At 41.6% G+C, this 110,655-nt stretch overlaps 3 protein-coding genes and 1 pseudogene across 9 annotated transcripts; 1 reads left to right on the top strand and 3 right to left on the bottom strand.

Annotated features, from left to right (window-relative positions):
- The first annotated feature begins 24,352 nt into the window (after positions 1-24,352).
- On the top strand, positions 24,353-92,976 carry HDGFL2 (HDGF like 2). Of its 5 annotated transcripts, none has more exons than XR_012471985.1 (20): positions 24,353-24,616; positions 27,106-27,182; positions 27,284-27,422; positions 32,042-32,218; positions 39,904-40,020; positions 40,563-40,634; positions 42,289-42,439; positions 42,637-42,715; positions 42,990-43,287; positions 43,444-43,547; positions 44,101-44,171; positions 45,161-45,231; positions 46,319-46,420; positions 48,422-48,635; positions 49,235-49,364; positions 50,083-51,197; positions 81,053-81,128; positions 83,351-83,432; positions 88,381-88,476; positions 92,864-92,976. XR_012471985.1 is itself a non-coding variant. In XM_074203994.1 (16 exons), exons 1-16 carry the CDS (start codon positions 24,545-24,547, stop codon positions 50,177-50,179), a joined length of 1,977 nt encoding a protein of 658 aa, XP_074060095.1. In that variant the 5' UTR covers positions 24,355-24,544; the 3' UTR covers positions 50,180-52,204. The 5 variants fall into 5 exon arrangements, 1 of the variants encoding a protein (XP_074060095.1); XR_012471984.1 differs by having other exon boundaries at positions 40,563-40,637; XR_012471983.1 differs by lacking the exons at positions 88,381-88,476; positions 92,864-92,976 and having other exon boundaries at positions 24,354-24,616; positions 50,080-51,197.
- Positions 50,271-66,605, bottom strand: PLIN4 (perilipin 4). Of its 2 annotated transcripts, none has more exons than XM_074203988.1 (8): positions 66,449-66,605; positions 65,371-65,455; positions 64,715-64,832; positions 62,326-62,390; positions 56,299-61,498; positions 55,461-55,648; positions 54,191-54,301; positions 50,271-50,690 (listed from the first exon to the last, which is right to left on the bottom strand). In XM_074203988.1, exons 2-8 carry the CDS (start codon positions 65,437-65,439, stop codon positions 50,643-50,645), a joined length of 5,799 nt encoding a protein of 1,932 aa, XP_074060089.1. In that variant the 5' UTR covers positions 65,440-65,455; positions 66,449-66,605; the 3' UTR covers positions 50,271-50,642. The 2 variants fall into 2 exon arrangements, with proteins under 2 accessions (XP_074060089.1, XP_074060088.1); XM_074203987.1 differs by lacking the exon at positions 50,271-50,690 and adding an exon at positions 53,734-54,078.
- PLIN5 (perilipin 5) lies at positions 70,976-88,603 on the bottom strand. 2 transcript variants are annotated; one of them, XM_074203996.1, is made up of 8 exons: positions 88,426-88,603; positions 86,179-86,325; positions 85,646-85,841; positions 82,305-82,387; positions 81,242-81,473; positions 78,802-79,001; positions 77,749-77,859; positions 70,976-73,182 (listed from the first exon to the last, which is right to left on the bottom strand). In XM_074203996.1, exons 2-8 carry the CDS (start codon positions 86,251-86,253, stop codon positions 72,643-72,645), a joined length of 1,437 nt encoding a protein of 478 aa, XP_074060097.1. In that variant the 5' UTR covers positions 86,254-86,325; positions 88,426-88,603; the 3' UTR covers positions 70,976-72,642. The 2 variants fall into 2 exon arrangements, with proteins under 2 accessions (XP_074060097.1, XP_074060096.1); XM_074203995.1 differs by having other exon boundaries at positions 86,179-86,271.
- Positions 92,977-102,796: 9,820 nt separating the features above from the next.
- On the bottom strand, positions 102,797-104,451 carry LOC141497298 (large ribosomal subunit protein uL23-like; annotated as a pseudogene).
- Between the last annotated feature and the right edge of the window lie 6,204 nt (positions 104,452-110,655).

Below are 110,655 nucleotides of genomic sequence, written 5' to 3'. Positions count from 1 at the left end.
TGCAGGAAAGAAAGAAATTAATTAACAACTTGGAGTCAGGAAGACTTGAGTTCAAATCTTACTTTAGACATTTACTAGTTCTGTGTCCCTGGAACAAGTCACTTAATTGCTATGAGCTTCAATTTCCACATCTTTAAAATAAGGAGAATCATAGCTTCTAAATCACAGACTGGTTATAAGGATGAAATATGATAACATGCAATGTGATTTATAAATGCTTACTATAATTGGGAGATGACTAAACAAATTGTGGCATATGAATGAAATGGAAAACTAATACATCATAAGAAATGAGAGCTATGAAGAATTCAGGGAAACTTGGGAAGACTTGTATGACCTGATGTTGATTGAAGTAAGGAGCACAAGTAGAACAATATACACAATGACCACAATACTGCAAATTTAAAAATCATTAAAAGGAAACCAAACAGTGATCATTCTTAGAGACCCAGAGAAGAGACTGTGAAATCTCTTGATGGGGAGATGGGGGAAGATGAGAGTGGAAGGTTACATAAATTGAGATCTCATCCATTAGTTTTGCTTAATGATCTTCCTCTGTTGCAAAGGAATGTTCAATAGAAAGAGGCCATTGAATCCTAGAAAATGACTGTGAAGGAAATGAAAGATTACAATGAAGTGAAGGTAAAGGTCCCACTTTCTAAAGAGAAGAGAGTCTACAAACTATAGTCCAGTGAGGTTGACTTCTATTTCTAGAACATATGTGTGTCTGTATGTGGGGCTAGGGAGAGATTTCATGGGAGTTCTCCTAGTCAATTTGAGCATATTTCATGGACACGAGACTTTGTTTAGGAGACATCTCATGATTGGTTTTCAGTACCCGAGCCAAAATTATTGGCTAACTAGAACTGAATAATCAGTTGGTCAGTATTTATTAAGGCACTGTCCTAAGTGTTGGTAATACAAAGAAAGGCAAAAAAAAATCCCTATTCTCAAAAAGCTTACTTTCTAGTGGGGAGAAAACATGAAAATAACTTGGTGTCTGCAAGATAGATAGATATAGGAGGAAGTCAATCTCAGATGTAAGGGTATTGTGGGAATTGAGTAAACCACACTGATTCCATTTTATGACTTAATTCTGTATCTAGCTCAGTTCCTTTTCTATTCATTTATGGGTCTATTCCAATATCTGGTTTGTGAGAAAAATTTTTTTCTCTTATAGGGATTGTGAGGAAACTTTATTGCAATGTTTGAATCTAGCCCTCCTATAGTTGGATAGCTGAACCACTTCTACATGATGTTAGAGACCCTTAACTAAAGACCTAGGTCATACTGACCAGAAAACTAGTCAAATCCAAAGATTGATACAAAGAGTTTTCTTAAAGTTATCCTTCTCAAGAAACCTTTATGTCTTATTTGAAAACTGGCTCTAAATTGGTCAAACAATTATTTTTCCATGTTCCTTTGATTGAATTCAGACCCCTGGGGAAGTAGAACACCTCTTTTTCTAATTTCAGGAAATTGCACCTGGTTTGCTTTCCTCCTCCCTATTTGAGAAGTCCCTAATCTTTCCTTTAATTACAAATCAGAGTGCCTAATTTTTCTTTTTGCAAGGCAGTGGGGTTAAGTGACTTGCCTAAGACCATACAGCTAGGTAATTATTAAGTGTCTAAGGCCAGATTTGAACTCAGGTAGTCCTGACTCCAGGGCCAGTGCTCTATCTACTGTGCCACCTAGCCATTCCCACAGAGTGCCTAATCTTGTATCCTGTTTTATAACCTATTGTTTTAATGCATAAAAATTTGTTTCCCCTCTATATTCAGAGTCCAATGTTAAGTTGAGGAGGCCTGAACTTGATTTGTTATGCAATATTGCTTAATAAATTGATTTGCTTGTAAAGACTGGCAAATTGCTTTCTGTGGGGGGGGAAGTAAGATTAGGGGGAAAATTGTAAAACTCAAAATAAATAAAATCTTTAAAAAAATAAAGCATTATGTAAAAAATTAATTAATAAGGTTGGAAATACAAATCTTTGTTTCCTCAGTTTATTTTGGATTGCATCTGCATAGAGGGAAGGCATTAACAGTTGGGAGGAACTAGGAAAGTGCTCCTACACAAGGAAAACTTGAACTAAGTTTTGAAGGAAGTTGGTGAATCCAAGAGGTACAAGAAGCATTCCAAGCACAGAGCTAGGACACAGGCAAAAAGAGTAGGCATGGAATACTGTGTTTGAGGAATTTACAAGTGGACTAATACCACTGGATTGCTTAGTATGTAGAAGGGAGAAGAAAGGGAGGGAGGGGACAGATTATAAAAGAACTTTACATGACAAAAGGAGGACTTTATATTTTATCCTGGTGCTTAAAGGAAGCCAAGGAATTTATTGAGAAGGAAGGGGGCAGATCTATGCTTTAGAAAAATCACTTTGGTAGAGTAAGAGAGAGATGAAGGAGAGAGCAGTTAGAAGGATATTGTTATAGAACAAATTTAAGGTGATGAGGGTCTAGACTTGAGGAGTGAGATCAAAGAGAAAAGAAGAAATAGAGATGGCAGAACAATCTGATGGAAAATAGGAGAAAGCTTGGTATCAAGGATGCATGTAGAAGGTTTGGTCATAACAGAAGTAGAATGATAGAAATGGAGGAGGGTTCAGGCAACATGGTTTAGTGACATCCTTGAGTTCCCTCCAGCAAGACAAGAGTAGAAGTGAAGGAGGAAGATAAGGGGAATAATCTGGGATGGATATTTGGCAAAGCATGACCAGCAATAGGATGACAGCAAGCTATAGACTTGATATTTTTAAATTAGTACAGGGTAGAAGTTGTTACATGATTGTTTCTGAAGCTTGAGTTGTGAATTCATGGATAATGTTCCAGGAAAGTATCTTTCTTGGAAAAGGAAAAGGATTGTGCACATAGTTCTTAATCAGTGTTAAAGGAAAGAATCATCTACATAGTCCTCAAGACCAGAGGAGCAGTGAAAGGAACACATGACTTGGGGAAGTAAGAGACCTAGATGTTGCCATTCTCCACTGATACAGTAAGTTATTCTGATAGTGTAGTTCTTTGGGAGAAGGGTTGTTGCTTCTTAGTAGTTCTTAATAGTGTATTTATTCAGGGAAATTCAAGCTCTCAGAAGGTCTTTTTGATTAGAGAGAAAGATTCACCAGGATGTTTATATATTTCTCTGTTGATGTGCATCCTTCCTATCTTTTGCATTTTCTGTAGAGTGAAATAAAGGCTGTGCCACCCCATATTCATTTTTTTACACTCATTTAAGGAAATTTAGATCTTTGCTATATTTAAATTCTATTTGGAAAACTTCCTGGGAATAAACTCTAGATTTGTCCTAGAAGCATTAAGTGGTGCAGTTAATAGGTCTGTAGTCAGATAGTTAACAAATAAAAATCTGGCCTCAGACACTAGATGTGTGACCTTGGCAAGTCACTTAACTGCCATTTGCCTCAGTTCCTCATCTGTAAAAAGGAGACACTGGAAAAAAAATCAAAAATCTCTATCAAGAGTCAGACATGACTAAAATGACCAAACGACAGCAAACTTTAGATAGTCATAAGAAGCCAGTGAAAGAAAATAGACCATTTTTTGGTGTCAGTGCCCAGGATCAGAAATATTATAATGGGATGGTTAATGAACATCTAAGAAAAGTGATCACAGATTTCCAGCATGTCTTCTTCAAGAATAGGTCATGGGGTGGCTAGGTGGCGCAGTGGATAAAGCACCGGCCCTGGAGTCAGGAGTACCTGGGTTCAAATTCTGTCTCAGACACTTGATAATCACCTAGCTATGTGGCCTTGGGCAAGCCACTTAACCCCATTTGCCTTGCAAAAAAAAAAAAAGAATAGGTCATAGCAGTCTAACCTGATTTTTTTCTTTAATGAATGACTAGAATGGGAAATTTTGAGGGTTAGAAGACTCATACAATCCAGATTTTTTAAGTCTACTGTGATAAGCACTTGGAATGCATAGATTTTAAAAAATAGTTAACATCTGTCACCGTGCTGAGCACTTTACAATTATCTCATATGGTTTTTTCACATTAACCTCTGAGGTAGATGATGATATTAACCTCATTTTACAAATGAGGAAACTTCAGGTAAATAGAAGTTAAGTAGTTAAGTGATTTGCTCAGGTTCAGGTCTTCCTGACTCCAGGACCTACCTAACTGGCAAAACAACCTCTCTCCTCAAGAGCCTTATATTCTATAAAAGGGACTAAACACATACTCAGATAAATAATTATAAAGTGATTTCAAGAGAGAGACTAACAGAGGAATCATAACTGAATGGAACAGGACTTCAGAGGCCTTCTATTTAAATCCTATCATTTTATAGATGAGGCAACTGAGGCTCAGAGAGTTTAAGTGATTTGCCCAAGATCACATGGATTAATGTCAGAGTAAGAATCTGAGCCCAAATCCTGATTCCAATTAGTGCTTTTCCCTGTATCAAACAAAGATCTTGGGTAGGAACTGGTACCCAAGTCACAATTAGAAGAAATCTAGAGATTCTAAGAAGCAGAGTTGAAGAAATGCCTTGGGGAGCATGAATCACAAGAGGTAGGAGATGAAATGTTCTGAAAGGGTAACAGTAAAAAGACCATATTTGACTTGGGAAGTAACAAGAAACAAGATGAGTAAGAGCCAAAGTGTTGGGAATTTTCAACATTAGGCTGAGATATTTGTATTTTATCCTTGAGGCAGAAGGGAAGCATTAATGATTTTTAAATAAGGGAGTGACACAATCAGAGCTCTATTTTAGGACTATCAGTTTGGCAGTTTTGTGTAGTATTGATTGAAGGAGAAAGAAAGAGTAGAAGCAGGGAATGAATTAAGAAGCCATTGCAACAATCTGGATGAGAGGTGATAAGGACCTTTGTGAATGCCTAGAAAGGGACTGATGTGACTCCACCCCAACCCTACCAGTATATTGGTAAATCAGGCAAATATTGTAGACTTCTAGATCTGAACAATTCATTTGTTTAAAAAAAAAGTCTCTTGTTCTTATGAATAAGATGGAAAGGTGTGGACTGGATCTAAACAGTCAAGTCAAAAGTCAATCATTGATTGATGCCAATTTAGAAGGTCAATAGTGAAATGCCCAGGCTGTTCTTAATCCTTTGTGGTTTAACTTTGTTACCAAGGAAGGCATTGTCTCTGTTTGTGTGTGTGTGTGTGTGTGTGTGTGTTGAGGCAACTGGGGTTAAGTGACTTGCCCAGGGTAACACAGTTACTGTAAAACTTCTGGGGCTGGATTTGACCTTAGATCATCTTGACTCCAGGATGGGTGCTCTATCCTTTGCACCATTTAGCTGTTCCCATTGATGAAATGTTTATCCAATTTGCAGATAAAACAAAATTGAGAGGGTAAGCTAACATGCTTGATGAATGAGTCTGGATACTTTAAGATCTTGTCAGGCTAGTGCTTTTCAAACTTGGTCTCAGGATTCCTTCATACTTTTAAAAAATGTCAAGGTATTCCCCAAAGGTACGAATTCTATGGGCAAAGGTAAAGAAAGGCTTTAATTTATTGGTTTATATCTATTGATATTTGTCATATTCAAAATAAAATCTCAATATTTTTATGAAAAGTTTTTACCCCGGGTCCCTGAAAGAGTCTTGGGGAACCCCCATGATCCCCAGATATATATATATATATTTTAAGAAACATTGAACTAGATCATTGGCTCAAATCTAATGAAATAAAACTTAACTGGGATAAGTACAAGGAAGGAGAGGCATAGATAGAAAGTCAAGTAGGAGGTTGATATATAAAAAAGTGGCAGAGACTATTTCTGTATTGTTATCAGGAAGGTCTGAGTTCAAATCCAGCCTCAGACACTTACTTGCTATATGACCCTAGGTAAATTACTTGTCCTCTGTCTCAATTTCCTTATCTGTAAAATGGGAAAAATAACCCCTTCCCAGGGTTGGTAGCTGAGAGGATCAAATGAGATAATATTTGTAAAGTGCTTTTGCAATTATTATTGTTGTTGTTATGCTTTGTTAATAGTGGGAGCCAAGATATATTTGAGGGTACTGCTATTCTCATGGCTTGTAGGCACAGGATCCTGGCCTGTCTCTCCTGGGAGTTTCAGAGTAGGTGGTAGTTTGACCTGTTTGGCACACCTATCTCATCCTCAGGGCAGCTAACTGTTTTGGTTAGGCTAATTTGCTTCCCCCATTTAGTTGGCATTTGCTGTTAGTGGTGATGGGAATAGGAGAGGAATTAGGTTTGTTTTGCTTGGTGTCATTGGACAGAAGAAAGAGCAATGTCAGTCAAATGGTCAACAAGCATCTATTAATACTAACTACTTACCAGGCATTGTACAAAGAAAGGCAAAAACAGTCTTCATCCTCATGGAGATCATATTCTAATGGGGGAAATAACATGCAAATAACTAAAATGTGAATGGAAGGAAATATGACAGAGGAAGGTACTGGCAGAAGGGGAGGTGGGACTACTGTGTCTGTGCCCTGAAGAGAACATGAAAAAGGGTAAAAGCATCACTTGTACAAAAATATTCATAGCAGCTCTATTTGTGGTAGCAAAGAATTGGAAATTGAGTGAATGTCTATCAGTTGGGGAATGGCTGAACAAATTGTGGTATATATATATATGTTATAGAACACTATTGTTCTATTAGAAACAGGAGGCATGGGAATTCAGAGAAATCTGGCAGGATTTGCATAAACTGATGCTGAGCAAGATGAGCAGATCCAGAAGAACACTATACACCATAAAAGCAACATGGGGTTGGTGATCAACCTTAACCAACTTGCTCATTTCATAAGTGCAACAATCAAGGACAATTTCGGGGTATTTACAACGGAGAATACTATCTGTATCCAGAGAAAGAATTGTGGAGTTTGAACAAAGACCAAAAACTATTAATCTTTAATTAAAAAAAAGTTATCTTATTATGCAATCTTGCTATCTCTTATATTTTATTATTTTATTTTATTTTTCTTAAGGATTATAATTTCAGGGGCGGCTAGGTGCATAGTGGATAAAGCACCGGCCTTGGAGTCAGGAGTACCTGGGTTCAAATCCGTTCTCAGACACTTAATAATTACTTAGCTGTGTGGTCTTGGGCAAGCCACTTAACCCCATTTGCCTTGCAAAAACCTAAAAAAAAAAAAGGATTATAATTTCTCTCTCAACACATTCAATTTAGATCAATGTATAGCATGGAAACAATGTAAAGACTAACAGACTACCTTCTGTGGGGGGGGGAGTGAGATTTGGGGGGAAATTGTAAAAATCAAAAATAAATAAGTAAATTTATTTTAAACAATAAAAAAAAGAAGGGTAAGTGGGGAGGGGTGAAAGCTCCTACAACAGATGGGACCTGAGTTGAATCTTCAAGGAACTAGGAAAAACTCAGAAACTGATATGAGGCAGAACCTATACATGATAGGTTCAGAGTCAGCAAGGACAGAGATAGTTCAAGAAATTGTATTCAAGAAATGATGTTCAAGAGATTGCTATTAGGTCAGTGTGGCTAGATTATAGTGTGTGTGGAAGAGAATAAAAATGGTTTGAATAGACCAAGTTATGAAGAGCTTTAAAATGTTTTATATGTGATTCTGGAAGTAATATAGAATCACTGGAGTTTACTAAATGGGGGACAGGTTACATAATCAGACCTATTCTTTATAAAAATTATCTTTTTACTTTGAGGCTGGAATGGAAGGGGAAGAAATCTGAGATAGAGGTATCTTGTAATAGTCTACATGTGAGGTGATAAAGGCTTGAAGAAGGGTGGTGGGTAACTATTTGAGTGGAGAGGAGGAAACACATGTGGAATATGACTTTAAGGTAGAGACAACAAAATATGACAATGGATTAATATGTTAGGTGATGATGATGATGAATAATAATAATGATGATGATGATGATGTTTGCCCTTCATTTTCAAAGAAAACCCTGACATCAGGGAGATGATGCCATGACAAGCACATGAGTTGGATTTGAGTGAGGGAGAGCTGTGCCAAGTCACCAGCCTCACTTTCTCCTCCAGAGCCATCTGGGTCCAGTGGCCAGATGTGAATCAGGATAATTGGAGATGGCTCTGGATGTGGGCAATGTGACTCGCCCAAGGTCACACAGCAAGTAAATGGCAAGTAGACACTGAGGACAGATTCAAACTCTCATCATCCTGAATCCAAGACCAATGTTCTATCCACTGTGCCACCTAGGCTAGCTGAAGGTAAGATTGAAGTTTTGACCCCAGGGTAACTGGAAGGATGAGTGTCCTCAGCAGTAATAGAGAAGTTCAAAAGAGAGAATTTTTGGAGAAAAAATAATGAGTTTTGCTTTGGATCTGTTGAATTTGAGATGCAAATGGCACACTTTGAAATGTTCAAGAGGCAGTTGACATTGTAGGACCAGAGCTCAGGAGAGAGGCTTGGGCTAGATACATAGATCTAGAGATGATCTGCATAGAAATGATGATAGTCCCACGTTATAGAGAAGAAACACTTTGGCTTAATGAAGGAAAGACATTCTAACAATGAAACAGTGTCTAAAAGGAAAATGTGGAATAGTGGATTTTAGAAGGCTAGTAAGAATACAAATCTTTTGCTAGAGTTTTGAATTGTGTAACTATTCTGAAGAACAATTTGAATAATGCTAAGAAAGTGAATAAACATGTACATAGCTTTTGACTCAGAAATCATGTTGCTATAGTATATCCTTTGGAAGTCAAATACAGAGAAGTTTCACATACATCAACAATTTTATGCTAATTTTTTATAGATTCAAAGACTTGGAAACAAAGTATATCCCCATTGACTGGAGAATGGCAAAAGAAGTTATAATACATGAATGTAATGAAATAGTACTGTACTTAGAACAAGGTGTGGCTCTCTGGGTAGGGAAGAGAAAAGGCATATATTTGAAAATGAAGAGAATTTTGAATTTGAAATTTAAAAAAGATTTTTAAAAATAAATCTGTTTTAGGGTGAGGGAGAAAATGAAGGTGATGTAAAAATAAAATATATTAATGATTAAAAAAAGAATACTTGAGTGACTTCTCCAAGTTCACATAGCTAATTAGGGAAGCAGACCAGAATCTAAATCACCTGGCTCCAAGTCTGGGAAATTTCTGCTATAATCTTCCATCAGTCAGCAAATATTCAATACATTTTTGCTGATCTCCAAAGGAATTAGAAAATGCCACACTTGGAAGGTAAGAGACTCTAAAGAAGAGCTCCACAGCTTACCTGTGACCTTGAATAATTCAACAAGCATTTGTTATTGTTGAGGCATTCAGTAGTGTTTGAATCTTTGTGACCCTAAGGGATTATAATACACTAGGCCCTTCTATCTTCTATTCTCTCTTGAAGTCTGTCCAAATTCATATTAATTGTTTCCATTAGTTTCCATTTATCTCATCCTTTGCTGTCCCCATTTCCTTTTGCCTTCAATCTTTACCAACATTAAAGTATTTTCCAGTAAATTCCATCTTCTCATTGTGTGACCAAAGTATTTAAACTTTAGCTTAAATATTTGATCTTCTATTGAATAGCCTGAATTATTTTTTAAAGTATTGACTGATAGTCCAAGGGACTTTCAACAGTCTTCTCTAGCACCACAATTAGAAAACATCAGTTCTGCAGCTCTCCACTTTCCTTTTGATCCATCTTTCATACATTATTACTGGAAAAACCTGAGCTTTGAGTATTTGGATGTTTGTGGGCAAGGCGATGTCTCTGTTTTTTGGTATGCTGTCCAGATTTCTTTCCTTCCAAGGCTGTAGTTACCATCTGCAGTAAACAAGCCCAGGAATATATAATCAGGCACTTTTTCCATTTCTTCTTTTTCTTTGCCAGGAACTTTGCTAAGAACTTATACATGTACACATCTATGTAAAGCCCTAAGCATTCTCCTCTTTCACACTCATCAAGGGGCTTCTTAATTCCTCTTCAATTTCTGCCATTAGATTGGTTTCAGGCAGTTAGGTGGTACAGTGGATATAGTACCAGCCCTGGAGCCAGGAGGACTAATCTAGCCTCAGACACTTGACACTTACTAGCAGTGTGACCTTGCTAAGTCACTTAACCCTGATTGGCTCATATCCAGGCTATCTCCTAGCATCCTGAACTATATCTGGCCACTGGATCCAGATGGCTTTGGAGGAGAAAATTAGGCTCAAATCCAATTCACTTGCTTGTCATAACCTCCCTGATGTCATAGTCTTCTTTGAGAATGGACAAAAAGAAATTGTCAGCACATCTAAGATTGTTGCTATTTCTTCTGACAACTTTAATTTTGACTTTTTTTCATCCAATCTGGCATTTGCATGAGATATTCTTGCATAAATAGTATACAAATAAGGTGAAAATAACAGTTTTGTTGTACTCCTTTTCCAATCTTAAACCATTCAGTTGTTCCATGTTCTATTGTTTCTTGGCAATATACAGGTTTCTCAGGAGACAAATAAGATGATCTGGTATTCCCATCTTGAGGAATTGCCACATTTTATTGTGATCCCCACAGGCAAAGGCTTTCATGTAGTTGAAGCAGAAGTAAATGTTTTTCTGGAACTCCCTTACTTTCACCATAATCTAGTGATTGTCAGCAATTTGGTCTCTAGTTCCTCTGCCTCTTCAAAAACCAACTTGTTTTTCCTGGTAATTTTTAGTTCACATATTACTGAAGCCTAACTTGCAGAATCTTACATATAAAATTGCTGGCATGGGAAATGAGTGCATTTGTTTGGTAATTTGAACATTCCTTGGCATTACCCTTCTTTAGGATTGCAATGTTAACTCATGTTTTCTATCCAGTGGCCACTGTTGAGTTTTTCAGATTTACTGGATTTTGTGTGCAGTACTTTAACAGTATCATTTTTTAGTATTATAAATAGCTTGGCTGGAATTTCATCACCTTCACTAGCCTCATTGTTAGCAATGCTTCCTAAGGCTCACTTGACTACATTTTCTAGGACTTCTGGTTCTATTTAGATCAATAAGCACACCATAGTTATAGTGTTGCTTTTTTTGGTGTATTCTTGCCACCTCTTCTTTTTTTATTATTTTTCAAAAATTTTTTTAGGGTTTTTGGTTTTTTTTTTTTGCAAGGCAATGGGGTTAACTGGCTTGCCCAAGGCCACACAGCTAGGTAATTATTCAGTGTCTGAAGTCAGATTTGAACTCAGATACTCCTGATTCCAGGGCCAATGCTCTATCCACTGCACCACCTAGCCAACCCCCCTTGCCACCTCTTCTTAATCTCTTCTGCTTCTATTAAATACCTAAAAAATCTTAAGAAAAAAAAGAAAACCTTTTCTCTCCTTGCTGTTCTTGGCAATACTGCATTCAGTTGCATATAGATTTCCGTTGTTTCTTCAGCTATTTGTAAAGTTTTATTAGACAGCCATTTTGCTTTTTTGTTGTTATTGCTGGCTCCAGTTCTGTCCATAGTTCTTCAGGCACACTATCTATCAGATCTAATCCTTTAAATCTATTTATCACCTCCACTTCACATTCATAAAGGGAAGTCATTTAGGAGGAGCTGAGGCAAACAAGATTAAATGACTTGCCTAGGCTACACAGTTAATAAGTATATGAGGCCTGATTTAAACTCAGGAAGATGAGTGTCCTGGATTCCAAGTCTGGCACTCTGTCCCTTGTACCACCTAGCAGCTTGAAATTTAATAACATTTAATCCAATCCACTCTTTTTTCAAAGGGAGAAACTCAAGGCCAAAGAGGAAAATTACATTGTAAGCACTTAAGTGTTTCAGACACTTAGTAGTTGTATGACCCTGGGCAAGTCACTTAACTCTGCCTCAGTATCTTGGCTAAGAAAACCTTAATGGGGTCCTGAAGAAATGCCTGAACAGCAACAACAAAGGTCTCTTCCATCTCTAACATTATAGTTATGTATATATGTATGTTGCATTTCTCCTTTTGTCCTTACACTAAGAACTGACTTCTTTCACAGAAGTCTTATTGTAGTCCAGAAAGAACAGACAGTAGCAGTAAGTACCCCACCAAGTAGAGACTAATTATACAACTGCTTAATTATCCCATTTTGGTTTTGATTGTGGCAAGCAAAAACCAAAAATCAAGTCCTCTACAACCAGAGAGCTACTTTTAGGGTTCTGCTTCTTCAGGTCTCCTGCCCCAACTTTTTTTTTTTCCTTTTACCAGAACTAAGTACTATTTTTAGTCAGAGTTTGTTGAGGAGGTTGAGATCATCTTGCCTTTGTTGACATTAAAACCCAAGACTACTGTGGTCTCCAAGGATGTTGTTAAAGCTATTAACAACCTGGTTCTAACCTATCTTTTCAAACTCATTATTCTATTTCTTGAATTCTAAGTTCTTGATGTTCCTCACAAAGGACACTCCCATCATCTTTACTTCACATCTTTGTACAGATTGTCCCCCATACCTGGAAGACATTCCTTCTTCGCTTCACACTCATCTTCCTGAGTTTAAATCAGGCCTCAGATACTTATTGTGTAGCCTAGGAATCTTATTTGCCTCAGCTCCTCCTAAATGACATCCCTTCACTCTTAGAATTGCTTCTTTCCTTCCAGATTCTTGATCATAAAGAGAACAGAAGGAAGACCAGAAGGGAAACAAAGACAAGCAGGACAGCTTACTTTTTGAATTTATTATAAACTTAAAAGCAAAAATGCAAGCTATATAATAGAGATCAGCATTTCCTATACATTTCTTTTCTGTTCTACTTTGTATTTGGAAATACTTTTTAGGGGGTATTTATTAAAAATAATAAAATGTAAAGAACCCAAAGGAACTCAACTTTATCAAACCTTTCCTGATACCTCCCCCTGATTACTAATGTCCTCTCTCTCTTCCCCCAAATATCCTTTTATTATTTTGGATATATTTTTTTTCATATGATGACTCCCACATAAAATGCAAATTTCTTGGGCTCAGAAATCTATCCTTCCTTCCTTCCTTCCTTCCTTCCTTCCTTCCTTCCTTCCTTCCTTCCTTCCTTCCTTCACATATAGCAGATTCTTAATGTTTGTGGAATCCCTGGTAAGAACTACGAGTCTCTAACCTAATCAATTCTTAAGGAGAAGATCTCTTTTGGCTACTCAGCACGCTAATTTTCTTTTCTCCAAGGCAATATAGCTTGGAAAGGAGTGAGCAGAAATTGACTCATATTTTGATGCTTCCTCCTCTGGGTCTGTAGTATGTGAGTAGTTGGATGCAGAACCAATCCTTCTTTCTAGCTACTCTCAGGTTGCTCTCTTGGACCAGAGAATATGTCCTGGAGGACTGAACTTTTCAGATTTGAACTGTTTGCTCTGAGGCCCCCTACTGGCAAATGCCTCATATGGCTCACTATATTGAAGTAGTCTAGTAAGTCTTGCTTCTTCACCTTAAGCCTCAGACATCCTTTTGCCCTGCTGATACCCCCATCTTCTTTTGTACTCCAGTGTTTAGTGGATAAAATGCTTTTTCAGCCACACACACACATCCACACACACACACACACACACACATATCTGTTTTATATATAAATATATACATACATAGAGCTATATTCATATATACACATATACATTTCATCCCTACATTCTTTTATCAACAAATCTTAAGCACTAGTCATGTGCGAGTAGTTCCTGGTTTCTTGATTCATTTGGAGACTCAGTGAAAATTAATGACTTCATATTTTAAACTTAAAAGACTTTCTATAGTAGCTTCATCTCTTAATTTTACTAGTACAATAGAAGCCATCTATCCTCAGTTCTCTTTCCTAACTCTAAACCTCTAACCTTTCTTCATGATCCCCATTCTCTCCTTTGCACCAATCTCACAGAAAGAGATTGGGTTCTCTCTTTCTCAAGAGGAACAAGAGTAGAGTTTGTGATTATATTCCTGGATCCTGAAGTTGCTGGAGCTTGCTCCTTTACCTCTTTCTCTCATCTTCATTCTCTCTTATCCACTGGCTTCTCTACTGTCTATAAACATCCAGAGAACTATAACCATGATTTCTTTTTTTTCCTTTTTTGCTCAAGGCAAACAGTATGAAGCAAGGTTTTAGTTTAGTGGTAGGGAGGGGGAGGCTTAGGCTCAGAGTATTGGTAGAGAGGCTTCTGTGTATGATTTAGGATGGATGGTAGTTGGGAAGAACTCAGCCTACCATTCATTATCTTCCTATTTTAACTATTTTTGCTGTTCCTGATGGTCTGCAAAGTTCCACCAATACAATCTAACCTTGGAACACTGCAGCAAAGATGCCTGAGTTTTCCTTAACCTTATAAAACAAACAAAAAACAAGTATCCCCCATCCCCCAAGATACCTTGGCACTTGACCCTGCTATTTCCTTAAGCAATCATCCTGTCTCCTCCCGTTCAGATTCAAGATCCAAGCAATAATTGCCCACGCACCTTGCCTCCATTTCCTCACCTCCCACTCACCTCTCAATCCCTAGCAATCTGGCTTCCACCCCACCACACAAATGAAACTGCTCTCTCCAAGTTACCAATGATCTCAACTGTTAATTCCAAAAGTCTTTTCTCAGTTTGATTTTAGTAGTCCATTCTATAGCTTAGGACACTGTCAACCACTCCTTTTTGGACTTGCTTTTCCCTCTTGGTTTCCACGTCATTAAACTCTCCTAGGTTCTCCTTTCCAGTATTCTGTTAATTTTCTGTCTTTGGTAGATCATGTCTCCCAACAACTAACTGAGTATCCCATAAAATTCTGTCCTGGGTCCTTTGCTGTAGTTCACTGAAAGCTAGACTTAGTCAAGAAGCCCTGGGTTAGAACCTTCCCTCAGTCATTTATTAGTTTGATGTCCCTAGACACTCTAAGATTCAGTTTTGTGTCCATAAAATGAAAAAGGTTGGATTTCATGACCTCTACTAAATATAATATCCTGTGATTTCATCAGCTCTCACAGGGTCATTCCTAAATCTAAATATCCAGCCTTAATATTTCTCCTCAATGCATTACCAACCTCTTGCTGAAATAGTTCTACCTGATGATCCCCTAGTCATCTCAAATTTAATATATCCAAAACTGAATTCATTTTTACCTTCAGATTCATTCCTCCAAAACTTACTAGTTCATTAATGTCACCATTAATTCACTGATGCCTTTCCAGTCATACAAGTTGCCAATTTTGGAGTCATCCTTGACTTTTCCTTTTCCCTGTAACTCCCTTATCCAAACATTTGTACAGTTTTACTGGATCCATCTCCTCCTTTCCACAGATTCTACCCTCAGTTTCTATTCTGGATAACTGAAATGCCTCCTATTTGGTGCCTCTTCTATTAATCTCTCCTCTCATCCAGATTTGCTAAATTGATGTTCCTAATTTCCCAGATCCAGGATCTCCATGCCATTTCCTAGATGTTTCTATTCATGCTGCTGTGTATGTATGTATGTAACTTCCCTTTCCTCCTTTAAGTTTTCCCCTATCCAACCAAGAACAGTAATCAACACTATAATTCTATAGAATATAGACATGTGTAATAGAAGTTGACTTAGTCTTCAGGGCCATCCCAAGAAGTGTGAGCCTGGAGTTTTCCTGGAGACTGCTGTAGACTCTATAATATGATGATTCAGCCCTTGGGTCTGATGGGGATGAACATGGCCATGAATTGTCTTAGCACTGAAGAATGTGGATGTTTTGAAATGATGACATGACTGTATTTTTGGCTGCTGATCTGAAGAAGCTGAAAACTCCATAAGCTCCCCCCCCACCCCCCGTAGAGGAGCAACATGTTTTTTCCCCAATTGATATTTTATGTTTACAATTCCATGTTATGAAAGCTTTTCAACATTCATCCACATGCATATGCATATTAATAAGTTCCTTCCATCCTCCCTTCCCACCCCACTTGCTTCAATGGTGAACAGTCTGGTGAACATTGTACATATACATCTGTGTTTAACATGTTTGCAGATTCATCACTTTCTGTATGAGGAATTAGAACTGAGGGAAAAGAAAGAAAACCATGAAATAAGAAAGGAAAACATAAGAGAAATTTTTAAAAAGTGAACATAGTGTTCATTCAGATTCTGTAGGTTTTTCCTTTGCTTTGTTTTGTTTTTCTTTCTCTAGGTGTGGATAGCATTGTCCAAAACAAGTTTCCCAGGGTTGTTCTAGCACTGAACTATTGAGAAGTGCTTGTATCCATCAGGTTGATAAATTCACAGTGTATAATGTTCTCTTGGTTCTCTCCCTTTGGTCAGCATCATTTCCTGTAATTCATTCCATGGTTCTTTAGAGTGTGATCATTCATGGTTTCTTATAGAACAATTGCATTCCATAACATTCATATACCATAACTTGTTCATCCATTCCCCAAATGATGGGTATCCCCTCATTTTCCAATTCTTTGCCACTATAAAAAGAGCTGCTATGAATATTTTGGAACATGTGGAATTTTCCCCATTTTTTATGATTTCTTCTGAATATAGGCCTAGAATTGGTATTACTGGCTCAAATGGTAGGATCAGTTTTATTGCTCTTTGAGCATAGTTCCATTTTACTCTCCAGAATGTTTGGATTAGTTCACAACTCCACCAATTAATATCCCAATCCTCCCACAACCTCTCTAACATTGATCATTTTCCCTTTTTATCATCTTAGACAATCTGATAAATATGAAGTGGTATCTCATAGTAATTTTGATTTGCATTTCTCTAATTAGTAATGATTTAGTGCATTTTTTCATATGATTATATATATATATATATATAAAACTTTAATTTTTTCTTTTGAAAACTGCCTGTTCATATCCTTTGACCATTTATCAATTGGAGAATAACTTATAACCTTCTCAGTTTGATTCAATTCTCTATGTATTTTAGAATGAGATCCTCAGAATTCTGAGCTGTTAAAAGGAGAGAAGGGGGGCAGCTATATGGTGCAGGATAGAACACCAGCCCTGGAGTTAAGAGGACCTGAGTTCAAATCTAACCTCAGACAGTTAATAATTACTTAGCTGTGTGACCTTGGGCAAATCATTTAACCCCATTGCTTTAAATAAATAAAATTTTTAAAAAAAGATAAAAAAATAAAAGGAGAGATGGCTTCCAGCAGACTGTGTTATTGCTTTGTCTATCTAGGTGTTAGGTAGTGAGGCATCTCTGGACTCCCCATGAGAGGGTTAAACTATGTTCTTTCTCCCAGCCCAGACACTCCCAAGTGGATCATAGACTTAACTGGACAAGCTTTTACTAGGGCCTCCAGCTGCCTTTTCTGTTTTGTATTTCCTGTCCTGACTAGGTGATTGAACATCATTCTCAAGGTGTCCAGGCCTGGAGGTGAGCTTATGAATTTGAGAGATCTGGAGGTTTTGGATCTCATTGGGTTGCAGCTGACACTCAAGATGAAGAGTATCTGGAAACTACTTAAGTGATCTTGGAGCAGATAACCAACAAGAGAATTGATCCAAGGCTGGTCCATTTTTATAAGACATAAACTAGGTCTTGTTTGGATGGTGCAGAAACAAGCTGAATTGTAAAATGATAATGAGTAGTCTTATAAACTGCTTTATGATCTAACAAATTTTTAGTATCATTCTCCAAGAAAAAATGGAAATTATGAATTACTGAATTTTGTTTGAAGTTGTTCTATCAGTGGGGCTGGGAGTATTTTGTGCTCCTTAGTATTTCTTTTGGAAATACCATACCTGCCATGTACTTGATTCACATTGTACACTGATTATGTTTACCACCTCTTCTCCTTTGGGAAGTCCTAGACATCAAAAATAACTTAAACTTTAAATAACTTGTCCCTAGGGTAGCTGCCAGTGGTTTAACAAGCCAAAGAATGAGAAAAAAAGAGCCCAACCTGCCATCTTATTAGAAGCCAGGGTTCTCCAAGACTGAATCTAATCAGGGGCATATTCCTGGGTTCAGATTAGAGGAGCTTCCTTAGAATAAGGAAGTGGTTCTTTTCCAACTACTCTGGGTCCAGTCTGGTTCCTTCAATATACATGTGCATGTCATACATGTGCATGCATGCACACATACACTTATACATAACTATTAAGCATTAAGACTTTTTCCTCATTAGGATCTTTGTGTACTTTGAAAAGTTATTCTTGCCCAAAGGGCAACAAAAATGTGCATACCCTTTGATCCAGCAATACCACTACTGGGTCTATACCCTGAAGAGATGATGAAGAAGGGTAAAAACATTACTTGTACAAAAATATTTATAGCTGCCCTGTTTGTGGTGGTAAAGAATTGGAAATCAAGTAAATGTCCTTCAATTGGGCAATGGCTTAGCAAACTGTGGTATATGTATGTCATGAAACACTATTGTTCTATTAGAAACCAGGAGGGATGGGAATTCAGGGAAGCCTGGAGGGATTTGCATGAACTGATGCTGAGTGAGATGAGCAGAACCAGAAAAACACTGTACACCCTAACAGCGACATGGGGGTGATGATCAACCTTGATGGACTTGCTCATTCCATCAGTGCAACAATCAGGGACAATTTTGGTTGTCTGCAATGGAGAACACCATCTGTATCCAGATAAAGAACTGTGGAGTTTGAACAAAGTTCAAGGACTATTCCCTTTAATTTAGGGGGGAAAAAAAACTTCTATCTTATTGTCTGATCTTGTTATCTCTTATACTTTATGTTTCTTCTTTAAGGATATGATTTCTCTCTCATCACACTCAATTTGGATCAATGTACAACATGGAAACAATGTAAAGACTGACAGATTGCTTTTGTGGGGGGGTGGGGGGAGGGAAGTAAGATTGAGGGGGAAAATCGTAAAACTCAAATAAAATCTTTAATTAGGAAAAAAAAGAAAAGTTATTCTCTATCCTATAGTCTCCTAGTTAGTACCCCGGTTGAAGAATGGGTGGTGTGGTGTGTGTGTGTTTAAGTGAACCATAAGAACCTCTGTAAGGTCTTTGACCTTTTACCCCTGGTCATTTCACTGGCTCTTGGCTGGCACTTTAAAAGGTTGAATTCTCTTGGGAGATTCATGTCTATTATCAATTGATTAGCATCATTTAGGAGTTAATTGTTTCTTGCTTTCTTTTGTTTTCATTCCTAAAATCATATGAGGTCTCCCACTCTTATCTCAATTTTAATTTCATAGGTAAGTATCCATCTGAAACTTAAACAGGCTAGCAACTGGCATTATAGATAAGGTCCTACACATTCACTTTGTTATCTTTCATAAATAGGGAAACATTGTAATCTTAGACTCTCATTTTCTTTCAGTTCAATGACTAAGCTCAAAGATCCCAAGATATTGATTTGGAAAGAAAGGTAACATACTGCTCCCCACCAATAACAACCTTGGAATGCCTAAAAAAGAAACATTTCGTACACATGGTGGAGATGGAACTTTTCCTATATAAAAGGGAAAAGCAGGATTTTTGGGAGGAGATGATACACTAACCCAAATCTAAACAAAGAGTTGGAAGATTGCAGTACCCCACTCCTGTATTCTGCCAAGTGTATTAAGATCTCTTTTGGACATATCATTCTTATGTTGACTTCCTTTTTCCTTCCTTAGTGCAGATGCTGGGTTATCAAAGAACCACTTACTTGGAGAAGCATCCACTACTAGATGAGGGAATAAAAATGGACTGGAGAAACTTATCAAATCTTTTTTTTTTTAGCATTCTTAAATTTAAGAACTCTCATTCCATTTGCTACAGTGAGGGGCCCTATTTTTACTATGTCATCCCTTATTCAAAAATTCACAAATACTATCTACTATCACTAGGATAAAATAGAAATTTTTCAGCCTGGCTTTTAAAGTACTCCACAAGTTGGCTCCCATCAATCTTTCCAGAGCTTTTTTTTTTAATATTACTCCCCTTTGCATGCTCTCAGTTGTAGTCAAACTGACTTGCTTTTTGCTATATGAGACATTCCATTTCCTACCTCCATATTTTTGCAGAATTGTCTTCTATATCTAAAACACACATTTCTTATGTCCATGTAGATTTCTTTCAAAGCTTAGCTCACTGAGATTTTTTTTTCTGATTCTCCCAGTTGTTAGCACTCTCTCCCTGAAAGTACTTTGTATTTTATATGTATATGTTGTATCTTCCACTTTTGGATTCCTGGCACATATTAGATACACTAATCTTTTGCCGAATCGATCTGAATTATTCAAAAGTCACTCAAAAACATTTCTCAAATGCCAGTTAGTCGTTACCATTTCTGTAGTGCTTTAAGGGTTCTAAAGCATTTTACAGATTAGGAAACTGAAGGTCATGTCATGAATATGATTTTCTCACAGTCACCTAGCTAGTAAGTGTCCAAGCAGGATTAAAAACTAGATCTCCTGACTCCATTCCCAATAAGCCTTCAATTACACAATACCCAGCCATGTATAATATATTGCACTGGGTGCTGTGCCAATCATAAAGATAAATAAGACTTTGTAACTATTCACAGGGATATACAATCTAGTAAGGATGGAGGGAGGCCAGTGGAAGAATAAAACTTCTGATAAGTATATACTGATGTACTAAGTGTGTGAGAGGGCTACAGAATGTTAAAAAGTCAGAGAAGGAAGAGCTAAGTAGACTTTATCTTCTGTTAACAGAATTTTTACCGAGCCAATCTCTAACCAGAGTGAAACAAAGCAAGCTAGAGACAGAGTACCAGTAAGAGATTTGCAAATTGGGATTTCTCCATCTTGCTGCAGTGAAAGCAGAGATTATATACATGATCATAAGTGGGAAGGTGGATTACAAAAACAATCATTTTGGAGTCTTGAGTAATTCTTTCAGGATAAGCCCACAATACTACACTTAGAGCAAGTTTTGTGAGCATTGACCATTCCAGTAGGACAACACAGGTGTCCTGTGGGAATGGCCAAATTTATTGTCTTTGGGGTTCTCCATTATCCTCCTTGGGTAAAGAACAAGTTAGACAGTTTTCTGATTCACTTCACTTAACACAGGCAAGTACAGGTCAGGGAAAGAATGCAGATTTATCAGAATTAACAAATTTCTCTGTTGCTTTATTTCCTCTGATTTCCAGACTGGATGCTGCCTGTGTAAAAGGACCTCTGAGAAGTCCAAATTAGAAGTATTATCATTAAATGTAGCATATCAATTTATATGAAAATCACAATTCTCTTTTTAGCACTTCTTCCAGCAGATAAGAACTAAATTTCTTCTTCTAAATTTCTTATGTGCTCAAATAGAAAAGAGCTCTGAACCTTTCAAATATACAGAAATAGGCGTTACAATGAATACTGTGTACTATCATCATTGGTATCACTCCCCTTCTGCTCATAAAAACTTTTAAGACAAGGGTTTTGATTTTTTTTAATACAGAGATATTGTCTTGTGGGTCTATGAAGTGGTTCAACCAACCATTCTTCATATCATATTGGAATTATTCAAGAAAAGTGATGGAACTATCCATACCTTTTAAAAGAGATCTCGCCATTGGGCACATCCTACAAAGAAGTCAAAAACAAAAACAAAGTTCCAATATAGTAACTCAAAGACTGAAACAACATTCCAATATATACCAATGTATTCATATTTATGTGACAAAGAAATGGAAACAAAGTGAGTATCCATTGAGGAATGCCTGGCGACAAAAGAATCTCTAGAGTATATAAAGCCAATGGCTTTATTATTGCTGTGTAGGAAGAAATAATGAATATGAAAAACTAAAGAAGCATAGGAAGATTCATATGAGATAATACAGGGTGAACTAAGTAGAATCGAGAGAACAATACTGTACAATGAACATAACAATGTAACTGAACAGATCATTAAAAGGAGGTTGAATGTGGAGTAATTGAAAAATCAGTGGCTAATATCAAGAACAGATGAAGTGTACTTCTCTCTTCCCAAAAGATAGTCAAAGAACTCCTGGGACAGAATGTTTGTTATGCTGCTGACAGAACTGGATGTTTTCTTTTTCTTTTTTTTGGTCATAAGGGAGGGTTCATTATAGGGGACAGGTTGAAGTGATTGTGGTAATGAAGACAAAAGATACCAAAAATGTATTTTTCTTTTAAAAAGGAAAAGATTAGGAACTATTGATACCAGTTATTGCAGTTTTAGATGAAACTACATATAAGATACAGGATTTTATATTGATGGCTGCTCATCCTTCCACAGATGCAGACACACTCAAAGCTAGAAGGAAGGGAGTCTTCCCACACTATCTCAGAGACTAATAATCTGACCTTTATGAAAACTTCCAGGGATGGCTAACCAACTACTATCTGAGGTGGCTACTTTTGAAAAATTTTAATTTTTAGGAAGTTTTCCCCTTCAATTGAATTTACATCTGACCCTCCACAACTTCTTTCCTACTTGTCCCCTCTGGAACCAAGCAGAATAAATCTAACTCTATTCATCAAGAGACTTGTCATGTCCTCTCTTTAGGCATCCTTAGTTCCTTCATCTAAGGAACTCATGGGGCAGGGTTTCCAGACCTCACACAACCCTAGTTGTTATCTGGATTGTTGTTCAGTCATTTCAGTTGTATCTAACTCTTCATGACTCCATTTGGTGTTATCTTGGCATTGATACATAAGCAGTTTAACATTTTCTTCCCAGCTTGTTTTACAGATGAGGTATGGAAACAAACAGGGTTAAGAGACTTGCCTAGGACATATTACTAGTATCTGAGACCTTGTTTAAACTCTATTCCCTGTACTACCAAAGTGCCCTTTTCTGCATATCCTATGGGAAAATGATTGTATTACCTAATTCATTCATTACCTGACTCTTGTGAAGAAAGTAATTTGTAGAATAAATTGTAATGCTACAGAAACATAGTGATTTTTCTAATCCTCAATTTCTAATCCTATCACAATCTCCATAGTCCTTGTTTCATTCTAGCCTTGAGCTCTTTATATTCTTTCATACCCCATACCTTCTCTTCCCTTATTCCCTCTCCAGAATAATAGCCTATGCCTTCTACTTCTTAAGTATTCCAGCCCTGACTCTAATGTTTTGTTGGTGGAGTTATGAACCGATCCAACCATTCTGAGGAACAATTTGGAACTATGACCAAAGGGAAGTCAAAGCCTTTGATACAGCAATATTAGATCTGCATCTCAAAGAGATTTTTTTTAAAAGGGGAAAGAACCTATTTGTACAGAAATATTTATAGCAGCTCTTTTTGTGGTTGGGCAAAGAATTGGAAATTGAGGGGATGCCCATCATTTGGAGAATGGCCGAGCAAATTGTGATATATGGATATAATGGAATGCTATTATAAGAAATGATGAGAAGAGACAGATTTAAAAAAACCTGAAAAGATTTATTGAATTGCTGCAAAGTGTAGTGAATAGATCCTGGAGAACATTGTACACAGAAACAGTAAAGCTGTACAATGATCAGCTAAGAATGACTTAGTTATTATCAGCTTTACAAAGATCCAGGACAATCCCAAAATGCCATCCAGCTCCAGAGAAAGAACTGATAGAATTTGAATTTGAATCAAACCATGCTATTTTCACTTTATTGTTATTATTATTATTATTTTGCAAGGCAATGGGGGTTAAGTGGTTTGCCCAAGGCCACACAGCTAGGTAATTATTAAGTGTCTGAGCCCAGATTTGAACTCAGTTATTCCTGACTCCAGGGCTGGTGCTCTATCCACTGTGCCACCTAGCCGCCTCCTATTTTATTTTTTTAATATTTTATTTTGAGTTTTAAAATTTCCCCCCCATTCTTGCTTCCTTCCCCCCACCTCCCACAGAAGTCATTCTGTTAGTCTTTACATTGATTCCATGTTATACATTGATCTCAATTGAATTCCACTTTTTTTTTTAATGTTTCCTTCTTTTTTCTTTTGGTCTTTTTCTTCTTTCATAAGATGATTAATAATGGAAGTGTTTTACATAGGTTGCACATATATAACCTATCAAACCGCCTTAGGTAGTGGAGAGGGGAGAGAGGGAACGAGAAAATTTAGAAATCAAAATTTTTAAAAGAATGTTAAAGTTTGTCTTTATATGTAATTGGAAAAAAATAAAATGCTATGGGAACACCCTCACCCCCCCCCCCACAACTGCACCCTTGATTCCCTTTTCTCCAGAACTTTGGGGTTTGGGGTCTCTCCTTCAGAGTCCTGGGGTCCCTTTCTGCAGATCTCCGGGTCTGGGGTCCTGCCTCCCCTTTCTCTCCCCCAGGCCCATCCTCCTCCCTTCCTTGCTTTACCTTTAATAACCCCTCACCCCAGGCTGCCCCCCACCTCTCTTCTCCCCCGCCCCCCACAAGGCCTTGGATCCCACCCCTCCATCCTTCCTCCAGCCAATCCCGTTAGCCCGCTCCGCTCCAGCCTCTCCCTCCATTGGCCTTGGCGCGCCTCTATCCCGCACGTGGCCCTGAGTTACAGATAGCGCAGCCCGTGGCCGCGCGGGGGCGGGACATCCGGGGCGCGCCGGGCCAATCGCGGCGCTCGGGCCCGGCCGCCGCTCTGGCGGAGCCGTCCGTCGCCCTGCCCCCACGCCTCCCTCCCTCCCTCCCGGCCTCCCTCCCGGGTTCGCCTCCTACCTTCAGCCTCCTGCCGCCGCCGCCGCCGCCGCCCGCGGCCTGGGCCTCTCCGCCCGCCCCGCCCCGCCCCGCCCGGCCCGGCCCGGCCCGGCCCGCCGCCCGCCATGCCGCACGCCTTCAAGCCCGGGGACCTGGTGTTCGCCAAGATGAAGGGCTACCCGCACTGGCCGGCCCGGGTGAGGGGCCGCGGGGGCGCGGGGGGCGCGGGGGGCCCGGGGGCGGCGCAGGCGGGGGAGGAGCCGAGCGCCCGGGGGACCCCGGGATGGGCGGGGCTTTGGAAACTGACCCGGCCCCCGCCGCTGGGGGGCCCGAGACCCCGCGGTGGGAGCCCGGGGACCCCCCCGGAGGTTCAGGGAAGATGGAGGAGCCCCTGGGGAGCAGAGGGCTGGGGGGACCCCAGGGGCTCCTGGGGGCGGGGGCCCGCGGAAGCTCGGCCCGAGGCCCTGGGGGAGCCCCCGCGGGCCCCGGGCTCCGCCGCCGGTGTGACCTTGGGCAAGTCCCCTTTTTGCTCCCTGGGAAGAGCTGGCAGCTTGGACTAGATGGCCTCGGGGGCCCCCGCTCAGAGCCTGCCAGCTGGGGAACCCGGGGGTGGAGCGGACCCAGAAATCCAGCCCCCGAGGCCAAAAGCATGGGGAATGGGGAGAGCTGGCTGATGAGATGAGAATTCGGGGCTTTGGAGGAAATGAGGGGCACTGAGCAGTTTTCAAGGGACTGAGAGATCTGAGGAGCGGCCTTCCTTGGGGTCAGGGTCTGTTTTTGCCTCTTTTTGTACCTCCTCCTCCAGGGCTTAGCACACTGCCCACAGTAGGCACTTAATAAACGTTTATTGATATGAAGTGAATTGAATTAATAGGGCCTAGATTCTGAGTTGGGATTCTGGAGGACCAGAATTGAGTTGACATTTGTGGCCTATAGCGGGTAGAGTAGAAAAAAAAATGGTCCCGATGAAGGATGATAATCTGAAGTAAGGGAAAATGTCATTTTCTAGTAGGATTCTGCAAGGATACCAGAGTGGTTGACTAGTGTCGGGAAATCTGGGGTATGAAAAAGGGCCGGTCCTACAGAGTTGTTAAGGCAAGGCCGCTGTTGGATTTCAGGATGAAATGATTCCTTCTTCAAATCCCGACAGAAGATATACTAGCGCATGAATTGAATTTATGGGGTGTTTGGAGCTAAATGTTTAGGGGCTTTGGGATCCACATATACAGATAGGATATGATGAAAGCTTGTTGAGTCCCTGGAGTTATTGGTATAATGTGGTTTTGGAGAAGTTTGCTTTGAAGTGGTTGTGATTTTGGAGGCTAGGTGGTAATGAGTCTGGGATTTGAGGGGTGTGTCTTTGATATATATATATTTAGACTCCTTGAAGAGTTGGGCTATCTGAGTAGGGAGATAACATTTTCACTGGTATCCTAAACGTTATTGTGTAGGGAACAGTGTTTTGAAGGAAAGGATTAATTGCATGTGTTTTTGAAGGATGAGAAAACTTACTGAAGGAGCAATGATATAGAATCTTTAACTTCCAATAGGAGAGACGTACCTGTTGGTGAGGGAGGTGCTGACAGGGGACTGGCAAAATGTATCAAGACTTATGGATAGGAGGGATTGTTGGTTCTGGGGCTGGTGGGAGACCCAGAGGGCATCTGGTTCAAGTCCTCCTTTCATAGATAAGGAGACAGATATCCCCAGAGGTTGAATGATTTGTTCAAGGTCACATAGGTAGAGAGTGGCAGAAATAGGCTCTGAACTTGGGTCCTTTACTCTAATTCTTGTGTACTATGCTGGTTCCCCTGGTACCTAAATGAATGAATAAATGAGCTAAATGAGATTTCCTTGGGGTCAGTAACAGTATGAGTGGAATATAAAGGGAACCAAGGATGGGATAAGAGTGATTGAAACTTCTGTGGGGCAGGAAGGAAAGAAAGGAGTTGTTGAGTTAACCTAGGCTGCTAGCATTGATACTAGTAACTATAGAACTCTTACTAAGTGGGATTTGGAGAAATAACTATTTAAAGAAAATTTCCTCCATTTTCCCAATTCCTGTTGCCTGTGGCAAGAGTCCTTCTCATTCTCCTCCTCTACAAATTTCCTTCCATCCCAAAACATTTCCAGGCACCTGATTGGAAACTAAGGGGTTTTTGCTATCATCCTGTTGGGAGGTGATTGACAGCTGCTTCAGCCCATGGGCCTGCAAAGAGAGGGTGGGACTTCCTGGATGCTGAAGTCCTATCTCCTGAAGCCCACTCCCTTCTCTATCCTTGTTGTTCGCTCCCCAAATCATGGGTTTCCTTTGGGGACTAGTCCCCAGCCACAACATCTTCAGGGATCCTGTCCATGGAATGTTTCTTTGAGGGGAGGGATCAGGGTAACAGGATTTATCACCACCCCAGCATTGGCTTCAAGGAAGGTTTTAGACTTTTTTGCAGGTAAAATATCTGTCCTGAGGATACTGTTCCTAGGCCTGATCCTGAGGGGAGAGGAACTTAACGGGGTGGGGAAAGTGCAGCTCTCCACTTGGAACATTTAATCTCTTGTTCCTTTGGTAGCACCACCTCTCTCTTACCAAGATAACTTAGCACCTTTCTTGATTATCTTATGCTGACAGTATTAACTTTGTTGTGTGGCGTGATAAGGCACGTCATTTCTGACCATCTTCTCCTTGCAGATTGATGACATTGCAGATGGGGCTGTAAAACCACCCCCTAACAAGTATCCCATCTTCTTCTTTGGTACTCATGAAACGTAAGTATTCCTCTCTTTAATCCAGTAGACTTGACTCAGACTTAGTACTTGTTTATAACTTCTGGTCTTATCCATACTTGTTCCATGATTTATTTCTCCAGAGCCTTCTTGGGACCCAAGGACTTGTTCCCCTATGAAAAATATAAGGATAAGTATGGGAAACCCAACAAGAGAAAAGGTTTCAATGAAGGCCTGTGGGAGATCCAGAATAACCCCCATGCCAGTTACAGTGCTCCGCCGGTGAGTGCTTTCTCAGAAACTGATTTGCAGCTATTTTCTTTTTTCTTGATCTTCCCTGGGTAGTGCCCCAAAGAGAAGATATCAAGACAGATTCTTCATTTGATGACTAGTTGTTTCCCAAACTTACCTGAAACCTGAATGACCCAAGATTTCAGACTTGTCCAGGTCAATTTGAAGGTCACTTTACATTTGATTTTGTAGAAGGTTGACAGACAGGAAAGGAAGAGGGATCTATAGATCCTTAGCTCTATTAATTAAGAACTACATAATTAATATTTGTAGACATTTCTTCTAAGAAAATGTGATATAATGGGTAGACATGAAGAAGAAGATTTGAGTTCTGTTTCTGACAGCTCTGTGACCGAAGGAAAATTCACTTCTCTGGGCCTCAGTTTACTTATCTATAAAATGGAGACAATAACATTTTTACTACTTGTGAGGAAAGTGCTTTTTAAGCTTCTAAGAGCTTAGAGAATTGAGAGCAGTTGTTCTTCTTTTTCCTTCTCCAAAGATGTCAGACTTTGAAAGAGCCTGAGAATGGTTTCCAGTCTAGATAAAAGTGGGAATAGAGAGATCTGTCATTTATAAGGCAAATGAATAGTGGAGTGGAAGCTAGAGAAGGTGGAGAGTGGCCAGAGAAAGAAGGAGGGGGATTAGGTCTGGGGAAAGGACAGGTTGTTGATTGATTTCCTTGTCAGTTTTAATCTTTGCTTTTGATCACTCTTCTTGAGGTTTATGCAGATAAATAAGAGCTGTAGGAGGGTGGCACAGACCTAAGTGGAGAGCAGGAACCTGGCCTCAAAAAAGATTTATAGGCATTCATGGGTAAATTAGGAGATAACATGAGTTATATGCAAGGGATGGGTGATCCAGGGGACTAGCAGTTGGTTGAGCAAAAGTAAAGCTGTCATGAAAGGGATGACAACTGGTCTGAGGAGAACATAAAGAGATGGTTTTTGATGCTCTTGGTCAAGGCAGTTCTCTCCCATGAGTCTGTGCCATCTTAAAATTCTGTGTGTATGTGTGTGTGTGTGTGTGTGTGTGTGTGTGTGTGTATACACTGAATAGTGGGTTAGTTTGGCTGATCTTTTCTTTGACCTTAGTTTCCTCATTTGTATAATGTGATAGTTGGACTAAAATTAAAAAGCCCTGTCTAAGATCTTTGACTCCATAGGGTGGTGTTTTTCTATCCCATATCTCATTTGTTTTAAAACCACGTATTTGCTTTGCTTTGCTTTGATTCTTCATGAGGGCAATTTTTAATCTTCTGCATCTTTTCAGGTATTTAAAGACCTGGCATCCCTCTCCTTTGCCATAGGACCAACCCCTTTTCTCAGTGCTTTGCTTGTTCTGGAATTTGGATAAACGGTTCAGAATGTGGTTGAATTTAACCAGCTCCCTTTCTGGCCCTGACTCAATTTCTCTCATTACATCCTCACTGTGATGGTTCTCAGTGAATCATCAGCACCATTTAATATTTATTGGACACCCACAGCTTGCTAGGTACTACATAAAACAGACAAAATACTGGCCCTCGAGGAACTGGAATTGGGAAACAGTGACCCTTGGGCTGCTCTTCCAGCTCAAACCACTTTGGCCCTGAGCCATATTCACATCTCATAATGTTCACAGTGCAAGTTTTATTTATTTATTTTTTAATTATACAGATATTTTGTTTTCCAATTACATCAATGGTATACAGTTCAAGTTTTACATAAGGAGGTTTACAGAGGAGATTCAATGACTTGTAGGCTAGGGAAGAAGAGACTGGGAACTTGAAGGCTAGAGGGCTGCTGAGACTTCATTTGGTGCTGTCACAGTTTCCTCTGTTCCCTAAAAAGACAACATCATATAGTGGATTTGGAGGCAAAAATTCCTATCCTGACTTTCTCATTTATGTGAGGCAAAAATTCCTATCCTGACTTTCTCATTTATGAGAAATTGTTTTGGGCAAGTGGTTTTCATTTCTCAGCCTCAGTTTCCTCATCTGAAAAGTAGAGGACATAATAGTTATTACCTGCCATACAGGATTGGAATGAGGAAATGATTTTATGTACTTGATGGTCCTCTGTGATTGTTGTTATTCTTGGGATCAGAAAATCTGAATTGATATCTTAGCATAGCCACTTTTTACTGTGACCTCATCTTTTTCCTCTCTGTCCTTCATCTGCAAAATGGGGATAATAATACTTACACTATTAAATTTAAAGAGTAGTGGTTGTGGGGAAAATGCTTGTAATTCAGGAAATTTGAGCTATTCTAACTTGACACTTTGGTATTATTGGGAAGTAACAGGTTTCCCAAGGCCAAGGACTGAGAGGTAATAATCATAGGAAGGTAAGAGACCTTGAAAAGAGGGAACAAAAAAATGGGGGACTATGTAAAAATTATCATGTCTAAAAGGATTTGTCCCCTCAGTCTGTCTTGTTGTGTTTTTTTTGTTTTTTTCAAGGTAGTGGGGTTAAGTGACTTGCCCAAGGTCACACAACCAGGTAATTATTAAGTGTCTGAGACTGGATTTGAACTCAGGTCCTCCTGATTTCAGTGCCGATGCTCTATCCACTGTTCCACCTAGCTGCCTCTCAGCCTCTCTTTATAGCTGATCCTTGACTGGAGAAGGAGTCATGGTGTTTGCTAGCAAATCACCTCACCTTTCTGAAACTCCATTTGTTCGTTTGTAAACTAGGGATAATAATGCATACATAGCTCTTAAGAGTTGTGGTAAGAATCCAAAGGGATTCTATCTGCAAAGCAGTAGCCTGGAGATAAGGAAAGAAACCTGCCCTTGGGCCAAGCCTCAGTGACTTCATCTGAAATATAGGTTAGTCCTTGTACTTCTGACCTCCCTGGGTGTTGGGCCTTTAATACTGTAGAAACAAGTGAATTCCTGCTCTGTTTGTTTTCCTCAGTCTTTCAAGAGAGATGTGGTGGGATTGTTGTCATGACTGTATCAGGGTACAGGCGGGTAGCTTTTTTTCTCCTTCCATTCCTCTCACTCTGCCCCATGAAAGAGTATAGGTTCATATATCATCTTTGTGAATGATAGAAAGAAAATAAAAGTTACCATATCTCTGGGACTGGCTTTCCCCCTTTTTTCTTAGGTTACATGTAGAATTTCCAATTCTTTATGACAGTACCAGAAATCAAATGTCTGTTTTATTTTTTAGATCTATTTTAGATACTTTGAGGTTGATTAGTTCTTGACTCTTTTCTGGTTCTCCTCAGTCCTGGTTATCATTTTGGATGATCTAGGCTTGAAAACATTTATGATATCAACAGGCATTAATGTGATTCTGGCAGAAATGGCTTTGGAATCAAGGAGTCTGAGTTCTGGTCCAATGTCCTGCAGTGATTTATCTAACCTTAGACCAGTCATTGAGGTGCTCCGTATCTCAGTTTTCCTCCCTAAAAAAACGGAGAGTAATGCTACCTTGTTTGCTCACAGGCACATTGCAAAGATAAATAATAACTCAGATTTTAATGGTGTTTTATAGTTTGCAAAATATTCAGTTATTAGCCTGTGAATATTATCTTTATTTTGCAGATGAGAAAACTGAGGTAAAGTGACTTGCCTAGTTACATGACTAGTAAAAGTGAGAGCTCAGCCTCCAGTCTAAGTCCAGTGCTCTTTTCATTAGATTTCATTGAAATTAGGTCACAGTTGAAAAACTGAAAGGATCATAAACTGAAAAGAAGGTAGTATTATTGTCATAGTAGGCAGATATAAACCAAGCCCCAGCCCTGCTTTTCTCCTGTATGGCTTTGAGAATGTCACAGACTCTCTGGTCCCTCAGTTTTTGGGAATATCACAGATTCTCTAGTTCTCAGTTTGGGGAGTAATTTTAACTCAGCAAAACTTTATTTGGTGCCTATGATGACCAAGACAAAATGAAGATTATTAATAACTCTTCCCCCTATATAACTGGTGTTGTAAAAAGAAAAAAATCAGTAACTTCCAGAGTTTTCTGGAGGAAAGGTGTGATACCAACTCACCCTGGCAGCATTGCTATTCTCTCCTGGCCTGTTAGACTTTGGGCTTGACCTACTTAGAATGATCCTCTTGAATCTTGTCAAAAGTGATAGAGACAAGGTCATGTTGCATTGGCCAAGAGAACTCTGGGCCATTACAACCCAGAAGAGAGGGGACATGTGATATATATTCAGTTCTTTTTGACTTCCTGTAAAATGAAGATAATGTCTGACATTATCACTGTTTTTAATAAATGGGAATTGTTTTGTTGCTTCTGTCATCAAAATGCATTGAAGTATTTTTGAAGGAGCCCTTGAGAAAGATCAAGGATTTTATAGAAGGATAAAATCTGGAGAAGGGAAAGGAAGGAGGGAGCAGGATACTTCTGCCAGCACAGCAATGATCCTATCAGGGTGATGAATTCAAAATCATGTTTCTAAATCTTTACCCCAAGGTCCATCATTTATTTCTAGCTGCCTGCTAGAGATTTGAGAGTGTTGAATTAGAAATTGCCTGCCCACTTTGATTTTCCCTGATCTCAAACATGTGTGCACATGTTTTTGTTTGCTTATCTTCCTGTGAGTGTTGCGAGTCTTTCTTCGAGAGGTAAGCATTGCCAAGCCTCATGATCTGTGTTTCTGCCCCTTAGCCCGTGAGTTCTTCTGACAGTGAAGTCCTGGCTGGAAGTGATGCAGAAGATGGGGCGGGACTCATGGCTGTTGCATCAGTGACAGCAGCGAGTGCCAGTGAGAAGATGGAAAGTGATGAAGAGTCTGACAAGGGCAGTGAACACAGTGGGATTAAGCGGAAAGCGCCCCCATTGAAAGTAGGTATGGGGTGAGCTGAGCCTGGACCCCAGGCCCTTATGGATGGAGAAGTGGGGTTAGTACTGAGACAGCAGAGGGTCTGAGGGAGGCCCTCTGAGAGTCAACTAGTCCTGCTGGTATCATCAGCAAGAGGCGAGGCACCTTCCCTGCCTGGGTCTCTCTTCCTATTTGGCAGGTGGGGGATTTTGATTCAGGAGAGCTCTGAGTTCAGATTTTGAATCTGATACTCATTCATTTTGTGAGCATGGGCAACTGCTTGAAATGATGACTTAGTTTAAGGTGTTGTTGAGAAGCTCAAATAAGAATTTACCTTTGCAGATGTTACATTGTTATATAAACCTGAGTTCCATCTTCAGACTTTCTGAATCATTTAAAATATACTAGAGGTACTCTCCCCCCTTTTTATTTTTTTTGGTTTTTGCAAGGCAGTCGGGTTAAGTGACTTGCTCAGGCTCCACAGCTAAGTAAATATTAAGTGTTTGAAGGCAGATTTGAACTCGGGTCCTCCTAACTCCAGGTCCTGTGTTCTATCCGCTGCACCACCTAATTGCCCCTTAGAGATACTGTCTTAAAGGAATCCTCATACTGATCCTTTGGTAAAGGGAGTAATCTATGTGGAACATAAAAATCTTTTGTTCAATTTGCCTGTCAGTACAATTTTTAGAAATTTAGGTCATCTTCAAGGAATAGGACACTGCTGTCTAATGTCTCTCATCCATGTTTCCTATTTCTAGGCAGGCTTCTTTAAACCAGAAAGCCTGTGCCAGGGCATCCAGGTCAGGATACATTTTCCCAAGGCATCAAGACCTTTGTTTATTAGTCTCTTTGGGAAAGGTTATAGCTCTGGGACTTGCCTGATCCTTCCCTTCCTCTCAAGCCAGATTCTCTGAAAAAACCAGAGGGGCAAGGCCGGGTAGGGGGTGAGATGTGTTGGGAGTTCCCTGCATGACAGTGCTTTGTGCTTGATAAGGTGCTTTGCATTGCTTTCTTTGATCCACGTAGAGGCCTATAGAGGCCTGTGGTCTGGAGTGGTGCAAATTTTAGCCTTGTTTTGCAGAGAAGGAAACTGAAGACCTGAGAAATTAACTTTCTCTTAAATCTTCCAAGTGGTAGAGTTGAACTTAGGACTCTCAGCACTCTTTAGGTTTTTTCCTGCAAGGCAATGGGGTTAAGTGGCTTGCCCAAGGCCACACAGCTAGGTAGTTATTAAGTGTCTGAGGCCGGATTTGAACTCAGGTACTCCTGACTGCAGGGCCGGTGCTCTATCCACTGTACCACCTAGCCGCTCCTCTCAGCACTCTTTAAAAATTGGTTAATTATCATTGATACATTTTGTTGAGACAGCTGACATTTCCAGTAAACACCCAAACAATCCCAAGTTCTTTTCCTCAAAACAGTGAAACTAAACTTCTTGTTGGAGTGACTGCCTCAATGGTGTGGGCTGCATGGTCAGTGAATCCTGGTTCACTTAGGCATTTCCTTTTGAGTGCCAGGCAGTGTGCCAGGAACTGGGGAGAGAAGTACAACCATGAAGAGCCCCTGGCCTCAAGGAGTTCATATTCTTTGGGGTCGAAGTGGAATGTAGCTATGTAAATAAATACAAATTATCTACAAAGTAAATACAGAGGCATGGGAGTGGGAGGCCCCACCAGCTTGAGGAGAGCAGGAAAAGGTTTATGTGGGAAGGGCCTCTTCGCAACTGAAGGCAACCAGGGCTCTGGAAAGGCCCAAGCCTGGAGTGAGGGAGGACATTTCAGGCATGTGGGACAGCCTGTGCTATCCCCACGCAGTGGGGAGGAGGAATGTCACATATGAGGAACAGCAGGTAGGCCAGTTGGATTGGAATGTAGATTTCATTGAGGGAAATAATGTATAATTAACCTAAAAAAGGTAAACTGGAGTTGGATTATTAAGAACTTAAAAAAAATTGCTTCTATATTTTGTTTTTACATCACCTCCTTTCTCCCCTTCCCAGAGGGCCAACCTTATAACAAAGAATAAAAAAGAGGAGGGAAAAGATTTTAAGAAAATCAGGCAATATATTGAAAACCATCTCTGGTTTATGCCTACGCACTCTCCTCTCCAAAGAAGTAGAGGGAAGTGGGCAAAGGCTTTTAAATGCCAAACAGAGGAGTTTATGTTATATTTACTTTAGAGTGACATTTCTTTATTTGTGGTCTGTGAACTTTTATAATATGTTGTTAACTTCAGTATAATTCAACTGGGGCAGAATATGTGGATTTGGGTATCTTCTGAATAGAAATAATAATAAAGACTCCAGGAGAGATTGTGAAAAGAGAATAGAAGAGGACCTACAGAACCTTCTGGTAACTCTGCACATGAATGATAACCTAGCAGATATGGCTAAATGGTGGCTACCAAGAAGCAGGAGTTGTAAAAATCTAAAAGAGGAGAGAAGAGATCTAGGAAGGAGAGAGTACTTAATTCTGTTAAATATAGCAGAAAGATCAAGAATCAATCACTCAGCAAGTATTTAAGTGCCTTTTTGAATCCCCATCTCCCTCCCCATAGAAGATATTCCAAATCTTTCCCTCCCCAAACTTTTATACCTCCTTACCTTGTTTTCTTCTTGTTCCATACCTCCCTTTTCCTTGGGAACTTTGACTCTTATTTTACTGAGGAAATGGAGGTCATTTTTTTCTTTTTTTTTTTATTAAAGATATTATTTGAGTTTTACAATTTTCCCCCAATCTTGCTTCCTTCCCCCACCCCCACCCCCACCCCCACCCCCACCCCCACCCCCACCGATAGCACTCTGTCAGTCTTTACTTTGTTTCCATGTTTTACCTTGATCCAATTTGGGTGTGATGAGAGAGAAATCATATCCTTAAAGAGAATAGAATTCTCAGGGGTAACAAGATCAGACAAGGTCATTTTTTTTTTGAAAAACAATGGGGTTAAGTGAGTTGTCCAAGGTCACATAGCTAGGTAATTATTAAGTGTCTGAGGTCAGATTTGAACTCTGGTCCTCCTGATTCCAAGATCAGTGCTCTATCCATTGTGCCACCTAGCTGCCCTGTGGCCATTCTTTGTGAGCTCCATCTTCTATTCTCTGTGTCTCAACACTTCTTGACAGTGCTTACCATAGTGCTTGCCCATAGAAGATGTTTAATAAATGTTTATTGATTATTGGCATCATTTCCCAGGATTCTGACAAAGATACATCTCCTTTTCTTGTCTGAACCAAACCTTGGGTTCTTGGTCTATTCATCACATCTTCAGTAACAAACATTTATTAAGTGCTTGTGTTCACCAGGTAGTGCTAAGTTCTGAGAATACCAAGAAAGACAAAAACCAGTCTCTGCCCTCAGGTAGTTTCCATTCTAATGTAGGAGTCAACAAGTAAATAACTATGTACTACAAGATATAGATGGATATCAATATTGATATTGAATATAAAGTAGTAAACAAGAAGGGAAGGGACTGAGGGTGGAAGTGGAAAGAAGAGTGGAGACCAGGAAAAGCCTCTTGCAGAAGGTTTTATTTGACCTGAGTTTTAAAGGAAGTGGAGAAAACCAGGAAGTAGAGATATGAGGATTTATAGAAGAGAATTTAAGGCATAGAGGACATAAAGGCAGAGATTAGCCAATGGAATGTTTAGGGTAAGAATGGGGAAGAAAGTGTTGCTTGATCATAGAATATATGGAGGAGAGAAAAGTGAAAGGACATTGACAAGGTAGGAAGAACTATAAAAGCCAAATAGAGTACTTTATATTTGATCTTGGAGGTAATAGGGAACCACTGGAATTTATTAAATGGGGGAAGGGGGAGGTGTCTGGGCCATGTTCAGATCCCATGCTTCAGGAAGATCATTTTTAGCACCTGAGTAGAAGATAAACTAGAATGGGAAGAAAAGGCATGGAGACCACTTAGCTGGCTATTGCAGTAGTCCAGACATGAAGTGAATAGGACTGTGCTTGTGGAGAGTGGTGAGGAGGACGTGTATGTGAAAGATATTAGGAAATGACAAGATTTGGCAACGATTGGACATGTGGGGTGAGTGAGGATGACATTTTGATGTGAGCCTAGGTGGCTAGAAGGATAGTGGTGCCCTTCAGAGTGATAGATAGGGAAGTTGGGTCTGAGAAATCCATTTAGAAAATGTTGAGTGTGACATGTCCAGCAGGCAGTAGTGATCAGGAGTGTTAGGGTTGATGCTAAATCTCATAATCATCCACATATAATTGAATCTATGGCAGCTAAGGAGATCATCAAGTGATATAATATAGAAGGGGGAAAGAAGAGGACCAGGGACAGACCCCGGTGATACCCATAGTTAGTTACTCCTACCTGAATGATGAATGTAGCAAAAGAGAGGAGGAAGAGAACCCATAGAGAATTGCACAAACCTAGAAAGAAAAGAGTATTAGAGGCTGCAGAGACATCAGGAAGGTCATTGGTGACTTAGAATAGAGTAGTTTCACTGAGATTGAAAGTCAGTTTTGGGGCGGCTAGGTGGCGTAGTGGATAAAGCACCAGCCCTGGAGTCAGGAGTACCTGTGTTCAAATCCGATCTCAGACACTTAATAATTACCTAGCTGTGTGGCCTTGGGCAATTCACTTAACCCTGTTTGCCTTGCAAAAAAAAAAAAACCTAAAAAAAAGAAAAAGAAAAAAAGTCAGTTTACAGAGTTAAGCTGGAAGGAAACCTACATTTAATATGCCAGGCTATTTGTTAAGCATCTTTGAGATAACTTGTTTGATTTTTACAGCCATAAGTAGGGCTAACTAGTATTGCCATTTTACATATGGAGAAATGGAGACAGAGAATAAATGACTTGTCCAGGGTCACTTGGTAATTGTCTGAAGCAGAATTTGAACTTAGGTCTTTCTGACTCCAGGCTTGGCTATCCACTGCACCAGGAAGTTGTTTCTCAATTAGAGGAAAGAGGAAAGGGAATGGAAGCCTCAGTTATAAGTAGACAGCTCAAGGAGTTTAGTTACAGAAGGGAGGAGAGATATGGGATGACAACTAGCAAGATGGATGGATCATGTGGTTTTTTTGAGGAAGGAGAAGACATGGAGGCAACAGGGAATGAGTCAGTAGATAGAGACTGATGAATAGTGAGTGATTGGGAATGATAGAGGAGACAATTTGCTGGAGAAAATAAGATGAAATGGGATGAGTAGGATCAGATCTCCCCTCCTTCATGCCCTTTCTCTCTTCAGTATTTAACTTCTCTCTATAACTCCTGTTTCTTTTCTTGCTGGCTTCAGAGATGCCCATATTAAAGAACAAAACCAAAACAACAAACCCCAAAACCCCCATACATACCTCATTAGGCCCTCTTTATGTTATGATCTTATAGTTTTTCCACCTTTCTTCAGCTAAACACCTTGAAAAATCTGACTTCATTCTCTACCTCCACTTCCTCTCTTCAGTGTTTTGCCATCTTGCTTCTGACCTCATCATTTAGCTCTCCAAAGTTACCAGTGGTCTTTTAATTGCTGCGGCTTAACAGTCTTTTCTTAGCCCACATTCTTTTCAACTCTACTATATTAATGCTATTAAACCTTTTCTGGGTTTAAGTAATAGTTCAGGCCCACATCCCCATTTACCTACTGGATATTTCATACAGGATGTCTTAAAGATATCTCAAATTCAACATGCCAGAACTAAACTCACTATCTTCCCCTTAAACAGCTCCCCTTTTCAAATTTTTTCTACTTCTAACAAAGACATCACCCTGTTTTCAGTCTCTCAGTTTCATAACTTTGGTATCATCTATGACTCTTCACTCTACTATCCTATGTACCAATCATGGATAGTGGTTCTATGTTTACAATATCTTTTGCAACCAGTCCCTTTCTCTCCATTTGCCTGGCTGCCACTTTAGTTCAGCCTTTCATTGTTTCTTATCTGGATTATTGTAAGTCTTTCACTATTCTGTTCCTTCTTACATATTACTGTTAAATTTTCCTTAAGTATAGGCCTGACCAATCTGACTTCCATATTTAATCAATTCCAGAGGCTTCCTCTTGCCTCTAGGATAAAATTTCAACTCAGTTTGGGTTTTTTTTTTTTTTTTTTTTTTTTTTTAGTTTTTGCAAGGCAATGGGGTTTAAGTGGCTTGCCCAAGGCCACATGCCTAGGTAATTATTAAGTGTCTGAGGCCGGATTTGAACTCAGGTACTCCTGACTCCAGGGCCAGTGCTCTATCCACTGCACCACCTAGCCACCCCTCAGTTTGGCTTTTAAAACTTGTCATAACCTAGTCCAGTCTCTCTCTCTCTCTCCAGCCTTCTTGAACTATATTTCTCCCCCTTGCAGTCCCTGGTCCAACCAAACTGGCTTCCTCTTAGTTCCTCCCCATTATCTTCTACCTCCTATCCCTGTTCTTTTGCACTATCTGTCCTTCATTCCTGGTATGGCCTCCTTCCTTACTGCCACTCCAAGACACAGCTCAGGCATCATCTTTTGCATAAAATGTTTCTGGATCCCCCTATTACTAGAGCTTTCACTCCCAAACCACCTTGTATTTAATGACTTTGTATATGTTTGTATTTATTAATTTTATATTTATGTTTAATATATTTATATAATATCGGTTGTCTTAGAATTAAGCTCTGTTCAAATACGAGATGGTTTCATTTTTTTATACTCATCCCCAGCACCTAAGGAGGGCAGTGTCTGACACAGTAGACACTTATGAAAATGCTTGTTGACTGACTGATTGATTATTTAACATGCCAACGAGAGTTGGGGATGCAAAGATAATAGTGAAACAATCCCTACTCTCAAAGAGCTTGCATTCTTTTGGAAGAGAAATACATATGTATATAAATAGGAAGGGGAGGCACTATCAACTGGCATAGAGATCAGAAAAGATTTCATGGAGAGGTGATACTTGAACTGAACTTTGAAAGGACTCTCAGAGAGATTCACTCCTCTACAGGCCATCAGAAAGTTAATAAATGCCCCCAGTCCAAATCAATTCTCAAGAAGGATGCAGGTAAGGAATGGCCATTGAATTTGGTGAGTAAGAGATCCACAGAAACTTTGTAGAACAAAAAAATGACTCCAATGTCCCCTATATCTGATTTGACCATTTTGGCCTTTTTATTACTGTCTTTAGACTTTTGGTGATTGTGTGAGTTGTATTATTATCCTTTTAGCTTTACTTTCCTCACACTATATCACTTTGTGTCAGTTTTCTATTTCTTCAAATTCTTCCTTTTTGTTTCCTTAAGTCTTCTTTTTAGCTATATGATAGTAGCTTCTCCAAAGGAGGGTAGTGAATTTGAAGTTCTACTTCATATTGGATCTCCAATCCAAAATGGCTAATGATGTTTATCTTATGTGATTCTAGGACCTCTTTCCAACTCGTAACAAAGCTTTTGGTTTATGTGGACTTAGGGAAGTGAAAGCTGGGGACTAGTTACAGTTTTTCTTGGCACTTTTTTTTCAACTTCTATTTCATTTTGTGCTGGTGACCTAGGCCAAGAAGCCCTGCCCTTTATTGATGGCTTCCTCTACTGAATACCTCTTAGTTAGGTTTAGAGTGTACATGAAGTCCTCTACTCTAAGGAGAGAGCAGGCAGGGCCTTATTGGAGCAGGGCTAAAGAGCAGTAGGAGAATCACTGTGGGAGTATCACAGTAGTGGGAGAAAGGCAGTAGCCTTTTGAATCACTGGTATACATGTACCTTCTCTTTTTTTCCAGATGCCAGTGAATAAACGGGCACGAAAAGCCTCCAGTGACCTAGACCTGGCCAGTGCATCCCCATCAGAAGATGAAAACTCAGAAAGCTCATCAGAATCAGAAAAAAACAGTGATCAGGTGAGTGTGGGTTTGGATCTTTAAGGAGGAGGAGAGAAATTAATCAGGTCAGGGGATATTAGTTAGGAAATGACACAAGGTGTCTTCTAGAGAGAGCAGAATCTCTTCCAATTTTATTGTATTCAATTTTCCCTTGACTCAAGATATCACAAAACATAATTGGAAGGGAGCTTAGAGATCCTTCCATTGTGGCCTTCTGAAAGGAGATAAGTAAATCTAGAGGAAAATGGTGTTTCCCAGGGTCCTTTAACAAGTGTGTGGTGAAGCTGAGACTTGAATCTCAATCTCCTAAATTGCTATCTTCTGCCTGCTTGTTGCTCTGTAACTGAACACTAAGTTTGGATTCTTTGCTGAGAATCTTGTCACTTTCTGCACATCAGAGGTTTTGATCCTAACTTAGATTCCCTTACAGGTTCCATTAAATCTGAGACAGAGGGGTTTTGTGTGAGATGGTTACACAGGGTGACTGAGGCCAGAATGGGTGGGGTGTCAGGGCTAGCATGATACTCATTGTCCTGCCAACTTTCTCCTGTTCCACTCAGGATTTTACTCCAGAGAAGAAAACTGTTGCCCGGGCCCCACGGAGAGGCCCAGTTGGAGGAAGGAAGAAAAAGGTGGTGAGCCCCATACCTATTCTTTGCTGCTGGAGAAGCTTTGGGGGACTTCTTGATCACTGACTCTAATCTTGTAAAATGGATTCAAACGAAGAACCAGAACTTCAGGGTTCCTTCCAGGGTGTTTCATTTATGCAATTGATCATTCCTGCAATTGGTAGAGAATGACAATTTAGTCTTCCTTTTTGTTTGGCTTGCTATAGTAGCCAATCCATCCAGTTGGATATGTCCACTTAACAGTTGGAGAAGCAAAGCTGAGAGTCAGGCTAGGCTTTGAGATCTGGTAATGATCTATGTACAAATGATAACTGAAGCCATAGGGGATTGCTGAGGGAGAGTGTAGAAAGCAAGGAGAAGGGGGCTGCTGATGGAGCCTCTGTCCAGGGGCAGGAGGGTGAAATAGATGTAGATCCAGAAAAGACTGACCAAGAGTGACCTGAGAGGCAGTAGTTTACCATTAGCCAGTTTTCACCTCCAGTTAAATGTCCTGAAGTAGGGTTCTACCAACTCCCTGCATAAAGTCCATGCTTCTCAGCTGGACATACAAAGCCTTTCTGATCTTTCTCCTGACTCTGAGATCACTATGTAACCCTCCTTGGATCCCCCCCCAGTTAATAACGTCCCCCATTACCTTGTACTTATTTATTTTGCGCGTGTACACACACACACACACACACACACACACACACACACACACACACAGTCCTTCCTATCTTCCTCCTCTACATTCCCTACCCCAATGTGAACTTTCTGAAGGCAAGGACTGGTTCATTTACATAGTCCCTGGCTTATATTGTAGGTACTTAATACATCCTTGTTAATTTGTCCCAATATACATTGTGTTTTCCAGCTGAACCAGGTCCTGGGCTTTCCTGCCTCACTTTCTTTGTCTACATTTTTCCTTAGGTTTACGGTGTCCTACTTCCTACTTGTCTCTGTTCTTTAAAATCAGAGGACCCACTTTCTTTGTAAAACTTTATCTGCTTCCTTTCCCTCTACTCCCACTACCACCAGAAGTATTCACACACACCTCTGAACTTTCCTAGCACTTTTCACTTTTTTTATATACACTTAACCTAATCCTACTTTGTCTCTAAGTCATTTGCGTTTCCATCCTACATCATCTGGTAGATTGTCAGCTCCCTCAGAGCACAGTCTAGATCTGTGTCTCAATTAGGGTGCTCAATAATTAGGAAATTGTTGAAGTTTAGTCCTTGAAGGAGCTTAATTCTCTCTGGATAGGGCAAGAAGACAGATGTAGATGAATGAAAAACAGCCAGGATACTATATAACAAAAGCAACATGCATTTATTAGTTGCCTACCGTATTAATGTGAATATGCCAATTACATAATTCCTGGAAGGGATAAGTTAATATTAGTTGGAAAAGACTTGGTGGAGAAAAATGGTTCTTTTCCAGGACCTTGAAAGATAAAATAGGATTTGGGTGAGCTGAGAGGAAGGTGGAGGCTATGGTCAGAGACAGTTTTGCTAAGGTAGAAGATTTGTACTGGGGCAACAGTAGGAGGTAAGATTGAAAAATTGGTCATTTTGGAATGGCTTCTTGGTTCTTTATAGTGATTTTACCTTTTGGTTTCTTGTATCTCGCCTCTTCACATACCTTCCATAATACTTCTCTACTTTTGTTTCCCTAGAAGGTGGATTCTGCTTCTGATTCAGACTCCAAGGCTGATTCAGAGGAAGCTCATAACAAATCGGTGGTTGCAACAAAATCAGACTCAGACTCAGATTCAGATTCAGACTCAGACATCTCTGTCAAGAAGCCTTCTCGAGGCAGAAAACCAGGTAGAGCCTGAATGGGAGGGACCATACCCTCTTGTTCCACTTTAATCCCCCTTGAATCTCTGCTGTTGTTCACTTGCCCTGCTCTTTCCTGGGGCAGGAGGGCTCTGCCTCTTCTCTTGAGGCTCCCCCTGACCCTTGGAGTCTCCAGAGGGCTGAGAGAGGCAGCAGGTGGACACTCCATCATTTCTGTCCTCTAGCTGAGAAGCCTCCCCCCAAACCTCGGGGAAGAAAACCAAAGGTGATAGAACGTGTTCCCAGCAGCTCCAGCAGTGACAGGTGAATGTGGGGCAGGACCTGGTACCTGCTTTGGGGGGATGCATAGGAACTTAGGCCATGGATTCCAAATACTCTCCCTTTTGTACTAGCTAGGGAGGGAGGAAATGGGAAATCTCCCTTACCAGTTCTCTCTGTGCCTTTCTATTGAGCAGAAATTCTTTCAGTAACAGACACACCTGGGAATGGGGTGGGAATGGACAGCTAGGGTGTGTTCCTTTTCCTTTGTTGTCTCATTGATTTTTTTTTTTTTCTTATTGGCCCTTCCACTCCTCAGTGACAGTGATAGTGAAGTAGACCGCATCAGTGAGTGGAAGCGAAGGGATGAGGAGCGGCGTCGGGAATTGGAAGAGAAACGGAAACGGGAGCAGGAGGAGGAGCTGCGCCGACTGCGGGAACAAGAGAAGGAGGAAAAGGAACGGAAGAAAGAAAAGGCCGAAAAGGATGAGGTGCACCCCAACAGTGACAGCAGTGAGGCTGAGATCAAAGACGACGAGCCCATCAAGAAGAGGGGCAAGAAAGGTCGTGGCCGAGCCCCTTCATCCTCTGATTCAGAGCCCGAGATTGAGAAGGAGGTGAATGGTCTATAACTTCTGGATGTGGTTATTGTCTGCTGCTTGTCAGCAGGTTGTGCAGATCTTCTAAGGAGCATGTGGTAAAAGAGCAGACCTGAAAATCTGGGACTGCTTCTTCCTATTTTTCTGACTGCCATTCCCATGTGCTTTTTCTAGGTGAAGAAGCCAGTGAAGAAGGCACAGTCTCAGTCCATAGAGCCATCGAAGAAACTGAACCAGAAGGAGAAAAGAAGCCGCCCAGAGGAGAAGTCCCGAGCCAAGTCAGTACCACTCCATAGTCCCTCTTTCCCTTCAATTCTCTTCTTCTTCCTATGACTCTTCCCTCCATGGGAATCACTTTGTTGATGGCCCCATCTTCATTGTTTCTGGGTCTAAACCTCATGTCCTTCCTGGGTATTTCTTAACAACTTTAACTTTGTTCTGTAGCCTTATTGTATTGAGTTTTCCTTTTTCCTGGGTATTCATCAGGGTGTGTGAGAGCAGCTATCCAAAGGAATCAACTGAGAAATATGTTTCCCCAGATTCTGGTTGGGAGGGAAGGTAATACCTTTCAGAGTTGGATGGGTTTTGTTGCATCCCATAGGGTTGGAGATCCCAACATTTTCTTTCATAAGCTTGTATGGTTGAAGGGCTGTTGGTTAGCTTTCATTTTGAAGGTATGACATGCTGATGTAGTCTTGGATAGGGTCTTCTTTCCTCTATTCCCCAATTGCTGTGACAAGATGAATATTTAGAGAATTACAGTAGCTATATAGGACACTTAGCCCAACAAGGGCCTTAGTTGTTAGGATAATGGTGCCCAACTCTTTCCAGGCCTGTGAAAGTGGAGCGAGCCAGGAAGAAGTCGGAGGTGCTGCCAGAGAGGAGGGTTGAAAAGAAGAAAGGTGAGGGTACAGTAAATTATGAGGCCCTTAGTACTTGTGGTGGGGTGGGGGAAAAGGAGATAATATTGCCTCATGATGCTGAAAAGCCTTGTGAGCATATAATGATGATGGTTTCATGACAAATGTCTTTGCCTCTTTCATGTCTTTCAAGATGAAGTGGGTGAAATTGCCCCTCACTCTTCCAGACTACCCTCTGTGACTGACTGTTTTTCCTCTTTCAAGGATGCCTTTTATTTTGGTGGGCTTTTGTGGTGGGGAACATAGAGTTCAGTTGCCTTTAGTCCTGATGAGATGGATGAGATTCAGTTACAGAGTGGCTAGAGCACGATGATAATGAAAATAACAATAATCATAGTATTACATTTATATCTAAGCTTTATAAAGTTCTCTACATCTATCATTGGTTCAGTGGAGAAGGGAAAAGTGCTCAGAATTTGAATGCAGAGGATAATTGTGCATAAGAGCCTTTTGGGGTAGTGTTCAATTCAGAAGGAAATCCCTGATACTTATTACCTATACCATATCAGGCAAATCACCTTAATTTTTCTGATCCTCAGTTTCTCATCTGACAGTATCTTTATGTTGACTCACCTCTTGGATTATTGTGAGAATAAAAAAAAAAGTGGGGCAGCTAGGTGGCGCAGTGGATAAAAGCACTGGCCCTGGAGTCAGGAGTACCTGGGTTCAAATCCATTCTCAGACATTTAATAATTACCTGGCTGTGTGGCCTTGGGCAAGCCACTTAACCCCATTGCCTAGCAAAAAAAAAAAAAAAAAGAATAAAAAAACCCCAATGCATATAAACGGCTTTGCAGACTTAAATATTATGTAAGCATCAGCTTGATTTTTATTCAACAATCATTGATTAGGTGTGTTTGTTTTTGTACAAAATAGTTTGGAAAAACTTTGCTTAGTAATAGGATGCTTGCTTTCATTGGCTTGAGTCTTTCTCTTACTTTGGGTTGGGAATGTTCTTTTCTGCTTAACAGAGCCATCTGTGGAAGAGAGGCTACAAAAGTTGCACAGTGAGATCAAGTTTGCTCTGAAGGTTGACAATCCGGTAAGAACTGTGTCCTGGGCCCTTGTGTTTATCCTCAGCTCCAGAAATCTAAATCCCAGAGGCACTCTCTACTCCCATCTCTTCCACTTTAGAGCTCATGGAGATGTTCTTTCCCCCATGCGATCCTGTCTTTGGAGTCTTCCTCAGGTGCCTCCTGGGAGTTTGGAGGTGACCCTGAATACTTGAAGACTGTAAGCCAGTGGAGTCCAAACCCTGGCAGGCCTGGTTTTTCAGGACCAGTCCAGGCTCTTCACTTCCAAATTGACCACTAGAGAATCCCTTTTTTTGACAGCAACAATGCATGACATCCTTGCAGAGTATGTCAAAGATGTATCAACAGAGAGCCTGGATCAGTGAAGTCACAGATCTTTCGGATTATTAAAATCAATTCAGGGCTTTCCTCTCATTCTAGCAACAAACCTGTGTGGCAGCTTGGACTGTTTGATGAGCAGACAGTGACAAAGAGAGGTCAGGGTCTTGTCTTAGGTCACAGAATGAATCAGGCCAGGGCTGGTCTGGAGCTGTACCATTTAGCATGGAGCCCAGGCCTCTGATGCTGCATACTTTTCTTTTTTTTTTTTTTTTCAATTTCTTTTGTGCTTGGCTGCCTTCTATGTGCCATATCTTACACAAACTTGGGGCCTACCACTGAGAAGACTAGTAGTATCAAAGCCCCTTTAGTAAGTCAAATAATGTTTGTTTAGAGAGGCAGGCTTGCCTTTAAAATATTAGTTTCAAGTCTCACCACGTGGTGGTGCTCAAACAGCAAGTTTGAGGCATTTTTCCAAGGTTCTCCCCTACCCATCAAAGTGTCTTCACCAGCCTACCTGTTCTTTGTTTGTGGCTTTATTTGAGGTTATCAGTCAACACACATTGGTTTAAAAAAAGGCTCCCCCCATATCAGGCACTCTGCTGTATTCTGGGGATACAAAGTGGTGTTAGCCCCCTTCCCTATTTAACCTTAAATTATTTTATTGGGTCCTATAAAGCCCAACCCTCCTCCAGTACCCCACTGCGATTTCTACAGTAGTAGGTCTTAGGCCTTGTACTTTGGTGGTCACGTAGTTTTCCTTTATGCACCCTATAGGATGTTAAAAGATGCCTCAATGCCCTGGAGGAGCTGGGGAGCCTGCAGGTGACTTCTCAGATTCTCCAGAAGAACACAGATGTGGTGGCCACATTAAAAAAGGTAACATAGGAACTGCTATGGGCAGGGTGGGCAGAGTGAGGGCAGGCTGGGTCTGGTCTGAGGACAGGTCCTGTCTAGTTCATAATGTTGGGTATCTTCAGGCAAGACCTCTGAGGACAGTGGGCTGGGCACCTTGTAAGGGGGCATTGCAGTTCAGTAGAGGAGGCTGATAGAATAGAGATTTAGTTACCAGGAAGTGTGAGGCATAGCTTGATGAGGATGATTGTTCCAGTAGAAAGGAAATACCGAGAAACTGAAGTCTTCCACTTGTGTTTAAAAAGTCAAGTGTAGGATAGAGGGGCAATGGTGGTGGCATGGGTTGTGTGTATGTGAGACTTGGCTATAGTAGCAACAAGTAATGTGGAAAATACCTGGGGGTGGGGAGCAGGTCATAGATTGACTGCAAGCTTGATTACAAATCAGCAACGTTATGCAGCAGCTGAAAATGCTAATGTGTTCTCAAAGAGACAGTGTTTAGGAAAAGGAATTAGGGTCAGTGTCTTCCTCTGCCCAAATCAGAGGGCATGTGCCATTTGAGGGTCAGGTGCAGGAACTCTAGGTATTTATTTAATCTGTAGCAAAGAAAACTTAGGGAGGGATTTGGTCATTATTGTTAAATATTTGTAGGATTCTCATGTGGGAAATTATATTCTGCTTGATTCAGAGGGCAGAACTAAAAGCTGTGAGGGGAAACAAATGTCAATTCATCAAGGAGGAAAAACTTCTGATCAGTTGTCCAAAAGTAACATGGACTATCTCAGGAGATGTGAGGCTTCATTTGGAGGCTGGGTGATTAGTTGAGTCTATTATAGTGGAGAGTTGTATTTTATTGGGGGGGACTGATTTTTGAGGTCCCTTTTCTTTTTCAATTTTATTTTACTTTTGATTCCAAATTCTTTCACTTCCTCTTCCTCTTCCTCTTCCTCACCTATTGAGAAGGCAAGAAATATAATACCCATTAACCATATGAAGTAATGTAAAATATATTCATGTGTTAGCTATGGTCTTTTTTTTAAAGAAAGAAATATACTTCAGTCCATCAGTTCTCTGTGTGGAGGTAGATAGCATTTTTCATCCAGAGTCCTTTGGAATTGTAATGAGTCATCAATCAGAGTTATTAAGTCTTTCACAATTGATTATCTTTACAATATTGTTGTTACTGTATAAATTGTTCTTCTAGTTCTGCTTACTTTGCATCAGTTCATAGAAATTTCCCTAGGTTTTTCTGAAACCATCTTCTTTTATCATTTCTTATAGCACAGTAGTATTCCATCTCATTCATATACCATAACTTGATCAGCCATTACTCAAGTGATAAGTATTCCCTCAGTTTTTGATTCTTTGCTCCCACAGAAAAGAGTCACTATAAATATTTTTGTACAGATGGATCATTTTCCTTTTCCTTTGATCTCTTTGGAGTCTGTACCTAATAGTAGTATACCATGTCAATTTTACAGCCTTTGGTCATAGACTAGCAGTATATTAGTGTACCTATTTTTCCACATCCTTTCCAGTATTTGCCATTTTCTTTTTCTGTCATCTTAGCCAATCTGATGGATGTGAATTAGTACCTCAGAGTTGTTTTAATTTTGCATTTCTCTTATTAGTGATTTAGGGCATTTTTCATATGATTTGATAGACTTGATTTCTTTGAAAACTGTCTGTTCATAATCCCTTGACCATTTATCAATTGGAGAATAACTCTTATTCTTATAAATTTGTCTGTTCCCTATATATTTGAGAAATAAGACCTTTATCAGAGAAACTTACTGTAAATCTCTGTACCCCTTTAACAGCTTTTCTTCTAATTTTGGCTATATTGGTTTTATTTGCGCAAAAATTTCTTAATTTTATGTTACCAAAATTGAGATCCCTTCTCATAGCCAGATGACTATATCTTAATGTGCAAATAGTTATTGTAGACATTAATCAGATTGAGGGAAGGGAGTGTGATGAATTGGAGTTTTTTTCTCATCCTGAGGAGGGATATTTTGCACCCAGATTCGCCGTTATAAAGCCAACCAGGAAGTGATGGAGAAAGCAGCAGAAGTCTACACTAGGCTCAAATCGAGGGTCTTGGGACCAAAGGTTGAAGCAAACCAGAAAACAAACAAACCTGCCTTGGAGAAGGTCAAAGCAGAAGTGGAGAAGAGTGAAGATCAGTTGGCAGGAGGGGAGGCCCCCAAGGAGAAGACAGAGGAGGAGCCTAATGCTGGTAAGGGGATGGTGGCCTGGTTTGACCTACATTCCCTTTAAAGCAGGGAAGTTAGAAATCCTAAATCCTTTTATACTATTGATGTTCTGGGAGATAAGCCCTTATAAAAAGAATGTGACTGAAAACTCCTCCAAACTGACCAGAAAAAGCCCCTGACAAGGGGTCTCTGGGCTTCTGAGGAGACTTATGGGTCCTACACCAAACTGACCTAAGGATTAGCTGGGTCAGATGAAGACTGTTCATTTGGAGGAACAGAGAAATCTGTCAGTAGGATTAGATCAAGGCACAGAAAGTATACAGGGAGACTTGCAAATGGGACAAACCCTCCATTTCTGTCTAGTAGCATTGTATGAATTAAGTTCTCTTGCTAGTCAATGATCTATTCATGTTTCTTAGAGTTCTTTCCCACAGTTTAGTTTTCCACTTTTCCAGAAATCTATTTGTTCAGCTCTCTGTGGTAGGTACAAGAAAGATCCACGAAGGGATGGATGTATGTCCATTTGGGTGACCAGATTGAAACTGCCTTTTATACCGAGCAGGCAAAACACCCACAATTCAACATGGAGTAAGTTTCTCTTGGCTCTCTCTTCCTGGCTCAGATCTCTCAGCTCCAGTGAATGGTGAGTCCACAACTCAGAAGGGGGAGAGTGGTGAGGACAAAGAACGAGAGGAAGGACAGAATATAGGAGAGGGGCAAAGATGCGGCTCATCTGAAGACCTGCACAATGAGTGAGCATTGTTAAGGTTTTCTAGTGTTAGAGGGGAATGGATTTCTCTGCAGAGAAGGAAGGAGGTGGTGGTATATTCAGGCTATTACTGGGCCCCAGCTTTGGACCTGGAGTCTAGGGCTGCTGCATATTTGCTTCTGATCAGGTGACTTAAAAAAAAATCTTTAAGCCAGTATTTTCTCATAAGAGTTATCAGTGGGGGACCTCAGGGATGCCCTCACTTTACAGATGAGGAGGAGAACCTGAGATCTGGAGAGCTCATGACTTGCCCAAAGTCATACAGATAGTAGAGAGAGCTAGATTTAAAACCCAGGTCCTTTAATGTGAACCTTTAAGTAGGACTTTCAGAGTTTGCTCCTCTGGGGTGGGGAATCTAAATATCCTGCTAGGGAGAGGGAACCTGCTTAGTGGGCCTTTTTAAAGAGTGGATCTCGGGACAACCTTTGGTCTAATTTATTGCTGTTACTCAAGGTTGGAGGTCTTCATCTATTTGGGAAGTTCACTTAAACTTAAACCTATGACCTTTCCTAATACTGTTGACTCCTGGCTATGGCTTATCTGTCTTCTTATCTGTAAATGGCCCTGCACAGGAGGAATGCTCCCTACTGCCACTGCCCCTTTGATCACCTGCAGTTACTCTTCCAGCATTGTTTTTGTAATCTAGACTTGGCCACTGACATCTGACCCCTTTTCTCCTACCTTGCTCCCCCCGTCAGCAGCATTCAAGAGGATCCAGAACTGGACAGGCCAGGGAACGACCGGCAGGAAAGAGAGAGGGTTCGGATGGACTCGGAGTCCCTTGATGAGGAGAGCTGAGGTCCTGGGGTGTGCTGCTTCCAGCCTCTGCCTGGTCCTGAGTTTGAGCCCCTTCACTAAGTTACACAGTAGATGATGTATAGGTCTTATTCCCCTCCTGCCCCCAGACTCCTGTGAAAGCCAAGAACTTTTGGGAGACGCTGTGCTCTTCAGTTGTATTTGTCCCCTTGGGTTTTTTTTTCCCCCTCACCTAATTTCTGTGATTTCAAAACAACATGAAATGAATATAAAGGGTTTTTTAATGAAAAAAATTCATTTTTATTGGCTTGGTATTCTAATGTTGTTGGCTGCAGTGGAGACTGAAGCTGAGAGCTTGGCCAGTTTGGTGCAGGACAGGAGAAGCGACACTGCCCCCATTAGCAGTGAACAGCATCTTTGAACCAGCAGTGCTTCCAGCCTAGAGCCAGGCAGAGGTGACTGAAGCAGGAATGGGGACAAGAGCCTGTGATCTGGTGGCCTGAGACTATTGGGCTTGGATTCCCTGGCTCTGCTCACAGCTGGAAAAGTTCATCTTTACAAAAAAGAAGAAAGAAAATAAAAATCTAAACTTTATGGCTCAAATGAGGCTGTGGTTTGAATCTTCTCCCACTGAACAACCCAATGGCCAGACCAGCCAATGTCAGCCTATGGGCAGATGTCGGGGACCAAGCTGCATGGGACATGCAGAGCACGAACCATTGATCTTGGACTTGGCCTTGCTTTTCAGGTGGAGGTTGGCTGGACAGGTGGAGCCCCAGGCCACTGTGCTTTAGTATTAAAGGGGGAGATTAGGCCTGGGGGGGGGCTGCTGTTGTGAGTCCTGAGGCTCTTGGAGCCAAATGCAGAGGGGACGTTGGGCCCCTCGATGTAAAGACTGGAGCTGTTTCCTGTCCACCAGGCTGGAGGTGGAGGTGCCTCTACCTGCAGAGATCTGGGGTCACGACACTTGACAGGACGCACGACCCGAGCCAGGGGCTCTTCTTCACAGCCCCCGACGCCAGCTTGGGTTTGTAACCTAGGCCCAGAAGGCTTGTGGCAGGTAGTTCTTTCAGCTTTTCTTCCTCCTGCCCGTGGTAGGTGAGGGGACCTGGGGCTCAGTGAATGAATTCCATACTGCTGTGGGAAGGTATTTTCTGGGAATCAGATCCATAAGAATTTTGCTGGAATGGAGGTTTGATTACCATTGGATCTATGGGGACAGCAGGTCTGATAATGACAGGTCCTATCTTAGGGCCATTTTACTCTGCTTGAAGTTGGGGAGTGGGTTTGTTGGGACAGATAAAGAAGTATTAAGCCCTGCCACTTAGAAGGCGTGTATAAGGCTATCCACTGCCTTTTATTTGAAGGGTACAGATGAAGAATTGATCTGATCCAAGCAGCACCCCCTGCTGGTTGATATAACTTCATTCATGCAAAGTGCGAACTTTCCTAACTTCTGTGCCAGTTTTCTCTTAGACCCCGTCCAGCTCCAGATAACTCTAGAAGGTAAACATGGCTTTACATGGCAGATTCTCCTGTCCATTTCTCAGGAGCTCAGAGGATTTAACTAGATTTATCTCTTCCATAGCCCTGGAAGCAGGAAGACTGGAGTTGCCTAAAATCTGTCTCCCTGAAGGGGGCACTGAGGTTAACCTTGACAAAACTATTTGTTAAAAGGTTCTTCTGTTCCTGCTAATGGGGAAGCTTAATAGGGCCAGGGCAACAACATTCTACTTTGGTACCCTGACCAGAGTTTGAAGATTTAGCAGAAAGAATTGATGGAGCTTCTTTGCCTATTAACATCGAACACCTAGTCCAGTAGAGTCACAATGAGGGTGTGTTGAAGTGGGAAAATGCAGGTTATTAGCACAAACCTGGGATAGCTCTTCCTTCCCAATAGGACCCTTCCCTAAGGGAAGGTTAAAAGTAGCTGTTGCTTATTGGTTCTGAATCCCACTCTGGGAATCAGTTGGCTCAGCTCTTGGAGTCCTGGTTTCAGAGGTGTAACTTATGCCATTGAAAGTGGAAGAATGGGGCTGGTCAGAAGGGGAAGCTTGCCAGGCAGGGTTTTCCCTCTAGGGGTACATACCAGGAGAGGGGTGGGGGGATGAGCTCGAGATATTGAGCAATAAGCAGAATAAATTAGGTGAGGTATGTGGGAGGGGTTGGGAACAAGCTCTTTTCTACTCTAGTGCCTGAAGCATATCCCTTATGTGGTAATCAAAGCCTGTTGAAATGACTGAATGTGGAGATTTGGGTGGCTTCACCACTCATTTTGTGGCCCTTGGGCACAAGTTCACAGGTCAGAGATTGAGAAGTGTTTGGCAGCTAGGAGGAGACAGGTTGCATGGGATCAATGCACCAGACAGGACTAAGGAAGTTAAGGGCACCTTCTGTGATGATTCTCTAGCCCCTTAGGAAGGGTGACATCACATCCTTGCTCTTGTGGTAGTCACAGCTCAGAGATTATTTTGAATGTTTTGAAGGAGATCCACACTGGAGGTCTTTAAGCTGAGGTTGAGTGACCCCTAGGGAGGATTCTTTCTCAGGCATGAGTTCGACCAGGTGGACTGAGGTCCCTTCCAATATTACATTCCTATGACTTTCAGCCTGCCCTTGGAGCTATAGTTCTCTGGGCCTAACCCTGGGAAGGTCTCCTAACATGGGGGAGGACATGGTGTAGAGAGAAGCATTGACTTTGAAAATAAGTCCTGGGTTTTTGGGGTCCTGCTCCTTTTCTCCCTATCTGATCGAACCTTAAAATGGGTGGAATGATTCTAGAGTCTGCCTCACAGGGCTGTCGTAAGGAGAGAATACATGGGAAGTGCTTTGAAAATGGAAAATACTATACAAATGTACACCCAGAAGCCCAAGCAAACTGGAGCCTGGGAGGGTGGATTCATCTCTGTCGAGATACCAGAGACTAAGGGGCCCTCCTTGCTCCTTGCTGATTTCTTGATCCCAAAGAGTTCTTGTTAGGAGATCTCATGCAAACTTCTTGACAGTAGGAGACCTCCTAGGTGTGGTCTTCCTAGGGACACAGTATTCCTCCCCCTCCCCCCCCCCCCCAATCTGAGGAGGCTGAAGGACTCCTTGGCAGGGGAGAATGTAGAAGTGGAACTGAATGATGCCTCCAGAATTTCTGTTTCTGAGACCATCGGACCAGAGATCTCTGACTTGTCCTCTTCATCCCCAGCTCCCAAGGAAGGGACTGTATGAAAAAAAGTAAAGGCCTGCTGGGGATTGCCCTAGTGCCTAAAAGGAGCCTATGGGATGTGAAATATTTGTGAGGAGAAGGAAGGGAGCAAGGAGGCAAGCCTTGAGACTGGGAGCTTAGCCCAGACTGTTTAAACAGCTTGGGAGGGTGTTCTCTCCTGTGACTGCTCCCTTTTATCAGCTTTGCCCTGCTCTAAGCCTAGGCCTCAGCTTCATCCTGCAGTGGGGTAGAGCCAGACCCTGGGCAAATAGCAAAGAAGAAGGTAGACCTTTGAGGGTGAGAGGGGTGGGGAGGAGTTTGGAAGGACTGAGATTCAGGGAAGGCCAGGAGGTCCTTGAAGCACAGCACAGGGTTTACTCCCAAGCTCAGCACTTGAGGATTGGGAAAAGGGGCTTCTAGCATTTTATTCCTTAATCAGGGTGAATGGCCCCATCAGCCAGGTGAGTGGGGGCTTATGTTCCAGGCCTGCCATCAGACCCATTAGCCCCTGCCATGTCTGGTTCAGGCTCTCACGACTCTGGATTAGCTCAATGGTAGACAAGTCTCCAAAGGAGCGAGCTATGGCAAAGAGACCATGAAGCTCTCCAACACTGTGTCGTGCCTGCCGAATCCCCTGCTGAAACTCACTGGGGAGGCCTTGGAGGCTGGTGGCCAAGGCCCCATAGCTGGCATGGAGCTGTTGGACTAGGCTGCGAGCCCTGGGGAGGAGCCTGGTTTCTGGTAGCTGTAGAAGGAGGAGGAAAGTGAATAGGGGAGACAGAGTAAAACTCAATTCCTTCCCTCCATCTACCCTGGACAGGACAGTAGCTATCCCAACACCCCCCCCCCCCCCATACCTCTGTTTCTTTAGTTTCCTGGCAGAGCCTCCAACCCTGCCCCTGCTGGTGCAATTTGCCTCCATCTTCATAGGAATGGCTCTCCTCCGTGTTCCGTTTGACTTCTTCAATCTAGAGAGCAAAATGAAGTGGGGGGGGGGGGGTCCTTGTTCAAGCCAGAGGAAGAACCAGGAGCTCAGATTTTAAAACTCGGTTGTAATGACTTAATTGATGAGGAAACTGAGGGCCATGGGAGTAAGTAAGCAGACATGTTTAAAGTTGAGTTTTCCAAATCTAGAGTTCATTATATTAAGTAGAAGAGTTAGTTTGGAGACCTGACTGATTTTTTTCAAAAGTCATCCTCCCTATGTGTAGCAGTGGCTATCCTATAGGGTCACCTTTATGGTATGGGACTTTGAACTGTATTAGTTTAAACATTAACTTCCCATACCCTTAAGATATTTGGAGGAAAAAAATGAAATGAAACAACCCAACAACATAGTTATACTTCGAAAAATAACAGTGATATAATAAGGCTTACTTAGATTTTTAGAGTGGCCAGATTTAGGAAAGTGTGAAATATTTGGACCAGTACTGTGTATAGTATATGTTAAGGAGCTCAAGGATGTCCTCCCTCTCCCAGACTCTCCCCTCTATCTAAAATTCCAGTCAGATTCAATAGCCTTTTTTTTTGCAAGGCAATGGGGTTAGATGACTTGCCTAAGGTCACACAGCTAGGTAATTATTAAGTGTCTGAGGTCGAATTTGAATTCAGGTCCTCCTGACTCCAGGGCTGGTGCTCAATCTATTGTGGCACCTAGCTGCCCCTCAATAGCCTATGAAAGAAAAATGCAAGTATTGTTTGAAGGGATAAGTCATTCATTCCCCAGAGTGACTTGGTTTAGATTGTTTTTCTCTTGTTACCTAGCTGAAATCCCAGGACAAAGGAGATGAGAATTTAGGGGAAGGAAGAAGAAAAGTTTTGAAGCTCAAGGCTCCAAAGGAAGAGGTATGGCCTTGAGGTTGGAGTGGGATTGAAGGAATCTTTGGATAGGCAGAAGGCTGGAGATGGGGCAGCAGGTTGAAAAGAGCACAGAAAAGGAGATGGAAGGACAGGGAATATTTCATCCTTTTGTGGTGATGCCTATAGATGGAGGGGAAGTGGGGACAGACAATTATATGTAGAGCATTTTGCCAACTCTGGCAAAAGTAGCTTGCTCTTAGGGTGAGCTATCTAGTAAGTGTAGCTGAAGTAGGAACAAAATGGCTTAGGAACTAGAGCTTTTCCTACCAGTCCGAGGGTTTCTTGCAACTGGACCAAGGTACCCCAGGCCTGCTCCTTGCTCTGCTGAAGTTTGTTTAGGGTGTGTTCATAGGCCCGCTGACGCAGGCTGGTGGACAGGTTTCCCAGTTGTACAAAATAGTTCTTCTGGTCTATGGATAGCACCTTTGGTCTGGGATCAGAGGCAGTGAGCTGAGCTGCAGGAAAGAAAAGAGGGAGAAGAATGAATCTAGGGAGGTCCTTAGGACTCCTAAGCTCCCTTTCCTTCTTTTTCTCATGGTTATATTATTATTTATTAAACATTTAATATGTGCAAAGCACTACAGGAAAATTCCTGCTCTCGTGGTACTTACAGTGTATCTGTAGGATAATACATACAAATTATTCACTAAAATAATAGTAATAACAAAATAATCTTTTGTTAATGAACTTTTTACACAGAAGTTGAAGCAAACTGGGAATTATATTTTAAACACATTTTCATCTTGAGATCTCCCAGATACATTTTCACTGAAATAGGAAGTTCCTATTATTAGCTAATACTAATACAAATGTTTGTCCTGGAGAAGACCATAATATCAGGGAGGTGGTACCAAAGGTGTTGAGTAAAGGGAGAGGTTAGGGTGGAACTTGAAAGATCAGATAAAAGCCTTAGAGGCAAGCCTTCAAACTAGGGGATTAAGGTTCTTAAGCAACCAGTCAAAACACTGAAAGTCAGCTAGATTCAGTGCTGTGGGAGTGAATCAAATTGGAGCAAGGACAAGTAGAATGAAGGATGAATATTGAAACCTACTGTATCTTCCTCTTGTTCTATACCTTGTTCGTGCATTTCAAGACATTTACTCACCTTGTTCTTCTTCATTCATCGGAAGGAAAGCAGCCACTTGTTCCTTTGATTTGTGCACTAGAGTTTCCACATTGCCCAACACTACATGGGGGATACCAGGCTCTTCACCTAGGCTGGGATTGTCAGGTGCATTTGTTTCTCCTTGGATGACCCCTTTAGTAAAATCCATCATGCTAGAGGTCAAGCCCTTGGTGTCTATTGTGGATACTGTGGTGTTTTCCAGACTTCCATGGACAGTTCCTTTTGCTGGGTCCATTGCACTGGAGACTTCTCTGGACAGAATATCTTTGTTAACAGTGGTGACTGACTGAGTGGTGTCCAACCCAGTCTGGATGGTCCTTTTGACCATGTGCATGGCATCAATCACACCACTGTAGATGGAGTCCTTGGTTCCAGTCACACTGGATTTTGTGGTGTCTTGATCTCCTTGGATAACACTTTCAGTCATATTCACTGCACCAATGACTCCAGCATCCTTAGTGCCAGTTGCTATATTTTGTGTAGTATCCAAGCCACTCTGGACAGCTCCTTTGGCCACATTCATGGCACCGGTCAAACCATTGCAAACAGTGTCCTTAGTTCCACCTAAGACTGATTTTGAGGTGTCTAGACCTCCTTGGACAACTCCTTTGGCCACATTCATGGCATCAGTGACTCCAGTGCAAATAGTGTCCTTAGAACCTGTTGCTATTTTTTGTGTGGTATCCAAACCTGTTTGGAAGGCTCCCTTGACTACATTTGTGGCACCAGTGACACCAGATAAGACAGTGTCCTTGGTGCCACCTAAGACTGATTTGGAGGTATCTAGACCTCCCTGGATAGCTCCTTTTGCCACATTCATGGCACCAGTGACTCCAGTCCAAACAGTGTCTTTAGTGCTAGTTGCCATGTTTTGTGTAGTATTCAAACCACTTTGGACAGTTCCTTTAGCCACATTCATGGCACCAGTCATGCCACTGAGAACAGTGTCCTTGGTTCCACCTAAGATTGATTTTGATGTGTCTAGACCTCCTTGAACAGCTCCTTTGGTCATATTCATGGCACCAGTGACTCCAGTACAAACAGTGTCCTTAGTACCTATTGCTAGTTTTTGTGTGGTATCCAAACCTGTTTGGAGGGCTCCCTTGGCTACATTTGTGGCACCAGTGACACTAGATAAGACAGTGTCCTTGGTGCCACCTAAGACTGATTTGGAGGTATCTAGACCTCCTTGGATAACTCCTTTGGCTACATTCACTGTGCCAGTCATACCACTGCATACAGTATTCTTAGTACTAGTTGCTATATTTTGTGTAGCATCTAAGCCACTCTGAACAGCTCCTTTGGCCACATTCATGGCACCAGTCATGCCACTGAAAACTGTGTCCTTGGTTCCACCTAAGACTGATTTAGAAGTGTCCAGACCTCCTTGGACAACTCCTTTGGCCACATTCATGACACCAGTGACTCCAGTGCAAACACTGTCTTTAGTGCCAGTTGCTATATTTTGTGTTGCATCCACACCACTATGGACAGCTCCTTTGGCCACATTCATGGCACCAGTCATGCCACTGAGAACTGTGTCCTTAGTTCCACCTAAGACAGATTTTGATGTGTCTAGGCCCCCTTGGACAACTCCCTTGGCCACATTCATGGCACCAGTGACTCCAGTGCAAACAGTGTCCTTAGTACCTGTTGCTAGTTTTTGTGTGGTGTCCAAACCTGTTTGGAGGGCTCCCTTGGCTACATTTGTGGCACCAGTGACACTAGATAAGACATTGTCCTTGGTGCCACCTAAGACTGATTTGGAGGTATCTAGACCTCCCTGGATAGCTCCTTTGGCTACGTTCACTGTGCCAGTCATACCACTGCATACAGTATTCTTAGTACCAGTTGCTATATTTTGTGTAGCATCTAAGCCACTCTGAACAGCTCCTTTGGCCACATTCATGGCACCAGTCATGCCACTGAGAACTGTGTCCTTGGTTCCACCTAAGACAGATTTTGATGTGTCTAGGCCCCCTTGGACAACTCCCTTGGCCACATTCATGGCACCAGTGACTCCAGTGCAAACAGTGTCCTTAGTACCTGTTGCTATTTTTTGTGTGGTGTCCAAACCTGTTTGGAGGGCTCCCTTGGCTACATTTGTGGCACCAGTGACACTAGATAAGACAGTGTCCTTGGTGCCACCTAAGACTGATTTGGAGGTATCTAGACCTCCCTGGATAGCTCCTTTGGCTACATTCATTGTGCTAGTCATACCACTGCATACAGTATTCTTAGTACCAGTTGCTATATTTTGTGTAGCATCTAAGCCACTCTGAACAGCTCCTTTGGCCACATTCATGGCACCAGTCATGCCACTGAGAACTGTGTCCTTGGTTCCACCTAAGACAGATTTTGATGTGTCTAGGCCCCCTTGGACAACTCCCTTGGCCACATTCATGGCACCAGTGACTCCAGTGCAAACAGTGTCCTTAGTACCTGTTGCTATTTTTTGTGTGGTGTCCAAACCTGTTTGGAGGGCTCCCTTGGCTACATTTGTGGCACCAGTGACACTAGATAAAACAGTGTCCTTGGTGCCACCTAAGACTGATTTGGAGGTATCTAGACCTCCCTGGATAGCTCCTTTGGCTACATTCATTGTGCTAGTCATACCACTGCATACAGTATTCTTAGTACCAGTTGCTATATTTTGTGTAGCATCTAAGCCACTCTGAACAGCTCCTTTGGCCACATTCATGGCACCAGTCATGCCACTGAGAACTGTGTCCTTGGTTCCACCTAAGACTGATTTTGATGTGTCTAGACCCCCTTGGACAACTCCCTTGGCCACATTCATTGCACCAGTGACTCCAGTGCAAACAGTGTCCTTAGTACCTGTTGCTATTTTTTGTGTGGCATCTAAACCAGTTTGGAAGGCTCCCTTAGCAATTTTTGTGGCACCAGTAGCACCACTAACAACAGTATCCTTAGTTCCAGTCACAACTGACTTTGTGGTGTCCAGACTTCCTTGTATAGCTCCTTTAGCCACATTCACTGCACCAATGACTCCAGTGCAGACAGTGTCTTTAGTGCCAGTTGCTATATTTTGTGTAGTATCCAATCCACTCTGGATAACTCCTTTGGCCATTTTTGTTGCACTAGTCATGCCACTGAGAACAGTGTCCTTGGTTCCACCTAAGACTGATTTTGAGGATTCTAGACCTCCCTGAATAACTCCTTTGGCTACATTCACTGTGCCAGTCATACCACTGCAGACAGTATCCTTAGTACCAGTTACTATATTTTGTGTGGCATCCAAGCCACTCTGGACAGCTCCTTTGGCCACATTCATGGCACCAGTGACACCAGTGCAGACAGTGTCTTTAGTACCTGTTGCTATTTTTTGTGTAGTATCCAAGCCTGTTTGGAGGGCTCCCTTGGCTACTTTTGTGGCACCAGTGACACCAGTCAAAACAGTGTCTTTGGTTCCACCTAAGACTGATTTTGTGGTGTTTAGACCTCCCTCAACAGTTCCTTTGGCCATATTCATTGCACCAGTTACTCCAGTGCAAAGAGTGTCTTTAGTGCCTGTTGCTATATTTTGTGTGGTGTCCAAGCCTGTTTGGAGAGCTCCTTTGGCCATTTTTGCTGCACCACTCATGCCACTGAGAACACTATCCTTGGTTCCACCTAAGACTGATTTTGAAGTGTCTAGACCTCCATGGATAACTCCTTTGGCTACATTCACTGTGCCAGTCATACCACTGCATACAGTATTCTTAGTAGCAGTTGCTATGTTTTGTGTAGTATCCAAGCCACTTTGGACAGCTCCTTTGGCCACATTCATGGCACCAGTCAAACCACTGCAAACAGTATCCTTGGTTCCAGTCACAACCGACTTTGTGGTGTCTAGACCTCCCTGAACAGCTCCTTTGGCCACATTAATTGCACCAGTAACTCCAGTGCAAACAGTGTCTTTAGTACTTGTTGCAATTTTTTGTGTGGTGTCTAAGCCAGTTTGGAGGGCTCCCTTGGCTACATTTGTGGCACCAGTCATACCAGTCAAGACAGTATCCTTGGTTCCACCTAAGACTGATTTTGTGGTATTCAGACCTCCTTGGACAACCCCTTTAGTCATATTCATGGCACCAGTGACTCCAGTACAAACAGTGTCCTTAGTACCAGTTGCTATGTTTTGTGTAGTGTTTAAGCCACTCTGGACAGCTCCTTTGGCTACGTTCATGGCACCAGTCAATCCACTGCAAACAGTGTCTTTAGTACCTGTTGCAATTTTTTGTGTGGTGTCTAAGCCAGTTTGGAGGGCTCCCTTGGTTACATTTGTAGCACCAGTCACACCAGTCAAGACAGTGTCCTTGGTTCCACCTAAAACTGTCTTTGTGGTATCCAGACCTCCTTGGACAACTCCTTTAGCCACATTTATGGCACCAGTGACTCCAGTACAAACAGTGTCCTTAGTACCAGTTGCTATGTTTTGCGTAGCATCTAGGCCACTCTGAACAGCAACTTTGGCCATTTTTGCTGCACCAGTAATGCCACTGAGAACAGTGTCCTTGCTTCCAGTCACAACGGACTTAGTGGTATCTAGACCTCCTTGAACAGCTCCTTTGGCCACACTCACTGCCCCTGTGACTCCAGAGCAAACAGTATCCTTAGTGCTTGTTGCCATCTTTTGTGTGGTGTCCAAGCCAGACTGAAGGGCTCCCTTGGCTATGTTTGTGGCCCCAGTGACACCAGTTAACACAGTGTCCTTGGTTCCACCCAAAATTGATTTTGAGGTGTCCAGACCTCCCTGAACTGCTCCTTTGGTCACTTTTGCTGCACCAGTAACTCCACTGATGACAGTGTCCTTGGTTCCAGTCACAACTGACTTTGTGGTGTCTAGACCTCCTTGAACAACTCCTTTGGCCACATTCACTGCACTTGTTACTCCACTGCTCACAAAGTCCTTAGTTCCAGACAAGGCTGATTTTGTGGTGTTCACACCTCCCTCGATGACCCCTGTTGCAATTGCCTGGGTGGCCCCTTTTGCTGTGTCCATGGCACCAGTTACTCCTTTGCAGACAGTGTTCTTGGTGCTGCTTGCAATTGACTTGGTGGAGTCCAGAGCCCCCTGAACCATGCCTTTGGTCTTATCCACCATATTGGCCACCCCAGGAGTAACTGTGTCCTTTTCCCCAGTCACCTTTGAGCATACCTCTTTTGCTTCTGACATTTCCTGGTGGACAGAGAGATTGGAGGTCAGGGAAGAACTTGGAAGGTCTCATTTCATTTCTTCCTTTACCTTCCATTATTATGTTAATTTTAATGGCATAATAATAATAATATCTTAGAGTTGGAATGGATATCAATGGTCCTTGAATCTAATCTTTACCTGAATAAGAATCCTCTTCCCAATTTCCCTAATGGTCACCCAGCCTTCACTTGAAAACTTCCAAAGAAGGGGATTTCATTTTTTTCCTGATGCAGCTCATCCTACCTTTAGCCCCATCTCTTCACCTGGTCAAGAGATTAGGAATATTGCTTAACTATGTAGGGGGGGACCTTGTTTCTTTCATGTTTATTTTTGAGTTCTTCCTAAAAGTGGCAAGGACATTCATTCATTCAATCAATCTATCGCTTAGTATTTAGCAGTTACTGATTAAAAGTTGGGCTCTATGCTTGGCTATGCTATGGAAAAGTTCAGAGAAAGAGAAGATCTAGATTCTAATCTTGGAGAACTTGACATCAAATTAGGCATATAAAGTTTATGTGTAAAACAGAATGACTATTCAAGATCACGTATGCCTATTGTCCCACAAAAGACCCTAACTAGTAATATCTATAGAACATCCAAGCACAGATAAATGATCCTGTAGGGAATGATGAGCCATAGAAAGTTTCTGAATGTGGAGTCACATGGTAAAAATAAGATTCAGGGAAGATTAATCTGTTGTTTTTTACTTCCATTCACAAAGCCCCAGGAACCAGCTTATTTCCCATGCTCACACCCAAGAATCATAGTATTATGTCTCCCCTGGCCTTTCTCCCTTCTACTCTTCTTACCTTTCCTGAAGGTTTCTCCTCCAGCCTGGCCATGTTCTTGGAGGTATGATCATCTGCAGTGGAACCTGGGGAGACATGTGATTTAGAGACCAGACAAAGGGTATCTAGAGGGTGAAGCTAAATTAGGAGACATGGGATTCAAGGCTAGAAGGCAGGACATACAAAGCAACACATCATATCCACTTGTGAATCCATCAGGCAAAGATCAGACCAGTCTAGATAGGTGTGCTCAACCATCAGATACTGAATTGTCATTCCAGTCCAATCAGGTACTAAGTAGGCCCCAGTGAAGGTTAAACTCTTTGTTTTCCCTGACCATACCCAATCTCTCAGGCTAAATAAGGACTGAATCTCCATGACCAGAGGGATAGAGTGTCCAGGACTATGGAGCATCCTAATCCCCATCTCCCAACATTCCCATTTCACCTGAGTTGGGGATAAGGAGTTGTCCCCAGTATTCACCAGGGACTTATCTGAAAGCCCAATCTTTTCCACTTTAATTTTTTGTCCCATCACTAACTTCCTATAAATACTAAAATGACACGAGACCATAAAAATGGGTGGGGGCTGAGAGATTAGGTGGGAAAAGTTGAGGTGACAGTGAGAGTGAGGTATGTCATGAAAATGAAGCTTAGGGTTGAAGGAGGTATTTCATTTTGAGTAACATGCTGTCCTTGAAATAAGGACACAGAAACCTAACCCATCAGAATGTTTTCTCCCTCTGCTCTCCCTGGCTTTGGGCTCTGATGGGGCCCCTGGGAGGGGTTTACAGGCAATGGTGTTGTAGCCACCATCCCGGGGAACATCTCCCTCTTTTTAGTGACCCTTTAGGTGGTTTCCTTGACCTTCAGAGGGCCTGGCTCTGTCTGAATCTTTGCAGCAATTTACTGGTCAGTTTTCTAACTGGCTCAGAGAGGAAGCTCAAAGGTTTGAGCTCAAAGAATTGGAGGTGGCATCTCAGAGTCACCCTCTTGCCCCCCTTTGGTGCTGAACCTCCAGAGGCAGGGAGCCAGAGGGCGGCTCTTTCTCCGTGCTGCCAGCTCACCCTGTGCTCTGAATTGGCAGCTGTGACTCTTCTAGCTGAGGTATGTCAGACAGGTGTCAGATAACTGAGACTCAGGGGGCCAGTCCTCAGATAGTTATGGGAGGGGGAAAGGAGGGGGAAACAGTTCAGAGAATCTCAGAGATACAAGAGACCTTATAAATAATTTAGTTCAACCTGTGCATGATCAGTAATTCCTTCTCTACTCATTTGGATAGTTACCCCGCCTCTGCTTGAAGACCTCTATGGTGGAGGGCTTACTGTCTCCTGAAGCAGCAGCCTATTCCATTTTTGGAAAGTGCTGATTGCTAGGAAGCTTCTCTCCACCCCTTTACATTAAGTACAAACCTACCTTCTTGAGAGTTAGCTCTACAATTCCTCCCTTTTGACATCTTCATCTTCAACTCCCTGTTTGACCCAATTACTCACACATTCTATTCTCCCCTCCCCCCCAACACCTTCTCACACTCTCTTCTCTTTCATTCCCAGGAATCCTACAAGAAGTTCAGGCTGACCCAGCAAAAATCCCAGGACTGGGGGGATGGGGTAAAGTGGACTCAATAATGGGGCTCAATCCAGATAGAGCTTTCTATTTCCCCTTCCCTAAGTAATAAAATGAGACTCTCTCCCAGTCTCTTCTGGTCTTTATCTCTAGCTCTCTCACATGCACATACATCATGTGGCAATTATATAGAATACTAAGGGTTGCCATCCCCCCCCCCCCCCAGACCTGGTATGGCAAGGGAGGAAACTGGCAGTAGACCAGTTTTCAGGGGCAGTCTTAGGCTTCAGAAAAGATACTAGTCTATTCTATTTCTTAACCATGTGACTTTGGGAAAGTAGCAGTCTCCCTAAGCCTTTGTTTTCCCATCAGTAAAATGCAAGAGTTGGATTAAATGGTCCCTAAAGCTTCTATCGGCTCTAATTCCTGTGATTCTACGAATCTTATATCTAGAGATGAAAACTGGGAGAATTATTCCCTAGACAAGCTTAATCAACATCAATCTCTCACTTCCACAGGGATGCTAGGTAGCTAGGTAAGGCAGTGAATAGAATGTTGGGCTTGGAGTCAGGAAGACTTTTGTTTAGATTCTGCCCCAGACACTTATTTGCTGTGTGACAAATCACTTAACCTCTTTGCCTCAGTTTCCTCATGGAAATGGGAAATGAAAACGAAAACAATAACAGCACCTACCTCCTAGACTTTTTGTGATGTAATATATGTAGTATATTGAAAACCTTAAAACACTTTATAAATGTTACCTATTACTATTTTTTGTTGCTATAGTTATGCCAGAGGGCTATCAGACCATCTCCTATCCCCCAGGTCTTCCAACACACACTCACTCTGTTGGGCATTAGGCTCTGACTTGGTCTTCCCACGAGTTTCTTTTGATGAGCTAGAAGAAAACAGGTTTCGGGCTGAGCCAAAGAGGGGCAAGCTTCCTAGAAAACTGCCCAGAGTCTGCAAAGAGAGGAGATAGATTTAGAGAAGGAGCAAAGCAGGGAAAAGTGGTTGGGAGTACACTTGGCCTCACTCAAAATAAGTGAGTTGGGTGACTGACTATAAAACTGGGCAGAAGGAAGAGCTCAAGTTTCTAGTACTGGTGCCACCACTGACTTGTTGCTTTAGGATGTTATTGTCACAACTGGGCCTCAGTTTATCTATCAAATAGGAATAATAACTCCTAGCCTGATGATCTCCCAAATGCTCAAGGCTGCTTTTAAGATTGGATAAAAAGAACAGACAGAAAAACCACTTTAGAAAACACAAAGTGATTTGAACAGATGTGAGGTATTGATATCAGCAGCCAGCACCACCCCCCTTCCCTCTAGGCATCTCATCCTTATCTCTTATGGTCCCAAAGTAAGTCCTTGACTCCTCTTCCCATGTCCTCCATCCCAGCTTATTCCCCTAGCTTCCCTTAAGCTGGGAGTGGGGAATGTAGTTGGGTGGAGGAGCAGTTATTGAAGGCTAGGGACACTGTCTTTCCCGAGCCTACCTGGGACTTAGATTTAGGCTCTTGGCCCTGGTTTGGGGCTGCTGCTGCTCCTTCCTCTCCAGTCGACATGGCAATATTGGGGAAGCTGAGGGAAAAGAAAGAGTGAGTAGGACCAAGGCAATGAGAGCCTCTCACCATCCCACACATCATTTTGGGCACTTTATCCTCATCACCTTACAGAGCATGGCAGAGGTACCATGGCAAGGACATCAGACTCTGATGTCAGGATCTCATCTGAGTTCGGACTTGGTCTGTCACTAGTTGTATTCTGGGGGAAACTATCCTAAGCCTAAAATGAGGGGCTTGAACTGGTTGATCTCAAAGTTTCCTTCCACCTCTTCCTTTCCATTTTACTGCTCCATCTCCCTAAGACTGGCCACTCCCCACTCCCACCTCCCCACAGGTTGCTGACCTATCTCTCTCAGACTTACCCTTCATAGGTTGCAAACCCATCATCCTCAGACCCACCCTCTTATTAGTTTCCTGCCCCATCTCCCTCATACCTGCACCCCAGAGCTTGCTGACCCATCTTTCTCAGACCTATCCCCAGAACTTGCTGCCCCATCTCCCTCAGACCCACCCTTCCCTCAGTTTTCTGCCTCATCTTCCTCAGTCCTGCCTTTCCAGAGTTTGTTTCCAGAGTTTCCTCCACCCCCAACTCCAGAACTTACTGCCATGTCTCTCTCAAACTTATCTCCCTCCCAGAGCTTGCTGCCCCAACTCCCTCAGACCTGCCTTCTTACAGGTTCCTTCCCTATTTTCCTCAGTTCTTCCTTCCCAGAGTTTTCTACCCTCATCTCACTCAAATGCGTCCCAAACTTTCTGCTCTATCTCCCCAAGACTTTAACACTCTACCATATCTTTGTGCCCCCCCCAACCCCTTCCTCTACAGCCTTATCTTCCTCAGCCATGTCTGCGTCAGAACAGTTCCAACAGCCAGAGTCAGGCCCTAGGTTTGTTGGGCCCTTCTGTAGAAAAGGCCAATAAGACAGGCTCCCACACTAGTCCTTTCCAGCTATCTATGCTGCCTTTAAAGAATCTGGAAGTTTAGCTGAGCTCAGAGCCCATATTCACTGACCTGAACTGAATTGGAAAGTTGTTGGGTCTTTGCCCCCAAAAGAGGGTATCTGCTGTGTGGGAGCTGTGGTCTCCCAACTGGACCAAAGTCTCTGAGTCCCTGTCCTCTCCCAACTACCCTGGCCCTTATAGCAAGGGAAAGGACAGGCAGACCACCTGACAAACTGAGATGGGAGGGAGGAGCAGAACTGGACTGGGGAGGGACCCAAAGCCTAGTGGGACAGTTCATGGGGCATCACATGTTGCCTCTTTCCCTCCCCACCCCCATCCATCCTGGGCTCTGTGCCCTGCCCAAGCTGGAGGCCAGCTGATGACACCTTTGTTCCATTCCCAGAGGCCTTGGAAGAAGGGAGGAATGGGGAGAAGGGAACCATCAACTCCCACCCTCCATAATCCCTCCCCCACCATCTGGGACAGAGGGAACACTATATAAGAACATTAGGTGACTCACCAATTAGGGAAAAGAGCATCCAGGGCAGGGAGGAGCCAAGAGCATTCAACTCAGGGATTTGGGGTCCTCATCCATTCCAGAAGCCCTGGGTAACTTTGGGCTAGTTGATTGCTTCATTCTGTATCTTCCTTTTCTGGTCCATAAACTTCATATACAGGGTAGAACAAATTGAATCAGAGGAGGCAATTAGAGAGTTTCTGGATAGTATGATGTGGAGCTGGCTAATAGGGACATTTTAGGGGGGATCACATATAGGGACCCCTCAGTATACATAATGAGATCTAGAGCTCTCTCCAGCTACTAGCTCCCTCTTACCCCAAGGAGCATGTTCCTGGTTTAGTGAATAGGCCCTCAGGACATGGAATATAGAACATCAGAGCCCAAGCAGCTTTAGAATATGGAATATCACTTTGGGAGACTCTTAGAGCAGAAAACACAGCCTTTCAGAGAAAGGTTTCAGAATCTAGGTGGAGAATATTGGTAGTGGAGAACCCAAAGCAAAGATGAGATGAAAGAAAAATTCAATTGAGGCTGCCTGGACTATCTCCTGGTCTTTCCCCTGAGAAAATGTCTTATGGTTTACCTAGATCCTGGTGTGTGTCTATGTGTGTGGGGAGAGTGCAGGGCTCAGGAAGCAGAAGGCTTTGGCCTGATGGAGTTGCCTAGTGGTCAGTCAAAGAGGTGGCAATCTACCCATCAACAGATATTACAGAATTCACATATTAGGGGTCCAACCCCATGCTCTGTTCCTCTGTGCTGGAGACAGAAGACTAACTGAATTCCTCATATATGTAGCCAGGGAGCCAGGTCACACAGGTAAACAGTTTCCAATCTCACTCATACCACTTGAAGGGACAAAGAATTGGGGATGGAAGAGTCTCAGTAACTTCCTAGAGATGAAATTTGAGCCCAGTGATGGATGGAGAAGTACGACTTGAAAGAGGTAGGGAGGGGCATTCAATGGAAGTATAAGGAACAAAGTTGCTGCATGTAAGAGGGCAAGGGAACCCTTCACACACTGCCTGTGTGACTTCAGGCAAGTTGTTCTCAATCTCAGCTCTTCTGTCTGGAGAATGAGGGTGAATCACCCTGGGACTCCCTGGGCTGTAGGTGGATGCCAAGTGACCCATCTTGGGGCAAAACAGCATGTGGTTTCCAGAGCTTGATTTGTCCCAAGTCTGGATGGAAAAGAGTGGGGAGGTGGCATGAGGGTTACTGCCCTCCAGGGTTCTGGTTTCCTTGCCTCCGAGATTGTTTCCTAAACAGTCTGGGGCTCGACACCCTTAGTCTCTTCCCTAGCCAAACCTCTCCTCTCATCCCAGCAAGGCCAAGGCTTACCAAGGGTGACAAGAAAGGGGTTTCTGGCTTGGTCCACTCAGGCATCACCTCCTCCCTGGATTCATTAATATAGATGTTTACTAAACTAGTCTGTGGAAAGCAAGAACTCAGAAAGGTGGCTTCCTATTTGGGGAGGAGGGCAGCAAGGAGAGAGCTCTGAGTTGCAAATTCTGAGTTAGGAGGGGACCTTAGAGTTCATATAGTTCACCCCTCATTTTACAGGTGAAGAACCCTGAAACCCAAAGAACTTAAATGACTTGCTCAATGTTATACAATAGTGTCAGAACCAGAATTTGAATCAAAGTCTTCTGACTCCCAATCCAGAACTTTTCCCACAAGTATATATCATTTTGCTTCCCTGCCACACCTGCCTACCAATTACAGGGCATCCTTCCCCCCATATGGCTCTTCCTGTTTCAGGGCTAGAGAAAAATCGACTATTTTAGAGTCCTGGTTGAGTGAGCCACTCCCCTTCTCTGGGTCTCAATTTGCCCATCTATAAAACAAAGGAATTGGAGTCTAAAGATCCCTTCTAGCTTTAGCATTGACACTTACTTGTAATTTAACTTCTGAGCCTCATTGTAGGGATGATTCTATTTAGAGATTACAGACTTGTTTATAAAGTATCAACAACCCTGTTCTACAAACTCTGCTATATGACCTTGGAAAAATCATTTAATGCTCTGGGCCTCTCTTTTTCTGTAAAGTGATGGATAGATTTCAAAGGATCCATAGGGAAAAAAAAAACTCTTTATTTCAACAGAATTAGTGTATTTTGTAATCCTGTGTAATTTTTTTGGGTTGTGAGCATTTAAAAACTGTTTTTGTGAAGGGGTCCCTAGACTTACCCAGACTTCCAGAAAAAGTTCATGGCACGAAGCAGGTTGAGAATGCCTGTCCTAGATAGACTCTAAAGTCCCTGAAGAGTTTTGAGGGTTTAGGTTCTAATGGTACTTCTCACTTTTTAAATATCCCATCACGCTGTCTCTGTCCTTCTTATTCTGTCTTTCTCTCTCTTACTCTCTATTTGTATGTTTGTCTGTTTTTCTCGAGTTGGTGAGGTTCCAGCCTTGCCCCCCCACCCAGGAAAGCATCCTCTAATGCCCCGTAACCTACTAATAAAAAACTCCAGGACTGATGTTGTCTTCTATTCAAGAGTCATTGCTTGAATACATCTGGGATTTCTCTTTTTATTAGTGTGGGTTCCTCTGAAGCAGCTCAAAACTATGATCTAAGTTAGCAGACAGTCTTTGGACAGTTGCTTTGGTACTTTTTTAATTTTTAAAATTTTGTTAGTTTATTATTTATGTCCTATTTAAATGTCTTACTATTTCTTTTTTTTGGGGGGGGATTTGCAAGGCAATGTGGTTAAGTGACTTGCCCAAGGTCACACAGTCAGGTAATTATTGTCAAAGGCTGGATTTGAACTCAGGTTCTCCTGACTCCAGGGCCAGTGCTCTATCCACTGCCCCACCTAGCTGCCCCCTTACTAATTCTTTTAAAACTTTTTTCATTTCTATTTTTAGTATTTAAAAAAACCCTTAAATACAAAATAAGAAGAAAAACATTGTCATGAAAATAAATTCTTTGTTGCTGGACAACCTGGTGATAAGAGAATTTGAGAGAGCCTAAATTTTGAGCTGGAAGGTACTGTTTAATTCAAATTCTTTTATTTTACAGATGAGTAAAATGAGGCTCATCGAATCACACAAGTGAACTGCCTTAAACTTACTGAAGCTCCAATCATCTCAGCGCTACCCTTTCCTCTTCTCTATTTCCCTTGTGTACCCTCCCCTCCTCTTTTCTCCCTACTCTGATTCAGGCACTCTGATAAACTCTGGGTTGATGAGAAAGGCAAAAGAAAGTCCTTGCTCTCAAGGAGCTCAGAGTCAAATGGGGAATCTATAGGTACATAACTCTATGCAAACAAGTTTTATACAAGAGAAACAAATAATCAATAGAGGGAAAAGCATTAGAGTTAAGAGGGTTGGAAAAGGTATTTGGAAGGAGTCAGAGAATCCAGGAAGGGTAGGGACATCAAGAGTGCAGGGTTACTCCCCATTAGGATGAAACATCAAACATGAGACTTGCAGGGGAGGTGGGCACTTCTCCATTTATACAACCCTTTTCTGTCTATAACAACATCCTGTGATCCTCACAATAGTCCTAGGCTGGAGGCCAAGCAGGTGTCTTATTTCAAAACACTTCACAGGTGAGGAAAAATAACAGCTAGAGAGGGGAAGGGGACTCGCCCAAGGTCACACAGTGAGTCAGTGGCAAGAGTCAAGATTGGATCAAGTGTATTTTTCCTTCCTGTGCAGAAGAATTGGGAGTTCATGGCATCTCAGGACCTCTAGGGACCAATTCTTCAGTCTCCTTGAGAGGAAAAAGGGAAGAGAATAAGAGGTAGTGTGAACCCTCATTCCTCTATCAGATCCTGGGGTACCTTGGCAGGTCTTCATCAGGCCTCTAAATATGTAGCACAGTAATTAGAGGGCTAAACATAGATTCAGGAAAAACTTCATTGGAATCCTGACTCTGACACTTATTAGTTGTGTGATCCTGGGCAAGCCACTTAACTTGCGCCAGGCTCAATTTCTTCATCTGTGGAAATGGAAATGATTAGAATAGCACCTTTCTTAGGATTTTTATGAGAGAACATGTAATACTTTGCACAACTCAAAGTGTTTTGTTATTACAACTCAGTTATAGAATTACTGGTTCTGTTGGAATGCTTAGTATAACCCCCCCCCTTTTTTTTTTAGTTTTTGCAAGGCAATGGGATTAAGTGATTTGCCCAAGGCCACACAGCTAGGTAATTATTAAGTGTCTGAGGCTGGATTTGAACTCAGGTACTCCTGACTCTAGGGCTAGTGCTCTATACAGAGTACCTAGCTGCCCCCCCCCTTTTTTATAAAATGATAATGAAGATGGAAGGACAGAGAAATTTAGAAATGACAGACCTTAGATTTGATTCTGGATCCTGTACATAGAGCAGTAGAACTCTGGACCTAGAGTAATTAGATCTGAATTCAAAGCCCATCACTGACATTTCTTCCTGTGTGATTGAGGGCTAATCATCTAACCTTTCTGGACCTTTAATTTCCCCATATACAGGTGACCTCAGAGGTTCTGTTCATCTTGAAATTTATGTTCCAAATGCCATCCAGAATATCCTATGAATTTCTAAATCCTATGATTTTAGGTAGAATGGCTATATGGGATAGGTTAGAACAGAACTATGTTTTCCTCTACTAAGTCATATCCCAGCCCCAGACCTTTCCCTTTCCTTTGCCCCTCTCCAAGCCTTCCTATCCTCAAGGCTCAGCTTAAGGTTCCTCCCTTCTCAAGAAGTCTCTCCTGACTGCTATGTACCATAATGATTTCCCCAACTCCTTGAGGTTATTCCAGTGTCCTGACCCTTTAAGAAGAAGCTGAGGAATCAGAGACCCAGACTGGCCTTTATCCAACTTAAAACCAACTTTATTCAAAGACAGCCCAGAAAGCCAACCACACACAGTTCTCCTCCTAGTCCTTCAGTTTGCCTTCTCACCTTACCATCCCCCTTCATCCAAAACCTATCTTGGGCTGTCTCAAACTCAGGTGTAAGAAGAGGGGAAGGATATTGATTGAAGGAAGGGTCACTGTAAGGTTAACTTAGTCTATGCTCCTGAAGTCTTGGGCCATAGAAGATGCATTATTCCCAAAGCTGGTGGACCCTCCTGAGGGCAGGGGATTCAGTACTACTTGTTGAGTGGAGTCAAGGCAGCAATAGAGGCTGGCTCCTGAAAATTGTCTCCCCACAACCCCCATCTCAAATCAGTAGCTTTGGGGTGGGGCTGGAACTATGTTACTCCCTCTCCTCATTCCTTCTTCCCTTCCTTTCAGCTCTAAATCTAGGTTTTTTTCCCTTCCTTCTCTTCCTCTGACATTTAAAATCACTGACTAATAGCCACAGAGACTAGCTTCCTGCAGCTTAGAAAGAGCACCTGAACCATCACTCCTGAGGAAGAAAAGGTATTTCTGATTCATTGGGTGTGGATGCTACCTCCTCCCTCTTCCCCAGGATTCCATCGTTCCTCACTTGACTTTCCCTCTTCAGGCAACTTTATTGGAAGTGCTTGGCTTCCATTTTCACCTATCTGCAGATCCATCTCAGGTTTATATATTCAGCCCCCATCTCATCTCTTATCATTCCTTCTACTTAAACTCAAATTCAGACTGATTCTCCCCAGGCCCAAGCAATCAGATTTTGGTTGACAAAAGCAAGGCTTCTGGGCTTTAGGATCCCTGTCCCTTGGGGAAGCCCAAGGATGCTAAGCCCCTGAGGTGGGGCTGCCTGACCCAACAGCTCTTTTTACACCCACAGCTGATAATTGTTCATGGGTCAAGAGGGGAAGGACTGCTCAGAAGTCAAGCTCAGGCATTATTGTTGACTTCTTGACCTCTTGGCTGGGGATCTTGGGTGGTTCAACTTCGTCCACCAGGGCAGCCTCCTGAGCAGCTCTCCATGCCTCTTGCTGGGCCAGCCAATCCATATTGGCCCACCGGTCCTCCAGCAAGCTGGGCCTACGGCCTACCACCACTTCATCGACCTGGTCTAGCAGTTCCTGTGGAGTACTGGGCCGCTCCACTATACAGGGTGAGAAGGGCCCCACCAGCCAGGGCAGCGGGATGCTCTGTATGACCAAATCCAGGAGCTCGTCCACGGTGACATGAGCCTGGGCCATGTGGCCCCGACCCTTTGCCAGAACTGCTGGTGGTAGATCATGAAAGGATTGGGCGGCCGAGAAGGTCTGATGCAGCTCCTCCACACTCTGCTGGACCTCCAGCACCTTTGCCTGTACGGCCGGGGGCAGCCCCTGCACACTAGCTGCCAGTGTCTCACATGTGGCCTGTAGCTCCTGAGTTAGGTCTCGGGACAGGTCCAGAGTCTGTGATTCCACCTGGAGAAAGAAGCAAGAACTTGGCTAAGTGTCACCAAAAACCCTGGGAGGGAATTAGTCCAAAACATTTGTGAATAGACAAATTCACGGCCTCCTCTTAGATGTGTTATCATCTGCTTAAAGATGTCTAGTGATGGGAAACTCAGTATCCTCCTGTGGCAACTCATTCCACTTTGGGGCAGCTCTCACTGTTTCCTTTGGTTGAGCAGATATCTGACTCTTTACATTTACTGTCTTCCCTCCCCCTGACATCATTACTCCAAATTAACACTTTTTCCCCCCTTCAACAGATGGCATTGTCTCCTCTCCTTCTTAAGTACCCTCTTACTATCTCCTCCCTTCCCCAGGCTGAACATTCCCCGTTGTTTTAATGGCTAGTGTGGGAACCTGGGCAATTCATTTAACTGTGTCAACCTCAGTTTCCTCATCTGTAAAACAAGGATAATAATAACATCACCTCCCACATCTGGTAGTTGTGAGGATCAAATGAAGTAATATGTAGAGTGTTTTGTTGCAAACTTTCAAGTGCTGTGCAAATGTTTTCATCATTATAGCTAGCTGAAACTGTTGAAACAACAGAATCTGAGGCAAAATTTAGACTCGGGTCTTCCTGATTCCAAGTCCATTAATTCTACTGCTATCAATCTCAAATAAAACAGAACCACTAATCCAAACAAAAAGGATCCCTATTGGCTACATGTTGATGTTTTTATTTCATATTTATTTTTTGTTAAATATTTATTTTATTTTTACATATTATTTTAATATTTAATGTTTTTATTTTGTTAAATATTTTCCAATTCTATTTTAATCTGGTTCAGGCTGCACTGGGGAGTATTGCTGGCTATCCTCAGGCAGTGTGTGGGTTCTACCCCTCTGTAATACATAGCTGCCTGTCAATGTAGAATTGACCCTCCTCTTGATGTGCTTTACCTTGTTGAAGTGGTTCCTACAGTGTGCTGTCCAGTGTAGAGCACAACTCTTCACATAGCATTCTGGACATTTCTGCCCATTAGCTGCTCTGCTAGCTGCAGATCGATGGGGAGCAGGCTGGATGCTAAGGTTACCCAGGTCTCTCTTACTTCAATTTCTCTTTTAGTCACACTGCTTTCCCATCCTACTCTTTTACAGATGATTTTTTTGAACTTAAGGGTAGAATTCACTTTTATCCATAAGATTTTTCTCCCCTGTCCCTCCCCCACCTCACTCCCAAGCCTATCCCACTCTATATTTGGAAAGGGCTGTACTTATGGATAAGTCATCTCCCTTCATTTTTTTTTCTATTGGAAACCCTCTCTAGTCCAATATACTACCCTGTTTCCTTGTTAGAAAGACTCCTGGATCTGGAGATACATTAAAAAGAAAGAAATTCCTATCTGTTTTGCAGCTATATCCTAAGGACCATGAGACTTTTCCATTTGACCTAGCACAAAAAACTAACCAGAGTATAATCTCTCCATCAGAATGTGAATTTTGTGAGATCAGGGACTATCTGACTTTTCTATTGGTATCTTTGGCATTTAGCAAAGTGCTTTGTATATAGTAAGAGCTTAAATACTTCATTCATTCATTCATTGTTGATGAGGATAACAAATCATTATGAGGTCCCTGTTCTCCCATCCCTAGAATATAAGCCTCCCTCAAGACTCTATCTTAGACATCTCTTTCATCACTCTTTCTCATCCTATGGCTTAAATTATAAAATACTTCTATGCAAATGGTTTCTAAATCTATATTTCTAACTCCAACCTCTTCCCAGGATTCTACATTTCCAAACATTATTAAATAATTAGCTGTTCATTGAACTTTATAAATGTAACCAATGAACCCTCCTTCCTTTATCTTTACAACAACCTTCTGAGGTAGCTACTATTAATATTATGGGCCCTAGGTGGCACCATAGTGGATAGATAAACACACCAGTTCTGGAGTCAGGAAGACTCGTTTTCCTGAGTTCAAATCTAGCTTCAGACACTTGCTAGCTGTGTGACCCTGGGCAAGTCACTTAACCCTGCTTGCCTCAGTTTCCTCATATGTAAAAATGAGCTAGAGAAGGGAATGACAAATCATTCAGATCTCTTTGCCAAGAAAACTACAAATGGGGTCATGAGGAGTCAGACATGACAGAACAGCTATTGTTATTGTACCCATTGTTCATTTTCATGAAGTTAATGTTTCAAGAGGATTTGAAACAAAATCTCTCCTGACACCAGGCCAAGTGTTACTTACATACTAGCTATATAATCTCAGGAAAGTCATTTTTACCTCCATGGACCTTAGTTTCCCCACATTTAAAATAAGGTATTTGGAGTAAATGGCCTCTCAAATCTCTTTGCTCTTTATTATTCCCTCAGCAACCATCCTAGTTTAGAGCCTCATCCCCTCTCACTGGAACTACTAAAATAATCTTCCTGCCTCTAGTTTTGCCCTTGCTAACCCCCATTTATTTTCCTTAAGCAAGGTCTTAACTGGCTTCTCCCTGGTTCAAAAATCTTCAGTGGCCCTCTGCTACCTAGACTCTAGAGAATAAGGTAAAGACTTTACATGTAAAAGGCCTTTTTAAAATCTGGCTCCAACCTGACTTTCTAGCCATATTTCTCCTTCCTCACCTTCACAAACTCAATGTTCCAACCAAACTGGACTAAAGAGCTATTCCTTGCATTCCATCTGCTGCCTTCTTCCTCCATGCATTCTTATAAGCTATAACCGAAGACTGGTACCTGGGACTTTGCCAAATTTAGGGACACTGGAACCTGATTAGAAAGACTCAGAAGTTAGAAGAGGAAACTACCAGATGCCATACTAGTTAAGGTTCTTCCCTGAGCCCCCACTGAAGTAGCCTCCCCAGCATCTATGACTTTTTTTTTTCAGTTCCAATCTGCTCTGCACCTCCAGCTATGATCCATTCACCTTTGCTCAGTAGCTTGCCCTAGGTTCGATTTCATTTCCTCATGTGACATCCCTAGGCAAGGTATAGCTCGGCACCTGTTCCTTGAACAAGCTACCTTTCTTAACTCATTACTTGTAGAATGTTGTTTTTACCCCTGTCACACTTTATCACATGGTGTACATGTCTTAGCCTACCATGAGCTCCTTGAAGGGGAATGGATCATTTTTTTCTCTACCTAATAATAAATAAAGAGAACTTTACTGTCCTGTATTCCAACAGAAAGAGACCAACTGTGCTAATGGCAAATTTCCATTCGTTTGCCTAAAGGAGAAAGTCCATTCCTTGGAGTGGGCCCATTCTTGATCCTCTGGGGCATGGGGAGGTTCACCACAATGTAGCTTCTATGATTTATGGTCACCCTCTTCACCTCTTTTGGCTGGCTGCTTCCCCATTGTCTACAAACACTTCCACATCTCCCTCAACCTTAATAATTCTCACTTGATCTTATCATCCCTGCTAACTTATATATTTGTTTTCCTTTTGGCAAGTAAACTCCTTGATAAAACCTTTTACACAGGGTGCTTCCATTCCCTCTCTTTCTCTGGTCTACACCTTTTGCATTCTAGTTTCAGATCAGCAGAAATTTCTCCCCAAATTTACCAATATCTCCATTGCTAAATCAAATTTCTGCAGCATCTCCATTCTCCCCATGGCCCCTGCCCCTCCTCAATTAATCACGATTTCCTCCTGGTTATACTCTCCTCTCTAGATTCTTGACACTGCTCTCTCTCTTTCTCTGTCTCTCTGAGTGTCTGTCTGCTCAACCAAATCGCTCAGTTTCTTTTTTCTGGTTCAACCAGGCAATCCCTGGTCTTTCCCCTCTCTTTACTACCTCAATAATCTCATTAGCTTTTGTACAAATAGTTCCCAGATCTGTAAACTCAGCTCCAGGCTCTCTCCTGAACTGTATTACCTGAGTCCTACATCACCGACTGCTTTTTTGGTCATCTCAAACCGGATGTCCCATAGCCACGGAAGCTGTCAAGTTAATGAAGAGTTTCTGACCTCATGTAAACTGCAGTTTCATAAATGTCAGGGTCAGGATTCTTAAGATCATAAGTTTAGAGCAGAAAAGGATCTAACTCCCTCCTTTTTATAAATAAGGAAACAGGCTCAGAGAATTTGAGTGACTTGTTCAAGTCACAAAACCAGGTCAGGAGTCTAACTCAAGCCCTCTGCATCCAAGTCTAGTGGTCCTTCTCTCCCTTTGGCTGCCTTATATGGATGTGGCATTCTCCCTGAGTTAATTCACCACTGGTTGTTCTGTTGTTTCAATTGGGTTTGACTTCTCATGACCCCATTTGGGGTTTTCTTGAAAAAAATATTGGTTTGCTATTTCCTTCTCCAGTTCATTTTACAGATGAAAAAATTGAGGCAGAGCAGTTATGTGACTTGCTCAGAATCACACAGCTACTGTCAGACCATATTTGAACTCAGGACTTCTTGACTCCAAGTTCAATGTTCTATACCCTGTGCCAATCTAGCTATCATAAATAAGGAAAATTAGGTCCAGGGAATCATCCCAATAGGCCAGGATTCTTCCTGTGTCCCTTCCACTTACAGGCAGGTTCCCTGGATGTAATAATGGCCTGGATAGGGCCTCTGAATCCCATTACCTGGCTCTGATGACCATCTTTATCCTGGTGACTCCAGTCTTGCCACAGCTCCTGCAGCCTTCCCTGCCCAACCTGGAAGTTGTGATTGGAGCCATGCTTCATATGGTGAATCTGTTGGGGATCAAGGAGCAATATATGAGTGCTGGGGTTTGTTGTACCAGAGGCAGAGGTCTAACTCTAGCCCCATGTCTGGGAAACTTTCCTTGAGAACTCTTATCAAAAGGAATAGATCTCTTCCCAGCTCCTGGAAGCTGGGTACTCTAGCCTGCATTGCCTGCCTGAGCTGAGTGGATCACATTTGGCTAAATATGTAACCATACCCATCCTGTTTTAGTTGTAGGGTGGGTTGGGATATGTGGGGGGGAAATGGAAAATCAGTCCCTCAGAGACCTTCAAAGTATTACCTGTGGGAATTTCCAGTTCCCAGGAAGGTAAGCTCCCTGAGGGCAAGTCTGCTTCCCAGAACAAGCCTTTGGACATATTTCTTTCCTTTAGTCTGGCATTCAAAGCCCTCCACAGTAAGGCTGGTCAGTCTTATTTATCTTATACACAGTATATTTCCATGAAACTGAGCTAAAGTTCTAGGTCCTCCCCAATCCTCCTCAATCTCTTTCTCAGTCTGGCATTCCATTTAAAGAAGACCTAAACTTTCCTCCCTCATCAGTTCAGATTTAGAGGGACTCTAGAAGTGACAAATTCTCCATTAGCTGTAAGCTTCTAGAGGGCAGGGACTATCTTTTGTCATTCTTTGTATCTCCAGTGCTTACTTAGCTTGGTGTTTAATAGTAGGTGTTTCATAAATGTTCATTGACTGACTCTGAGAACAGGTTTGAGAAGAATTATAGGATCAAGAACTGGAAGGGCCTTTAGCTTAACCATTTTACAAATGGTCAAATTAAGATCTAGAGAACTTAAACATGGGTATTAAAAAGTGGGAGAAAAGAGCAGGGACCTGATGTGAGGTAAATGGCTTTCAGTTTTGCTACGGCCTTCACTGGGAGTGGGGTGAGTAGCTTTGGAGGATCAGGCATCATGAGGAGAAGGGAACCTCACCATCTCCAGAGTATCATGTAGCTGGGTGAAATATTCCTGGGCTTGGTGCTTTTTCTGGCGGAGTTTGCCCAGGGAGTGCTGGTATACCCGCTGTCTGAGTCGAGAGGACAGCGATCCCAGCCGCACAAAGTAGCTTGTCTGATGTTGGTCCGCCCCTGGGGTCAGAGCCCCACCCTCAGCTGCTGCCGCAGCCAGCTCTTCTGTGGCCCAGAAAAAGTATGGGTTAGAGATGCCTGCTTTAGCAGGCATGGGCACTGCAGCCAATGCTCCTTTCCAACTCCCAGTCCTAAATCTCTTGTTGTGGAAAGGGGAGGCTGACTATGCGCTTGGTATTGGGGAGGGAGAAGGTGGCCCAGGTGAGATTGGAGAGCCCATAGGGTCTTCGGAAATTGTGGGATCAAGCTCAAACAGAAACAGGGGCCATTAAAGGAAACATAAGGATCCCTGCAGTCCCCTGACTATTTTAGAAAGTCACACAATATTATGTAATAATAATAATGTTTGTCCTTCATTTTCAAGGCAGACCACAACATTAGGGAGGTGATGCCATGACAAGCGCATGAATTGAATTTAAGTTAGAAGGTGCTATGCTAAGTCACCAGTCTCACTTTCTCCTCCAGAATCATCTGGGTCCAGTGGCCAGATATGAATCTGGATGACTGGAGATGGTCCTGGATGAGAGGCAATCAGGGTTAAGTGACTTGTCCAAGGTCACACAGCTAGTACGGGTCAAGTACCTGAGGCCAGATTTGAACTCCTGTCTTCTTGACTTCAAGACCAGTGCTCTATCCACTGCACCACTGAGTTGACAACAATATTATATATGTTCTAGTGTATTTTATTAATTTTGTTAAATATTTTTCCAATCACATCTTAATCTGGTTTCGTTAAACTAGGAAGTATTGTATTGTAGTTGCAATGCTGGCCCTAGGTTTCATATTTGACACCTCTGGCCTAATCCAACCCTCTTCTTTTACATATGGGGAAACTGAGGTCCAAAAAAGGTGACTTGCTCAAAGTCACACAGCTAGTTAATGACAGAGCTGGCATATGAATCCACAGGTACCATACAGTTAACCTTAGCTTTCATGCTCCCATTGTAGCCCCCAAACTCCAATATAAATCTTCCGCTTCAGAAAAGCTGACCTCCCCACTAGTTTCTCCAGAAACAAACTGCTTGTTCCCACTTCCAAGCCTTTGCTCATACTGCTTATTACAGTATATGTTCTTTTTTTCTTTTGCACATTGTTTGAGAGTTTACAAAAATCTGAGTCCCAGACTCAGATTTGAGAGGACTAAGATTTTGAAAGGCTTTCCTGTTTACCTGATCATGCAAGAATCTAGTGTAATATCTGAGACTAGAATTTTGGATTCCAGTCCCATTTCTAGTCTTTTCCAATGTACTGCATATTATTCCTCCCCTGAATCAGAGGACCTGAGTTCATACCTAGCCTCTGATGCTTAATACCCATTCAACATTTGGTAAGCCCTTTAATCGACCCAGGGTCAATTTTATCATCTAAAAAATGAGGGGATTTGTTTAGATGGTCTCTGATGTCATTTCCAGTCCAGATCTGGAATCGAATGGCTGATGAAGATCCCTCAGGGTCACTGAGGAGTAAGAAGAAGCATAAACTTCCTATGCCATTTCATAAATGTGCAGCTTTGCTTATCTGGCCTTGGTCTGATTTTATTCCTCAAGGGGTCAGAGCTCTGACTATTTAGGGAACATGGCTGAGTCATTTGTTAGGAACTAAGTGACCTTGGGCAAGTCACGTCTCCCCATCAGAATTCAGTTTCCTTGCCTGTAAAAGGGGAGGGTTGAGTTAGTGGTCTTTAAAGTCCCTTCTGGCTCTGGCAGCATGTTCTAATATTCTATTCTTCAAAGTTCTAAAGTTTTCATAATTCTTTGGTGATTCAAAGATTCTGAGAGCTCAGGATCTGATCTAGTGGAAAGAGTCCTGAATATAATGATGGTCCCTAGTTTCATGTCCTGGCTCTGATAATTACTAGCTGTGTGACCCTGGGGGAATCAGTCTACCTCTTTGCCTCAGGTTCCTTATCTGTAAAAAGAGGAGAAAGATGGCTATACTACCTACCTCATAGGGTTGCCGTGAGGATCAAATGAAATAATGTGGGCCAAGTGATAATGATAGCTTGCATTTATATGGCACCCTAGAGTTTACAAAGGGTTTTCCTCATGAGCATCCTGTGATAAGGGAGTATAAATTTTATTATTTTCATTTTACAGATGGTGAAAAAAAGAGACATTGTGGGGTCAAGGGAAGTGACCAACCTACTATCAGACTGTGCTGGATCCAGACCAGGTCACTATCATGATTATTGTCTCTACCTGACCATTTCCAGGTCATGTACTGGACGGGGGTGGGGGGGTGGGGGAGGGATTGAAGGGATATCTAGATCAGGGCTGGGATCTCACCAAGTTCCTCATCAGTCATGGGTAGAAAGTGATCGATAAGTTCTTCAGACTTGCCCAGCATAACATCCACACCACTGGTCACCATCTGTCCCACGCGGGTGCCCATTACTGTGTCCATCCCACTGGTTACAACTGAACGAGTCAAATCCACACTCCATCTTCGACCTTTCTGGGCCAGGCCCACCACTCCAGTTACGCTGCTGGTCACTGTGTCCTTGGCTGATGTCACCACCTTGGGAGGGGAGGGGTATCAAGCTTGAGCTCCTGCCAGCCCTGGGAACTCAGATTCTCTCCTTCCTCTCTCCACTACCCCTGGACCTGTAGGGTATCCTTCCTTCTCTGGGTTCTTGGCCAGATGTCAAGATTCCATCTTTATTAGCTACTGCCAGTGCCTACCAGCCCATAACTCCATTTCTTCAATTCCAAGGTCTCCAGGGTCACAAGATTTAGAGGGTAAGGGCTCTCTAAGGTTATTTAGCCCACCTTGCAGATGAAGAAAATGGGTCGGAGAAGCCCAGTGGCTTGCCAAAATCATACAAGTAATGCTATTAAATTGGAAAACCTGGTCTGAATCTAAAAAAGAATCAAAATCCAAGGGGTTTTCTGCTTTCTGCCTTGGTGCCTCTCTTGCAAAGTTCTGGACTGTCAATTAGGACTTCTGAATTTCTTTCCCTATAAGCTCCTGGCAACTTATTACCCACCCTTCCGTTCCTGCATTGAACCCAAAAATTGCAGGTCGAGACTCCCATTTCCTTTCCAGCTCTTGTGTCCAGTGAGACCTCAGAGAAATCACTGGGGACCCTACCTTTTCCCCTTATACATGTTAGCAAAATTAGTGTTTATTTTTAGTTGATAAGGGTGGTATTTTTCTGAAGCTTTCCCTAGAGCAGGCCACAGGAGAATGGGGCTTAATCTCAGGTTCTTCTTCGCACAAGGACCCTTAATTCCCTGCCCCACCATTATGGGAGATCCCCCTATCCTAACTTCATACTCCCCCACCTTGTGTCCCATCTTTTTTTTTTTTTTTGCATGGTACCACACCTCCCTGCATGTCTCAGCATACCTCCTGAGAGGGCTGCCGGAGGAAGGGTAACTTCTCCTCCAGCTTGTCCAGACCCATGCAGGCATAATTGTTCACTGAAGTAACTGGAGAGACACAGACATATGCATTCAGGGTGAGCCACACACATCTATAGAATTGGAGTGAAAGCAAGGAGCTGTAGCTTTTAGAGGAGTTTATAGGACAGCCCTTGTACTCCTTGAGCAGTTAGAAACAATTGGGCTTAGCATCGTTTAAAAAAAACACACACACATACAATGATTGGTTAAAATTGGCAGTTATCAGGTAACACAATCCTCTAACCCACCCTGCTCCCCATTGTCCCTTGGGTCCTGGAGTTCAAAGTCTCTTTTTGTCCACAAGGGGGCAGTGTTTCCTTTTCTCTGGCATTGGAAATACTCTTTAAAATGTTGGTTGGGCTGGGAGTTGGGGTATGTGTGGTTGTATGCACTTGTAATCCCTATTACTGGTGAGGGTGAAACAGGTGGATGGTTTGGAGCTTGGGAGTTAGATGCAGTGAGTTAAGCTGTTTGGCTGTTTTGACTAAGGTTGACCCCAGAATAGGGAGTCTCTGGGAATGGGGTGTTACTAGCCCATTCCAGGAAAGGAAAACCAGACCAATTCAGAAACCGAGCTGGTCAAAGCTCTGGATCATTCAATAGTGGGACGAAGAATGTGAACGATCACTCATTATTTCCATATTTGCTGAAAAAGAGAAACCCAATTTCAAAAAAGAAAATAAAAAGAAAAAAAGAATGGAGAAGGAAAAAAAGCTGATTCCAAGGTATGTATGTGTCTTGCCACTTGTGTCCAGGGACAAAGAAGGTTAGGCATAACTCTTTTTAAAGATCTAGAAAGAGAAGAGACATAGAGACAGAAGCTTTCCTTGCTCACACTGAGAAACTGAGATGTAGACTCAGAATTGGAGAAAGAAATAGAGCGACACGTACAGATTGAAAGGAAGTAAATTCTAAGGGTGTCTGACCACTAACTCTGAATCACTGACTCTGCTCATAATAACATCGACCCACTTTTCTTCTCTGCTTCAGCTTCCCAAGCTTGGGCTCTACAAATGAAATAAGCTACCAAAGAAGTCATAGCAAGATTGGATATCTATTGCAGAATCTTCTGGTGAGTTTGATCTATTTAGGGGAATTATTACATTGAATCCAATTGTAGTCAGCTGGAAAGGACCTTAAGAGACCCCTTTTTTTCCTATATAGATGAGGAGGGAACCAGCCCAGAGAGGGAAAGGAACTTGCCTAAGGGCACACAGGTGATTAGACCTGGGATTTTGAACTTGGCTCTTGAGAATCCAGATCTAGTACCCAGACAACTGGTGGTGCAGTGGAGAGAGTGCTTAGAGATGGGAGAACTCAGTTCAAATCTGGCTTCAGATACTTATTAGCTATGTGACTCTAGACAAGTCATTTAATAACCTGTTTGCCTCAGTTTTCTCAAATGTAAAACAGGATAATAATAATAATAATAATAATGATGATGATGATGATAACACCTACCTCCTAGGGTTGTTGTAGGGAGATAATTTTGACAAAGTTTAATAAATACTGTTTTTGTCCCCTTCCCCACCGCATCATGAAGTTGACATTGAAACAGTGAAATGATCAACAATAATTAATTCATAGATACAATGAAATTACATCTTTTGAATTAGTTCTAGGGTAAACTTCCCCAAAAGAGATAGTCAAATTCACAAACTGATGTCATTCTCATGCTCAAAAAAGTCTTTTGTGTTCCCCTATTGCCTGTGTCACATCTCCAGCTTGGCATTCAAGACCTTTCAAAATGTGACCTTCAAGGCCTCCTACAATCCATGCCCCACTACTTTTTCCATTTTTTTCCTCTCCTTTTCTAGCCTGGTATTCATGGCCTTCCAATATTCACATAAACAGATGGTACCCCCAGGCCCTCTTCATTTCTGCCTGCTGTAATCCTATGCTTTCTAGGATCATTTGCCTACTCTATGAAGTTATTCTTCTGATTGCTCCAGTTAACAGCATATTTTGGTTTCAAAAATATTCTAAAAGGATATGTTCTTTTCTGTGCCTTTATATTTCTTGTGCCATCTCCCTCAGTAAGTTCTGGGAGGACAGGGACTAAGTCATTTTTCATCTTTGTATCTCTGGGGCAGTTTGGGAGCTAGAGGAAGAAGCTGGGGCAGACCGAGCAGGCAATGGCCAGAAGATAGAAGAGCAGAGGAATAGTCAGGAGAAGTAGAATCTGACACAGAGAAGGGATTCAAATGCCTGTTGGGCTTGAATAGAGATAGAGACAGATTCATAATCTTAAAAAGGAGGCAGAGACAAATACTCAGAGACTCTGAGAGACATGCAGAGAAACATGCATTCCCTCTAGGGAAGGGGGTGAGTTGAGGTGCTGGGACTTTCTGGGTTGGTGAAGCCTGGCTGGCAGGTACTATGGGAGCCAGTTAGGCTTCAGAAAGAGATGATACGGGGGTACTCCGAGCTGCTATGGAGGCCGGATCCTCACAGCCTCCCTTCTCACAGAGCCCAACTCTGAAGGTCACTGAAAATGTCAAGGTGATGTCTACTTTTCACTCAAATTAGGTTGAAGGCCACCAGTGAGCAAGCTGCCCAATGGGGCCCCACAAGGGTAGTTGGACTCTTGCAGAATAATGACTCCCCATTGCACCCCGCCCCAGTCCCTTCCCTGTTGAGACTTTCCTCTTCCCCTCATCTGAGGGTCTCCCCAACCCCCCCCCCCCCCCTTAGTCCCAGCCCTTTCTTGCAGGATGGGAGGGAGGATATTTACTCCTGGATGATCAGGAAGACCTGTCTTCTCAGACAATTCGGGGAAACAAAGGTGCAAAGATAGCTCAGAGATGGTGACCAGATCTGTGGGCTGAGCAGAAAGGAAGGAGACAAGGATCCACTAGAAAGGTGGATGGAGACTTAGTGTGCATACTAGTGGGGAAGGAAGAGCAGACCAGCAGGTTTTTGTGTGTATAGAGGAGGGGGGGAAAATGAGGGAAGGGAGAGATAGAGAGGGGAAGTAGAGGGAGGAGAGGAGGAAAGGGGGTGAGTGGGGGAGAAAGGAGAGAAGGAAAGGGAGAAAGTGGGAGAGTAGAAAGAGAGAGAGGAGGAGGGAAGGAAGGAAGGAAGGAAGGAAGGAAAGGAAACACCCTGTTCTGGGGGTCCTGAGTAGCCAATGCTCAAGCATAGAAAGCTGGTACTCCTAGGGTCAGTGGGAGAGAGGGAGAGAAGAGGGCTGAGGGAAGCTGTAAGCTCAAGATAGACCCCTAGAGAAAAGTGGGAGAGGTTGGTGAAGCTGGGCAGGAGGAGCCCCAATCCCAAAACACTTACTCTGTGGCTCCAGCATACTGAGGATGGGTTGGGCCCTTTGGGCCGCAATAGTGGTCAGTCCCTGAAGGCTACGCTCAGCCAGTCCACATAGAGAGTTCAGATATGGATGGTTATCCTTCACAGAGTTGTATGTAGCTGATGCCCTGGCATAGGTTGTACTGATCAGCGGCAGACTGACCACTCGGCTTACCAGGTTCTGAGGGGAGAAGGCAGGGTTGTTAATGGCTCAGAGCTTGGGCACCACACTTCCCCAGATGCTGACCCTCCCCCCTCCCCAGCAGAGCAGGCAGTTTGAGACTATTTAGTAGTACAAGAGTAATAGAAGGCTCTAAGTGAGAAGGAAAGATGCAGTTATTAAGGTCCTACTGTGTGCTAAGTACTTTTCAAATATTATCTAATTGTTGGGGAAACTAGAGTTTGTGCTGCCAAATAGGATGGGGAGAGCTGGCTGGGGATGGTGATTCTGTATCTTCCTGCTCCCCTCACTAGCCTTTGAGACATCTAGTCCTGAAAGTAGTCTGAGCTTCACTTACCTTACTCTGGGCCTGGGGCTGCTCTTCTTCCTCCACTGGGGCAGGACCAGGATGTTGTCCCTCTTCTTTTGACATAGTGGCCAAGGAGTTACTCTGGGAGACAAGAGGTAAGGTGGAGCAGGTAGGGATCAAGTGGCAAGATCATAGCTATTGTGGGATAATCAAATTTGGCATTGATTAATGAGGTCATCCTCACTGCTCCCATGCACTGAACAGTCTTGTTCCTGAACCCTGTCTTTTAACTTCAAGCTCCACAGGTCAAGTCCAGATCATGTCTCTGAAGGAGTCCCAGCTGGGAATTAAGAGATCTGAGACCTAATCTTAGCTCTGTCTCTCATCCATTGTGTCTGACAATGGACAAGCCTCTTCTTTCTGGTTCTTGGTCTCCTTTTAAAAATGGAGTTAATCATCTTTGCTCCATCCAGAGAGACTAACTAGGAAAAAACTTTGGAAGACTGAAAGATATGGGGTTAGTCAATTGAGTTTTGATCCTGTTAATTTGAAAAAAGGATTTGGAGGAAGCTCCTTATTAAATGTTATCTAACTTGGCCCAGAGCTCTGAACTGAGAGACAGAGAGAGAGAGAGAGAGAGAGAGAGAGAGAGAGAGAGAGAGAGAGAGAGAGAGAGTGAGAGCACTCCAATTTGTTCTTATTAGACAGAGTAAGAGAGATTGCATAGAGAACTCTGGGGTGAAAATTCTTGTTTTGGAGTTTGGAAATGGAGTGAGAGAAGTTGAGAGGGAGATCAGAGGCAGGGCTGGGACTTGTTCTGAACTGAACTGACTCCTAGTCCAGGGCTCTCTCCAATGAATCCTATCTCCTCAGGTTGGGACAGTATGTTGAGTGATGCCTTGGACAGTGGTACCCCAAGGTGTTTCCCAGAGACTATTGAGTTCCTTTAACATAGCAGAAAAGGGAAAGGATATACAGTAGTCTGATTTCAAGACTCAGGCCTACTCAGTGTCAAGGGGCACTCTGTGGCTTCCTGGAGAGGGAAAACTGAAGCCTGGTAGTTGGACAACTGTCTGTGGACACAATTCTCTCACCTTGACCCTTAGCTCAGGAAATCACCCATGCCAGCATTGAGAGGTCATTGGAAGAGACAGTAGGGGAGAAAGGAAATGGGAAGTCTGGATAAAGAAGTCTAGAGTTGGGGGAGAACTCAGAAGACAGGAGGCAAGGTAAAGGGAAGAGGCAAGAGGAGATGGCTTTATTGGACCTAGACTCAGTTTATAACTGAAAGGACTCTCAGAGAGCATAAAGCCCAACCTTGTCATTTTATGTATGAAAACACAAGGCTCTGAAGGTTGTGATTTACTGAAGGTCATTATCTGGAAAGTAGCAGAATCACAATTTGAACTCAGATTCTCTGACTCCAAATCCTAGTCTCTGGTAGAGGAGGGACACTAGACTTTTTTTTCCCCTTAAATAATCAGGAATAAGTGACTTGCTCAGGGTCCCACAGTTAGTAAGTGTCCGGGGCTGAATGTGGTCTCAGGTCTTCTTGACTCCAGGGCCGGGGCTCTATGCACTGTGCCACCTACCTGCCTAGGGGACCAAGAAAAAGGCTCATAGGGACAGGCTAGGAGATAAAGGGATATGGGCTCAGTCTGGAGAAGTCAATGGAGAAGAAATGTGGAAGGCAACTTGAACTTGGGGACAGGGGAAGAAAGATCATAGATTTAGAGCTAGAAGGGATCTTGGAATCAATCCCCCCCCCCCCTTTACAAGGGAGGAAACTGAGGTCAGGGGAGGCTAAATGACTTTGGGCTCACAAAGGTAGCAAGCATTAGAAAATGAGATTTGAATTCTGGGTTCTCTCACTCCCAGGCTAGGACTTTTCCCTTCATACCACATTGCCCCTGGGCACAAGGGGGAGGGCAGTGCTAAGGAAGGGCTACTCAACCTAGCAGCCTCTTGAGGGGTTTCCTGGGGAGAGGATCGCCGGGGCTCTGATCTTTGCCTTACTTCCCCCCTCCCCTTCGTTGGGTACACTAGGTTAGTGGTCTCCCCTTCTTGGCAAGGGTCCAACTGGGTTTCCCGGTTCAGCCAAGTGGGTCAAGGGCCAGTTGGCTGGGCTCTCTACCCACCCCGCCTCCTACCCCCTGGAAGTTTCCCAAGTCCTCTGCCAGGAGCTCGCGCCCCCTGCTCTCCAAGGTACCCTAAGATTCCATCCTTCCTCTCCCTGCTCTGCCCCAGTAGGCCTGGCGGAACTGTTCAGCCCCCGAGCTCCCTCAGATCCAGTACCTGCCCGACGCCCCCCGAGGGATCTTCGGCCTCCAGCTCGGCGGACTCCCGGTCAGTTGGGTACTTCTGCGCCTTCCCCTGCTGCCCCTACTTCTGCTGGACCCCAGACTCAGCTCCCTAGGGCCTGGAGAGCTTTGCCAGCCTTATAGGGACTCCCTCCTGGGACACCCTCCCGCTCCCACCCCCTCCCGGCCCAAGGACAGCAAAGGGTGAAGGAGGAGCCCCGTGGCCCGGCCAATCGGGAGGATCGGAGGGTGGGCGGGGTCGGATCCCCTCCCCAACGCCCCCCGCCCTCAGCTAGGGGCAGGGCCTGCCCCTAGCCCTTAGTGAACCCTCCCCTCTAGTCCCCTGGCAGCCGGAGAAAGGGGCAAGATGTGGAGAGCTCCTTTTCGGGGGTTCACCGAGGAGACTGGTATTGAAGTTTCCAGATTCTCCTTTCCTATTCTCCCTATTCAGGGGCTAACTGGAAGGGCAATGGGGCCGGGGGTGTCCCGGAGTTACATAGCTACCACCACGATAGGATTCGAACCCGAAACTTTGGTCACAGCAGTAGATGGAGCTAACCTCGCGGTTACCAGGGCAATGGGGGCAGTAAGGACCAGATTCTTCTCAGTTCTAAGAGGGAGACATTAACAGCAACCAGAATCAGCTTTCCTCTGACATTGGGAGTTATAGAAACTTCACTCTTAGACCCCCACTCCCCCCTTCCCCCCCCCCCCAACCATGGTTCTAAGGATAGAAGTTTTTCGGGGTTGATGGAACAACCTCTCTCCGAAAACACAAGTGTCCTCCACACTGCACCTGGGAGTCAGGATTGCTGGCAATTCCTAAGAAAAGGTTTTGTCTCTGACTCTTCCTTCTTTTCGTTCCCCTCCCTTTCTCTCTTTCTGTTTTCTGCTGATTTTCCTTGTATCTTCCCTTTGGTCTCTCGGTGGTCATTCTTTCTCCTCTTCAATCTGATAGGCTATCCAGGGAAAATGACTCACTCAAGTAAGTTTCTGGATTAGAGTGAGTTTCTGAAACCCCTCTGGTCCTGGCCAGCTTAGTGATTCTTGGTCCTGTGGGGCAAAGGTAGAGCTGAGAGGGCTGCCCTGTGATTGGCAGGCTCAGATGACTCAGGAATATCTCTAGACCTTTGTTATAGGTCACCCTAGAGAGTGTCTGACTTTGCCCTCGGCACATTGAAGGGAAAGAAGGAGAATCTTGCTTAGGCTTGGAGGCCTCTGTTCTTCCTGGGGACTTGCCTTTTGTACAGTTGCAATTTAAAGCGTCTCCTGAGCCCCATAGGGCCTCTTGTGCTGCAACTGTCTCTCTTCTCCTCTGGTCTGTTCAGGCCATAAGGCTCCTCAAAAGAAATGCAAGATGTGCAAATTTAAAGAATCCATCCTAAGTGTTCACAGGGCCCATCTTGATTGTATGTCCCCAGAGTCAGACATACAGAAACCTGACTCTAACATAGTGATGTCATTTTGATCAAATGGATCTCTGCAAAGTTCATCATCCAAACTATAGCTCTACCTTGCACTATTTACTATGACCTTGGACAGATCACTTAACCTCTTAGCCTCATTTTCATTACCTTTAAAAATAAAGAGGTTATATATGGTGTGACTTAGAAGACTTGGAGCCAGGAAGATCTGAGTTCAAGTCCATTTCTGACATCTACTGGTTGTGTGACCATAGTCAAGTCTTTTAACCTTTTAGAGTCCCAGATAATTCCCCCAAAACTAATTTGCAGTGAAGAGGTTGACCCTATCCCTATATTTTATTGTCTCAGTGATTGCTTCCAGCTTTAAATCCTGTGGTCTCTAGGAGGTGGAATACCTTAAGATAGAGCTGGGACCTAAGCTTATCCAGATGGGAGAATGGCAAGACAGATAGGAGACCAAACCAGTGGAGTAGCCCAGAAATGGGGCTCTGGTAGGGGGAGCAATCATATACTTAAAGAATCATAGAGTTTGGTGTCATCTAATCTAAATCATACTTGCAAATTATACTAGACCATCCTGAAGAGTGATAGTCGAGCCTCTGATTGAAGATTTCCAAGGAGGAGAAGCCTACCACCACCTTGAAAGGAAGCCCAACCCACTAGCCTTAATTATTAGAAAGTTGTCTGACATGAAACTTCAGCTGAACTGTGCAACTTCTTCCCAGACAAGAATAATCCTTCTTGCATATAGCAGCTTTTCAGACACTTGAACACAGCTGTCATATTTCCCCTGTCCTTTCTTGTCAAGGCTAAACCTTCTGAATTTCTTCAATTGATACCCTTATGACAAGCATTTAAGACTCTTCATCATCTTGATTGTCTTCCTCTGGACACTTGCCAGCTTACTAATGTTCTTTTTAAACTGTGTTCCTTGGAATTGAATTCACTGCTCCCAGAAGAGGTCTGAGGAGGGTAGAGGACAGTGGGATTATCACCTCTCTATTCCTGGAGGTTCTGGGCTTCTTAATGTACCCCAGGAGTGAAGTAGCTATTTTTCAGTTGCCACAACATTCAGCTAACCCATACTGAACTTGCAGTCCACTGAAACGTCTACCTCTTTTTTTAGACAAACCTTTCTACATCTTTTACTTGTAAAGTTGATTTCCTTGTTGTACCCCAATAATGACAGATATTAGGCAAGTATATCTAATAAGATTAAATTCAATAGCCACATACTTGGACACAACAAATCAGTGTCATAAATTTAAGATAGGGAAGCATGGGTAGATGGCAGTTGTTCTGGAAAGGATCTGGGGTTTTAGTCAACTGCAAACTCCATATGAGTCAGCAGGGTTATGTGGTAGCCAAAACGATTAATGCAATTTACATTTAGGAAGGGCAAAGTTTCAAGGAAAAGTGAGGTGATAATCCCACTACACTCTCCTCTTGACAGACCTAATCTTGATTATTGGGTGCCATTCTTGACCTTACAATTTAAGAAAGACATTGATTCATAACTAGGGTGGTGAAAGTTCTAGAGTCCATGATAAATGGGAATCTGTGAAAGGGACTGGGCATGGTTAGCCTGGAGAAAAGGCTATTGAGAGAAACCAGAGGGAGCTAACCCCACGTATTTTAGATTATTAATTAGCAAAAGTATTATTAAATTAAATAGTAGATCGTTAATTAAATTATTAAGTATTTTGTCATATCTACTGTGCAAAGGTAATTCTTCTTTGCAAAGAAAACAGAAGGATCTAGTTGATCTTTTTTCTTGATTGTCAGTCAGTATTTATCCAAGAAAAGGTACTATCTTTTCTTTTGTAGGGGTAGACTTGAAATAAAGGTAGACTGGTTTCATTGAGCCAAATTTCATTTCCTTTTTTTATGAGATCACTAAACTGGTGGATAACGATAATGCTTAAACTTGTTCTGTTTGACCCCAGAGGATAGAGCAATGAATTAGAAGTTGGAAAGGGGCATGTTTTAGGCTCTATGATGTGAAAAATTCCCTAATAATTATTGTTCAGTTCTTTCAGGAACATCCACCCCTTTGTGATCCCATATAGGATGTTTTTGGGTTTTTTTGGTAAAGATACTCAAGTGGTTTGCTATTTCCTTCTTCAGATCATTTTATAGATGAAGAAACTGAGGCATACAGGATCATACAATTAGTAAGAATATGAGGTTGAACTTAAACTTAGGTCTTTCTGATTCTAAATCCAGTGCTCTATTCACCTTACCATCTAGCTGCCCTTTCCATTAGAGTTGTACAAAAGTGAAATATCTTGCTTTGAGAGATGGAGGGTTCCTTCCCCCTTGGAAGTCTTGAAAAAGGCTGAATATGTTATAGTGGAATTCTTTCAAGTGCAGGTTGGATCAGATGGTTACTGAGGTTCTTTTTAGTTCTGTAATTCTGTAATTACATATTTATATATTGAGTTTTCTCTTATTAGATTCAACTTCACTGCTCCAGTCTGTTAAGATCTTTTGGAATCCTTACTGTAATCAGTGTGCTAGCACTCCCAGTTTTGTGGCATCTGTAGATTTGATGAGCACACTACTTATGTTTTTAACTAAGTCACTGATAACAATGTTCAACAGAACAGACAAGTCTCTGGCATCCTCCACTGGATGTAAATGAATTGTATGACTGCCTAGTCCCCATTTTCCATATTATTCCCAAGAGTGGTATAAGATATTTTAACAAAAACTTTGCTAAATTCTATGTTCAAAGAAATCCATAGAATTATCCTTATCCAACAGTTTAGTAATCTTATCAAAAAAGGAAATGAGATTTTTGTCTCAATGAAGCCAGGCTCTTTATAGTTACTTCTTACTTTTCTAAATGTCAACTAGATCTTTAAGGAACCATTCCAGAATTCTCTCAGGAATCTCTATCACAGTGACTGACCTTTAATTTAATTAATCTTTTATCTTCCCTTTTTTTAAAAAATTGGAACATTGGTTCTTCTCTGACTTGGTTGTACCTCTTTTATGACTTTTCAGATGTCATTGAAAAGGATTCATCAATTATATCTGCCAATCATTTTAGCAGCTGACGATGGTGATTTGAACTCATCATGGATAACCAGGTGGTCTGTTAAGATCTCTCCACTTGGGTAAGTCATATTACTTAGTCTGTCAGTCATTTTTTTCTGCTGTTTACTACACAAAGGTCTTTCCTCTTTGCAAAGAAAACAAACAGAAGAATCCAGTTGATCTTTTTTCTTGATTGTCAATTAGTACCTATGTAAGCAAAGGTACTATCTTATCTTTTGTAAGGGTAGACTTGAAACCACTCTATCCAGATGTAGTCTTTTTAAAAAATGTTTTTGGTTTATTTATTTTATATTATTACAATAATCTTGTTATAAGAGTAAACATACCCCCCCCCCCCAAGAAGATGAGAATCCTCAAGAATAGTGAGAAAGAGAAAAAAATGTACTTCAGTCTATGTTCAGATTCCAATGACTCTGTCTCTGGGATGAGTTGCCTTCTTTATCATAAGTCTTCCAAAGAAGTTGCTTCATTATTTTTCCCACAGTTACTGTATTTCCCTCCACTCTATTCCTTCCCACTCTCATTTATTTTATTCTCTCTCTCCTGTCACCCTGTCCCTGTTCAAAAGTGTATTGTATATGAGTACCCTCTCCCACAAGCTTCCCTCTCTTCTATCACCTATATTCCCTTCCCTCCCCCCACCCCATTCCCCCTTATCCCATCCCTTTCTTCTCATTTTACTCTGGGGTAAAATATTTTTATACCCTATTAAGTGTGTATGTTATTTCTTCTCTGAGCCATTTCTGATGAGAATGAAGGCTCACTCATTCCCCCCCTCACATTCCCCCATTCCACTTCATTGGAAAAGCTTTTTCTTGACTCTTATGTGAAATATCTTAGCCCCTTCCTCCTCTCCTTTCCTCCCAGTACTTCCCTTTATCACTCATTGACTCCATCTTTTTTACTATATTATACCATTATATTCTGCTCCTTCCTATGCCCTGTCTATATATGCTCCTTCTAACAGCTCTTATAAATGAGAAAGTTCATATGAGTTATCAATATCTTCTTTCCATGCAGGAATACAAACAGTTCAACATCAAGTTCCTCATAGTTAGTCCTTCTCATCTACCCCCTTTATGGTTTACCTGAGTCCTGTACTGGGAGACCAAACTTTCTGTTCAGCTCTGGTTGTTACAATAGGAAAGTTGGAAAGTTCCCTGTTTCACTGTAAGTCCATCTTTTCCTCTGAAAAAGGATGTTCAGTTTTGCTGGGTAGTTGATTCTCAGTAGTAAACCAAGATTTTTTGCCTTTTGGAAAATCATATTCCAAGTCCTATGAGCCCTTAATATAGATGCTGCCAGATCCTGTGTAATACTGACTATTCTCTTTGCTTTGGGAGTTTTGGAATTTGACTATAATATTCCTGGAAATTTTTCTTTTGGGGTCTCTTTCAGGAGATGATCAGTGAATTCCCTCAATTTCTATTTTACCCTCTGCTTCTAGGATCTCAGGGCAATTTTGCTGTATTTTTTTTAGGTTTTTGCAAGGTAATGGGGTTAAGTGGCTTGCTCAAGTCCACATAGATAGGTAATTATTAAGTATCTGAGGCTGGATCCTAACTCAAGTACTTCTGACTCCAGGGCTGGTGCTCTATGCACTACACCACCTAGCTGCCCCTGTATTATTTCTTGAAAAATGAAGTCTAGGCTCTTTTCTGGTCATGACTTTCAGGCAGCCCAGTAATTTTTAAATTATCTTTCTTGGATTTATTTTTGAGGTAGGTTGTTTTTCCAATGAGATATTTCATATTTTCTTCTAATTTTTTTTGGAATAGTTTTATTTCTTCCTGATTTCTTGCAAAGTCATCAGCTTCCTTTAGTTCCATTCTGCATTTGAAGGAATCACTTTCTTCAGAGAGCTTTTTAATCTCCTTTTCCAGCTGGCCAATTCTGCCTTTTAAGGCATTCTTCTCCTCATTTCCCTTCTGTGTTGCTTTTTCCATTTGGCCTAAACTGGTTTTTAACATATTATTTTCTTCAGTATTTTTTTGTACTTTTTTTTCATCAAGCTGCTGATTTAGTTTCCATGATTTATCTGCATTACTCTCATTTCTCCTCCCAATTTTTCCTCTACCTCCCTTAATTGATTTTCAAAGTTTTTTTTGAGCTCATCTATAGCTTAAGCCCATTTTCCATTTCTCTTGGAGGTTTTGGATACAAAAGATTTGATTTTGTTGTATTCTGAGTCTTCCATGGGACCAAAGTAATTTTCTATGGTCAGATTTTTCTTTTGTTTGTTCATTTCCTCAGTCTATGACTGATTTACTGCACTTCCAAGGCTTTGGGTGTTTTTGGGACATCCTACTAGGGCTTTAATTTCTCCAAGGTCTTTTTTTTTTCTTTTTAGGTTTTTGCAAGGCAAATGGGGTTAAGTGGCTTGCCCAGGGCCACACAGCTAGGAAATTACTAAGTGTCTGAGACCGGATTTGAACCCAGGTACTCCTGACTCCAGGGCCAGTTCTCCAAGGTCTTATGAGAGCCTCTGACTGCTTTCTTGCCTGTGCTTTGATGTGTGAATGACCACAGGTGCTCCCCTCTGCCCTGGAGCTATGAGGAGAGTCCCTGCTCAGCTATGGTGATATGGAAGCCCAAACTGCATCCTGGATCTGAGTGTGGGCAAACCCCAGGGAGAGCAGAGAGCTCTCTGCAGTCCCCCTGAAACCCCTTACCATTTGTGGGCTGTGCTCTGGAGGTGTAGGCTGGCCTTCTCAATTCCTGCTGCAGGTTCTCACTGCAGAGCTGCTCTGATGCTGGGGCTTGCTCTGCACTCACTCTTGTGTGGCAGAGTTCTCTCACCACCCATTCAAGCTGTTTCCTGTGATCTGGAAACCACCCCCTCTGCCACAAACCAGGTGCCCCCAGGGATTTAGGCACCCAGCTGGCTGTATTGCAGCTGTGGCTTTTTCCAACTCCCTGTCCCAGTGAAACAGACTTTTCCTGAGGAATTTCTAAGTTGTCTTGGACTGGGAAATTGTATCACTCAGTCTTTTTGTGGGTTCTGGCCCTTTAAATTTTGGTTAGAGTCATAATTTGATGGCTTTTGGAGTTTTGAGGGGAACAATTTTCTGGGAATTCTTGCCTTCACGCTGCCATCTTGACTCCCCCCCCCATATAGGCTTAACTGATTGAGAACCAATATCAATCCAGCAATATTAGATTTTAGATTAAGTGTGAAAAGTCTTTGAAAGCTATTTGTGGAAATAAAATGACTCCAGAAGGAAGCCTTTTCCAACTGTTGAGAGATTCCTTTAAACCCTGTGGAACCTGTATAAAGACAAGGAGTTATAGGATTTCTTTTTCTTTTAAATAAACTTATTATTCATTTATCAATTATATATGTAAAATTATGCAAAATGTATTTCCATATTATTCATATTGTAAAAAAAGAAAAATAAAAAAATGTGAAAAAATTATACTTCAATCTGCATTTAGAGTTCACCAGTTCTCTCTTTGGAGATGGGTAGAATTTTTTGTGGAATTGTCTTAGTTGATTATATTGTTCAGATATATTGTTCATTTGATTATATTGTATATTATACTGTTGATTATATTTTCACAGTTTTTGCAGCAATGTTGCTGTTACTATGTACAATATTCTTCTATTTCTGCTCATTTCACTTTGCATCAGATTATTTGAGCCTTCCCAGGTTTTTCTGAGACCATCCTGCTCATCATTTCTTACAGCACAATCATATTCCATCACAACCGTACACTAGTTTGTTCAGCCATTCCCCAGTTGATGAACATCCCCCTCAATTTCCAGTTCTTTGTAACCACAAAAAGGGTTATCCAGGATTTCAAGTTCTAGGGACTGCAAATCAAGAGTTAAAGAGGGATGGCTAGGTGGCTCAGTGGATAGAGCACCGGCCCTAGGGTCAGGAGTACCTGAGTTCAAATCTGAGCTCAGACACTTAATAATTACCTAGCTGTGTGGCCTTGGGCAAGCCACTTAACCCCAGTTGCCTTGCAAAAACCTAATTAAAAAAAAGAGTTGAGGAAAGTGGAGCCTAATCTCCATGTGACAGAATGAATTTGGCCTTCTAACTAGGTCTCACCTCTTTGGCTGTAGGAGGACCTGAAAACTTCAAAGGGTCTGGTGTCCTCAAAGCATCCTTGATGACATTGTTTGCATTGGTAACAAATAACACACTGAAAATATTTTAAGACTCTGTGCCCCATGAGTGGGAGATCATCCAGGAGCTAGGAGTTCCCTTTTGCCAGAGGTGCTCTCTAAGCCTGGGCCAATTTCCTTTGCATCCATATGTACATATAGGAGAACATGTCATAGACTTCTGGGGGGATATATATTTTTTTTTATCAACTGCCATTAAAGTAGATGACTCTAGTAAATATTCCTTTCTAAAAGGTACCTAGGGCTGGCTGACTAAACTGATTCAAGTGATAATCCTGAGGGGAAGCACACAGGTAGGGGTTCAAGGAGACAGTATTAGAATATTACCACTGTCTCCTCAGGGTGACCCTGCAATCTTTAATTTCTTTTATTATTATTATTATTATTATTTTTTCCAAGACAACGGGATTGAATGAATTGCCCAGGGTCGTACAGCTAATAAGTATAAAACATCTGGGGCCAGATTTGAGCTCAGGTCTTCCTGAGTTCAGGGCCCCCACCCCACAAACTTCAGAGAGATGTATAGCTTTACTCTGGAACATAAGACCCAAGAGTGGGAGTTGAGATAAGGATTCTCCAAACGTATTTAGACTAACCTTTGTTTTTCATTTTCCTCTCATTATTGCTTAAAACAATAGCAAATCCCTTTTCTTTATTATCCTTAGCTTTCCTCACCAGCTTTATTTATTTCTTATCTATTATCTGTATCTATTTCTTTCTTTCTTGTAGGATCACAAATTGAACTTGGGCTCCTGGGTAGTGAAATAGATAGAGTACTTGGCCTGGAGTCTGGAAGACTCATTTTTCTGAGTTCAAATCTGGCTTCAATTTACTGTGTGACCCTGGGTGAGTCATTTAATTCTGTTTGCCTCAGTTCCTCCAGTAAAATTAACTGAGAAATGGCAGATCACTCCAGTAGCTTTGCCAAGGAAACTCTAAATGGGGTCATGAAGAGTCAGACATAACTGAAAAACAATAACATGTACTTCTATTCATGTTCCATTATCTGATCATATTTCTATCTTCTATACATTGCTAGTTCTATCCAACTTGGGGAAAAGAGCATTGATCAGAGAATCAGAGAACCTTAGTTCTAAAACTGACTCTGCTTCCAAATAACTTTCTGACATTGGGGAAGTCCCAATCTCCCTAAGATTCAGTTTGCACTTCTATGATATGCACATGATGCCTCCTGTGCTGATACTACAGAAAGTTAGAGTTAAGGTAAAATGAGATATTTGCTGTTGAAAACATCAGTGCCAGGGAGCCAATATGGGGGAGAAGCAGAAAAACATGTAGAGATCTCCCCTCTCCTACGAACTCCTCCAAACAGATCTAGAAAACAAACCAGATGAAATATTGTTTGGAAAATATAAGAAAAAAAATCACAATAGTTTTTTTCCAGGTCTACAGAAGGTTCAACAGAGAGAACCAAAGACACTGGAAATGGTTTTGGCCAGGAATATCCTGTGAGGAACATTCCAGTCCAGGCAGAGAATTGTGCACCATTGCAAGAGGAGTTCACAGATTGAGCAGAGAGAGGCCTGAACTTGTATAGGGAACAGTAAGAGGGCCAATCTACAACTCTGCTGCTCACTACTCAGTTTTGGATCCCTTCTCTAGGAAAGCTGAGGAGGGGACCTGGGTCTAGCAGTGGCATTCCGGGCTAAAAAGAAGTCATGGACCCTGTGCTATGTACCAAAAAAGATGCAAGTTCAAAAGCAAATAGCAGGGGCGGCTAGGTGGCATAGTGGATAAAGCACCACCCTGGAGTCAGGAGTACCTGGGTTCAAATCCATTCTCAGACACTTAATAATTACCTAGCTGCGTGACCTTGGGCAAGCCACTTAACCCCGTTCGCCTTGCAAAAAACCTAAAAACAAAACAAAAGCAAATAGCAACCATGGGATTCAGATCTTAGGAATGAGCTGAACTAAGGTTGCACAAAAATGTTTATAGTGGTTCTTTTTACAATTGACAAAGAACTGGAAATTGAGGATGTCCATCCACTGGGGAATGATTGAACAAGTTATGGTACATAAATGTGATGGAATGCTGTTGTTCTATAAGACATGATGAAGGGGATGTTTTGAAGACATCTGGAAGATCTGTATGAACTGATACATAGTAAAGTGAGTAGAATCAGAAAAAAACAACTTATACAATGACAGCAATATTTTAAAGACAAACAACTTTGAAAGACTTAGAAATTCTGATCAACATAATGATCATGACAATTCCAGAAGATTCATGATGAAGGTAGGATAAAGAACTACAGAATGAGGACTTTTTTTTTATTTGGTAAGTGCAGAAATTTGTTTTGTTTTGCTTGTAACAGGGATTTTTGTTTTTGTTATTCATATGGGAGTAGGAGGGAGATAAAGAGGATTTTTACTGATAGAAAAAAATTTAATTAAAAAAAGTAATCCAAGTTACTTGTTTAGTTCTTTGTGTATCCACAAAGGTGTCTTTTGGCAGATCCCATTTTTTCCAAATTGGAAATATTTCCCTTTGTGCCTCTAGACTTGCATTCTTGCATATTTCACATTCCTCCTGGACTGACCTCCTTAGAACCATTTTAGTGTGTGGGATTCTATCTTTCCTGAATTTTTTCAAACTTGCTATGATTGTGTTTCCTTTCAATTATAAATCATAGGAAGGAATAGTCTGTCCCCCAGCAGAATTCCAGACTTGGAAGGGACCTTAGAATATAGAACACAGAACATTAGAGCTGGAGGAGGGGGCAGGTTGGTGGCATAGTGGATAGAGCACCAGCCCTGGATTCAGAAGGACCTGGGTTCAAATGTGGCCTTAGACACTTAATAATTGCCTAGCTGTGTGATCTTGGGCAAGCCACTTAACCCCATTGCCTCAAATAAATAAAATTAAAAAGGTCAGAGCATTAAAACAGACTATTGGAGTTATCAGGTAGAGCTTGGATGCAAACTACATGTTGGTGAGAGCATCTCTCTTCACATAGGCGCTGGACTGAATGAATCTGGAGACTCTTTCCTTTCTGACGCTCATTCTCAAACATAAAGCAGAATGTCACAGCTTTAAGAATATTTAGAAATCATCTGGTTACCTCCATTTGTTTTGTATATAGGGAAATTGGGATCAGAGAATTTTCCCCCCCAGGGCTAAAGTTTTTATCATCTCTCCTTTTCCATTATGGTCAAGGACAGCTAGGTGATGCAGTAGATAGAGCACCAGCCCTTCAATACAGAGGACCTGGGTTCAAATCCACCCTCAGACATTTGACACTTACTAGCTGTGTGACCCTGAGCAAGTCACTTAACCCTGATTGCCTTGCATCCAGGGTTATCTCCAGTCATCTTGATTCATATTTGGTCTTCTTTGAGAACAAAGGACGAACATCATCATCCATCATGGCCCTATATCTGTAGTTCTGTCTCTAGAGAGGTAACAAAGGGTTGTATAAAAAATACTGGTCTTGGAGTGAGGAGGCCTTTGAATTATGAATCTTAGAATACTCAACTAGCTGTGGGATCACAGGCAAGTTATTTAAATTCTCCAAACTTCAGTTTCATTATGTGTAAAATGAGATAACAGTAACATTAGTATTTATTTCATGTGGTTGGTATGATGATTAGAGATAAGGTGTGTCAAAGGCTTTGTCAAAATAGGACCTTAGGTCTAGAATAGGAAGGGACCTTGGAGACTCTCTGTTTCAATCTTCTCTTTTTCCAAATGAAAAATTGAGACCAAGAGAGGTTAAACAACAGGTGATACAGGGAGAGAGAGAGTATCAGAGATGGGATTTGGAAGGTCTTCCAACTCCTGATACAGTGCCCTTTCCTCCCTTACCACACTGCATCCCAAAATATTAATGGTTTATATAAAGGTTTCCAAAGGCTTTATGAACACCATCTCATTTTGTCCTGACAGCAATCAGGGAAGAAATAAATACAATTATTATTCTCACTTTACTGATGAGGAAACTGAGGCATTCAGAGATTAAGTGACTTGCCCAGGGTCTTAGAGGTAGTAATGTTTGAGGCTAAACTTAAACTTGGGTCTTCCTGACTGAAGTACAACTCTTAACTCCTCTCAGCTACCTAAAGCACTTTATAAATGTCATTCCTCTGAGTTGTTGAGAAAATCACATAGGATCATAGATTTTGGGCTGAAAGGAAATTTAGAGGTCATCTGGTCCAATCTCTGTCTCTCTGTCTCTCTATCTCTTCTCTCTGTCTCTCTGTCTCTCTGTCTCTCTCTCTCTCTCTCTCTCACACACACACACACACACACACACACACACACACACACCCATGAGGTCCAGTTTGGAAACTGAGAGACCTGGGGTCTGATTTTGGTTCTGGCTCTGGATCTCATTCACTATGTGACCTAGAGGAAATCTTTACCCTCACCCCTGAATTTCAGCTTCATGTATGGAAAATTATGGAATTAGAAGGAGAGTATTCTGATGCAGAATGACTTCTCTCCATTAGCAGTCTTTAGGCAAAGTATGAATGATCATTTTTAGTCATTTTTCCCCAATTGTCATGCACTTATGTTTTTCTCCCTGCCACTCTCCCCTCACCGCTGGAAAAAAAAATACCTTGCATCATATAGACTTAGTTAAGCAAAACAAATTTCCACATTGGTCATATCCAAAAATTCATTTTTCATTATATTTATGAGTCTATCACCTTCTCTTGGGGCGAGCAGTGTTTTTCATTGTCATTCTTCTGGAATAATTCCTGATCATTGCAGGATTTTTATTTTCAGAATTATTTTTTTACAATGCTGATGTTAGAGTATAAATTATTATTCTGGCTCTGTTTGCATTGATCTGCTTCTGTTTATACAATTTTTTCCATGTTTCTTTGAAACTCTCTTCTTATCTTATAGTACAAAAATATTCTATCATATTAATATACCATAATTTGTCCAGTCATCTCCCAATTCAGGTTCCATTTCACCCCCTTAGTTTATAGTTCTTTGTGACTTCAAAAAGATTTGCCATAAATACTTTTGAACCTATATAGGACCTTTTCTTCTTTTGGGGGGATCTTTTTGGATACAGGCTTAGTAGTGGGTACAGCTGGGTCAAAGGGAATGCACAATTTAGTGACTTTGAGGGCATAATTCTATATTGCTTTCTAGAAAAGCTGGACTAATTCCTAGCTCTACCAAGAGTGCACCAATATTCTGAAGCCCCTCTATTTGTCATTTTCCATTTTTTGTTAACTTTGTAAACTTTGTCAAATAAAATAAAACATCAGAATTCTTTTAATTTCCATTTCTCTCAAATGATTTGAAGTGTTATTTTTTTTAATATGACAATAGATAGCTTGAATTCCTGTCCTGGAGAACTGCCTCTTCATATCAACTGACCATTTATCAAATGGAAACTATTCTTATAAAATTGAATTAGTTTCTTATATACCTTGGAAATAAGATGTTTATCAGAGAAACTTGCTGTAATTTTTTTTCTTCCCAGTTAACTGTTTCTACTCTAATCTTAGCTACACTGGATTTGTTTGTCCAAAAGTGCTTAAATTTCAAATAATTAAAATTGTTCATTTTATCTTCCATGATCATCTCTATACCTTGTTTATTAAATCTCCCCCTATCCCTACCTCTGAAAAGATAACTTCTTGTCTGATCCTCTAATTTTTAATAGTGATCTTCTATATTTAAGTCATGTATCCATTGAAAGTTTATTTTGGTATATAATGTGAAGTGTTGTTCAAAACTTAATTTCTATCAGACTCCTGTCCAGTTTTCCTAGCAGTTTTTATCAAAGATAGTCTTTCTCTAGTAGCTGAAGTCTGGTTGGGTTTGTTGAACACTAAGCTACAAGGTTCATTTTTTTTTTCTGTGTGCTGGGTATCTAATCTTCTGTATGTTGTATACCTGATCTGTTCCACTGATTGAGCTTTTTATTTTTAACTAGTTCCAAATTGTTTTGATAAATACTTCCTGTGGTATATTATGAGATTTCTGTTGAGATTCTTGACCTTTCATTGTTTGAGATGAATTTCATTATAATTTTTCCTAGCTCTGGAAAACAATTCTTGGATAGTTTGAATGGTATAGCATTGAATAAATAAAACAACTGAATTAGAATTATAATTTTAATATATTGGCTGCCCCATGGGCAATGAATATTTCTCCATATATTTGTCTTTTAGTTCTGTAAACAATGTTTTGTAGTTGTAGTCAAGTAGTTCTTTTGTGTATCTTGGTGGTAAGACCCCTAAATAATTCATGTTTTCTGTAATTATTTCAAATGAAAATTCTCTTTCTATCTCTTCCTGCTGTATTTTATTGGTATTATACAAAAATGTTGATTATTTGTATAAATTTATTTACTACATTTTGTCACCTTTTTGAAGATATTAGTTCCCTTAACTTATTTAGTTGATTCTCTAGGATTCTTACCATGAAATTTCACCTGTAAAGTGATATTTGTTTATTCATTGACTGTACTTGCTTCCTTAATCTCTATTTCATATTTCATTGCTATAGATTGCATTTTTAGCACTATGTTAAATAGAAGTGTTGAAAATGAACATTTTTGCTTCATTCCTGATCTTATTGAAAAGTACTCTAATTTAATCTTCTATTATATATTTTGCACTTGGTTTTAGATTTATACCACTTAGCATATTAAGAAAGACTTATTTCTATGTATTTTGATGCTTTTTTTCCTGGAAAACTTTTTTATTGTGGGTGAAGAAGCAGGGTTTAGATGATTCCAATCTTGTTGGCAAGATCTAAAGCATCATAGTCTGGAGCAAGCTGGACGTAGGCCTTCTTCTCTCCATCAGGCCGGATCAGTGTGTTGACCTTCGTCACATCAGTGTCATACAGCTTCTTTACTGCCTGCTTGATTTGGTGCTTATTGGCTTTGACATCCACAATGAAGACTAGGGTGTTGTTATCCTCAATCTTTTTCATAGCAGACTCAGTGGTCAAGGGGAACTTAATGATGGCATAGTGATCAAGCTTGTTTCTCCAAGGGGCACTTTTCTGAGGGTATTTGGGCTGCCATTGAAGTCTTAGTGTCTCAGGTCTCCAGAAGGTGGGGGAGATTCAGATCTTCTTTTTGTGGCTATGGACATCCCTCAACACTGCCTTCTTGGCCTTCAAGGCCTTGGACTTGGCTTCTGTCTTGGGGGGGACAACTGCTTCCTTCTTCACCTTCGGCGCCATTTTGGGGGAAAGGGTCCTTGATGGGTTTTTTTTTTAAATTTATTTATTTATTTTGAATCTTTACAATTTTCCCCCTACTCTTGCTTCCCTCTCCCCACCCCCACGGAAGACAGTCTGTTAGTCTTTACATTGTTTCTATGATATACATTGATCTAAGTTGAATATGATGAGAGAAATCATATCCTTAAGGAAAAAAAGTATAAAAGATAACAAAATTATATAATAAGATAATTTTTTTTTTAATTAAAGGCATTAGTCTTTGGTCTTTGATTAAACTCCACAATTCTTTCTCTGGATACAGATGGTATTCTCCATCACAGATATCCCAAAATTGTGCCTGATTGTTGCGCTGATGGAATAAGCAAGTCCATTAAGGTTCATCATCACCCCCTTGTTGCTCTTATGGCGTACAATGTTCTTCTGGTTCTGCTCATCTCATTCAGCATCAATTCATGCAAATCCTTCCAGGTTATCCTGAATTCCCATCTCTCCTGGTTTCTAATAGAACAATAGTGTTCCATAACGTATATATACCACAATTTGTTCAGCCATTCCTCAGTTGATGGATATTCACTCAGTTTCCAATTCTTTGCCACCACAAAGCTGCTATTATTCTGATGTTTTTTAAAGCAAAAATAGGTGTGATATTTTGTCAGAAGCTTTTTCTGTATTTATTGATATAATTATATAATATATGTTCATGTTATTAAAATACTCAATTATATTCATATTTTTCTTAATATTAAACTGAACCTGGGGCTGCTAGGTGGTGCAAGTGGATAGAACACTGACCCTGGAGTCAGGAGGACCTGAGTTCAAATCTGGACTCAGACACTTAATAATTGCCTAGCTGTGTGGCCTTGGGCAAGCCACTTAACCCACTGCCTTGCAAAGAAAAAAAAAACTGATCCTGCATTTCTGGTATAAATTTAATGTAGTTATACTGTATAATTTACATGATATATTGCTGGAGTTTCTTTGCTAGTATTTTATTAAATTTTAAAAATCAGTTTTTATAAGAGATATTGGTTTTTAATTTTCCCTTGTTTTGACTCTCCATAGTTCAGACAAGACTATATTTGTGTCATAGGTGGAATTTGATAGGGTCTCTTGTTTTACTATTTTTATAGTTTATAAAATATGGAATTAATTTTTCTTTGAATGATTGTAGGATTTGGTTATGAATCCATCTGATCCTGATTTTTCTGTTAAGAGTTCATTTATGGCTTACTCAATTTCTTTTCTGAGTTGGGGTTAAATTTCTATTTCTTGTTCTTAATAGAATTAATATTGAGATATTTTATAGTTAAATATTCATATATTTCCTTTAAGTTGTCAGTTTCATTGGCATAGAGTTGGGCAAAATGTTTCTAAAAACCCACAATTTCTTCTTTCTTTGTTGTAAAATTCTCCTTTTTCATTTTTATTGTTATATCTTTGTTTTCTTCTTTTATTTTTAAAATCAAATTAACTATTTATCAGTTTTTGGCATTACCCCCTAAAAGCAGCCCTGGCTTTGATTAATTCAATGATTTTTATTTTATTTTATTTAACACACTTTTAAATTTAATGTGAATTATCAACATTTTCTCTATCATTTTCTTAAATCTAGAAAATAAGAATATTAATATGTAATAAAGTATTTCCAAGGTTAAAATGCTCATGCTGGACTTTTAATAGCTGGTTCTCAGGAGGTGTTCAGTGGCTTTTAAAAATCTCAATTTTAGGGGTGGCTAGGTGGTGTTGTGGATAAAGCACCAGCCCTGGAGTCAGGAGTACCTGGGTTCAAATCTGGTCTCAGACACTCAATAATTACCTAGCTGTATGGCCTTGGGCAAACCATTTAACCCCGTTTGCCTTGCAAAAGTGTAAAAAAAAAAAAATCTCAATTTTATTAGTTCCTTCCTTGATTTTCAGAATTTCTATTTTGGTGTTTAGTTGGCAATTTAAATTTTTTATTTTGGTTTTCTAGGTTTTTAGTTGCATGCTTAATTTATCATTCTTCTTTCTAGCTTTTGTTTATGAAAATCTTTAGAGATATAATTTTGTTTTGTTTTGTTTTTTGACAAGGCAATGGGGTTAAGTGACTTGCCCAAGGCCACACAGCTAGGTGTCTTTGTGTGTCCTATTAAGTGTCTGAACTTGGATTGAACTTGGGTCCTCCTGACTCTAGGGCCAGTGGTTTATACACTGTGCCACCTAGCGGCCCTAAGATATAATTTTTTTTTTTTTTTTTTTTTTTTGCAAGGCAGTGGGGTTAAATGGCTTGCCCAAAGGCCACACAGCTAGGTAATTATTAGGTGTCTGAGGCCAGCTTCCAACTCAGGTCCTCCTGACTCCAGGGCCAGTGCTCTATCCACTGTGCAACCTAGCTGCCCCTTATAATTTTTTTTCTAAGGATTACTTTGGCTACATCCCTAAAATTTTGGTATATCTCCTTTTTGTCATTATATTTGATGAAATTGTCTATAGCATTTTTGTGATTTGTTCTTTCACAGACCAAGTTTTTAGGATTACTATTTAATCTCTATTTCACTTTTTTTTGTTTTTTTTTTACAAGGCAATGGGGTTAAGTGACTTGCCCAAGGTCATATAGCTAGGTAATTATTAAGTGTCTGAGGTCAAATTTGAACTCAGGTCATCCTGACTTCAGGGCCAGTGATGTATTCACTGTGCCACGAAACTGCCCCTCTACTTGATTTTTAATCCATTCTTCAATGATCTTTTGCCTAATATAATTTTATTGCACTGTGGCAAATAAAGGAAATGTTTAATTTATTGCTTTTTTGCTTTTGCTTGTGAGATTTTTAAATATCCTAATATCTGGTTAATATCTGTATCTGCCCCAAACAATTTAGCCATATGTGTACTTCTTTCTATCCTCATTCAATAATCAATGGCAGTCTATATTTCAAACCTGTCAAAAATTCAAGTCCTTAGCTTCTTTCTTGTTTTTATTTGGTTAGATTTGTTTCACTTTTATTGGGGTGGTATATCGATGTCCCCTCTATTATAATTTTATTATGTTTTTTCTCCATGTGACTTATTTATCTTTTCTTTTAACTATTTAGATATTATGACATTTGGTGCATATATTATGTTCTGAAAAGAATTCATTGTCTATGAAACCTTTCAGTAAAATGTTGTTTCCCTATTTATCTCTTTTAATTAAGTTTATTTTGCCTGCTGCCTTCTTGAAATCATGATTTTTATTTCTGCTTTTTTTTAACTTAAGATAAAACAGCAGATTTTGCTCAAACTCCTTATTTTAATGCTGTATTCATCTTTATGTTATGTTCTTGTAAACAACCTGTTGTTGGATGCTTCATTCTAATCTATTCCATTGTTTTACATTTTCTGGGTGAGTTCATACCATTCACATTTTCAGTAATGTTGATTAATTGTATATTTCTATTTATCCAAGTCTCTTATAATTTTCTCCCTCTTTCCTTCCCATACTCTATCAAAGATACTAACTCATTTCCCTCTTCTGCTTTCCTTCCAAATTTAGGGCTTGTTTTACTTATGACTAATTCTTCCCCTTGCTTTACCCTTCCTCTTATCCTCTTCCTTCTCGCTTTCTGTTTTCTGCTATTTCCCTGTGGGGTTGAATGTATTGCTATGTCAAATTCTCTGTGTGTCCTATACATTTTAATTAGTTCTGATAAAAAGGAGTTCATATAATGCTCCCTTCACTTTCATGATTAAAAAAGGCTTCTACTTGTGAAACCTGATTACATAATTTCACCCGTCCTTGCTCTCTTATTTTCCCCTAGGATGGTCTTTCTTCCTTCTTTACTTTCTTCTCTCAGTGTCATTGAAATAAAACTCCTCTGCCTTCTACCTCATTTGACTCCTTCTAATATCCCTGATGACATTAAGATTCTGAAGGAACCCCTTTATCATTGCCCCTTTATTATAGTATAAACAATTTGTCCTTACAAAATCCCTTATGAATGGGTTTATCTTGATTTCCATGTCTGTATTTCAAAGTTTCTATTAGCTCCAATCTTTTCATTTGGAATCCTTGGAAGTCATCCATTTCATTGACGATCCATACTTTCCCCAGTAAGATTATATTCATTTTTGTTGAGTAAATTGGTTATAGATCTATAGCTAACTTATTTCTGGTTATTCTTGGATACAGGTCTCTAAGTTTTGCCTTTTGGAATATCAAGTTACATACTGTTTCTCCTTTATAGTAGTGGCTACTAAATTTTGTGGGATTCTGTTTAATTTGCATTTAAATTCTTTATTTCTATCTTGAAGTATTTTTTCTTTGACTTGGAAGCTCTGGATGTTGGCAAAGATAATCCTAAGAGTTTTCATTCTGAAGATTTCTCTTAGGGAGTGATTGGTGGTTTTTCCCCCTATTTCCCCTCTGCCACCTTGTTCCAATATGTCTGAGGAATTTTCTTTTGTGATTTAATAAACTGTGGTACAGAGCCCCCCCCTTTTTTGGTCTTGCAACATTAGTGTTGTTCAATTATTTTTAAGTTATCTCCCCTTAATTTATTTTTCCAGGTCAGTTGTTTTTGATATGGTAAACCTTGTATTTTCTTCTATATTTTTAGTCTTTTGACTTAATATTTCTTGTTGTTTTCAAACCTTATCCATTCTAATTTTTAGAGAATATTGTTTGGGTAAAATTTTATACCTTTTCTGTTAAGCTTTTAATTCTCCTTCCAAGTCTCTCCTCTAGCTCTAATTTCCTTTCCAATTCTTTCCTCATTCATTAATTTCATTTATTATATCATCTTAAACTATTTCTGCATATCTCCTAATAATTTTAATTGCTTTTATTGACAAGTTATGTTTTCCTCTGAGACTTTACTTGTAGGTGTTTTGGAGTTATTCTCTTTTGGGTTTGTATATTGGGCATCCCTGATAGTATAATAGTTCTTTTTTTTTGAGGTAGTTTAATGTTTATTCATTTATTTATCTATAGTCTCTGCCTCTGTCTCTGTCTCTCTTCTCTCCCTCCCCCATTTTTTTTTTTTTTTTTTTGGTGTTGAGGTCTGACTTCTTATTTGGGAAGGACTATAGATCTCTTGAGAAGTGTAACTAAAGTAATTTTGCTTTCCCTTTCTTTGTGGGGGGGATCTGAGTTCTAAGTCCCTGCTTCTCTGTAGAAGATCCTTTCCTTGGAGGAAGGAGCTTTCCTTCTTCAAGAAGCCTCCAGCAACTGTTGTGAAGGCCTTTGAAGGATAAAAAATCCTTCTCTTGCCCCAGGAGTTGAAGATCTCGCCTTCCTTAGGGAATCATACTGAGGCACTTTCCTTCACCCTTCCCTTTCCCTTCAACACATAACATAAGGTTCCCCATCCAGGGATCAGATTGAGTTGAAATCCTTTTCTTCTTGGGAAGGGGGTTTTATTTGACCCAGCTTTGAGGTTTTCCCTCTTCTCATGATGGAGTTGAGACATTCTTCTTTAGAGTGACTGTTGTGACTCTTTTCTTCCACTAGTGATCCACTGAAACCCCCAATCATAGGGATCTGAATCAGAATGGTCCTGTTAAAAAGGCTGAGGTATATGGTAGTTAGTGGTTAGGGTTGTGTCATGTGGTGGTGAAGGGTGGCTGAACCACACTGCTCCTCCCTTCTACCCCACCATCATGACTTTGTCTCTTGTATTCTTTAGAGGGGATTTTTTTCCCAGATATGGGTTGATTGGGTGGCTACTGAGGTCCTTTCCAATTCTTAAATTCTTTAAAAACTATTATGTGTAATAATGTAAGCAGTGTTCCAAACTTAAGGTCCCCTCCTTTTCTACTGTGAAGAGGAAAGTAAGTGTATTTCACTTCCTCTTCCCAAAGTCCAAGACCAATCATTGCACTTAATCTAAATCCATTTGTCTACTCTCAACTTTAAATTTTTTCTTTTAGTTTTTTTCCAAGGCAAATGGGGTTAAGTGGTTAGGTCATTATTAAGTGTCTGAGACCGGATTTGAACCCAGGTACTCCTGACTCCAGGGCTGGTGCTTTATCCACTGTGCCGCCTAGCCGCCCCTATCTACTCTCTTTCTACAAAAATCATTATCAAACTAGATAGAATTCTTGGTTTTTTCCCACTTTAATAAAACCATATAAGGAAGGCAGTGATCTAAAAAGTAGAAAAGCAGATTTCTCTCACCTTGGGAGAGGAAGTTCTTTGCTGGGAGGCTCCTACAACAATGTAATCATAGGTCAATGTAATTACATCTTTTCTGCCATAATTTTTTTTTTTAGATTTTTTTCAAGGCAATGGGGTTAAGTGACTTGCCCAAGGCCACATGGCTAGGTAATTATTAAGTGTCTGAGGTTGGATTTGAACCCAGGTACTCCTGACTCCAAGGCCAGTGCTCTATCCACTGAGCCACCTAGCCGCCCCCTGCCATAATTTTTAAAGAAAATGTGATTGGGTTAGATGGTATTTAAG

Source organism: Macrotis lagotis, chromosome X (assembly GCF_037893015.1).
Source record: "Macrotis lagotis isolate mMagLag1 chromosome X, bilby.v1.9.chrom.fasta, whole genome shotgun sequence".
Lineage (NCBI taxonomy): Eukaryota > Metazoa > Chordata > Mammalia > Peramelemorphia > Peramelidae > Macrotis > Macrotis lagotis.
The sequence above is the reverse complement of the archived record's forward strand: the minus strand, read 5'-3'. Positions and strand labels throughout refer to the sequence as shown.

Bases quoted from the DNA above. Each gene is read 5' to 3' on its own strand.
- HDGFL2 (XM_074203994.1), top strand. From the start codon at position 24,545: ATGCCGCACGCCTTCAAGCCCGGGGACCTGGTGTTCGCCAAGATGAAG. The intron at 27,423-32,041 runs GTGAGTGCTTTC...TCTGCCCCTTAG, and splicing joins CCAGTTACAGTGCTCCGCCG to CCCGTGAGTTCTTCTGACAG. The intron at 49,365-50,079 runs GTGAGCATTGTT...TCCCCCCGTCAG, and splicing joins TCTGAAGACCTGCACAATGA to CAGCATTCAAGAGGATCCAG.
- PLIN4 (XM_074203987.1), bottom strand. From the start codon at position 65,439: ATGTCGACTGGAGAGGAAGGAGCAGCAGCAGCCCCAAACCAGGGCCAA. The intron at 61,499-62,325 runs GTAAGAAGAGTA...TCTGTCCACCAG, and splicing joins AGGAGAAACCTTCAGGAAAG to GAAATGTCAGAAGCAAAAGA. The intron at 54,302-55,460 runs GTAGGAAAAGCT...TTTGCTCTCTAG, and splicing joins TGCAAGAAACCCTCGGACTG to ATTGAAGAAGTCAAACGGAA.
- PLIN5 (XM_074203996.1), bottom strand. From the start codon at position 86,253: ATGTCAAAAGAAGAGGGACAACATCCTGGTCCTGCCCCAGTGGAGGAA. The intron at 81,474-82,304 runs GTATGCTGAGAC...TCCCCTCCCAAG, and splicing joins TCCGGCAGCCCTCTCAGGAG to GTGGTGACATCAGCCAAGGA. The intron at 73,183-77,748 runs GTAATGGGATTC...TTCTTTCTCCAG, and splicing joins AAGATGGTCATCAGAGCCAG to GTGGAATCACAGACTCTGGA.